General features: G+C 49.5%; 1 protein-coding gene across 2 annotated transcripts; it reads left to right on the top strand.

Annotated features, from left to right (window-relative positions):
- The first annotated feature begins 20,846 nt into the window (after window positions 1-20,846).
- On the top strand, window positions 20,847-103,248 carry DUSP8 (dual specificity phosphatase 8). Of its 2 annotated transcripts, XM_027828920.3 has the most exons (7): window positions 20,847-21,181; window positions 40,368-40,746; window positions 56,494-56,632; window positions 90,651-90,817; window positions 94,116-94,275; window positions 94,886-95,009; window positions 95,653-103,248. In XM_027828920.3, the coding sequence occupies exons 2-7, from the start codon at window positions 40,516-40,518 to the stop codon at window positions 96,788-96,790; spliced, it is 1,959 nt and encodes a 652-aa protein (XP_027684721.2). In that variant the 5' UTR covers window positions 20,847-21,181; window positions 40,368-40,515; the 3' UTR covers window positions 96,791-103,248. The 2 variants fall into 2 exon arrangements, with proteins under 2 accessions (XP_027684721.2, XP_027684722.2); XM_027828921.3 differs by lacking the exons at window positions 20,847-21,181; window positions 40,368-40,746; window positions 56,494-56,632 and adding an exon at window positions 79,573-79,983.
- The last annotated feature ends 1,321 nt before the right edge of the window (window positions 103,249-104,569 follow it).

Raw genomic sequence — 104,569 nt, 5'->3', positions numbered from 1 at the left:
GACTGGAACATGTCGTCATACCAGTGATGGTGATACGCTGCTGAGAGTTTAACAAAGGAGCTCCCTTAAGAACATTCCACCTTGCTCAGCTGGAAATGTTACATTCCCTGGGTCAAATGTGCTTTCCACTGAAAATCATCCACCTCGCCGAACCCATCAATCCTTCCACCGCCCACCCCTTTTGACCCGTGCCCTTCCAGCACGTCATAGAAACACGAGCACCACCAAGTGGCATCTCGGACTAGCAGCTGTTCCACACAGCAGCAGCCGAGGCAGGCAGGTGTCTTGCCACCTCTGCCTGGAGTGGAGATGGCGGGTGAATTATCCTGTGGGCATGCAATGATTGGCTGGAGGCACAGTGGGTTCCCTGGGTGGGAATGGATCCTCTTTGTTGAGAACTATTCGAGCCCTGAATTGAGACCTAAAGTTGCGGGAGGGGGAGGAGATTATCCCACATCTGCCTACTGCAGGGCTCTTACACCTTCCTCTGAAGTATCTGGTGCTGACCGCTGTCTGAGACAGGCTACTGGACTAGATGGACTTTGGGTCTGATCCAATATAGAAATTCCTGTGTTCCAATGTCTCCCCTGTTTGTTTCCAGTCTCCGCTAGCCAGTGTGGAATTGGAGGGAATTTCCCCATGATGCTTGTGGTGGGGCTCAGGATGGGGTTCCTAGCTCCAGGCTGCCCCCCGAGTACCAGCTCTTCAAACTTCAGACAGGGACATGTGCTGCTGGGGAGATGCAGCCTGCAAGGCTCCCACTCAATGCTGCCACTCCTCAGTCCTGTCTCCTCTGCCTCGTGCAGTGGCTGGTGGAGGGGACCCATGTGATAAACCCCCATGGACTGGTGGGAGGATGCAGGAGGGGTGTTCCTTTACCAGCAGCTGCCCCGGCAATCGTGGCTATGCCCATGGCACTGCCCCAGCCTTGGAGAGAGCTGATCATTTTAACAAGCAGAGCCAGTCTTAACATTCTAACTACTGTACATTCCAGCAGTGCAAAAATCCCTAATGGAGACAAGATGCTGATTCAAGCTGGGAACTAAAGGACCCATGGGCATCTGGGTCAGACTCATCATCGCCAGGAGCAGGAAATCAAGGTACAACACGAATTGACGCCTGCACGCTAGGTGCCCAAGCCACTAATGGGATGGGTCTTTCTTTTCTAATTGTTCAATCATATCAGCACAATGCCGCTGCTGTGCTATTAAGACTGAAATGGCCAAACCAATAGACCACGAAAGGGTACCTCGCTGAAAACTTAATTAGACCACCTTCATTAGCCTTCCTCAGCAAGAGTGCTCTGTTATGCTCGTAACAATGCCGTGTACAATTGCTATAAAATGCATTCTGGTAGAATCCAGTAAGATTACCCATAGCCTTTGCATGAACGATCACACCAGAGCCCCTTCCGTGCAGCTTCTTCTCAGACAAGTCCGGTTTCTGGTCTAAAGTGACTGTATCACTCTTTTAAAGGCACCAGATTGACCAAACTGGAGAATAAAGTCTAGTTACAGCTCAGCTCTTCCAGCTTCTCTCTAATGTCCTGCCAGTATGCCCCAGCTCTAGCCTGGGCAGCATTTGAATGGATAACTTAGAGATGGAAGTCCATTAGTAACCTGAGCCATCTACCTTCCTGCTTGACAAGAAGAAATTGGTGATACTGACTTAGCCCACAGGTCCATCAACACTGTTGTCCTGTCTCTGAGAGAACTTGGTGAACTTTTTCAACCCAAAACCCTTTTTCACCAAAAAAAATGCAGATTGAGGTGAACCGAAACATTTCACTGATTCCTGTCAAATCTGCCAAATTGTTTCGCGCGCACACACACACACACACACACACACGTGAAAACGACAGCGCATTTCATTTCAACATTTTCCAAACAAACCGTTTGATCTTTTTTCTATTTGAAATGGCTTTTTTATGGCTTTTTACTTCAGGTGTTTTTTTTAATTTATTTTAAACCCTTTAAAAAAAGCTCAAAAACAAAACAAGACATTTCACTTTGGGGTGAACAAAGTGTTGCCTTGGACCCAATATGATTCTTTTTTCCTTTTTTTTCCTTTTTGGCTTGCCAAAATATTGTCTTGTCTCCAGTCAACCCCAAATGCTTTTTAAAAACAATATTCAAAACAGCCAGAAAAACTGAAAAATGTGTTAGGCTTGGGTTACACTCAAACAGGGGTTCTCCAGCTTCATTGCACTGCCATCCCCTTCTGACAATAAAAATTACTACACGACCCCAGGAGGGGGGACCAAAGCCTGAGCTCAGCTGCCCCGGGTGGCAGGGCCATAGCCTGAGCCCCACCATCCCAGGCGGGGGGTGGGGGCAAAGCTTCAGCCCCAAGCTGGGGGCCTGTAACCTGAGCCCCTGAAGCCCTTGGGCTTTGGCTTCAGTCCCAGGCGGTGGGGCTCAGGCTTTGGCTTCGGCCCCATCCCCAACAAGTCTGAGCCAGCCCTGGCGACCCCAGGGATCCAACCCACAGTTTGAGAACCACTGCACTAGAAAATTAAGTCGGCTTAACTACATCTCTCAGGGGTGTGAAAAATTCATTCTCCTGAGTGGTGTAGTTAAGCCACCTAACCCTGGGTGTACACAGTGCTAGCTACCTCCTCTCAGGGAGTACTCCTCCCATCAGCACAGGTAGCATCTACACTGAAGTCGACACCAATACAGCTGTGCCACTGTTAACATTTCACGTGTAAAGTCCTTATTCACACAGCTCTGGTCTCTGACAGCCCAAAGCAGCACGAGATGCCTCAGAGGAAGGTGTAAGAATCCCTGTAGTGAACAGTTATGAAACAATCTGCCCAGAGCTGATGTTGCTTCCCTGACCTCTGTCATTTCCTAGTTGGCTCATTCCCTGAAGCAAAGCCTGGGGGTTTATAGCCTTCATCCTTTTTATCCTGTCTAATGTAGTCACGTGTTTCTGGTGTCCTCGGAGTAGGGAGCATTCTGAGGGCATGACAAGGATCAGCTGGGAGTGTGGTGAGAGTGACTTGCACTCTAACTATCCTAGGCTGCAATCGAGTGGGCTGTTACCAGCCAGTGTAAATTAAAGCAGCCCTGAAGCTGTTCCAGCTTAAGCCAGGGTATGAACTAGCTCCCCCTCATCTTTGCCTAGGATCAGGGGAGCAGAGAGGTGGAGGAACATCACCTTTACTCTCCTCTTGGAGCCCTGCACCAAGCTCAGCTCAGCTGGACTCAAGGTTCTAACCCAATATTCTTTATCCAGCCAGGGCAGAACTATACCCCCCCAAGTCATACCCCTCTGCCTGCCAAGGCCCAAACATAGAACGCAGTGTGTGACAAAGATCCAAAATGAGGCGCATAAATAAATCATTCATGCAGGACACTGACGGCTGTGTCCTGCATGAATCCCTTCCTTTAACATGAATGACTATAACCTCGGAGTTCTGCATTTCTGATGTAATCCATTTACCACAACAAAAGTGAGGAGACACCAAGTTGGTCTGGAATGTAGGTAACTGTGGGATTGACTGGAAGGAGGGACAGTTGAGAGGAACACTACTAGCAGATATGTGCTGTTATGCTTTGGGACTTGTCGTGCCACAGATTGTACTGCAGGATGCTTTCCATTCAGAAATCATATTGCATTACAGTCTATGAACTCTTGCAGGAATACCGCTACCTCCGCAGCTGTCTTCATCTTTAGGTTTGGGCTTTAAGCACCCGGTGGCAGTGCTTAAGTACCGGGTGACAGGCAAACTTTGTATAGGGAATGAATGAAACAGTTCAGATAAAATAAAAGCTGATACAACATTGGAACTAACCCAAACCAAGCTTTTCCTTCCATTTAACAAGTGCACCAAATGAGTTATGATCGTCTCTTTCTGCGACGGATCGTCTTGTCTGAAAGACAAAGGATGGTGTTTTAATGAACTACAGGGAATAGTGAACTGGCTTCTCATCTTTTCTCTATGCATAAACTGTTGGGGCCTGAGAGGGTGGATTAGTAGTAGTGGTAATAATAGTAATCAGATTTGTTATTTGTTTGCAGTAACATCTACACTGCGTTTGGTGTTGTCCATACGGAGGATTTGCCAGCCTGGATCAGACCTGAGGTCCAGGCTCCAGCCATGCCAGTATCCTTTCTCAGACAGATGCTTCAGAGGAAGGTGTAAGAATCACAAAGGAGGCAGAGTTAGAATAACCTTCCCCACAGTTTAGGTCTTACCCTAGAGATCAGGTGAGCTAATCACAATGGTCCCTTCTGGCCTTGAAATCTGTGGCTCCTGAGCTCTACTAGTTCTGGATTAACTTTAGCCTGGAAAAATTAGGTTTAATTAATATCCCTTCTAACATTTTTGTTAGCATTAATTACAACTCTGGTGTAACAGGGTGGTCAGCCCTTTAACAGCCAGGCAAAGGGGGTAAGGGGCCTGGGGCCAGCCAACCCTGGTCAATTATCAGACCCAGCTGGGCAGGGATGGAATGATTACAAAAGCCAGCACACCTTAGCAAGTGGCTCTGTTGGAGAGGAGCTACAGAAAACAGGTGGGTTGTGCTGAAGTTGGTGCCTTCCCTGTAGCACTGAGAGACGTCAGGGGGAAAATCATCTGGGATCTATAGCACACGGTGAGCAGAGGGACTGGTCTGTGTTTGAGTTAGTGACCTGTGCCCAGAGGGAAGTGCCTGAGAAGTGAGCACCTCTCCCAGACCTGAGGAAGAGCTCTGTGTGGCTTGAAAGCTTGTCTCTCTTGCCCACAGAAACTGGTCTAATCAAATCTGTTACCTCACCTGCCTGGCCTATCTCATATACAGGCTTGCCAGTGGCAGGCAAGGCCCTGTTACTTCAGTCACAATGTGCCTTTGCCACACTGATTGCCCAAAGCGGTGTTCTAATGTCCCAGTTGAACCTTTTGTGATGTTCCAGCCCTGCACCAAACTCCTAAGAATACGCAGTTGAGACCTCACCACTAATAGGATGCGTCAGTGAATTCTGCCCCAGTCTAACAGCCAGCAGGACAGCTGCCTCTTCCTGCAGCCACCTTCTGTAGGGTGGCTTGACTCACTTTACACGACAAAGAAGAGCTCAGGGACTACCTGCTATCCACCAAGTTACTCCGTGTCTTCTTTCACAGTTTCATAGAATATCAGGGTTGGAAGGGAACTCAGGAGATCATCTAGTCCAACCCCCTGCTCAAAGCAGGACCGATCCCCAATTAAATCATCCCAGCCAGGGCTTTGTCAAGCCTGACCTTAAAAACTTCTAAGGAAGGAGATTCCACCACCTCCCTAGGTAACGCATTCCAGTGTTTCACCACCCTCCTAGTGAAAAAGTTTTTCCTAATATCCAACCTAAATCTCCCCCACTGCAATTTGAGACCATTACTCCTTGTTCTGTCATCTGCTACCACTGAGAACAGTCTAGAGCCATCCTCTTTGGAACCCTCTTTCAGGTAGTTGAAAGCAGCTATCAAATCCTCCCCCCATTCTTCTCTTCCGTAGACTAAACATCCCCAGTTCCCTCAGCCTCTCCTCATAACTCATGTGTTCCAGTCCCCTAATCATTTTTGTTGCCCTCTGCTGGACTCTCTCCAATTTTTCCACATCCTTCTTGTAGTGTGGGGCCCAAAACTGGACACAGTACTCCAGATGAGGCCTCACCAGTGTCGAATAGAGGGGAATGATCATGTCCCTCGATCTGCTGGCAATGCCCCTACTTATACATCCCAAAATGCCATTGGCCTTCTTGGCAACAAGGGCACACTGTTGACTCATATCTAGTTTCTCGTCCACTGTAACCCCTAGGTCCTTTTCTGCAGAACTGCTGCCGAGTCATTCGGTCCCTAGTCTGTAGCGGTGCATTGGATTCTTCCGTCCTAAGTGCAGGACTCTGCACTCGTCCTTGTTGAACCTCATCAGATTTCTTTTGGCCCAATCCTCCAATTTGTCTAGGTCCCTCTGTATCCTATCCCTACCCTCCAGCGTATCTACCTCTCCTCCCAGTTTAGTGTCATCTGCAAACTTGCTGAGGGTGCAATCCACACCATCCTCCAGATCATTTATGAAGATATTGAACAAAACCGGCCTCAGGACTGACCCTTGGGACACTCCACTTGATACCGGCTGCCAACTAGACATGGAGCCATTGATCACTACCTGTTGATCCTGACAATCTAGCCAGCTTTCTATCCACCTTATAGTCCATTCATCCAGCCCATACTTCTTTAACTTGCTGGCAAGAATACTGTGGAAGACAGTGTCAAAAGCTTTGCTAAAGTCAAGGAACAACACGTCCACTGCTTTCCCTTCATCCACAGAATCAGTTATCTCGTCACAGAAGGCAATTAGATTAGTCAGGCATGACTTGCCTTTGGTGAATCCATGCTGACTATTCCTGATCACTTTCCTCTCCTCTAAGTGCTTCAGAATTGATTCCTTGAGGACCTGCTCCATGATTTTTCCAGGGACTGAGGTGAGGCTGACTGGCCTGTAGTTCCCAGGATCCTCCTCCTTCCCTTTTTTAAAGATGGGCACTACATTAGCCTTTTTCCAGTCGTCCGGGACTTCCCCCGATCGCCATGAGTTTTCAAAGATAATGGCCAATGGCTCTGCAATCACATCCGCCAACTCCTTTAGCACTCTTGGATGCAACGTATCTGGCCCCATGGACTTATGCACATGACTTCTTCCCTCAGATTCTAGTTTGTTTGGTTGCTTCAGGAACAATCCCCTTGTCTGGTGTAATTGCTCATGGGAGTGCTAGTTGGGGGAAGAGGTTTACGGGGGTGGAGGGGTGGGAACTACCAAATATATCAATGCTGCAAACCTTTTTTTTTTCTTTTTTTCATTTTATTCCGTTCTAACCGCACAATAAGCTGCACTAAGGTGTGTGTTGCTAGGCCTAATATAGACTGTGAGTAAGATCCACCAGTGGAAATCACAGCTTTCCTTGTCTACTCCATGTATCTGCACGGGTGTGATGTTGTCCACCAGTTGCTGGAATCTGGACAAATCCCCAGTATAGACATAGTCCTAGGGCCACTTCCTGATGGGCTGAAAGGCCTCAGACTTTGCCCTTGTGCCTCCTGTGGCACCCGAGCCTAGTTATGCTCCCCTCCAACAGTGCCTCAAATGTCTATGTTTAAAAAAACCAAACAAACCTAAAATGAATGAGAAACCGACCCCCATAGTGCCCAGGTAGCCAGGAGCTGCTTCTCCCAATGCTTTTATTACTGATCGCGGCAGCAATTGCCAGGCTTTGCAATTGTTGAGCACAGTGAGGGCAAAAGGACCATTTTGAATTGTTTCGTACTCTTTGGGCTTCTGCAGAAGGAGGGAAGTTTTGCTTTATCCAGAGAGCCAAAGTCTAAAAGACCCAAATTGCCCCTGCCCCGAGAGGAAGAATGCGGATCAGAGGGGAAAGTGAGGCCAAGACACGCCTGATGACAGAAAAGTAGAACCCATTATAACTCTGTAGGTGATCTGTGGCTGATGGAACAGACTGTGGCTCTTAAAGCCAGAGCCACGCAGGGGTGCGGAGTGGTTTGAGGACATCTCATTCGTAATAGTAACTTGAGTCATTCTATCCAGGGTATTTATGTGCTCCTCATTAGCATAGTATCTGAGCACTTCATAATTCTTACTGTATTTATCCTCCCAACATGCCTGTGCGGTAGGCAAGTGCTTTTTATCCCCATTTTACAGATGGGAAACTGAGGCACAGGGAGCGTACGCCCAAATCCTCAAAAATATTTAGGTACCTAAATGCCATTGAAGATCTGGGCCTAAATGACTTGCCCAAGAGCACAGAACTCAACCCGGGTTTCTCAGGCCAGGCCAGTAACAGCCGGACCATTCCTTCTTCTGGTTGTAGAGTACTGGGTCAGGCAAAATGCGTCTGTAGGAGCAATTCCATCACTTTCATTTTGAATGTTCAGCATGCCCCGCTCCATCCTCACCTTTGGATCTCCAGCTGGTGTGTTGAGACGCATGAGGCTCTGGCCATACCACGGCCTAGCCGGGTACCTTTGCTGTGTGACCAACTCATATTCAAGGGGTGACATTGGCACAGAGGGTCAAAACAAGACCTATGTATCCCTTCAGCCTTCACAATGGGGTTTAAGTGAGAGGGAAGTAGCGCATAGGCCTCTAGGGTCCTGGCTGCCCTATACACAGACGTGTGAGGGTTGGAAAGGACTTGCTACACACAGATCTCTGGTGGAAAGTGTGCCACTAGGGAGATCTGGAGCACAGATTATCTGCCCTGGAACAGCTACATGACATATACATACATGTGTCCGTTGTGGATTCCAGTATCTCTGCTCGCAGGTCCATATCTTTAGTGAGAAAAGTGATGTGGTGTTAATGCAAAGGATCCCTCAGTATAGAATTCATGTGTTTTGCATTAACCGCAGGTCCCTGTCTGGGGGGACCCTAAATTAACGTCATGCCCCTTAAACTGGCAGCACTACACTGCCTGAGTGTGCTGTTAAGAGAAGTACAGAAGAGAGGTTGCTCTCCAGAACTGTTTACAGGGCTTCATCAGTGGTCTAAGTGTGAGGTAGGGGTGGTTAGGCCCCCACCTCTCAGTGGAGGTGCTCAAGGTGGTTCCCTTCAATTTAAATGAGAGGCCTGCTAACAGGGCATTCCCAATAAAGCCATCTTGCCTTTGGAACTTGCTTCTGACCCTTCGTCTGCCAGGCCCTAGATTTGCTAACCTTCCCAGATTTGCTCTATCTCTTAGCAGGCCTGCTGCAGGAGATGCCCGTTATGTCTGGAGTGGAACTGTGTGGCTATTGTATCTTAAACTGTATCAAAGTGCCCAGAACTAAGGCAGAGGGGGAGGGAAAATCTATGCATTGAAAGAAATAATAATTTAAGCCCTTGTGCTTAAAAGGCAGTGTGGTCTAGTAAACAGGGCCTTAGACCAAGGGTCCTGGGTTTTATTCCAGGTTCTGTCATTAACCTGCTATGTGAAAGGGCAAGTCACTTAACCACTCTGTGCTTCTTTCCCCCTTTGTCAGCTTAGATAGTAACTTCTTTGGGGCAGGGACTGTCTCTTACAACGTGTTTACACAATGCCTAGCATAGTGGGGTCTGATGTCTGCTGAGGCCTCTAGGTGCTACCCTTATAAATAATATGAACTGGCCTTATCGTTTGTTTAGTACAGATGAAAATTGCTACCGGTTATTAGAGCTGGTTGCAAATTCCTTTTTTCGCCACAAAAAAAGTCAACCAAACATCTTTTTTCAACTTCTGTTTGTTTGCTGGGTCTCTGGGGTTTTTATCTTTATCTTTCGCTAACTGGAGTTAAACACCTAGCAAAAACAAAATGGGTGAGGAAATATCTTTTATTGCACCAGCTTCTGTTGGTGAAAGAGACAAGCTTTTGAGCTACATAGACCACAGACCTGAAGAAGAGCACTGTGTGGCTTGAAAGCTTGTCTCTCTCACGGACAGAAGTTGGTCCAATGAAAGATATTACCTCACCCACTTTGTCCGTAATATCCTAGGACCGACATGGCTACGACACTTCTAGCAAAAACAAGACGTTTTTAATTTATCTTAACCTGCTAACTCTTGTGAATTGTGAATACAAAATGCCTTGTCCTTGCTAGGATTTTAACTTGAACATTGATTTTAACTAAACATACTTTTTTTCCTAGTGAAGACAAGCCCACTCTGGCTATGTCTTCACTGCCAAAAAAGGTGTGTTTTACAGCAAGATAGATAATGCAAGTTAACTATCCTGCTGTAAAATCCTAGAGGAAGCAAGACACAGGTAGTTCTTACCTTGATGTAGCTAGTCAAGGTCAACAGTATGCTCCCTCCACCTGGGGTTTATCTCAACTACCAGCATCAAGATAAGAGCTGACTCAAGTTAGTGATCTCTTTGTAAAAACCTGCCTTATTTGGCAGTGAAGACATGGCCTCTATTGCACTCAGTGGCACAGATAATAGGGAGAGACACAGAATTTCAAACCTTTGAAAGGCTTTTGGTTTTTTATGTACATTGTTTTGAAATTACCTGGAGGGGGGTGGAGCCACCTCAGAAGCACTTTGGCTGAGAAACTTTGGCCAGTTCCACCAGTTAAAAATGATGTTCCGTTCCTGTTTTCAGTGGAGTGTTTTCTACTGTCAGCTGATTTCCACTGAGTTCCTGTGTGGACCTACTCCACTCTCACTGGCTGTACGGTGCCATAGAATGACCTGCATGTTTCTCTGCAGAGACTCTGTCCTGGCGGGAGGATGAGGTTAAAACTCCAGTGTGGGCTTGTCACCGGTGGAGAAGCACCAACCAGACAGCTGTTCTCTGTTGAACAGACAGAGGGCCCCCTCAGCCTGCTCAATGTGCACACGAGGAACAGAATCTGCTCTGGGTTTCTGTGCACACCTTGAAAGGCCGCCAGCCTTGAAGAGCTCAGGGAAGAACGTGACATTGATTTTTGCTCACCTGGCACAGACTCAGAGTATAGCCCCAGCCTCCAGCATTTAACATCCTTCCCATCATTGTTTACTTTATGCTGAGGAGCCCACACCCCCTTGTGCTGTTCACATGTGATTCCTCCTCTTGTTCTGGCACCTGTGTGTGCAGGGAAAGCACATACCCTGGGCCAGAGAACAGGGAAAGCTTGTTGGCTGAGCGAAAGGCTTGTGCAACTGGCAGCTATTGGAATGGGGCGGTTCTCATGTTGTGCAAACATCCAGGAGTTGGCTAATATGTGACAACTGCAGCCCCCTCCAACGACACTGACTTCACATGTTTGTACTGAACACATACATGTATGTATTGATGTCGTCATGCACCCGCTAGGACAGTGTGTGGAGTTACATATTAACCCCTTCGGGGTGGGGACCGCAGTCTCCAAGGCCAACTAGAGCAGAGGGTATGTCAGGCATGTGCACAAAAACACATACCACTGTTATGCAATGCTTGGCTTGGCCACTTCCCTGCTGGCTCTCTGCCTTCCTCCTCCCTCAAATGCTCAGTTCTTGATGATGCCATGGTTGCTGCAAATGCTGTCAAGCCAGCTTCAGACCCTGGGCCAAATTCTCTCAGCTAATGCAAACTGGTTGAGCATGGTTGGAGTCAATTACAGTCTGTGAATCTGGCCCATCGAGTCTAGGCCCCATAGTGGGAGGGCAGTGCCTACCCTGGAGCTGGTCAGAGGCCGCAGGTGTGCTGTAGTGCCAGGGAAAAGCTTGGTGAGTCAAGGGACGGGAAGCAGCAGACTTAACCCTCAACGGCCTGAACTCTGCACTAGTTGAGGCTGGCCTGTCACGGTAATATAACGTGTGCATCTAATTCCTGTTTTCTGGGTAGTCAATAAACAACACAACCATCCCCCGGCATCGTAACTGTACGGCCTCTCACTAAAAACATTCCCCACCGTGCCATCAGCTCCACCATTGCTCGGTGAAGGATGTTCTGAGAGACCCTTAGGCAGCAGCACTTAGAGGCCGTGTGGTTGGATAGGCAGGGCTGGGGCCTGGGATACAGGAGCCCTAGATGCTATTCCTGACTCTGCTACTGCCCTGCTGTGTGACCTTGGGTAAGTCACTTCACCTCAGTTTCTCCTCCCCCACTTTGTCTTGTCAGATGACACCGTAGGTTTCCTGGGGCAGGGGCTCTTTCTTCAGAGGTCTGTACAACTCCTACCACTGGGCCCTTATCTTAGTTGGGGCCTCTCAGTGCGACTGCAAAACGAATAATTGGAAATCAGTGCAAGCGTTGCAGCCAGCAACAATACAAGTATTGGCGGAAGCTGCTTCTGGCTATGCCTGAGCAATGCGGGGTGAGATTTTGTATCTATTTTAGTGGCGTTTTGCAAATCCATCAGTATGGGCTGAGGACCAGGGCACCGTGCTGCATTTCCGTGGCTATCTTGGAGAACGCAGAGCAGAGACGGGACAGGCTGGAGGGTGGCAGACACTTTCAGCATTGAAAATGACAAATCTGAGATTTGAAGGGGGGAAAGGCCAATAACTTGGCTATTGAGGTTCACCCAGGGGTACAAATGGGCGAGGAGATTTAAAGCCATTCTCAGACATGCACATGGTTAAACTGATTGCTCTTTTGTGGGGGTGAGAGAGAAGCTTCCCCACCCCCAACCTGTATGTGGGCAGAGACCCTGGTGAGTGGAGGGAGGAAGGATTTGCTTTGCTCTGCAACAGTGAGCAGGGGTAATCCTATATTATGATTTGGGCATAGGGATCCCAAGGTTTTAGGGTCTCTTCCCCTTCCCCAACTTAATTAACAGGTAAAAATGTTCTCAGGTGGCCTTTATTTACAGGGGAAATAAATCGCTCCTCTGATCCCTAACTTTCTCAGGCAAAGCTACCAAACTGACAACTGGCCCCTAAGCTAGGGCTAGGTACCCTTGAAGGATGAGGCTAGCATGGGCACTCTAGCAAGCGAATTACTGCCATTGGATTAGAGTGGTGCCTCTGAGTTGCACACAAAGGGTTTGGACTGGCATTCTGCAGATCAGCTGTGTGGCACATTCTCTTTCAGCCTGAAAATTGCCTTGCAATGGTACGGGTGGCTTGTCACTTGCCTCCAGCATGGTGAAGCTCTTATATAGCCTTGTGATTCCATTCCAAGGCCTGCTGCTAGGCTGGAAAAGTGAGCCCCCCGCCTGTATCTGTAGACTGAAGTACATTGAAAACCTCCAGGTAAACAGGGAGTCAGTTAACTGGGAGAGTTGGCTCTTCTAGGGCCTGATTCAAAGTCCATTGTAGTCAAGGAAGGTCTTTTCCTCTGACTTCAATGAGCTTTGTTGTGGGCCCTTAAAGGTTGCCAGCCAGCCAGCCCTAAAGAGAACTGCACTCCAGTGGGGCCATTCCTGGCTGATCTGCCATGTGAGCTACAGGAAGAGGAAACCCAGAGCACTGCTTACGCTGACACCTCCCCATGCTGGGCTGGCCTGCTCTTCTAGGACTCTACATTACATCTATTCAAGTCAATGGCAACACTTCCTATTGACTGAAACGGTGCAAGACCAGGGCCTTATTTTGGAGACTTCAGAGCACAGTGAAGACTAGAGAACAACTTCAGGGGAACTGATGGAACTTTCTTTAACTTTGTTTGCCCTGATTTCAGCCCTAGTATAGCTGCAGTGGCACAAACTAGTGTAGCTAAAGTACGGTGCTATAAGCCCCAAATAGTGCTGTTTGCCAGCTGATGTAGGCAACAGCTCTGCCTGACAATTCCAAGTCCTTGCTCTGCTGGCTGCAACTGGGCCACTCCCCCGTAGTTCAGGGTAACCACAGTTCAGGTTGAGAAGTAATTTCTTTAAATCAGGGGTCTCAAACATGCAGGCCGCATGTGGTCCGCGGAGTTATTTCTTGAGGTCCACCATAGCTCCCCTCACCCGCACCCCTACCCCCTCCAGCGTACTGCATCCCCGGTCCTCTGCCTACATCCCAGCGCTTCCTGCCGCCAAACAACTGTTTGGCAGCGCTTAGGACTTTCCAGGGAGGGGGGAGGAGCGGGGATGTGGCGCACTCAGGGGAGGAGGCAGAGAAGAGGCGGGGCTGGGGCGGGGATTTGGGGAGGGGGCGGAGTTGGGGCGGGGACTTTGGGGAAGGGGTTGGAATGGGGGTGGCGCCGGGGGCAGAGGTGGGGGCTTTTATCTCTTTGTATGAAAAGGTGTCAGTGATGCGGCCATCGGGCCAATGTACTAGTCCTCATGTGGCCCTTGTGGTGATTTGAGTTTGAGATCCCTACTTTAAATGGATGAGGAATTCCTGGCAAACCAGCTTTCTTTACCTAGCTTTCCAAATGATCAGGTTGAGGTTTTTATTAAATGTAAAAATAATAGGTGACCCAGATTTCAAGTTGTACATTTGAATTGAGATTAAATTGATAAAATGTATGGAATCATTGGAAGAAAAGGATCACACACATATAAGTGCATAACCTGTATTCCAGACATACAGTTCACATGTAGTCAATATTCAGACATGCCTGAAATTCGAGCAAGAGGAAAAATGGGGGGGGGGGGGGCGGAGACGGAAAAGTAAGGTGGGGTGCTGTTTGCTTTGGGGGGGGGGGAGTTGTGTGTTTGTGTCTGTCTGAAACAAAACCCTGCCCCTGCTCTCAAGTAACAAATAATCCACCTCGTAAACAGTTTTTAATAATCTCCATATGAGTATGCTGGGGGAAATGGAGTGAGACTGGCATTGTGATTAAGATAATAGATAAGGATTTGAGAGTTCTGGGATCACCTTATGACACTGCTCCCTCATTCTTGTGGGACGTTGGCAATGTCACTTATTCTCTCTCTGCTTCCGTTCCCCATACTTGTCTATTTAGATAGCAAGAGACAAAAGGGGCCTACGTGTGTATGCACAGTGCCGAGTGCAACAGGGCCCTGCTGTAGTTAGGACCTTAGCTACTAATGTAATACAAATAGTAACTATTACAGTCACTGTCCTGTAACATGCCCGAGTCAGAGCCATGGGTCCAGGGCCAGCCTTAGGGGTGGGCCACCTGGGTGACTGCCCGGGGCATCATGGTCAAGGGGGCGCCGTGCAACAGTGCAGAGGTGCACGCTGCTGGTGTAGAGGTAGAAACTGCTCCCAGGTGGCAGGACAGGGCCACAGGGAGGGGCACCCAGATTTCTCTCTGCTTCCTCCCGGAGGAGGAACATGTGGGGGGAGGGGGGAGCAGTGATGCACAGATACTGCTCACCCTCCCAACATTCCTCTGTGCTCCCTTAGGAGCTGTAAGGGGGGGAGCAAGGAGCAACACCAAGTGCTCCGAGCATCCAAGTCATTTCCCCCACCTGGGCTGCTGCTCTCCTGTCCTCCCCTTACACAGCCCAGGTAGGGTTGCCAACTGTCTAATCACACAAACCCAAACACCCTTGCCCTGCCCCCCTCCCTCCATCGCTCACTCTCCCCCACCCTCAGTCACTTTTACCAGGCTGGGGCAGGGGGTTGAGGTGCAGGACGGGGTGTGGGCTCTGGGCTGAGCCTGGGGCGGGGGTTGGGGTGCAGGAGTAGCTGCGGGGTGCAAGCTCTGGGAGGGAGTTTGGGTGCAGGAGGGGGCTCAGGGCTGGGGCAGGGGGTTGGGGGGAGGGCTCTAGCTGGGAGGCACTTACCTCAGGCGGCTCCCGGTCAGCGGTGCAGCAGGGCTAAGACAGGCTCCCTGTCTGCCCTGGCCCTGTGCTGCTCCCGGAAGTGGCCAACATGTCCCTGCAGCCCTGGGGTGGGGGGGACTACACGCGCTGCCCCTGCCTGCAGGCGCTGCCCCCACAGCTCCCCTTGGCTGCAGTTCCTGGACAATGGGAGCTGTGGAGTTGGCTCTGGGGGCAGGGGCAGTGCACGGAGTCCCCAGGCTCCCCCTCAGGGACCGCAGGAATGTGCTGGCGGCTTCTGGGAGCGGTGCAGGGCCATGGCAGGCAGGGAGCCTGCCTTAGCCCTGCTGTGCCACTGGCCTGTTAGTGCCTAAAATCTCCCAGCTTGGCTTCAGTAGCCTCTGGGAGATAGAGCCCGATTCTGGGAGACTCCCAGAGAAACTGGGAGGGTTGGCAACCCTAATCCCAGGTAGGGAAAGTCATCTGGATGCAGGGAGCCCTGACACTGCTCCTCGTTCCCCTCCCTCACAACCCCCTAGTGGGATGCGGAGGAGCAGTGTTGGGGGGTGGGGCGGGGGGAGCGAGCAGCAATGCCAGCTGCTCCATGCATCCAGATCAGTTTCCCCACGTGGGTGCAGGAGGGGGGGCAGGGGTTAGGAGTGAAGGAGGGTGCAGGGGTTAGGAGTGAAGGAGGGTGCAGGGATTAGGGGCACAGGAGGGGAGTGTAGGGATTGGGGCAAAGGGAGCACAGTGCAGGGGTTAGGAGTGAAGGGGGTGGGGAACCTGAGGAGCCCATGGAGGCCAGGGAAAAACGGGGGGTGCCACACCCACAGGGGCCAGGAGCACCAAAATACAAATTCGCTCAGGATGCCATTTTCCCTAAGGCTGACCCTGCATAGGTCCAAATCTCCTGAACACGGAAGGTTCCGCTCTAGGGTGTCAAACCCTCAACTCGATTGACCAGGTTTTACAAGCCCATGTCACCATCTGGCTGTTACCTCAGATATCCTGAGAACAGGTTAATGTCTGTGAATCATTTGTTTTGGACTCTCCCAAGGGTGTTTTTTGCTGCGGTGAAGTGGGTGGGGTCATGGACCCCATTCTCCAATGCCTTGTGTGACAGCCCTATTGCCACTAAGGAGCTTCCCCGCCATTGCTCTGGCACTGGCCAGGCATGCTAGTGCAGAGCATTGGCATGAAGCTTTGGGAAAAGTATCTGTGATTGGTCTCTTCTGCTCCACCCCCTGCTAGCACCAACTGAGCCCCAGAGCTAGGCGAATCTCGTCTCCCAAGCGTTTGTCCGCTCTAGTGATTTAGCATGAGCTGAAGCATGAGTGTCCCTGTTACTCTGACCCCCCTCCAGACGTGCCCACCAGTCATTTATGTGCAGGGGTGGCATCACCTGAGAGAGCTAACACATCTGGAGGCAGAGGGAAGACAGAGTTACTCCCTCTCACGACGTCCAGTGCAGATGCAGCAAGCCAGTACCACAACAGAGGGCCACTAGCCCTGCAATACCTTCCCACAATCCCCTAGGATCCTTGCCCCATTGGACTTTTCTTACCATCTCCCTATTCCTTGTTTTCTGAGCCAAAGCCACCTACCACTGCAAATAGGATGCCCAGCGTCCTCATCCCCAGCTCATGCAACTCTGGTTCAGATCAGAGTGCCTGCCATGATGTCCTCATCTCAGCCAGCTGTATGGAGAATTCTGATCTGGATAGCGTCGTGCTAGAACTGATTGGAAATCATGGTTAATTTTTTTCTATAACATTTTTGAAATCATCTTCCTCAGATTTCAGAAGTCAATGACTTTTCATCTAGTTGAATTTTTCACACTTTTTAAATCCAAACTCCTTGATTTCAAACATTTTCAGATTGTTCTTCCTTCCCCTGCCCCCCTGCTGCCTTTTTTTGTTTTTGTTTTTTTTTAAATTTACCGCTGGAAAAAGGTGTGGAAGAAGGAAAAAAGGTGGGGGGGGAGGGGGAGGAAACCCAACCCATTTTATGACAAACTCATTTGGTTTAAATTTTCTGAGAACAACCTAAAAAACCTTCATGAATTTTCATTGACGAGAGAAGGCCATTGTTGGTTTGAAACGTTCGACTCGCAGTGTGCTGCGTGGACTTTAACCAGGTATAAAGGGCTGCCTTCACAATTGCAAGGCAGTACAGAATTAAACCCCATCACTTTGCTGCTGGAACGTGCTACGAGGCTGAAACTAGGCGGACGGGGAGAGAGAATATATATAAATTCAGCTTGAAATGAGGGCGTTGGCTATACTGGGGATTTTAGCTACCAGTATAACTACACCAGGGCAAACCCCTAGTGCAGACAGTCAGGAGTGTTGTCAGCCATGATTTGCACCTTAATAGCAGCTCTGCCTATTGGTGCTAGGGGTTCATACCAGAAGTGTGACTACAATGGTCTGGCCTGCAATGATTGTGATGCCTGGTGTAATCAAAGCTGTAACTAACACAGTTATGCATCTTCGATTCATATAAAATGAACTTTCCTCCATAACTTTGCCCCTGCTACTCCCAGTGATGGTTTCTCTCTCCAAGTGCCCTGGACGTATCTCCCATGATCAACTTCTTGTGGCTGTAAAGGGGGACCTCAGTCCTTCCCAGCTGGTGGTGGTGGTGGTTTGCAGCATGGAAGCACCTAAAGGCCAGGACTGCACAAATGTGTAAACAAAATACAATCCCCTGCAATCTAAATAACTGTAATAGTCTGAAATCCTGATTTGGCCAGCTGATCAGTACATGTTTGGAGAGGAAAAAGTTAAAAAAAAAAAAAAAATCCTTCCCTGTCCTTGTAAGGAGGCAGGAAAGGGGAGGGAGTCTTTCCTTGATTTCATAAGTATTAGCAAAACCTCAGCTTTTAAAATGTAATCCCTCTTTAAGCTGGAGGCTGTCAGGCCACATCCAACGGCACAAAGGAAATGACTGCTATTTTTGCAGATCTCTTAGCTGGCTGGTGGTTCTGTGCCCACTACGGTGGCATGGGGGTGGGGCCTTCCATCACAGCATGACACTCCCTCTGCAACATCACATGATGATGTTAGCTCTCCACGGGGCCCAAATGTATGCTGACTCTGAGGGCTGGCTTTTGGGTTTGGTGGGCCCTCACAGAGGGCCTTGAGAACGGATATCTTGACTCTCATCTCTCTCCCAGCCTTGCCTTCATTTTCTCTTTCCCTGTCCCTTCTAAATCGATGCAGTCAAATGATAACAGGCCCCAGAGTCTGTTCCCCTCACATGCTGGTTTCATGGCTCCTGTGTGGTGCGTTCACTATTTACATAAAGAAAGTAATTCATGGCATAAAAATAGTAATTTGCCCCTGAATCACACAGGGCCCGATCCTGCCCTCGCTTGAATAGGGTTGGCTCTGATGGACTTCCATGGAAGTTGCACCAGTGTAACTGAAGGCAGAATTTGGGCCCACAGGGCCAGATCCTGTCCTGAGCTCCCTCCCATTCACACAAACAAGGCAGCTAGGGATTGCATTTCTGCCTCTGCACCCCTCCTACCCAGGAGTAGGAAGCATTCCTGAATTGGTCAGAAGCATGGCTGATGGTGGCAGGCGTCATGGCCAGAGCATGCTGCACTTTAGTAATTCATATGGAACTTTTCTTAGAGATGTAATTTAGAGCAGCCAGGGGGCTGCTCTAAATTAATCTAAGTGGTGGTTCAGATTCAAGATCAGCAAAGCAGGAAGGTAACGAGTAGAATTGATCAAAAAATGGAAATTCTGTCTTGTGGGAAAATTTGAGATTTTGAATTTTGGTTTTGTCCCAGATTTGTCAATCTCAGAAATATGTACAAAACACCCCAAAACATGTCAACCTTATCAAAACATTTCTTTCAACTTTATTTAACTCTTATGTTATAAATTATAAAATGGAAAAGTCAAAGCAATCAAGCTGAAACAAAACGTTTCAATTTTATCAAATTTTATGGAGAGACTGTTCTGTTGGAAAATTCTCAAATAGCTGTAATTGACAGCCGCCTTCCTCTCTCAACCCTAATTCCTACAACAAACACATCTTGGCCAGGCCTGGGAAGTTGGTCTAGAGTCTTCAGTGCTTGTAATTAGAGGTTTGTATGGGCATATCTCCAGATTTCAGGGGAGTTCAGATCCAAACCTGAACGTTGCAGCTTGGACCAATCTCTTTGATGAATGTTCATTCTATATGGTAGTACCTAAAAGTCCCAATTAGGGAACAAAGCCTCATTGTCTAGGCACTATTGCACGCATATGAGGAAAAAAACAGTCCCTGCCCCCAAATAACTTTAAATCAAAGTATATGATGAGAGAAAGCAAGTGAATCAAATAAATAGGGGGAGTAGAAGGTAGATGAGACAATTTGTTCACTACACCAATCGTAATGTGGTCACAGCACCCCAGCTGCCCAGGCACTGTACTGTGTGTTTTAGGCATGCAGTACAGGAGAGATTTAAAGGAGACAACCTAGTGGCTTTGTGGAGAGTCTCTCCGGTGCATTTGGAACAGCATAGGAGGAAGGTGAAGGTGCTTACTGGAAATTTCCCACAGCTGCAGATGGGGGAGCGATCGGTGCTATCCTGTGCTTAGGGTGAGATGGAAATACCACACTCTGCTCGGCCAGCATGTTGCTTGATGTGGGGGAAAGCCTCTGAGGCGTGGGGGGACAGAAGTGCTGTAAAGAAGGGGAGTTGGGGAAGCAAACACCAAATTGTCCTCTTGTCTTTTTAACACTGCCCAGTGTTCCCAAGGCTGAACCATGGTGGGTCGGAGAGCAGGGTACCTAAGCTGAGGGGAGTCCCCATCCCACAGCGAGCGCTTCAACAGGCACACTAGTGTTATAGCTGCACCACCGAAAGAATGAAACCTTCTAGCTCCCTGCTGCGTGTGGCTGAGCCGTTTAGTGGGCAATAAAAATAAATGCCCAGGAGAAAAACACCCCTGCCCTACGGGAAATAAATTAGATTGTAAGGGAAACTTTAAAAAAAAATAAAAATCAGGCCTTTGTTTCAGAGGAACTCCAGGAGGCAGAAGTCTGGAATTCCTGTACAGAAAGGGATGGATAATCTCAGCTTCTGAATTACATTCCACCCACAAAGCAGGGTCTCCTTGCTCCCCTTTCCTTTGCTATTTTAAGGGCTTATCATTTAACTGTACTTTTTCTTTCCTCCCAGAGCACCATAAACTGAGCAGGCAGCTTTGGGTCACTCCCTGCATGCAAAAAGGAAGGCTCTGGGGGTGGTGGGATTTTTTTTTAGGGTAAAATCCCCTAGGAGGACACTAGGTGCATCGTTCCAAAATGAAATCTGATTTGAAAACGTAAGGCTGCTGCATGGAAGGTCTAGTCAATAATATTCTCCCCTCCCTTTGGCATTGGAAAATGTTTCCCAGTTCCTCTTGTGAGCAGCAGGGCATATCTGTGTGCTGATGAAACACGCTTCCCTTCTAACAATAAATGCCAACCTGATTTAGCATGAGTGGCTTGCGCTACACCGCTGCCTCGAACTCCCTGCACCGCTCTCCCATCTCCTTCAGTGGATGGTAAGACAGTGCATTCCCCTTTTAAGAGCTTACAGCCTCGGAAGGAATAAATAAAAGGAAAAGAAAAAAAAACTAGGCCATTACCCCTTTTAAACTGCAGCTCTGCCTGCCTGTCTCCCTTTAATCTGCACCCAAAGCTCCAGGATCAGAGGCTGACGTCACCCTGCCCCTGAGCCTCCCTCTCTGATTGGCTGGGGGTGACGTCAGGTGCTTTTTTTTCAAGGCATGACCTCATCCTCAGTTCATTTTTAGTTCTAAAGTGCAACCTTCTGTCTTCCTGGATCCCTTCAGCCCTGTTAATGCTTATCTGTGCCATCCACCCCCACCGTACAGGGACATGCCTGCCCCTCACTTACTGGACTAGTATTATGTCTACATTTCAGTGTGGGTGCCTGCATGTGTTTGCAAGAGACTAGAACTTGCATCATCAGCACTGGCACCAGCCTTGCAGGGCTTCTCATTTGATCATCCTGTAATTGCGTTTAATTATCCTGACGAATGTGCAGAAATTTGCAATCAGCTGGAGAACCTCAGGAGCTCTGATTCCCCCGGCTGCAGAGGAAGTACGGGAGGGTAAGTGTTTATAATGTAAGGGAAGAAGAAAGGGGTGGCCTAGGGCTTTTAATCATGCTTTGTATTTGAGTGACCTGCAGATTTCTGCAATAGATCCTAGGGGCTGGAGCTGGGGAGAAGAGTCTGTTGCAGAGGTGTATTTTCATATAGCTGCGTACTGCATCTTCCTGAGCCTGACACCAATTATCTATAATGCAACACAGAGATACGCTGTGCGTTTGTATTTACATGCGGGGTAGGATCCCGAAGATGCAGTAAGGGGTGCATGAATTGGTGATTACAAGGCATGCGTTGGAGGGAATGGTTGGAGATGTAACTGAGTGTGTGGTGTTATTACCCAGAGCTGATAGACGTTTTAAAACCATTGTTATTTTGCAAAACGGGCTGGAAACTCACCTTGCGCACGTACACACACACACATAAAAACCAAATCCCGTGCTGGGTGATATAATGCATGCAGCTGCTGACAGGGAACTGCATGCTTCTTACAGCGTGCTTATTTAGATAGGAGTTTAAACGAAATCCTGCTCATGCTGGGTGCAAAGAAAATGACATGATCCTCCCGCGTGAACGAAAGGCATGTGTGTGTCGGGGGCGGCTGCAGAGTGGGGGGGAACCATATGTTTGCGGTTTGCTATTCTAACGCCGTGGGGTGTGAGGGAAGATCTGGGAAATAGCCGGGCTCCAATTTGGCTGGGCTTTGCAGGCAGTGTCTTACCAGCGTTCTCCGTCCTGGGCTCAGGCTCAACGTTTGGGAGGCTGCTGGTGTTAACAGCCCTGCGGTTTCCCAACGGTGCAAGAGTTTGGTGTGTCGCCTTACGCTCTTGGCGTTTCAAGGAACCCAAGACCAGGGGCGTGTGGTCAGCAGGAGGGGGGGGTTTGCAGTGCTTCCCTGCCATTGCTCGAAGGCAGCTGCTTGTGATCAAGGAGTTAAGCTTGCCACTTGAAATGATTCCCCCGCATTAGCACGGATGGAGCATAAGCTTGCAAGCATGGGGGTGTTTGTGCAGTGATTCAGCACTGCAATGTCCCGAAGAGTTTAGATGAAAGATTCTTGGGTTTTTTGCTTATTGGTTAATAAAACCCCTTTAATGCTTGGTCAATGCTTAAAAGCTGACGTCAGGGCTTCAGCCTACATGAGGGGAGATGCAGGGCTGTAATTTGTGGTTTTTGTTGTAAGGAAGGAGGTGCTGCAGCACTGTTTTCTGTTAAGGACGTTTGGATTTGCTGGGTGCGGATGATGATGCATGTTTATTATTTGTATTGCGGTAGGGCCTAAGTGGGATCCGGGCCCCATTGTCCTAGGCGGTGTGAACATACAGGACAAAAATAAGATGTTCCCCGTCCCAAAGAGCTTACAATCAGAAATACACTGCAGGCTTGTAGCCGGCGAAGAGGTTTCGGGCAGGTAGACAGAGTGATAAATGAATGAGGCTTTGTTAGGCACATAAAACCAGTGAGGTCTTAAGTTCAGAATGCTAAAGATTTTGATTGGCCTTCTGATGCACTTTTGCCCCTGAATAACAGGTGAGGTCACTCCTGCAATGAGTTTCAGTATCAGTTGACTTACTTTGGCTTTAGTTACTTTCATATAAGGCAAAAGCCTTGGGAACATGGCTGTCTACAAATTAAAACAAGTCCTGCCCGTAAACGCAGTAGCTCCCACTTAAAAGCTTGGCCTTGTCAACACCAGAAAGGGTTTCTTGTTGCAGCTGTAGTCCTCCTAGTGCAGATGCAGCTTATACCAGCAAAGGAGTTTTTGCTGGTATGGGTTATGCAGGGTACGGTATAAAATAAGCTGTACTGGCAAACTTAGACTGGAAGCCCTTTGGAGTAGAGACTGCCTTTTTTTGTGCTGTGTTAGTACAGGTACTATGTTAATACAAGTAATTAATAGGACTTTTTTTGCCAGTGTAACTGCATCTAGGGCTTTTGCTGGTATGGTTATGTTGGCTGGGGGTGTGATTATTTTTTCACACCCCTACAGACGCAACCTATGTTGGTAAAACTTTCTAGCGTACACCTGGCTTCAGTCTACACTTGAATTTTGACCTAAAGTTAACTCAGGGTGGCTAATGTTTGTAAAGTGTAGTCTGGACACTCCACCGGATGTTTGTTCTAAGACACCAACACTGAACACTGGTAGACTTTAACCCCCTGCATTTATCACATCTGACGGGCTTGTCTACACTGGCACTTTACAGCGCTGCAACTTTCTGGCTCAGCGGTGTGAAAAAACACCCCCCTCCCCCGAGCGCGGCAAGTTTCAGCAATGTAAAGTGCCAGTGTAGACAGTGCACCCGCCCTGGGAGCCGTGCTCCCAGCGCTGGGAGCTATTCCCCTCATGGAGGTGGGGTTTTTTGTGCTATGCCACGACTACACAAGCCGTGGCAGTGCTTTAACGTTGCTAGTGAAGACGTGCCCTTAGATTGCTTTGTCTTTGCTAGCCTGCTAACTAACTATAGTCAACACTAACATCATGCCTTTAAATCCTAGCCTACACAAGGCCTTAGGTGTGTACATAAGTAGCCAGATTTTTCAAAAGCACTCAGCAAAGGGAGCCGCCAGGTGCTGAGCACACCTGAAAATATGGCCCTTAATACTTACTTACACAGCACCCAAGAAAGGGTGCTAGGTACCCTGCAGACAAATAGAGCTTGGTGCTTGCCTTGAGAGAGTTTATAATCTACCTTTAGACACCCCACACAGCTACTGATAATAAAATGCAATCAGCGTTAGGGTGAGACTTCTTAGTCATCCATCTCCCTTATTCCCAAACGACCTCTCAATAAATTTGAGAGTCCTAGATCTAAAAACCAAACAAACCCCTGGGAGACTGAACGTATTCCTCCCCGCAAACTGAAGAAGCTTGTCTTGGTATGAGAGGGAAGGAGCAATGTTCCACCTCATTTCCACCCCATCAACAGACTGTACACATATGGCTTGGTTATAGGTGGCACCCTCTGGGTTTTTTAGAAGGCTGTTTGAGCCAGATCCTCAGCTGCTGTAAAGCTGGGTAGCACCATTGAAGTCTGGTTTCAAAAGTGGGGAGAGGGCTGTGTTAAGGTGCATGTGATAAAGGAGCAGATCTGTAAGGAACTAAAGATCCTGAATGAAACTTGGAAAAAGGCAGTGGTATTCTGGCTCTCGGTGCCTTTGATTTATGACATCCAATCCTAGGGCACCTGTCACTATTGTATTTGAACAGCTATTGGAAACTGAAACCTATTGAGAAGGAGGAGGTGACTGAGTAAGGGAGCTAGTAAATAATAGCTTATGCTGATGAGGGGTGTGGCGGTGGTGGATGAAAATAGTCTAAAGCCTTTGTAGATCTTTTATCCTTGGCTGTGAGTTTAATGGCAACAGTAAAAGGTGATAGCAAGAATCAACAGCAATGAGAGGTTTTCTCGCTTCCTTTCTGTTTAGCAAAATGCTGCACACGAAATGCCCAGGTGTATGAATGGCTTTGAAACTGCTGAGTGCAAAACCTTTGTGGTGATTGCCTTTAATATTGGGAAGAAGTATGCATTGATTGAAAATGCTTTTTGCATCCTAATGGCTGCTGGGTTTTAAAACCTGTTTTTCAAGCTCTGAATTTCTTCTAAGATGCACCTGTCACGCCTGATGCAAAGTGGGAAGAGATGCCTGACCTAATCAAGCAGCGTGGGGAAGGGAGGTGAACAGGCCAAGATAATTCATCTGTTAAGAAACTAAATTAGCTCTTCCTTAGAGATTTTCTCAGGCAGGCCTGGGAAGTGCCATGTATTTAGGAATGTGGTAGTAATTTATTTTATAACAGTGGTTTTCAACCTGTAGATCACAGACCCCTCAGGGTCCACAGACTATGCCTAAGATTTCCAAAAGGGGTCCCTCCATTTGAAATTGTTTAGGGGCCCACAAATGAAAAAAGGTTGAAAACCACAGGCTTACAGAGCATCTACATTGCAAAAGACAGAGTACCCAGGCACTGTGTGATGATACGGTAACGTCACGTCTCTGTCCTAACACAGCTTGTTCCTCCATGGGTGGACAGAGCTAGAGTTGGGGTTGGGTTGCGTAACATAGTTATAACCTAGTGCAGCAGTCCCACGCATGCAGGCGAGACCAGATGCTCAGGCCCAATTGTACTGTAATAACATAGCACACCGGCATAGTAAACATTATGGTACTAATGGTCACGGAAGGTAGAATGCTTTTCTGAGTGCGCTTCTAACATGGCTTTGTCCTGTTCACATGCTCGAACCACATTAGACGCTAGTTTGGCTGCAGTGCAATGTAACCTTGGCTTTTTTGTTTAAACCTGGCTGGCAAAGCCATTATAGAGCATGGGGGGGCATTATTGAGCCATGGCTGAAGTGTTTTGTCACCAATTCTTTTATTTAACGTACAGTTTTGTAAGGGCCAACAGCTTATCCCGTTCTGCTCCAGGAGCTGTGTATAGGAGTTCACCTCCTGTGGAAAGTGCTGCCAGTGAGGGTTCTCAGGCTTTCAAACCTCCAAGCCCCATGTGGATGAGAGGGACCTAAACCAAACATAAGGACTTGTCTACTTGGAAAAATTGATCAGCATGGCTATAGCAGAATAAGTGATTCTGGTATAGCTATGCCACAACGTCCCTGCCTAGACAATCCCTAAGAGAAGAAGTAGTCTGAACTAATGTGAGGTTCCCTTCTTTATCGCATATGAAGTTTTCTACAATCTTACTTGCAAGACTTTGCATTTGTGAGTCACAGTTGTCAAAAGTGACCAGAGGCTTTGGGTGCCCAACTTGAGATGTCTTGAAGGGGCCTGATATTTCAGAAAGTGTGAGTACCTGTTCTTTCAAACTCTGGTCCTATGAAGGTTCCCCAAATTGGGTTAGGGGGTCCAGAACCACTAGTCAGTTCTGAAAATCTTGCCGCATTATGTCAACAGTCTTACAAAAATAAACAGCAAGAGATGAAGTTAGGGTTATACTAGGGTTGTGTGGCATGGAAGTGAAATTGGGTCTGAAACAAGTAACAGAGGCTTTATCGACCCTAGCACTTTTGTCGGTCGGGGGTGTTTGCAAAAAACACACCCCCGACCGATATAAGTTACACCAACAAAAGCGCCGGTGTGGACAGTGCTATGTCAGCAGGAGAGCGTCTCCCGCTGGCACAGACCGGCTACACAGGAGACCTTACAATGACTCAGCAGCACCGGTACAGCTGTGCCACTGTAAGGTCCATAGCGTAGACGTAGCCATAGTGTATTAGTTACCGGGCTGATGCTGGAAGCATTTCCTTGACACCCTCTTTGTTTCCTGTTCCCACTCCCATTGCATGTCTTCTTTCAAGTGCTCCCTAGGCACAAAATGCCCAGATGGTTCCTGTTTGCCAAGCCACTACCCTCTCCACACTCACATCCTTGCTATGCATTCGCTTCCTCCAGGTTACCTACCAGGAGAAGTTTGGGTCATACACAGCCCATACTTACGTGGCCATCAAAATGTGCACATGCCTAACCTAGGGATGCTGGGCTCTGATTGTAACTCATCTTTCCTCACCTTTGTGTGTTCACTCGTCTCATCTAAAATAAACCTATCCATTCCTTGGGGCTGGGACCTTTTGTTCTTTTGGAACGCCTGTAGAGCACTTTGGGGTCCTGTAACAGTAATTGGCAGGAGGAATTCTCTCCATTTCCAAGTGATGAGCTCAAGGGGTTTACATCCTGAGTTCTAAAAGTAAAAAGGAAGTTGCTGAAGTTGTGGAAAGACTATAAACTCTCATGTTAGGGCATAAGCAATCTCCAGCTGGAGGTTAGAAGGCAACTTTAGTGTAGGAACAGATTATTCCACAATTGCCTACTGCAGCGTTTCTTCTACCCTCCCCCAAAGCACCTGGTCTTGGCCAGTGTCAGTGATAGGGTACTGGATTAGATAAACCACTGATCTGATCCTATAAGAGCGCCCTACTGGAACTCTTGACATCCACCCTCCTTCCCAGCACTTGCCCCTGAGCCTTGCTGGTGACCTTACCAAATCTTTCCTTTTAACCTCTAGCTAGCAGTGAGAGTCATCTGGCTAGTAGGGTTGTGGCATGCCTACATCCACTGTTTATAATAAATCTTTTAAAAAACGAATTCTTTGAGGAATATTGCTGCTGCAAAAAGTTAGCAAATTATATGTTAACTGCGGTTACAGAGGCTCTGGCAGAAATTGTGGTGAAACTTATACCAAGCTTTCAATCTGTTTATCCAAGGGCTTGTGGTCCCTGTGTCAAGGCGAGTGAAACAAGAATGCATGTAAGTCTGGGATTTCATAAGCTGCTCAACTCCCATTGACTTCCAAACCCTCTTAGATAGCTCTTATGCTTTACAGCTGAAGTGAAGAGGGTCTACTGGTCTCCAGAGCAGTCAAATAAATAAATAAACAAAGGAGGGAAAATCAGTGGATGGGCTGGATTTGAGTAGTCCTTGTTTCTGAACTTCTTATTAATATGACTTGTTTTCTTTGAGTTGTAGCTGGAGTGTGTATTTAGTCCAACTTCATTTGTCTTGGCCAGCAGCCCTCCTTGGAATACAGTTGTCCGCATGCTGAACCCCCAAGCTGTTGGGTCAGGAGATGATTCAGAGATGGTGCCAGCACTGCTGACTTCAGGCCACTAAACTAATGCGTGAAAATTATACGTACGTGGAAACCCAGAACGCTTTGCTTGTTTTTCTTTGTTCAACTTTCCCCACCGCGATTGTGAGGACGGGGTTGCACTCACCTGGCTAAGGCCTAGCAAAGTTCAGGCACATGCTGTGGACCTGGTCTTGTTTCCATTGGCTTCAGCGGGGCCACGACTGAGTCCTATACAGTAGCCTCCCACAGCTCTGCCAGTCCACCCTGGCTGAGACCCAGACCTTGAGCACAATCTCTGTTATGCCAAAATGGACCGAGTTCTCCTTTACTTGTTGCCTGCACACGGATGCTGTGCTGATCCTGGTGGAATGCAGCTGCACAGCCAAATGGTCAAAAGGAGCTTGGGACCCTGGTGTCAACCTGTTTAGGCCCAAAAATTGTTATACGTTGTTGAGTGGAAGGCAGGAAAAGGGCAGAATAACTGCCGAATCCTAAGTTACGCTGAATATCCCACAAAACTGATACATCCCATTAGATGGCTGTGTCTGATTGCAGATTGTGCAGAACCTCACTGAATGTACGTTCTCACAAAGCAGTTGTGCTGTACCATTAAATGCAGGTGGAGGTGGGTTTTCTGTTCGCTCACTAAACAGTGACACATGTAATTTCATGTCTCTTTGTATTTTGGCTGCCTTTGTTTTCTTTCTCAATTTCTATGTGTCTGGTGCCAGCGCAATCCTTCCCCAGTCAGTAACTGACACAAAGGTGGGCTTGAGCTATGGCTAAATTCGGAAGGACTCTGGTAGAGCGGTGGGGAAGAGAGAGAACTGAGCTTACTGGGGCGGCAACAACGGGTCTGAAAGGACAAAACTTCGTAAATGCTTTTCATTACGCTGAAGCACTGATGTTGGAACTGGCCAGATCATGATGTAGAATCAGGTCACTCTTCTATTGCTCACCTTGTTATCTGAAACAATATGGCAAAATCATGTGTGCCTTGAAAAGTAAACACCCCCTGGAATTGGGAGGGGAGAATAGAGGTGTGTAGCCCCCTCCTTTTTTTTCCAGGTGAACTGGTTAATGAATGAAACATATTTTGCCAGTTATTACACTAATGGCTCCTCAGGAGATGGTCTGTCCTGGAAAATGTGCAATATCCAGCCCTCCTTTCAATGGGGCAAACAATGAGATTTCTTATTCAGGAAAGAGAGCCTGCATGACAACAGCAAGTCCTGACTGTGTGTGGCCACTGCCCATAAATTGGTCTGGGTTGGATAGGAGAGATGGAAGAGATGAGAAGTCACTTGGTTTGATCTCATGACTTGAGTCACCAAACAAAACCACCCTATAATAAATTACAAGCCCTAAGCAAAAAGGTGAGAGCAGGATATCGTTGCATACCAGATGTTCCTCGTCCTACCTGGTGTATTCTTCTAGATAAAGACGAGCCACTCAAAATCTAGGAGTGCTGGCTTCCTTTTGTGGCTCTGATAGGAGGGTAGAGCCTGAAATGACAAGTACTAGATTGTTCCCCTGCATTTGGGTAAACTTCTTTTGGTCTACAAGGAGTTGGGCAGGATGTAAACAGAGCCAAACTTCTTACATGTGACTAGGTTTGTGGATCTGCAATCCCTTGGAAGGTTAGTGTAGCATCTTTATTGGAGTTGAGTTTAACTTCTGGATTTTATGATGCCTAGAAATGGAGGGCCAGATCCTCAGATGACATAAAATGGTGAAACTCCCTTGACTTCTGTGCTGACTTACACTAGCAGAGAACCCAAGCTGAAGTCCATTCATATGCCAGAGTTTGCAATGGGTGTCATTAGAAACTGTGTAAGACCTTTCAGGGAGCAAGGCTGTTAAACTGTTGTTTCTGCTAAACCGTGGATTCAATTTTTATCTTTTTCCTCATAAACTTGAGGAGCTAATGACGCTGTACAGTGCAAATGGGCTACATGTATCACTGCACCTCGGTCTTAACCTGCTGCACTCCCCTCTCTTTTTTCCAGTCCCCAGGTTCGCCAGTGACTGTCACTCATTCTGAATAGCTCTGATTTAGACAACGTACATTTGGGACTTGGTGGAGACCCCCAAACTCATCTCACGTGTTCTTCTGTGGTGAAATGCTGAGGCTTTTACTCACCTACATCACCCAACCCTGAAGAGCTTCCATCTTCGACTCCTGCAGCTCAATCTTGTGCATCACTACCTCTCGTACAATAACATTGTGGGGAATATTCTTAGGAACAGCTATGAACAGAACTTTGTGCTTTTTTTCCCCAGGAGGCAGAAAATTTATCCAGTGTATGTTTAGGGTGTCCAGGACCCCTGAACAAAGAGAAGTAGGCCAGTCCCATCACAATACATCAAACCATTCCCATTGTGACATGGTGATCAAGCTACTGAAACCCTCCAAGATGAACCCTGTGGTAACATGTGGGTACCCAAAGAAGATGCAGGGAGCTTGTTAAATATCAAGCAACGGGAGCCAGTACAGTAGAAGTGACGAAGTATGAGTCTGAATGACTTTTGTCCCTCACAGTGCTATGTACAGGCACAGAACAAATACTGCAGCGTGGCCCATTCCCTCACCGCAGCTAAGATGTGTGACTAGTGGGTTGGAGTAGGAAGTGCTTGCAGCTCTGAGACATGGGAGCTCACTGTTCTGAGTGTGGGGAGAGCCTTGTGTTAGAAAACATGGAAACTAGCACAATGTTCTAGGAAGCTTTGCCCTGAGCCTGGGCAAGGACAATTGTGGTTAAAACATGGCGGCTGGTCATGGTAAACCCTAGGGTCTCTGCTGTCACATGTTTTAAACATGAGTGTCCTGTTCACACGAAGGACTTTTCCCATTCTACACAGTGCAAGATCATGACTTCTTTTATGGCCACACGTGGGAAGGGGTATGTTATCTAGGCCCCCACTAAATACCGTGTTCTCCCTGCAGCAGCTGATTCCGCACCCTTCTGATTTCAGTGTGAACTGCACATTGGCCACTAAGGGGCACACATGGAAGATGTTCTTATAGCCTGTCTAGAGAGGGTTCATCCTCCTCCTCCTGTTGCTCCCCTTGTCTGCTCAGTGGTATCTGACAATTATGACTGTCTGCAGTTGAGCTGATCTTGAGGTGCTTGAGGCAAGCCTGCGATAGTCCATAAAAACCCCAGTCTCAGACCAAAAGCCTGCACCTATGTAAGTATGTGCCAGAGTTTTTGGCAGGCCTCTGTGCCACTTCTTTATGGTACTTGATGCACCATTCATCCCATTGAGCAGATTAGGACTCCTTAGTGCACGTAACATCCTATGACGAGAAATACCTTTGTGCCTTTGGACTTAGGGGCTCAGTTAGACTCTTACAGAAAACCCAATGTCCAAGAATGCAAATGTGTGTTGACCATTTGGTGGTTCTTGGTGCACAATTCAAACCTTAGAAGTACACATGTAGGTGGACCATGATCCATTTGCAGCATAGAGTGGCATACGTAAAGCCTAGGAGGTTTCTGTTTCCCACCATGAGTTCCTGCCAGCATTAAAACACCAGAAAGAAATCATTATAAGACTTGGGGGTGGGAATTAAACTATAAAGCAAGAAGAAATGTAGCAGCATAGAGGGGAGGTGGGGGGAGGGGAGGGAAGAGATCCAGCCAGCAGCTGGGCCTGTGTACGTTCAAGAGATGCGCCAACTGCCACTGAGCTGCCGTGCTGGGCCAAAAATGGGAGCTCCCCTTCCAGACTTCTTAAGGTGTTCTGAGATTTGTTTGCACAGATGGTGTGCTGCAGTGAGAGCACTGCAACTTGTGCTTGGCCTTGGTCTTAAGGTGGGGGAGGTCAGGCAGTACAAAAGACCAAGTGAGAGAGAGTCTCAAGTGAGAGATAGTGTGGTGGTTTCTCCTTTCTTTATTGGTTCCTCTGCCCCTCTGTGTATCTGTCTATCTCCTGGGAGAATCCTCTCCAAGGTTAGGTAGGGCATTGGACTGTGAGACAGATCTCTCTCTTCTTTCCCCAGATCTCTCTCTGATCTGCAGTGTGACCTTGGGCAGGTTGCCTTACCCCCACCCTTTGTCTGATCTGATCTATTTTGATTGTAAGCTCTTGTGTTATATATATATATATATATTGTACAGTGCTTAGCACTATGAGGCCCTGAGCTGGGCTGGGGTCTCTAGGTCCCACTGTAGTACCTACATATTCCTGTATGGGGATTTGCTCTCTGGTAGATATCCTAATTTTTGAGGTGGAAAGGCAATTCCCGGCCGTCAGGCTTCTTTTTGGTTTTGTTTTTTTGAGGGATCTGTCCCTTATGCAACCTTGAGGCAAGTCATTTTATCTTGTTGGGAAAATTAGAAACCCACAGATGATATTTTATGGCCATTTGTTTTCATTACCCACCTTTCCCTTGAAGAGGCTAAGAGGATTTTTGTGCCTGAGCTGACAGATCTTGGTGAGAGTGTTTCAAGGTTCCGCTAACGAGGATCCTCGCCAGGGACATGTTAACTAAAGTGCCTCTCCCCTTCTGAGGGGAGATTCCCTGAAGTGATGCTGAATCCCTTTTTAAAGGGCATCGCAAGTTGGCTGCTGACAAATCTCCAAGGGCCATCCTAGCAGTGGCACTTGATGCTGCCTCCTCCGATCACCACCCCATAGTCCTAACATGCCCCATCCTAGCTGCGCGTTTGGGTGTCTTTCTCGGAAGCCGCAGCTGCCATTTAACCTAGGTTGTACGTGTTTAGCCTCGGTAGCAAAAAGGGAAACTGCAGATAGGCAAAGGCTGTAGGCTGGTGTGTGACAAAGAGGGTGGAAGCAGCCTGTAGTCCTCTCTGTGAGTTCAAGTCTGAGTCATGGCATTCCTTTCTCTTTCGCTCCCCCCTGACCCAAGCAGATTGTTAGGCTGGTTGGAGTCGCCCAGGCAGTGCCAGTGCAGTTAAGACAGGGCCAAGGCTCCTGCTGCTTGCTGGGTGCCTTCACTGCAGAGAAACCCAGTTAATGTCTCCGTGGGGCTTGAGATGCAGCTGTTGCCTGGCAGCTACATGGTTGCTGTGGAAACCAGAGGTGCTAACTTGTTAATGAGCCCCATATCTCTGATTGCTGCTGCAAAATACTAATAATTAGTAATAGTCCCATGATTTAGGGATCCCTCATGTAGTGTGAGCTGGCAGAGGGGGTTTTCTAAGTGCCTAAGTACTAGGAGGGATGGGGGTGGGGGTGGGGAGGTGATTCTTGGCAACCGTGCCAGAATTTACATCTTAATAAGCACCTGGAGAGCTCTGAAGCTTAAATGCTCCTGCCAGTGTTTCAGGCCATAAGCTGACAGTTACTTTCTCAGCAATCCTTCCGGCAGATAATCTCCTGCCTTCCCCAATGGCTGAGCCAAGAATTACTGACAAGTTCTGTCAACACCTGCCCTGTGTGCACCTTGAGAGGCTGCGTAGCCCAGTGGGTGGGCGCGGCGCTGGCCAGAGGGTGAAAAGACCTGAGTTCTGCCACTGTGTGATAGGCAAATTGCTTGAGCTCTTGGTGCTTCAGCTTTCCCAACAGGATAATGATGCTTTCCTCTCATTTTAAAGCACTTTGAGGTCATGGATGGAAAGAACTAGGTGGTATTCTCCTTGCCCCTTTGCTTCTTTGTGTCAGGATGTGCACTGACCGTGTTTGATGGGGAAAACTATTCGCTCCATCACTTGTTTTCTGTCTAGTCCACCCAGTGCAGGGCTGTCCCCTATAGTATATTCTCCAGTATTCACTCAGCACTATATCCAGGCTGGAGTTATCTGCTTTTGCTGCTTATGCCCAAGCTAACCACTTTAAAGTCATGTCCAATGTTTAGGCTTGATCCTGCCCCTTTCAAAGTCAATGTGAGTTTTGCTTTTGATGGGAGTACAGTCGGACCCTGGGTTGTCAACAGCCTCTGGCATTTCAGTATGGTTCTCTAGCAAGGGAGATCTCTGGTAGAAGGTAGAAAGCAGCGTGTGGATGAGCCCTTTCCATTGATGGCCCTTGTGCTTGCTACTGGCTGGGAAGGGGGAAGAGAAAATAGAGGGAGAAACACGAGCTAGTCGTTGGCCTTGCGAGGGAAAAGTTAACCTTCTATCAGATTGTTTCCGTTTCTCTGAGCCTTGGCTGCTTCCATCTATATTTAGGATTTACGGGAAAAACAAAGGGGAGCAGAAAACACCAGGGGAGGGAGCAGGAGTAGATGGGGAGAGCAGGAACAAAAGGGCCAGAAACAGGCTGAGGCATGAACAGTGTTGAACCCACTACTTCTTGCAGTGCAGTGGACTTGCCAAAGGTAGCAAGAGGGGCGGTTCCTGAGTTAGACCAGTGTACTGAAGGGAAGAGCCATCACGGAGGCACAAGTGCTAGCGCAAAGCAATGTGGTGACCTGAAACTGGCTACCTGGGGCCTGGTTAATGGTTGCTACACCAGCACATCTGCAGAGGTCCCTTCATTAACACCCCCCAGCGTGAGATCCTCTGCAGTAGCCAGCTCAGCACCCTTCCTAGGCACACATCCCCAGTAGGAGACCTAGTGCAGGGAGCATTCTGAGGCAGCCAAGGGGGGGTGAAGTATTGAGGGCAGGAGCGGGGGTGGCCAGGACATTGCTATACCGAGTAGGTTCTTTTTTGTGCTGCTGCAATTGCCCATTGGTGCCTAATTGCAGCCAGGGTGCAAGATAGGGCGGACCTGAGAGGCTGAGCTCTGTCTCTGCAATGGCACAGGGATGAATTCAGGCTCTGTTCTTCTCCAGAACTTCCTATGTGCTTTCCTAGCCTGCCAAAACAGGTGCACATCTGGGGCGCATGAACCTTTGCCTGGCTTCTCTAAGTGTGTAGAACTATGTGTATGGAACAGGTGCTGTGCTATATTATACGCAGGGGGGCATGAGATGTTGATTACTCCCATTGTGGGGAAATAATCTGATTTGGATGTTGGGGCGGGGGCCAATACTGTCTGAATGGAGCTGGGTGTTGCTAATATTAAATACCTGCCCATGCATTCCCCCTCCTTGAAGAAATGCCTGTGGGCCCTTTATGGGGGGAGAAGGATTAGGACAGATGGCTGCCTGTTGGCTGTTGATCCTCACCCAACTCCACGTTCGGAAGGCCAGGTACCGCCACCTCTGGCATTCTTCAGGATTTCCCACAGCTCTCATCTTGAAGCTTCCTGGCTGGCTGCCTCCCCCAAGAAACCACCTGTAATCTGTGAAAGGTGTTCTCGGGAGGGTCCTGCACCAGCAGCAGGAAAAAGAAGCATTCTGAGCCCTAAGGTAATAGAGGGGATATGAGGGCTGATGGGGGAGTTGGAGACCTGAATGGGCAGTGAAAAACCCTGGGCCTGATTCTCCATCCCTCCATCCCCCCCGCCCCACCGGATGTGGCCATTTGTGCACCTGAGCAAATGAGCACCCAAGGTTCAGGGCAGCACAGTTCAGGCCCAGGGAGCTGAGTGTTTCCAAGTTATTGCATAGAAATGTTTGGCCCCCACTTTGGGCTTACATCGAAGGACACGCCCTACTGCGTGTGGTTTAACTCCTGGTGCTGACCCCTGTGCAATTCTGCTGATGTGTATTTCAATGGAGTTGCATGCCAGGGACGAATCTGCCTCACTGTCTTGAGATAGGGGTGTGTGGGGAGCGTAATGCACACACCAAGCTGTCATTTTGTCCCTGAGTGGCAGCATGGTGCCTCCTGCTTTGCTGTCCCCATTCAGCTAAACTTGTGGCCCATCTCCTCATTACAGGCACTCCAGGGAGAGGTGGGATTAAAGGATTATGGTAATGTTCTTCAGGAATGCTCAAGAAGATTAAGGCAGCTTTAATAAACTGATAAGAGAGGGACACAGCTTTGTTTCTGAAACCCAAATTTAGGTTTCAGGTTAACCTTTTCCCCTCCTTTTGGAGCTTGTGGTCTCCTATCATGGTGGTGAGGTAATGGAAGACCTCTCTGGATCTTGCTCAGCAGCATCCGCCATCCGTTCCTGCTTCTTCACTTTGACTCAGTTGGCAAGAAGGAAGAAGACACTTCCCTTATTTCTCCTCTCTGGGTATCTCCCCAGTTAACTTCATGTTAAAGTTGGTTTGTGCTCTTAAGATTATCTCTAAAACACAGCACTGCAGGGTGTCAGGTTCAGTGTCTTTCAGTGACTGTAGACCAAATAGCCTTCATTTACAAATAAAAATGTTCCTCTTCTAGCTGCCAGCCCTGCAAGCCAAGCCCAGCCTGTGATGTGAGAGTCAAGCTGGGCTCTGTTGACCTTACCTCCACTAGCTTTCCCTGCATCTCTCCCTCACAATTTCCTCCAATTGCTGTCCCCAGTGGTTTTGGCAAGGTTGGGAGCAATAGCGTGGAGCAGATAGCAGCAGCCATTGGTGTTTTTACCACCATGTCACCGGGACACGCTCTCACTGTGGCTGCATAGTGTAGTGATAAAAGCACTGACCGCCCTTTCTGCTGCTTCCTGGTTGACTCCTGGAGCAGGAACTCTGTTCTTTGTGTGTACAGTTCCTAGTACAACGGGGCCTTGCTTGCTGATCAGGGTTCCTGGGTGTTTCTGTAAGGTGAATAACTAGTGCCAGCAGCTTATGTCTGTGCGAGCGCTACTTCTGCTGTTACCATCCGTACAGCTGAACCAGGTGGTAGCAATGGTGGGAAGCTTGGGGATGGGGGAGACTAGTGAAGCGATGCAGCATTTTCTGGTTCCTGCATCCCCAGCAATAAAGATTCTGCAAGTGGAACTTAGTCTGATGTTCCAGCAGGACCAGACTTTAGCTCGCTCTCCCTTAGCAGACCGCTGCCTCGTATGATGCTGGCTGGGGTGGGAGTGCACTAGAATAAACAACTCTCTTGGTGTCAAGGGATCGTGGATTGTCTGGACTGAGCTGCTGGGCTATCCTTGCAGCCTTCATTTTGGAAGAACTAGTGTGTGGGGAGAGCACACCACCTGTGTACACCAAAGTCCTCTCTGGGGCAGTGGGGGTTATAGGTTGGGCCTGGCTGCCTTTCTCTGCGTCACCTTCCCCACCATCTCTGGCTTTGTCCATCTAAATGCTTGCTTGCCTGTCAGAATTGAACACTGCACAACCTCTTCCAGACAGGCATTTCTTTGAGCAATTAGGAGATAAAGGGGCTGTTATCTTCCCCAGGCCCCTCTGATTGTGTTTGAAAACCCCAAAGCCACCCCTTGTGCACAGTCTGGAGAGTGAGGGGAATGGATCCTATTATCTCCCTGGATAACAAGCTATCTTTCTCCCCCTTTCCCGTCTCTGTTGTATCACCCTTCCATCCCACTCCAGCATTTCATACTTATCCCTCAGTCTGAACCTTCTCTCCACCTCTTTGTCTGTCTCTCTCTTCCAATTCCTATTTTTCCTGGCTGGAGTTTGGGGAATCAGGAGGGGAATTGGCAGCTTGTATTCCCTGATGGAGAGGGGACAGGAGCAGAGAGAGAGAGAGAGAGAGAAACATAGCAAAAGCCAGCTAATTTGCATCCTTTCTGATTGCCCATGCTCTATAGCCCAAGTGCAGTGGGGGGTCTCAGGCGAGGCTGTTACTGCATAATGAGGTGTGTCATATCACAGCAGGAGCCAGCCTTCCCTCCTCCTCCCCGCTCCCTCCAGGCCTCTTAATTAGAACTGTTTCAATTTTTGAAACCCTCCCTAGAAGAAAAAAATATCAGGAGGGAGGAGAGTGCGAATAGCAGTGGTGGGGAGGGACTGGGAGCTGACCACAGGAAGGGGTAGCTGAGCTCCGATTGGAATCCTTGTGCTGAGATATAAAGCGATACCAGCACACAATGGGGCGGGGAATGTACAGGGGACGATTGCCCAAAGCTGTGAGAAGCTTTCTGTGCTGTAAGGGGGCCACAATCAGTTCCTGGTGGGTTTTAAGCTAAATTTAATATGGTGATGGGTGGTAGGGGTGGCTGTGGGTATGTGGCTTTTTGGTGTATCGTTTCTATTATGTCCCGAGGCTGGGAGCATGAATCTTGGCACTGGAGGTTTGGGGGTATAGATTCTAGTGCTTTGAGGTGTGGATCTTTCTGTGCCCAGAAGAGGGGATTTATTATTGTAGGGTTGCTCATCAGCAGGGCTAACAGAAGCCTTCCGATGCTGAATAAAGCCCCATGTTCTGAGGATTTGTGTCCTCCTGAATGTTCGCTGTGTTCTCTAGAATCACTTACCTTTCAAAGAGCAGGATTTCTGGCTCCCCCTGACTGAGGAAGGGCCTTCACCATATAAATGGATGTGATATTGAGCTTGCACCCTTTGTCCTATCTACTGAGATGGAAAGCTCCTTGGGGCAGAGATGCTCTCTCACCATATGTTTTTAGGACAGTGCCTCGCACGATGGGGCCCTGTTCTCGCTTGGGACAGCTGGAAGTTGCAGCTAACATGATACAAATAAACAGTAAAGACTGAAATAGCAGCAGAAGAATGATTTTTTTCCCCCTCCTTTTGGCTTTAAGTGGGAGTTGACATCAAAGCTGGTTATTACTATTAAAATGATGGCAGAGTTAATGATTTGGCTGCCGGGACTTAGATTGGAAATCTACATGCTTCTCTTTGTGTGTCTGGACTCACGTACCAGTTGTCATTTGAAAGGCTCCTCTCTTGGAGTAATGCTATGCGTGGGAAAATGTGAATAGTCTGATGCTTTATGGATTTCCAGCTTGGGGCGTGCGGGAGAACATAACAACCCTTGATCTGCCCTTTCTGAATTGCTACATGAGTGTATGTGTGTGTGTGTGGGATCAGAATATGGAAATGGCTGAGAATGACCGGCATCCTTTGAGTGATTGAGATGCCTGCTACTGTCTCTGCAACAAATCCTGGCTCCAAGGAAGTCAGTAGGTATATTTTTTCAGAGTAGCAGCCATGTTAGTTTGTATTCACAAAAAGAAAAGGAGGACTTGTGGTACCTTAGAGACTAACCAATTTATTTGAGCATATGCTTTCGTAAGCTACAGCTCACTTCATCGGATGCATGTATCTTGACATTGCCTGAACTGGCCCCTCTAGAAGTGGTGTTCAATTTTCCCAGCTCAGACACATTGGGCTGCCCTGGTACGGCCAGTGGGTTTTCTATACAGTGTGGTCGGCACTGTAATAACCTGGTTACTATTTCTAAATGGCTCTCCTTGTGTCCTACAGTGATGCCTGGCATTAAAACTGAAGAGGCCTGACCCTCTCCCCTGTGCCTACCAGGCAGACATCCTGCAGATGTGAGCAGAATGCTCCCAGATGCTGAGTTCTGGGGCTTTGTATAGCGCTTAGCAGTTCTACGGACGCATCCATGGAGGATCTCTGGGCACGTCACTAACACAAATGAGCCCTTTTCCAAGACAGCCCTCGGGGAGAGTGAAGTATTATTCCCATTTTGCAAATGGGGAAACTGAAACACAGAGCAGCTAAGTGACCTGCCCAAGGTTACACAGCACATCAGAGCCAGGAATAATGTTCAGAGTCCAATATTTTTGGAAGCTTCTAGTTATTTGTGGGTGCACAGAGTTTAGACACCTGAAAGGGCCCCATTTTTCAGCAGGTGTTGAGCGCCTACCTTCTAAAAAGGAGGCCCCTTTTAAGGCATCCAGAATAGCTAATCACTCTGGCGCAAGTGCTGGGTTCAAACCCCCTTGATCTCCCCAGTTAACTTCGTGTTAAAGTTTTCTGGACTGCTGCTTCTTCCAACCCAAGGGCCCCAGGGCTTAGGTAATGCAGAAGCTGCTCCTGCTGTGTGCTGGCCTTCGGCTTATGCTGGCTGGTCACTGCAGGGGTGCTCCTGATGAGAGCTGGGCTGAATAACTTCATTTCCTTGGAGGAAGAGAGAGCACTTGCTGAGAACCCAGCACGCCCTGGCAGCCAGCTACAGGGTGGGGACGAGGGGGTCATGAGCTAGGCTTTACCAGTCCACGTCCCTCTAACTTCTTTGTTACTCTCACGGTGGTGGGGGCCCCGCGGCTGCTGCCCTTCACGTGGCACGGGCCCTGCCTCTGACAGTGTGCTTCAGTGAGCTGGCCTGGGGGGGGACCACCGCCAGACTATCAGTGATCGGGAGAGCAGAAAGATTCTGGTTACGGCGCTTAACGAGACTGCCCCCCAATATGCTGAACCCTGCTCCTTTGAGCCACCTCCTTCCATACCCTCGACTGGGGTGGGGGTGTGAGAGAGGGATTGAGGAGGAAGTTGTGTGTGTTTGTGAGGGGAGAAGCTGTTGTGTGGTGGTAAGGCGGGCTGTGAGAGGGAACGGGCCCTGAGGAGGGATATAGTCAGGTAGGGAGGGGATGCAGCAGGTATTGCAGAGACCTAGAAGACCAGCACTCTTGGCTCCATTCTGCAGTCTCCATTTTCACCTTTGTGCCCAGCTGGCCGATCTGACAGGTAAATGTACCTTGACATTCCATGTAGAAAGTGCCACCATCCACGCCAGGTTCTGTCCTTGGCTACCCTGGTGTAAATCAAGAGTAACCCCATTGGACTCAGCTTTTGGCCCATGTGGCTGAGATAGGACTTGGCTCTTGGAAACTTGTTTCCAGGTGAATTCCCAGGGCTGCCTGTGCTGTCATAACACCTGACTCTGGGTTTCCCCTCTCCTCATTTCTCAACAGGTTCGGCACGATGACTTGGCATCCTGGGCTTTAGCGGCGTGGCAAGATCAGGACAGGTACTGCCCTGCTCGTGCTGTATCCTGCTCCCTCTTTCCTCTGGGAGATTGGTGCTGGCTTCCCTGCCCCTGGCCTTCCCTCCGGGCCTGTTATGGCCGGGGATAGACTCCCACGCAAAGTGATGGATGCGAAGAAGCTGGCCAGTCTCCTGAGGAACGGGGCCAAGGGCACCTTGGTCATTGACAGCCGCTCCTTTGTGGAGTATAACTCCTGGCACATCCTCAGCTCTGTCAACATCTGCTGCTCCAAGCTGGTCAAGAGGCGGCTTCAGCAGGACAAAGTCTGCATCACGGAGCTCATCCAGCCAGCCTCCAAGATGAAGGTACTTAATCCGGCCCTTGCCTGCCTTTCCACTAGGGCTCCTCACCTACCAGATAGGGGCCTGGCCTGAGAGGGCACATGACCGTCATATGGAGCAACAGGATGGAAGTGCCTGCTGCTGGCTCGCTCTTCTGCTGCTCATTCCGGTCCCTTTGAGTGGAACCCAGCCACTGCCCTCCGGCCCTGCCATCTCACGGAGGCAGAGCAGTTATGTTCCCGCCCCGCTCGCAGTGTCCACAGCCCACAGATGTGTTGCCAAATAATGTGGCAAGGAGGGGGGTTGAGCCATTAAGGGAGGCTGCCCTTTCGTGTTGCTCTACTGTCCCCTCACCTGAGGTTGCCACAGTGTGTCAGCCTTGGGCAAGGGGCATTGCATTAGAAAACCAGCCCCCAGAGCCCTCTCATAGCTAGTACCACTAAAAACTCCTCCCTCCCCTCTTCCATCGCTAGCCCTCTTCGGGGACCAGTAATCCTCCCACCTTGGGACGCCGGTGCTCCTATCCAGTGGCATTGCTTTTTCTTCACTTATCCCCCTTGTTGGGCTGAGCCCCGGAGTTTGGATCAGGCTCTGTTGCCCCCAGCTGTGTGGGTGCAGGCCAGCCTCAATTTCAAATGGCACTGGTGCCCTGATGGTTGCTTCAGTGCTGGCAGGAGCAAGTCCTGCCCCCACCTGGGTGGACTTTGCCAATAGGCTCAGAAGCACTGCTGCACGCAATCTCTGTTCATCTCCTCGCTCCCCTGCAGCCGGTCAGTTGGCTGCTGCACTTACCCTTCTGTTTGTTGTTCTCTTTGTTACATGGCTCTAGTTTCTCGTGCACTGAATGGTGCAAACCTCATTTGTTTCTCTTAGCTCCTTGCCTGATGGAACCGCCCCTGCAAAAGCAGCTGTGCAAAACCCACCTGCTAGCAGCTGTCCCTCTGGGAGTCCAGGGGCTAAGCGGGGGATAATCCTTTCAAGTGGGATTCGTGTCAATGAGAGCTAATTGCCTGCAGGGTAAACGGCAGGGCTGGGCTGCTGATGGGGCGCCATGCCAGTCTTCCGCTCCTTTTGTGTGCCCTGACATCGGGCTAAGGGGCAGGAGCGAGCCTCACCTCTGCCCACAGGGAGGTGGTCCCTCCCACACTGGCTCTGTTGGTGGGGTTTAGTGCTGATCTTCCCCCTTCCACCCACAGAGGCATTCTGGGGCTTGGGGAAAATCCAAACCGATTGGGCCCCATTTGTTGCCTATTTACCCCTGGTGCTAATATGCCCATTTCTAAAGGGGGTGCCCTGGCCCCTTCCACCAGGGCCTGTTCCTGAGATCCGTAGTCTCTCCCAGCTGCTGCTTGCCGTGTCTGTGCTTCATGGGATCGGCTCCTTGCTCTGCCAGGCATGGGGCTTATTGGACTGGGACCTCCAAGGCAGAGTTCACGCTGATGCAGCTCCTCAGGAGTAACGTGCCAGAGGCCCCCCTTAGGGGTACATCCTCCTGCAGGGTGGCCCTGGCATTGGCTTAAACCAACATGCAGCTGGAAACCTGCCCGCACTGGGGGCACGTGATACCCTAGCAGCAGCAACTGCTCAGCCACCCGGTGCATCCCCCGTTCTCTCGCCCTCTGTCTGCGGGCCTGCTCCCTCCCCATGCTTTGCATTAACCCAGGTGTATGCTGGGGCGTTTAACAATAAGCTCTCTCCTGAGGCCTCTCCGTTTGTGGCTTGCTCCCTGCAGTTGCTCCTGCTTTTACTGTTCATTCTTCTCCTTTCTCCCCCCCCCCCGCCCTTTTTATGGCAAAGTGAGGGTAATTCAGGCGATTAATCAAATGCTAGACCCAGCTGGAGCCATCTGTGGCGTCCTCACACCCCCTCCCCATGCACGCGCGCACACGGGCTTCCTGATTGGCTGCCGGTGACATCACCCTGCCTGGATCAAGGAGGTTTGCACTGCGGGGTGGGGTGGGGGAGCCTTGCCTCCAATCTGCTTTACTGATGCTTCAGGCCAGAGGATTGGAGGGGATTGCCGAGCATTCCTCCTGCACGGATTTAGCTGTTCTTAAATCCGCTGGTGAATAAGGCAGAATAAGCAGGTTTTACAAACTGGGAAAGAGAGAGAGGCGTATCCACCCTCCCCTGGGCTGGGGTTACCTCTGCAGTGGGCGTGGTCACGTGCAGCAGCAGCAAGGCAGGACGGATGCTCTGCATGTGTGCATGGGGGCGGTGACCAGTGCTAGGCTGGGAAGAGCCTAACCTGGTGATTATCCGGTGCCTTCTGCTGGCAAACCTGCAGGGCTTCAGGAGCACAGCATCCCTGCAGCCGGGCCGAGGAAATCCCCACAGCAGCAGCCAAAGGGAGCTGGGCCAGCACTCCCCATTGCTCCTCTCTTCCCATCCTCACCCCCCGCATGGACACTTTTAAAGTCACCGATGGCACCCAAACTTCAGACTGGTGCAGGGCATGCATGGCCCTTTATTGCTGGCCAGCTCGCACCAATAATCCACCTAGCCCAGTATCCCAACTCTAACAGGGGCTGCTTCAAAGGAGGGTGCAGAAGACCCCCCCCGTAGTGGGTAATTACATAGCGATGCGGGCATTGACCAGAGACAGAATTATAATCCCCTGGGAATGACACTGCGGTGCTGGGAGAGGAGACACTCATTGGTTTAGCTTCTCTTCTTACCTTCTTTAAGGCTGAAATTTTTCATGGTGCTTCCCAAGCCAGACACGAACATTCTTCCGCTGTACTTCCGAGCGAGCCATTCATTAATATCCTCTGGCATGCTGTACCTCCATAGCACTGGAGATAATCCTCAAGGCACCCTCGGGGAGTTAAGCAACTTGTCCCAGGAAGCCAAGGGTACCTGTCAGAACTAGGACGAGAGATCCAGGGGCCAGATCCTCCACTGGTATAAATCCAGTGTAAAGCTCTGTTGGCTCTGTTTGTGCACCAGCAGCAGATGTGGCCATGGTTTTCCTGATTCCAAGTCCTGTGATCAGGCCTCTGAACCGCACCTCTCCTAAGGAAGTGCACTTTGGGCTGATGAAAACAGCCCGACTGCAGTAACTGATGAGTCAAGAATGCACTTTGCTCCCAGTAGTTTCAGTCAAAGTGATGTTTGCCATTGATTTCAGTCGGAGTAGGACTAGGCCTTGTAGCCTGCTGATGTCCCTTTAAAAGCATATTTTAGACCCCAAATCTAAAATTCTTCTCCTCCCCGCCCCCACCAAAAAAAACCCACCAACCCTTAAATTTTTATTGGGCGTCTCAGTTTTGTTGCTTGGTTTGGGAGCTGGGGAGTGCTGAATATTCCACCTAGTGGTTTATTGCACCACAAGAGGAGTGGGGCCTTATGGGATTTGTGGTTCTTAATAACTGGCCTCTTGGGGAAAGGAGGAATTTCTGTGTCTGCTTCCAGTGGGGCAGAAGAGGAGGTGATGATGACTGCTCCTTCGGGGCGAAGGATGACGATTCCGGAGTCCCCCAGAGCAGGGCTGAGGGGAGGAGCTGCCAGTGTCCCTCTTTGTTCCTCCCCATCAAAGCTGTTGGGATGATGAGAGGAGCTGGGGATAGAGCACTTGTCAGGTGGATGGGATGGGATAGCAGGGGACCTTTAAGAGGAGGTTTTTGAGGCAGGGAATGGGACTTGGATCAGGATCTTGGGGTTGCAAGGAAGGTGTAGGGACTGGCTGCTGGCACGGATGGGCAGAATGGGCAGCAGAAATTGAACGTGGCTGCAAATTTAGAAGCGTAAAGCTAGAACAGGAAACATACATACTCTTAAAAAAATAAATAAATAAACCAATGCTCTTGCCAGCTCTAATTCCCTACAAAAGAGCATTATGCATTTAAGGTCAGTTCTCCTAAGGCCTCTGCACCCGGCAGCTCTCATTGAGAACAATAGGAGCTGCTGAGCACTTGTGAAAATCGAGCCATTACTCCCTTCCCCATCTCACTCCACAGGAGCACGAACAGAGCAAACGCCAAGGAGGACAAACAACCCACCTTCACTTCCAGACGAGAAACTGTTGCCCGTCTGCGTATGCAGTACTCGGGCTCGCTGTTCCTATAGTGGTTTGACAGCCTAGCTAGTGTTAAGACTGAGCTTGATACATTTATGATCAGGAGTATAAGACAGAGTTGCCTATGATAGCCGGGGATTAGACTCCATGACTCAGGAGGTCCCTTCCCGTTCTATGTCCTATGTACGAGCCAGTGGTCCAGCCTGCTGGGTTAATGGTCCATGGGGGGGAGGGATAGCTCAGTGGTTTGAGCATTGGCCTGCTAAACCCAGGGTTGTGAGTTCAATCCTTGAGGGGGCCGTTTAGGGATCTGGGGCAAAAACTGGGGATTGGTCCTGAGCAGAGGGTTGGACTAGATGACCTCCTGAGGTCCCTTCCAACCCTCATATTCTATGAAAGCTGACTGCACGGTGGAGCAGCCGGGAATCTGTCCGAGGAAGCTGGCATTGGAACGTAACGCCAGAACGAAGTGGCTGGTTTGGGCCGAGGAGTGGGAAGGGGTTGTTGCCTGACTAGGTTCAGAGATATCACCGGTAAGTTCAGCTCTGAATTCCGGATCTTCTCTAGGGTGACCAGATGTCCTGATTTTATAGGGACTGTCCCAACTTTTTCTTATATAGGCTCCTATTACACCCTCCCATCCCGATTTTTCACACTTGGTGTCTGGTCACCCCAGTCTTTTCTCATGGGTCAAACTCCGCTCCTAGAGCTGAACCTCCTGTGCTGAGCGAGGTTTGGAAATCCCAGTTTGAATTCCCAGCTGGTAGGTTGTCCGTTACAGAGAGGCTTGAGCTATGACCAGGGCCAGCTCTACCATCTTTGCCACCCCAAGCAGGACGTCTGAAGACTAGCTGCTGCCAAACTGCTGCCGTGGCGCAGCCTGCAGAGTAAAGCTGCCGCCGAATTGCCACGGCCGCGGAAAGACAAGACGCTGCCCTGACGGCACATGGACTGCCGCCCCTTTCACAGTGCCGCCCCAAGCACCGGCTTGGAAGGCTGGTGCCTGGAGCCGGCCCTGGCTATGACCTCTGACCCGAAGCTGGGTTTACCGCCAAGGATTTAGATAGGGTCGGGTTGGCTTGTCCTCCCCTGTTGTCTGCAGCCACAAAATTACACCAGCTGCTGGGCCTTGGTGGAACAGCAGCTCCCTCTGGTGGCTAGTTCAGGTAATGCACAGTGTGTGCTCCCTCTGGATCTCCGTTCAACCCAGGTCCCCCTCTTTGTCTATTTCAAGGTATGGGCTGCTGGTGGGTCTCCCCCCCCCACTGATGCAGCACCATCCCTGGCACTTTGAACAATATCAGCCCAGAGTGTTTAATACATGCTCCCTCCCCCATCACCACTATTTCTTGGTTCCTGGAGTGGGAGCGCCAGCTGAGTGGCTCACCCTCACGTGATCCTGTGGGGGTGTGTTTGGTGGGGGAGGGGGCTGGGGCCAGGGAAGCTGCTGCTGAGTAGCAGATGGCAGGAAGGGTGACATCATAGGCTTGATTGTCCTACCCCATTATTTTTCCTGACAAGCCTCCCGCCTTCCTCGTTGGTTTCCTGCTGACAGAGTTGGGGCTGGAGAGACAAAGGCAGCCAGGGATCCACACCAATTCTCCCCTGTACTTTTCTGGGTTTGGGGGTGGGGGTGTCCCTGACACCTTCCCCCACCATCCTGCCTTGTTCTCTCTTGCTGTCCGGCTCATTGAGGGAGGAGGGGGGTTGCTGTGCTACCTGTGTGGTTCCCTGATTGGTGTGGCCTTTGCCCTGCCTCATTGGGCGGTAGGGGGAGGCACGGACTCCAAGAACAGCAGCCCCTGCCATGCCATGCTCTCCCATCTACTGCAGAACCCAGGGGGTAGGGCAAGTTCACTGTGGAAGCCACCTGCCACTCCTCTTTTAGGTAGGCATGGCTGCTGGTGAGAGAGGGGAGCTGGTGGAGAGGGGTATGTATCCCCTTCCGGCTCTGTGCCGGCCGTTCTCCTGCATTCAAACACCAGGTCCCCTCTTCAGTGTTTAGTGTGGCTGCCCTGATGTTCCCACTCTGCTCTTGCCACACCCTCTTTCCGTCCCTCCCTCGCTGCAGCCAGAGGGGTAATAATCTCTGCCATGTTATCTTGGCATCAGGAACATTTCCTCCTCCTCCCCCTTCCCCCCCTGTACAAACCCTTTCAGATGCCCTGCTTTGGATCGTTGCCAGGGATGAGTAATACTGACACCTGGCTTCCCTTGTTAAAATGTCAGACAAAGGGGCATGTTGGCTGGACAGCAGGTACTTGAAAATTAAAATAGTTTTTTCTGGGGCTTGTATTGAAATGTGCATATGCTTCTCCTGACCTGCCTGAGTGAGTGCAAGAAGAAAGACCATATCTAAGCCATAGGTTCCTAACCCCATGTGCTCAGCGGACCCACCAACAAGGCAGGATCCTCTTGCCCAGGAAATAGGAGAAATATCAAAGATCTGCAACCCCTGTGGCCTCTTAGCCAACATCAAGCTCTGCTACTAGAGCTGTTTGCAAAATTGGGGCTGGAACCCTTTTTTCCAGTTAACAAATGGCCTCTACACTAAATTAAAAGGTTACCAAAATTTTGAACTTTTACAGCTTTTTCAACAACAAACAGCATTTTATGGTTGTATTTTTTTTTTTTAAAGGAAAATTTCTGCTAATTATTTTTCTTGGGCGGGGGGGAGGAGGAATAAGAATTTAATTGCTTTTGGAGCATTTCACAGGAAATGCTTAGTATTTTGCAGCCAGCTCCACCTGCTACCCAGTTCGGAAACACGGCTGCCTCTGGGGTGGAACTGCATTAGTGGTTAAACAATGGCCACTCTTGTGTAATGTTGCCGTCATCTTTTTTGAAGGGCTGCTGAGGAAGTAACTATTGTGTTAGGGGTGATGTGTATAGGGAAAGCGGGGGATCGTTTTATTTGCGCTGCCTGCACGTCATGAAGTGATACGGAGCTGCTGTTTACTTTGGTACAATGAGTCACTGTGTTTTGAAATATTATGAGGTCTCTAACGTGTTTGGGTGATACCTAGCTTTCATGTAGCCCTTTTCATTTGTAGATCTCAGAGCACTTCACGAGAGGGATAAGTATAATTATCCCCTTTTACAGATGGAAAAATCAAAGCAGAGAGAAATGAAGTGGCTTGTCCAAGGTCCCCCGTCAGGCCGGTGGCTGAGTTGGGAACAGCGCCCAGGTCTGAAGCCCCAGTCCAGTGTCATTCTGTAATCTAAACCAATGAATATGTAAAATTACTCAACTGCTTGGGCTAGGAGCTGTACCCAACTGAAACTTCGGGGGGGGTTAGATTAGCAAGAATTTGGCTAAAGCTCTTGGACTCGCATCCTGACTCCTACGATTCTTTACATACTCCATCTTATCTGAAATCCCCATTGCCTCCTGCCATGATACTGTGGCACTGGCTCAGTACTGACTTGTAGGGAAGTCCCAGTAGCACCTGGGTGTTGTGTGGAAGTCTACTATCTAAGCAAGTGGTCTGACCGCCCTCCGGGCAGCATGTGAGAGCTGGCAGGATCATGCCAAAAGTGGCTGCAAGAATCTACGCACCTTGGCAGCATTTGAAAAAGCTTCAGCCTCCTGCTCGGGTGTGGAGTGCTATGAAAATCAAAAACACTTCTGAGAGAATGGTGTTTAGACTTTAACGGGGATAAACAGGCTATTGCCTAGCTAAGGTACTTATATGGCCCCCATCTGCATAGGATCTGCGTTCTATACAGTCTTTTAACTTTAATGGATTTATGCTCACAACACCCCAGAGAGAGAGGCCGATGCTGTTATCCTACCTCTCTGGGGTGTTGGGAGCATAAATCCATTAGAGGTCACACAGGGAGTCTGTGGCAGAGCAGAAAATGGAACCCCAGGTCTCCCAAGTCTTAAGCTGGTGCCCCAACTTCTGGACAATTCTTTCTCTTACCTGAGTACTGACTCTATAAGAGCTGGGTGAGGAGGGAAGTGAGGATTTCTGATGGGGCACTTCTGCACCGTTCTGTACTCCCTCCCTCTCCCCTTTCCAAAGGTCCAGATTATTATATTGCGGGTTTAAATAATAATAATCTCTAGAGAAGGATGTCCCCAGGTGCCCTCCAAAGGCTTTATTCTCCCTCCTGCAAAGCACTGATCAGCATCCTGTCAGCTGGTTGAGGGAACTCTCTGAAGCCAGGTTGCAGCAGGCAGAATAGCCTGTAGGGAAAAGCCCTGCAAGAGTCCCCATCCTCAGCACCAGCAAGTGGGAAGGAGGTGGGGGAGTCAGTTTTATTGCAGTGAACTGTTTGACGCAGGGCAGTGTCTGAGGCTTCATGCTGAGGAAAGGGGGCTTGAGCACAAGAAGTTTGAAAAGCGTTGTCCTCACCGCTGTGGCTTTATCCTCTGCTGATCTGCACCTGGACTCTGAACGGATGGGTTCGTTTAAAGCTGGAACGAAAAGGGATGTGAACTTTTCTTTGAACCAAAGCTACCGAGCTGGAGACCTTTTGAGTCACGCTCAGAAATGCAGCTGGTTGAGGGGGCGTTGGCTTTGTTTTGTTTTTGTTTTCCCCCTCCTCAAAGGCTTCAGTACAGGAACCTGAATGAGATTATGGGACTGTGGGTGGAAGGTGTCTGGCTGCAAACGTCCATCAGTCCTGGTTCACTGAGAAGGTTCCAGCCTGGATCGTTTAAAAGTCCTTCCCTGCCCCGTTGCAGGGCACCCTGTAGATACAGTAGAGCAGTCATGTGATCCTGAATGCCCACAACATCCTTCTCATGAGGACGTGGGTTGCTGAGGCAATCATGACATAAATAAGCGTAGCTCGTATCAATTGTGTAGCAAGAGGAAACTCCCTGTCTCCATGTCCCATCTGACTGGTTGGCCGATGACTATCCTTTTGTGTCTGGAAATGTCAGCATGGCTGCCTGTGATGTGTGGAACTGCGTTAAATGGCTGGCTGTGCCAAATGTCTCCCAAACTCTGGGAAGTCTCCATTACCTGGGATTCCTCAGGCAGTTAAGACATGGTCTTGGGAGAGAGAAATAGATTCCTCCTCCAGTTGAAAGGGGGCTTCCCTTTGTCTTGAGCCAAGGCATGTTGGGGAAGACTGTAGACTACTGTCTGAGCTACTGAGGAAGCTCAGTTAGTAGAGGACAGGTGTCCAGTGGTGATCACCTGTTCGCTGCCACAACGGGTACCTTGGACAGGATGTCTTGTCTGGTATCCGGCAATGACCCCTAAACAAAAAGAAGCACCTATTGGAATCAGCAGTTGGAGTGGGGTGGGAAGGTTTGAAATACCAGCTCTTGTTTGCAAGCTGGCTCTAGTCCTGGTCTTCCCACGGTAATTCAGGATGCACTTGGGGTGTGATCTCTTAACCCCTCTGACAGTGTCAAACGGGGTACTTTCTGGCAGTGGATTACCATGGTGATGGGCATTTCAGAATCCTAGGGGTAGAGCGTCCTTCCATTTGGATGATAGCTTCAGGCAGTCCGGACCCAGCTAGATGAAGATTGGCCCTTGGGAGAGTAAGGTGTGTCACTTGGTGTGAAATGGTTAATTAGCCCCAGTGCTTCCTGATCCCTCCGCAGCACTGGGTCACCTCCCAGGCAGCTGCAGCTTTCCCTGGAGAATGTGCGAAGAGGAGTCACCTCCTCTTTCACTCTCTTGTAGAGTTTCCTCCAGGCTTATGCTTGCTCGAATAGTATCCATATAGACACAGATCCTGGCTTCAATACCTGGCTCCCCTGTCAACTTTCCCCTCTGTATGGTTAGGCCCAAAGATGGCCTAGCCTGCCACAGTGTCAGAAGCGTGTTTTGCTGTAGACAGCACTCATGCCCTGGCATGGCTAGGGTTGGCCAAGACAATCTACTAGGACTCATCTGTCTCACCTCTCCCAGACTCTTCAGACAGGAGTCCAGTGCTTCTCCGCTGAACGCTTGCACAATGCCAGCTAAGGCTCCGGCCTTGTGTTCTTCCTTATAGCTGTGCTAGGAGAGGTTCTGCCAGCATTGTGAGCTTCCCCACAGCACTGCCGTGAGAGGCTTTAAAATTCCAGCGGCATGACCCAGCTTGGTATATCAATCCAGCCCTGTCCCCTGTCCCATTGCAGCAGGGGACAGAACAAAGATGGAGGTGGACCTGTCCCCCAGCAGTTCTGTAACCCTGCAAAGCCCTTTTGGGTCAGGCAGTTAAGGCAGCAGTGAGGCTTGCTTGAGGGAGTACTAGAGCCTGCAGCTGCTGGTCAGGGCAGGCCCAAACTGTCTGTCCTCTGTTCCTTCAAAGCACCAGCTCAGGGTTGAATTTGTCCCTTGTTGTTTGCCACAAAGGAAAATGCGGGGGGGATTTTTAATACATTTAAGAAAGCCGGCCCTCCTGTCAACCTGTTTCCGAGCTCTCACCAGCAAACGCAGTGTTTGTTTATTGCAGCTAGGCCATGCGAGGCCAGGGCTTGTTTGGCATTTATATTGCCTGAAAGCTTATAACTTTAATAAGATGTAAACCGTGTCACATCTATCTGCCGTTGCCCAGCAACCCTTCAGTAATGGGCAAAACAAAGCCTCCCGGTGTGGAGGAACACTAAATCCTATTGTGGGATAATTTGGCCGGCAAGCGGTTCTCTCCCCTGGGGGCCCCCTGCACTTGAGTGGACACCCTGGTGTGCGAGGCTAAGGTATATGTTCTATGGCAGGGTTTGTCCCCACCCTATTGGGAAAGGATCATTTGGAACATTTCGATGCCGTGGTGTGTAGGGTTGATGGGCTCCTGACAAGATCAGGGTTATTGACTTCTTTGGGAGTAGAGGACACTTAGTGTCTATCCAGGATGCGACGGGGAGGCTTTAGGAAATGTGTACAAAGCCAAGCAGCTGCGTTGTCCCATGCTGTGCTTTTGTTTGCCCCTTCCCCCCTCCAAATGTTTTGGTCCACATTTATTCCTCCTCCCTATGTCATGGAGCACTGGGAGTTGACCAGGCTCTGAACAGGAGGTTCCACCCGCATGGGTTGTAATGTTGTTGTTAGTGTTACAGTAGCGGCATGAGACCCTCAGCTGAAGTTGGGGCCCTGTTGTGCTAGGTGCTGTACAGATATTGAGCAAGAAACAGTCCCTGCCCCTACTTACCATCTAAATAGACAAGACAGACAAAGGAACTAAGGCACAGAGGCACTAAGAAGTTTGCCCAGGGTCACACTCTGACTGAGCTAGGGATTAACTGAACCCACAGCTCTTGAGTCCCAGTCCAGTGTGACTACGAGACCATTCCTTTCTTTCACTGCTGGCTATGCCAGACTGTTGATTGTCCAACAGCCAGGGAAAGTGGGCAGCCTACGAGTCTGAGGTGGGACCTGAGAGTTGGGTGCCTGAGGTTCTAATCCCTGGCTCTGCCCCATACTTACTGTGTGACCCTTAGAAAGTCACATATCCTCTCTTTGCCTCTGTTTTCCCATCTGTGAAATGGGACAGTACTTCCCTACCTGAGCTGGATGTTATGAGGCTTAATTAGCCTCTCTCCAATGCTTTGAGCTCCACAGATGAGACACACTATAGGGAGCGCTGAGTATTACTGAGGCTGGAAGTTCTCCCTTTAAACCATTCCTGAAGGAGCTTGGAGGGTACTATTGTCTCAGCCCCGTGAGAGGCTGAGCTGCGGATATTGCAGATGGCTCAGCAACACTTGGGCTCTGTTTGGATTTGGGTTATTAAACAGTGCCATAAAGGGATGTAGTTAATGGTTAAAAAAAAATCAAATAAAATCCTGGGCCAGATCCTTTGCTGGTGTAAATCATTGTAGCTCCCTGGAAATCACTGGAGCTATTCCAAACTATGTCAGCTGAGGATCTGACCCTGTCGTATGAAACTCTGAACCTATATTAACAATAGCTCCTTAGATTATTAAAAGTGCAAGGGACATCTGCCCTGAGGTTGGCAGACACCCTAAACTGGTGATAAATTCTATAATTAGATTTCACCAATCCACTAACAAATGTGAACTCGTGGATCACTGCAACAGTCTTACCACAGAATCACAGATAGACTGGAGAGCCCAAAGGGACTAGCCTGCCACCCAGGCAAGCTGAACTTAGTGATAAATAGTCACACCAAAAATCACAAAATATTCAGGTTGCTCCCCGTTCTAAGAGACCAGTCACTTACCCTAGATCCATTTGTGCCTTAGATCTCATACCAAAAACAATCCTATAGTAAACTAACTAAGGCTTTATTAATTAGGAAAAGGAAATGAGAGAGTTATTTACAGGTTAAAGCAGGCAACATATTTACACAAATGAGTTCAGTCCGTGGTTCCAAAAGGTGACAGAGATGTAGTAATCTGTTCGCACTGAATGTCTTTTTAGGGCTGACCCTGGGGAATCTCTGCTTTTTGTTTCTTAGCTCCAGCCCTCGGAAATCCAAACTGAACAGGAAAGTGATGAATAATTTTCATGCCCACTATCTTTATTTCTCTCTCCTAGAATTCAAACTGATGGGATGTGCTTTCTCACACTAGCTCCTTCCTGTGTGTGAGGGGACCATTAAACCAGATTTTGTGCTGTGATGTTCCCGGGTGGCCCATTCAGTCTTGATAGCCCTTCTGTGTGAGCGGGGGAACCACTCGTCCTCAGTTCAGAAGTTCACAAGCTGGCCTCCAGAGACCTCCCGCCTCTCCTGTTCTTGCAGGCCTGGAGCCTGGCAATGTAGGCAGCTGTGGATCTCTTTGCTGTTCAGGACACTGGAGAGCAACAGTGCTCACCTCCCTGTGCTGCAGAGCAGAGCTGAAGAAGCTGGGAGTGGGGTGGAGGCTGAGTGCTGTGCTGTGCCCTGGGGGAGTTGGCGTCACTCAGCAGCTCAGGGTGAGATGGGTTGGAGGGCACCAGACAGGGTGGCAGGGGAGGTGCTGAGGTGGAGTATGCCTGGCGACACTGAAGGCAGTGGTCATTTGGCACCAAGCCCCGCGTGTGGCACCAAAGACCCCTGGAGTGGGGGCAGGAGTACAGAAGTCACTGTGAGCACAGTGGCAAGAGCTACCACCCATCAGGCTCTGCTCTCAGCCCCGGTGGCCATTGGGGGTGGTGGGCAGGGCCGGGGCAAGGTCATGGACGTCTCCGATGGCTGAGGATAGGATGGGGCAGGAAGTGCTTGGCGGGCCAGGGAAAGGCAGCTCGGATGTTTGTCTGCAGGGCAGTCAGTAGGTTGTCAGGCGATGCTGCTGGCCAGGGACTTCGGGTAAACGTGTCGTTCTGTGGCGGTTGCTGCCGAATCAAAGCTCTGAAGGGTTCGTGAGTATGGCACAATGGCAGGCACCTCCCCACGCTTGCCCCGAAACCGGATTGGAGCAGGTGAGAGACAGCCCCAGCTCTCGATACCTGGGGAACTGAGATCGCCAACGCAAATACAAGCCTGCATTGCAAAGCACAGCAAACTCGCTACACAGATAGCCCTAGACTGTAAACTCCTTGCCCAGCTGCACAGTATCTGTGCTAAACTGCTCTTTGGGATATAATGGAAAGGGCTGTTCATTCCCTGCCTCTCTCCCTCCGTCCCCCAAGTCCTGCTGGCAGTTTCATGCTGGCTCTGCTTCACAGCTGCTGCCTCCCACCTACCGCAGAATGATAAATGTGCCTCGCCCCAAAGAGCGGGAGGCTGCTAGCTCACAAGGCGGGCGTATGCCACCCATCAGCCTATTCAGCAGGTGCACTGGGCCGTGGCATCGCAAGGATTTGATCAGCCTTTAAGGCGTTAACTTTTCATTAGACACAGCAGCCCCTGGCCGTGCCTCCCGCTCTCTCTGTAATCTTGCCGTGGACTGGGCACCATGGAACCTCTCATCAGAGAGCGACCTCTTCCTCTCTCAGCCCTCCCTCCTGAGAATGGCTGAAACCCCAGGCGCAAGCCCTGAAAGCTGGCACGTCTCACTGGTGCGCCTGAAGTCACCAAGTCTTGGGGTGGGTTCCTGAGGATCTGGGAACAGCAGCTGGGTCTGTACACTGCTCACTGCACAGAAAGCTGCATGGGAGGGTCAGGCTGATGATCTCCTACCCCCTCCACCCCCCACAGTGCTCTCTGTGTGCCGTCCCTGTTAGGAATGCCTAGGGAAAGGGGGAAATGAGAGGCCACATGGCGAACAGCTGATGTGGGGATGTTCCCACAACTTCTAGTACTAGGGCTAAGCTTCGTCTGCAGGAGACTTTGACTTGGTTTAAGCTCTCCTAACAGAGGAGACTCAGAGAGCTGGTGAGAGCAGATGGCAAATTGTAATTGATTTGCGTTGTGGTAACACCTGGGCGGGAGTCCTATTGTGCTAGGTGCTGTACATGCACAAAGTGAGAGAGACCCTGCCCCAATGAGCTTAATGTCGACATGGGCAAGACAGACAGAGGATGAGAGGGGGGGAAATAACTTGCCCAAGGTGGCAGAGATGAAGTGACTTACCTCTGGTCACACAGTTGGTCAGTAGCAGAGCCAGGAATAAAACCCAGGGCTCCTGAGTCCCAATCCAGTGCCCAATCCACGGGACCACACTGTTTCGCATATGAGCTGATGTGCTATCAAAACAAACAGATGTGATTCTTGAGTTGGCCGTGCAGAGAGATTATAAGGTGGCAATTACAACCCATGCCTCCCTCTCTCTGGCTGTCCCTGAGAGCATCCCTGCTGTGCAGGGTTCAGTCACAGCTACCTTGGCACCAGAAAGAGACCAGCAGATTGGAGCAGACCAGGACAAGGGAAATGGGGTACTGGAGGGTTTGCTTGTGAGGAATTACCGAAAGAGCTGGACAGTTGAAAGCTGGCTAAACGGGGAAGTGAGTGTTTGTCCTGTGGAGCTGCAGGGGAGGAATGGTTTGTGTGTGGGTGTAACTGAAGGATGGGGATGAAGTGAAGGAATGGAAAATTTAGGCAGGGTATTGGGGTGGGAGGGGGGGCTTGAGAGTGGGGTTCTCAGAAGTGCTCACAATTGGCCTGATTGCTCCCACTGGAATCCATGGCAAAACACTCAGTGACCGAGCTGGGAGCGAAGTGAGGCCAATGCTGAGCATGTCAGAACACCTCACCCTTCCTGTCTGTAAGAGCTGCTAGCCTGGGGAGTGGTGAGCGAAGCCTCCTCACTTGGGTTAGGACAGAGTTCTGCACGGGCTGAGGTGGCAGGGGCAGGGCTGAAGTAAATGTCATTGTCGTCTGATTCCTCTGCTTCATGTAGACAGTGGTTCCCATCTCTCATCTGAATTATAATGGAGGCCAGGGGGCTTCCCTCTCCATGTCCATTCAGGACAGGCCTTCTCCATCCAACTGCCTCAGTAGATCCTGAGACCTGACCTACAGGAACCATCTTCTCCTGGGGAGTTCAGTTTCCATGTCCATTCAGCTCTTACTTTCTGCCAGTAGACCCCAGACCTGTTCTGGCAGAGCCGCCATCCTCAGGCGTGAGTGGGGGAGCCAAGTCTTCATGCTCCTTCAGTTTGGAGGAGCAGAGTTAATCAGCTCCATAACCTTACTGTGGCCACCAGCTCCTCTTCTCCCTCCCTTTCTAGCTCCCCTGCTTGTTTCTTGCTCCATCCCTGATCTGGAGGGTCTGTTGTCTCCTTGGGTGTGGGCAGCAGGAGGATTCACTCCATCCTACCTCCGTCTGGGGACTCTTCTCCAGCACTGAAGTAGGAAAGCCTTGGCAACACAGAGCCTAAGTGGAGAGCAACAGAACTACCCATATCCAATCCCTGGCCCGTCTGCTATCTGACCCCTACATGCTGTAATGCTCTGTTGTGGTGGTTCCCCCCCCCCAGGTGGAGGCGGAAGAACACCAGGACGTGGTGGTCTATGACCAGAGCACACGGGACGTGAGTGGCTTGGCTGCCGACAGTTTCCTCTCCATCCTCCTGGGCAAGCTGGACAGCTGCTTCCACAGCGTCTCCATCCTCACAGGTAGGATCTGGCTGGGATGCCATGGAGAAGTGGGAGCTCTGCCCCTGAACGGGGACAGGGAGGATGTCTCCCTTGAGTATGAGTGGTTGTGACTAGTGTTTCTATCTCCGGGCCAGGCAGTGGGTCACCAGCACCTTAGGGTGCCCATGGGAGTGCCTCCATGCCTTTAGGTGACACTCCTGGATGAACTGTGCCATCTCCCAGAGATGGGACATCCTTAGAGGGTGTCGTGGCACCAAGAAGGCAGACTGGCTGCAGCATCTATCTGGTTCATCACCAGTCCTGCTCATCCGTACCCCTGTCTAAGCCGGCCTTGGGTTCCGCAACCTGTAGGCAGGTGCTATAATGGGGGGCTGAGACATCTGTAGAGTCTCTCATCCCAACGCACTTCTCAGTCTACCTATGAGAGTCCGTCTTTTCACCTGCCACTGGAAGGCAACGACTTCTGGGGTGGAACCCAGCAGCTGTTTAATAACACACTGAAAAATACCACAGTGCTTCTAAGACAGGAAGTGAGGAATTCTAGGGTAGGGAATGAAGACTAACATCACCACAGCTGAAAATGTAGAGGAAGTTTGCGTTAGGCAGGATGTAATTACTTGAGCTGGAATGTGGCCTGGGCACCAGGATTAACACCCTTTCTCTTGCCCATGGGATCTGCAACAAGTGCTCAGCATGCCCGCTTTAGATCCGCTCTTAAAGAGAGCGCCTGGGTTCAGTGCTGGGAGCTCAGCAGCCTGAGAGAGGGAAGAAATGTGGTGTGTTCCCCATGGAACCCAGCCACACCCAGTGCTGCGCATATCTGAAAGAGGGACCCTTGTGCCCTGGTGCGGATCTGCTGCCCGGGGTCTCACTAACACACCCCACAATTAGCAACGCAGGGCTGTCAGATGTTCAAGGGGGCTGTCTCCACTCTTGGCTCAGGAACGGAGGGTGAATAAGGACAGTCTTCCGTGTCTTGAGGTGCTGAGTGTTAATGGTGTGTATGTTCCTTGATACCTTACAGTGCTGGCCCATGTCAAACCTACTACGGGGATCATGGCCTCTGCATAGTGCCCAGACATTGGTAATGTGGCCCTAAAGAGGGGACTGTCTAAAGGTCTTATTGAGATACAGTTGGCAAGGGAAGGTGGGTGTGAGTGAGAGGAGGGAGCTGGGGGTGGCTCCAAAGGACCAAATTTACTTGGAACAAAACTCCTTGGGTATGTTTAGTGCCTGCATTTTGCTCCACACAGACAGAGGCCCCATCCAGAGTGGGATCTGAACAATGCTAGGCCCAGCATTGTTCATCCATGGCTGTTTCTGCTATGGTTTTAGCATGATTTCTCCAGAGAGACCTTGGTACTCAAAATAGAATACATCATAATGGTAGATATTGGGGGAGTGGGAGAGTTCTTTTTCTTTTCTTTTCTTCCCAAACTTTGTCCTAGGTAAACCATGTTGCGCACTTTCCTGGTAAGCATTCTGTCCAGGCCATGGCTATATGTCCTGGTTCCAGCACAGCACAGCCCTTGCCCACATTGCTCTGGGGAAAAAACACTAGCACCCTGCTGGGAGTGAGCGTGTCGGGGCATGGGCGTAGCCAGCACGGTTCTGCTCCCACAGAGAACCTTGCAGTCTTTGCAGATGTGTTTCCTGGGCCATTTGTGAGCTTGCCAGATGTCTTCAGTCTCTCTTGTAAATGGGCTTCAGGGCCGTGCACCCTCTTGAGGTATTTGCCAGCCCCGCTCAGTTGTGCCCTTCTTCACTTGTTCCCTCTGCGTTAAGCTGGGCTGCCACCCGAGCTTGCTTTTCCCCAGGGACCTGTCACTTGGGAACAGGTATGGGCCAAAGGCTGTGCTAGCTTGGCTTGGCTGGTGGCACGGTGTGCGACCGCAGGGGAGATTCGGGTTTAAGGCTGACTTTGGCGGGGGGGGTGCACGGCACATCCAGCCCGTAGGCTGGTGATATTGTTCCCTGTGGAAGGGCAGCATGGCAGCTTGTAACGTTTCCTGGGCACACACAGACATGGATGATGCAGTCTTTCTCTAGACTACGTGGGGATTAGTCTGCATGGCTGTTGTCTATTGAGCTCAAGGAACAGCTCCCCGAGCTCAGTCAGTAAAGGAAACTCATTGATTAAACATTGGTGTCTGTTCTATGTGTTCCCCCCAGTAGAGGGCGGTGTTGTCCATCAACACCAAACAGCTCCATCCAAGCTCCCACAAGAAGAAGCGCAAGGCTTCTGGACATCAGGGTGGCTGTAGGGATAGGGGTTTGTTTGCTCTTCTGGCTCTTTTTCCTCTTGTACCTTCTAGCTCCCGGTGTTTTTAGGGGACGTTCTCCACCTGTCTCCTGCTTGGAGCCAGTCCCACAGTCGGAGCAGCCAGCAGGGCTGTTGTGTAACAGAATAGCTTTGCTGAGGAGAGAGCATGGATGGGAGGATGTGGGTGGAGAGGGCAGGGAGGTTGTTGAAAGTATCCAGTTACTCTCTCCCAGATGAAATCATCCACCCCATGCTGCTTAATATTTAAAAAGTGAATGAAATTACCAGGACCCCTTCCAGAGCACCGCTCATTCTCGCGCCTATTAAAAAAAAAAACACAAAGGGGGGGGGATTCTTCATTCAGAAAAGGAGGAGTGGAGGTGGAGGAGTTATCGCTGGAATGAATCGGGGTCCCCTGGGTGTTATCCAAGAAGACAGAGCACATGAGAGCAAGTGAGCATGATGTTCTAATTATAGCCTTGCTGCAGAGCAAGTGTGGTTCTCCCGGTGCCGGGACAAAGCTCACGAAAAGCAGCAATGGGAACGAATGAATGAAACGCGCTCTCTCTGGCAGGACAAAGAAGGGGATAAAGAGATGGTGAGCGGGTGTTGAGAGGGTGAAAGCTCCTGTTCGTTCTGGCAGCTAGGAAGGCAGGGCCGCCTGGCTTCTTTCCCATCCTGTAGCCATCCGGTGCATTCTTTGCTGCATTGGACTCCGGCAGCCTGCTCTGGCCCTTGGACGCAAGGCACATGTAGGCACGTGCAGCGACTCAAGCTGTGTTAGCGCTGGTAGGCGCCACCATAGCACTGGCTCCTTCAAGGTCACACTCTGGAGGTTAAAGCAGGGGACCCCTGGCTTCTGTTCCTTACTCTGCCGGTGGTGAGCTTGGGTTTTTGTTTGTTTGTTTTGGGGGGGTTTTTTTGGGCAACAGCTGTTTTTTTTGCCCTCTGTGCAATGTGGATGAAATTTGTTAGCGCCTATGGAAGAGTCTGGCTCAGTTCCGTGCTGGCCAGGTACAAAGGCTGCATCTAGTTGTGGAAACAACATAGCAAGCATAGGCTTTTGTCACAAAGGACAAGTCTGTGATGAATGTATGACCTTAGTAATCTGAACTGCTCTGAGATTCATGGGGCTGTGTTTGTACAGTGCCTAGCACAAGGGGGGCCTTGATTTTAGTTGGGCCCTCAAGATGCTACTGTCGTATGCAGAAGAAATGCTCAAGGAGAAGGCTTTGACTGTACCCAGGGCTTTAAAAACCAGCAAAGCCAACTTTAAAATCCCCCTCATCACTTCAGAGGCAGCCAGCGAAGTAGGGCACAGGGTGGGAGTGATGTGAAAGAGGACCTCAGGCCAACGAGCAAGCATACTGCTGCGTCTTGAACAATCCACCAGTGCAGTGAAGCCTGGTTGAGAGGAGATAGCAGTAATCCAAGCTTGTGGTCGGCAGGGCCTGTTCTGCAGCTCCAAGGTCACTGTGGCATCAATCAGTGCAGAGCCCTGCATAAATTGCACAGCGAGGTGAAAAGAAACCTCTTTACCAACCTCTGCAGGAGCCAGCTCAGTCAATGGGGATGTGTCAGGAGCATCCTCCTTGCCATGACCCCTAATGCACCAGCAACACTTCTGCTTTCCCAGGGTCGAAGAAGAGGAAGTTCCAGTGCATTTAGCTGGCAAACTCGCCCAAGCCCTCCCTCCAGAGCAGAGACCCAGCTCCAGGCGTGGAGCAGTAATTATTGCTAATGCTGCCCCATTCCCAGATGTGTAGCGATTTGCATGCCACTGGCTAGGCAATGAGAAACCCACGGGAGAGCAGAAAGGTGTGAGTCACCCTCCTCGCACTGGATTGCATGACTAGGTAGTACAGTGGCACAGAGCCTCAAAGGTGTCTAGGAACCTAACTCCCATTGCAAATAATAGGAGATGGGTGTCTCAGCCCCTCTGAGGATCTGTGCTAATGTGCGCGTCTCCTCTCTTTAGCTCACACATTCCATAAGGTGAAGTACCAAATGCAAACTCTCCTGTGCTGTATGGGTGCCTAGGGAATGGCTAACTGGGGGCAGAGTACTTCTCACCGTACTCTTTGCTGTCTGGCTGGCAGAGCTCATGTCATGTCTTCTCAGCTACGGGACAGAATTTAGAACTTTTATGGGTCTCCCCTTTTTACCTCTACACAGAACTACCTATTACCTCCCCCCCACCCCCCGGTGCCACACGCTAGGGGTACATCAGCACTGGCGCTGGCAGGTATCCTTTCCAGCTTGAGGAGATATGCCAGCACTGGCTCTGATCCAGCTACCGCACTAAAAAAAGAGCAGTGTAGCTGGGGCTGCAGGAGTGGCGGGAAGGGGTAGCTGCCCTGCGTACGCCTCTAGGGTGTCAGGCAGGATTAGCAGCAGGGCCATTAGCCAGTGCAGCCATGGCTGCGCTGTTATTTTTAGCACAGTAGTTCCATCTAGCACGAGCGCGGGTATCTCTGCCCAAGCTGGAAATTTACATCTTTAGCTCCAGCGCAGACCTAACCTCTGTGAGTGACAGCTTGGTTGGCTGGGAGGAGGATGGAGCAAAGAAATAATGGAAATAAAATTAAGCTTTGTGCTGATGGGCCTCTTCCGTTATCCTGGGTCTTGTTTGCGAATCGTAAAGCTGGCCTGTTCCCTCACCCTCCGTCCAGTGCCTGTTACTTGTGCGTGTCTCACTCTTTTTTCCCCCCCTCACTACAGCTGCTCCTTTTGCCCACTCTGTCTGTAAATTAAAACTTGCCCTACTCGTTGACAGCAAGCATTAGGTTCTGTGCCGCGATCGGTCTGTTCGGTAGCATGGGCCAAGTCTAGCCCTCTGCATTTCCAGCTCCAAAACAATAGTTGTGTACAAGAAACCCTGGAAGAGAAGTTCCAGCCAGCCGGCGGGGGGGTAGGAGGGAACGTGTTCCCAGAAGTAGCTGGTAATTGCCTTGCTGAGGTTTTGGCAAAGCCTCTCGCGTTCCTTTTGCTGTGGCATCACGAGCTGCACACCCTGGAGCCTGCCAGTTCGCTAATGGGAAGCACAGACCACTAATGTGTGGAAAAAAGGAACCAAAATGTAGAACACTGGGTCATTGCTGCTGAGTTTTATATGGAAATCGTGACTCAGAAATACTGCCGAAAACATTCGGGAGGTGGGGGGGGCTAAGCGCGCGCACACATGCAGTTTTCTCCTTCCTGTAATGTGGGCAGCAGCCAGTTATTTTAGATGCCCGTTAGCAGTGCTTGGGAGGTCTGAGGGGGATGTGCGTGCTGGGACTGATGCTGATCTCATGCCAATGGCAAGGTACTTCACCAAAAGCAGTGGCATCACCCACCTGCAAATCTAGCGTAAAGGGGACCAGAATGAAGCCCCATCTCCTGCTTGTATATAAGGTTTCGGGGGTTGCTCAGAAATGTAGCCTCCAGTGGAGATTTGGAGCCAGATTCTCATCTTGTTTATGCCAGTGTCAATCCAAAATAACCCCGCTGACTTCAGTGGTTGGACTCTGGATTTACACCCGAATGAGTGAAATTGGAGACAAGCCCTTAGTCTCTCCAGTGGAAGTGTCTTAGGGGCATGCTTTGCTGCCCATGACTAACCCTTTGCCCACATCCTATTGCTCGTTCTCAGTGAAGGTTTTGGGGTGTCTGCTCCTAGAGGTTTTAGACTGAACCTCTTCCTGCAAAGGCTGGCCTCATTGCTAAGGTACTGGACTTGGGCTCAGGAAATCTGTGTTTCAGTTCTGCCACACACGTCCTGTGTTTGACCATGGACAAGTCACTTCATCCTCTGCCTCCGTTCTCCATCTGTAAAATGGGGATAGTCGTCCTGTTTTGTCTGTTTGGATTGAAAGCTTGTTAGCACAGGGATAGTGTCTGACTGTGTCTCTATACAGTGCTTAGCACAGTGGGATCCTAGTTGAGGCCACTTGGCAGTGCTGTAATATTAATAATAATAATGACCCATCTCTGGCCAGCCAATCTCACTTGCCAAAACACCCGCCTTCAAGAAACTGCAAAAGAAGAACGCCAGAGAGGCTGAAGAGAGAGGGGGAGAGAGAATAACGAAAGCATCCTCTGATCCCTTCTCGCAACAGGTGTTCTTGGTCCTGGCTTCTTGTTGTCTAGTGCCATAGCGGGCCTGGGTCTTCCCAGAAAGGTAAAGACATGGGCCAAGATTTTCCAAAGTGACTCGTGATTCTGGATGCCTCCATTTTGGGGTGGGCGAGACACCTTTTTAAAGGGGCCTGGTTTTCGGAGGGTGGACGCTCCGCACTTCCTGGAAATTGGACCCCTTTAAGGTGTCTCAACGAAGGGAGTCACCAAAATGACTAGTCACTCTTGAAAAATGGTGGCTCGGGGACCTGCTCAGCAGCACTCCCAGTCAAAGTCAAAACGGGCCCGGAGAATGCCAGTGCTGTGATTTTAGCTTAGGGGCTGCAGTATTTTTCCGCTGCTGGGGTGAAAGGAGGAACAGTCCCCCTTTCCCAGGGCCCCTCAATAGCACGTTGTGCTAGGGTGCAGAGGGGGTATCTGCTGTGTTTCAGAGTGCGGCTCTGAGCCGTTATATAATGATGGCTAAACTGAGCACGCGTTGACACTGACAGAAGCTCTGTGACCTGAGCCAGACCTTTCCATCTGTTTATCAAAGCCGCCGCTGCTGCTGCTCTTCCAAGGCAGGTGAAATCATTGTTTAAAATGGAGGAAAGAAAGCAAATCTCATCCCAGGCATTTGGTCAAATGCAGGGGAACCCAACCTTAGTCCCAGCTGCAGGACCCCAGTGGGGAAGACTCACCCAGATGGTCTGACTCGTGCTTTGCATTTAGATCAAAACTACAAATTCTGATATTAAAAACCAATTTCCCCCCCCTCCCCCCCCACACACACACTCCCAATCTCAGCTTCGGTCCCTTCCTGTATGTGGTGTATTAACGCCTGCATCATGCTGGGGTGTTCTCCTGCATCTCCTTGGCGCGTAAAGGTGCGTTTTCCCCCACTGCCTTTTGGAGATGATGGGAGCTTTGGCCTTCAGTTTCCAAAGAATGACACTTCAGTCTGTGCTGAGGCCTTATCTACACTGTGGATGCTGATTGGTGGCTGGACCCAGCATAGCTGCATGGGTATAAGCCCTGAGTGCAGCTTGCCCTGGTTTCAAGCAGGTTAGCTCCACCAGTACAAATGGCAGCTTTGCCCATCTGCTTTAGGAGTTTGTACCGGTGCAGCTACGCTGGAGACAGTAGGCAGGGTAAATTTCAGTGTAGACAAGGCCTCTAGCCCGTGCAATCTTACAGGCTCAGGACTGCTGAGGTGAAACAGAAAACCTAAGTCAAATTGCATCTGGTTTATTTTCTGGTTCAAGGGGCATGGATGAGACCTCTAAACTCATTGCACTTGTGACCTTCATGGCAAAGGTGTATTGAGAGCAATTCTTGATGAGGACTAAATCTGTGTGTCCTGTTCTCCCACCAATGATTTACTCCCACTGGCAGCAGTATCTGGCTGGAATTTCCCTGTGGCTGACACTAGTGAAACATGGTGGCTAATGAAACTTGCAGTAGTGTCCTGGACAGACAGGAATTCCCCTGTTATAGATAAAGGCCTTTTGCTTTCCCAGCACGGTCTAGTAGCTTGAGCAAGGTTGGAGATGCCTGGCTTCTGTTCCTCATTGTGATGTGTTGGGCAAGTCACTTCCCCTCTCTGTGCCTGGGAGTATGTCTACACTGCAATCAAAAACCTGCGGCACCAAGTCTCGGAACCCAGGTTAGGTAACTCAGGCTTGCCATGGCTTGGGGACGGGTTAAAAATTGCAGTGTAGATGTTTGGGATGGGATGAAGCCCGAGCTCTGAGAGCCTCTTCCCTGATGAGTCTTAGACCCGGGCTCCACCCCAACCCTGAACATTTTCCAATTCCTCCGCCGGAGCCCTGGGATTGCAAGTCAACTGACCTGGGTCAGGTGTGCCGCAGGTCTTTTATTGCGGTGTAGACATACAGTTTACCCGTGCTATGTAAATTCAGAGCCCTGCCCTCTTCTCGTTATCCCTGTAGCGAGGTGATGACTCACTGGTGTGGTGCCTCCTGCAGGTCATCTGGGAATTAGCTCTTTTCCAGCATACGGCGCACCCTCTGCAGGCCAGTGTCTCGCCTGCCGCTGGCCCCATGTCCCTCCCGGACCCCGGTGCCCCTTTACCTCAGGGTTCTGCCCCCAGCAGTATCCCCTTACTCTGGGTTTCCCCTTCCCAGGGAACCCCCTACCCTCTAAGCCCACCTTGCCTCAGTGGCTACCGCCAGCCATCATCCCTGGGGCAGACTGCAGTCTGTAATGGCCACGCATCATTGGCAAGGGGGTAGGATCTGCTGCCTTTGCCTCTTCCCAGGCTGTATCTCTGCAGCCCCAGTACCTTTTTTAGGCCTTAACAAGGCCTGCAGCCTGGGGTTTTACCAGGCTGGAGCTCCCCAGCTCCCCTTGCTTTTCCCCAGCACTGCTCTACTTCTTGTACCCTGCTCCCAGGCAGCTAGGTCCTTCTCTCTCCACTGCGAGAGAGAGAGAGAGAGAGAGAGAGAGAGAGAGAGACTCCTCCAGCTTCTGGCCCACAGCCCTCTTATCAGGGCCAGCTGGGCCCTAATTGAGCTGGCCACAGCTGTGGCTGCTTCCCCAATCAGCCTAGCTTGGTGGCTTTTAACCCCCTGCTTATTGGAGTGGGGCAGCAATCCCACATGACTCCTCAGCACCAATCTTCTGCATTGAAGTGCCATGCTGTGCATGAAAGCAGCAGCAGCCGCAGATGGGCCTGAAAGGAAGAGGAGGGGGGTAATGGGATAGAGGGCGGGAGCCCCTAAAGAGTTAACAAACCAGAAGGCATGATGATTCCAAAGAGGCTGGGGGGTGGAACCTTAGAGTCCATTATTCCCAGTCTTGGAAATCATCTCCTTGTTGCTTTCTTTTCCTTTTTTTAAACGTATAAATAGTGCTGCTTGCTGCCCTCCATCCGTGGGAGCAGAAAGCCTGTTGATTTATATGGTTTTCCTGACATCACATGAAGTGGTGGAAAACTGAATGGAGCCAACATTTTTCCTGCATTACGTAATGCCCCCTTTTCCTCCCCTCCGAACTGTGCTATTCCAGCAGGAGCCTGACTGTTCTTTAACCTCTGTTTAGTTCAGCACAAACTCTTGCTTTTTTGCAAACTCCGTCTTTGTTTTTTATTGACGGCTGTTTGTTTGTTCAGCAGCAGCTCTTGATGGCCTCTGACTGCAGGCTCTTGTATTGGAGGACTTGACACCAGCCAGGGTATTATTCGGAGCTGAGCCACCATTGCGTGTCACCTGCTCTTCTCCCCCCTTTGCGTTCGCCTGGGAAGGATGGGTGGGACTCAGGGGGTCCCTCGCAGGCTCCCATGTCAGTGTTCTCCCATTTTACAATTTCCATCTGTAGCCCAGTGCTTGGGAAGCTTCCCCAGCTGGTTGCATCTGCATGGCACTTTGCATGCCTGGGCCCACGCTGCCATACAGCCTATACCGGATTGTTATAGCCCCTCCCCTTCCCCAAAGCCCAGAGCTAAGAGCTTTGTTCCTAGCTGGCCTCGGACATCCCTCTGAAAATCAAATCTGAAGCCACTCTGCTGACTGATAAGGCAGGTGCACAGCCAGTTGGGCAACACGGTGACCCCTTCCCAATTACCACTTAAAGGGGACCTTATTGATTTACTCCGAGGCTGCTGCACCAGCGTAAAACCCCTAGCATGGACGTGCTGCTTACAAAGCGAGCTGTATCTCCATGGTTTACACTAGGTGCAAAAGAGAGAACAGCCCCCCCAGCTTAACAGATCATGGAGTCAGGGAAGTTACTCCAGATGTACGTGGGATGACTGAGAGCCTTGCCCCTGTAGGGTAGAAGAGGGAAAGAGCTGGGGCAGAGGCGTGATTTTTAATTTTGGGGAGGTGTTTGGATCCTATGAAGATGTATCTAGGCCTTGTCTATGCTGAGGGGTTGCCCTACTTCAAGCTGCTGGTGTATGTGCTGGTACAAACCCTTATAACCACCATAAGCTATAACTGGTGCCAGCATTAAGCAAAGGGCACTCTGTGCCCATTCAAATAGTGTCTTTGCTTGCCTGCACTAGGGGTATGGAGTGATGGCTGTCCCTGGGGCCCTCTGCCACGGTAGACCGGGTAGAACTGGGACCCACTAGGATTATAGGCATTAGATTTTTAAGAGGGGGGAGCTGTTCTTTCCCATCTTGTGCACTAACCTGAAACAGGCCCCTCACTTGCTTTCTGAACTCCAGTCATGAGCTTTTCATCTGGCTCTGATGTATGTGTGAGATCATCCCCAGTCCCCAACTCCCTCAGTTTGTCCCAGGTCTGCAAGGAATGTTTTAAAATTTTCCAGTCCTGTTCTTTCTAAATTTGGAGCGTCTGTTTACTCCCAGGATTCGTAAAGAATGTAACAATATCAGCGGTGAGAAATCTCCCCTTCTCCTCCCCCTTTGGCAAGCAGATTGGCCCTGACAGAGCTGGCGAGGGGCCCAGATCATGTACAGCCTAATGGTACAGGAGCAAGCCTGCATCTTCCACAGGAGCAGCTTAAATGTCGACTCACCCTCTCATTTGCTTCCTGCAAGAAGATAAATACTAGGGGAAGGCTGCAGGCGTCCACGTGGTGTGTTAAGAGCCTTGGAGATGCCTCTCATGCTGGTTTGACGAGCTAGCTGCCAGTATTTGGGTTGGTCTATTTAATTGTTCCCTTTTTAGCCAGAGTGCTCAGCAGGAATCTGCCCTCCAGCTTGGTGTAAAAACAAGCTGTCTGGGCCCTATTTTTGTTGAGTAGGTGTCAGTGAAATAGTGGATGTGGGAGAAATAGTCAGTATGATTTATTGGGACTTTCCAAATGCCTTTTTGATGAAGCCCCTCCCAAGAGGCTATTAAGGAAGCTAAGTAGCCATGGGGTGAGAGCTGAAGTTCTGTACTGGACTCAGACGTGGCTCAGAGACAGGAAACAATATAGGAATGAAGGGCCAATCCTCATCATGGCAGCAGGTTAACACTGTGGAGTGGTCTCAAGGTTGTGATGGTGCTTAATATGCTTATCCGTGATCTGAAAAATGGGATGAACAGGGAAGATTTGGCCACATTTGCAGAAAGCACACAATTGTGTAGGATAGTCAAGACTAAAGAGGACTGAAGAACTCCAGAGGGACCAGGGTGGATTTTATTTAAATCATGATTTAAATCAGTAGTCAGGAAGACTTGATTTTAATCATGGATTTCTACGTAAAAGTGCATTCTTGTTGGTTGTTATAACCTTAATACATATTCTTCAGAACTCGGAGATAGATGCAGGTTTCATTTTCAGAAGGTACACAGTATACATTTTTAAATTTTTGAAAACTTTTCAGATTAGTTTTACAGCTATATCAGAAAACGAATGATTGTTTGGTTATTTCATTTACCAAAGGTAATTGAAGCAGATGGTTCACCTCCCAATAACTTCATAAATATCTTCAATTCAACAGGTTTATCATTAATATTTGGAGGATTTTCTTGCCATGCTGTATTAGGAGGAGAACATCACCAAACAGACATTAAAATTGTTTGTTTTAACTAAAACAACAACGTTATGTATTCTGGATTTTTTTCTTCAACAGCAAACTTACAATATTTTAACAAAACAAGCATGAATTTTTGAATTTAGTTAAAAGAAAAGGAGTACTTGTGGCACCTTAGAGACTAACGAATTTATTTGAGCATAAGCTTTCGTGAGCTACAGCTCACTTCAGTGGATTTTCCACTGAATGCATCTGATGAAGTGAGCTGTAGCTCACGAAAGCTTACGCTCAAATAAATTCGTTAGTCTCTAAGGTGCCTCAAGTCCTCCTTTTCTTTTTGCGAATACAGACTAACATGGCTGCTACTCTGAAGCCTGAATTTAATTAAACATTCACATTTTTTAAAATTTGTTTTTGTTAAAAAGGTTTCACTAAAATAGTTAAATGAAATATTTTAAAGAAAAACAAAAATTAAATGGGCTATGTCAGCCAAGTCAACATGAGAAACTTAAAATATTGGCTTCTGCAGCTAACTCAGTCATCTTCACCTTCATTTTCCTGTTTGTTCATAATCTGGAAAAGAAGAACAAGCTTTCCTGCTTTTTCAGGTCCCAAACTATTTCTTAATTTGGAATGAATTAGTCCAAAGGAAAAAAATATTCTTTCTACACCGGCAGAAGAAGCTACTACTGTTAAAAGTGAGATTATCACTTCCAACAGTATCTGAATCCAAGTGCTTAAGTGACTTCCACCAGTTCGCTGGTGTGACTTTCTTTAAAACATCATTAGCAAACATATTTCTTGAATGGTTCTTATTCCCAAACTGGGTCTCTCTTATGGCCTGCTGCCATTATAGGTTTTCCCTTCTAGTGAGAGAATGGTATGGTAGATCTCAAATCAATGAAGGCTACACTCAGAAAGACCTCAAGACTTCTGGAATATGCTGCTCAAGCAGTTTCACTTTTGTTTCTACTGCCTGTCCCTCCCTTCTCAAATTTATCTCCAGACTTCGTCTCCTTGTCCCGATCTATTCTGCCCCCAGCAATCTTCTCTTCATTGAACTTTTTGAAACTTTGCACTTTTAGAGAGAGGTAAGGGATTGACTCTGTACACAAATTTGCAGAGTGACAATAGGGTTGAGGTCTGTTATTTCTCACCTCTATTTATTTATTTATTTATTTATTTATTTATTTTATTTAAAAACATTTTTTGTTGTTAACAAGCATGTTATCTCTGGAGACACAAATCCACAGTTTGAGAACTGCAAAACTAAGCATCTCTGATGGTATCTTCTAGACTGAGCACCATTGGGTAGATAGAAAGATTAACCTAAAAATTCTAAACAGAAGCCCCTGGAACCCCATAAGATTGGGTCCCTAATCCATGAAATATTGGAACTCATTTACAAAAATTTTCTTAAACATTATATGAATATATTGTCTCACACTATGGAATTATAACTTATAATCCCTATTTCATGATGAGATACCTTTGAGCTATAATGTATCTTAATTAAAACTCTTTAGATAGGTTTTTTCCTCAAAAAGCATTTTATCAAAAAAATCCCATTTAAATAAAAAAATCCGATTTTTATTTTTATTTTTTTAATCATTGATTTTTATCCATCCTGAGAGGGACCCAACCAAGCTAGGTGTATGGGCAATGCGCTGGCAGATGAAATTCACCAGTGACGGATAAAAGGGAGTTTGAACTGCCCATACATTTGCTGGGTTCTAAGTTAACTGTGCACACTCAGGGGGAATGAGCTGTGTGTCACTGTGAACAGCTCCATGAAAACCTCCACTCAGTGAGTGTGGATGGGCAAAAAGGCAAACAAGCGTTTATGCTAACTGAAGACTTGCTTGTGACTAATACACTGAAAGTATTATCGTGCTGTTATATAAATCAATGGTATGCCCTCGGTTGGCATATAGTCTGTGCTGGTCACCACCCTGTTTCAAAAAAGATAGGGCCAGGGTAGGAGTCCAGAAACAGGCAACGGAGATGGGGAAAGGCTACCATGTGAGGAGAGGCTGGAACTGTGTAGTTCAGAGGGGAGATGGATAAGGGACATGCCCGGTGGGGTAGAGATGGGAAATCAGGTGCATCTATTTCTCTCAGAACAAGAAGAAGGGTGCAGCCACTGAATTTGAAAAGCAGCAAGTTTAAAACTGAAAAATACACTTTTTCACACACAACTTAGGCAAGCTGTGGAATGCACTGTGATAGGTATCATTGAAGCTAAGAGCCTAGCAGGATTGAAAACCAGGGTCAGGGCACTTCTGTGGATAATCAGAGCATCCACACTGACATTAGATAAGATGAAAAAATATAAACCCTCCTGCTTCAAGTCATAAATCAGAAAATAACTAATGGGGGGTGGGGGCACTGCGGAGGAAGCTGCCCTCTGGGCAGGTTGTTCCATCATTGTCCATTGTGGAGATTCTAGCACTTTCCTCTGAAGCGTTCGGTATTTGCCACCGAGAGAGCCAGGATTCCAGACTAGTTGGCGCCCTAGTGGTCGGATCTGGTATGGCAGTGTCTAGGCATAGCAGCCTGAGTTCTTTTTTTTCATTCTGTGAGCCCAAGCATGCACTAAGCAGGGTCTATCTAGTCTGTGCCAGGTTGTTGGTCAAAGAAAAGGGGCGGGGAGATTTCCCCCACAAACTCCTTCTTAAAATATCAGATTTTCATCACATTTTTAAACATGTTGCCCAGTTATATTTGCAGATTGTCTGTGAGGTGAGTGAAGGACTGCTCTGGAAGGCATGTCTGGTTCTTAGCTCTGTGCATAGGCGCCGACCCCACCCCGCCCCTCCTCCCCAGCTCACCTCCGCCGCCTCCTCCCCTGAGCGCACCACGTCCCTGCTTCTCCTCCCAGGCTTGCTGCCGCAAAACAGCTGTTTTGTGGCGAAACAAGCTGTGGGACGGAGGGGGGAGGACCGGGAACGCGGCACACTCAGGGGAGGAGGCGGGGGCGGGAATTTGGGGCAGGGGTTGGAATGGGGGTGGGGCAGGGGTGGAGTCAGGGCAGGGCCGGGGGCATGCGAGCAGCCACTGGTGCCAGGAGAAGTTGGCGCCTTTGGCTCTGTTGGTGCAGAGACTCATTGCCTGATATCTAGTGGCAGGGAGTTCCACAGCTGAGAGTCTACTGCAGGGAACACTTTCTGTCCTGGGCTCACAAGAGTTTTCTCTGAGCTCTTTTAGTTGTTTCCATCGATGGCTGTTGCAGGAGGTCATAGAGAGTGGTGGTGTCTGGGAGCAGCGGGATGTATCCTGTCCAAGGCTCTTTAGATGCAGCACTAGGGAGCTGCCAGAGAAAAGACAACATTAGGAGTTGTCAGGAGCCCACAGGGCTCTGCTGGTTTATTTAATGAAACGCTCTGGACACAGAATAACTTTGCCCAATATTTATTATTGTCTCATCCGCCTTGAAGGGGAAGTGTGAGCAGTTTGACTGAATGGAGACTGCCAGCACTGTGCTAAGCGGATTGAGAGGTCACCTAATTCCAGGGTAGCTTCTGTAAATATCTTTATATCCTCTGCTGAAATGTCCTTGTGTAACTAGCTACTGTTGTGCTACTGCAGGAATCACAGCAGCTATTCCTGCACCTCCTGCACAGGGACTGTATTTCCTTTCTCTAGCATTTATGATCCTTTCTACGATCATAAATGCTGTTAAATCAGGGCAGTGGCCCTCTTCTGATACAAATAGGGCCTGCACTTAATATATAAACCTGAAAATACATGGCCACATGCTAACATGTTAAGCCTAGTCCTGATGATTTAATACCCCACGGTGCAGTTACTGTAGGGTATGTTTGCTGTCCAAGTCATTTACAGTTACTGGGCCAAATTCTGCCCTCTGTTTCACCCATGCAGCCCTGTTTCAAGTCCAACTAGTGCCTCTGAACCTGTTCAGAAATGTGCCTCCCTCTCATTTCAGTACATCTGTGCAGCTCTTTTTATGGATAATTACTGGAGGACCCCTAGCCCAACTAATTTGCTTGCACCAGCCTTAGGACACTGCTCTTCAGCTGTGTGTAAAAAAGAGAGCAAGAATATACCACTCAATACAGCAAGAAGTTCAGCTTTCGATCAGAAACCTGAACAGAACATCTAGCTCCCACCTTAGGATGCCCACATGGGTGTTCGTCAATGCAGGAGCCAGTTTTAGACCCCCTTGTACCTACATAGGTGTCTAGATGTGGAGTGTTACTGGCCAGGGCAACTGCACCAGTATTTCCCCTGAGTGGTCCAGCAAAGGCACGCACGCTCACGCTTCGCCACCCACTGTTCTTGGGTGATGAAGACCCGCACCTCTCGCCCTTCTGACGGAGGTATTTCCAGGCTGCCAGTTCCCTCCCTTCAGTGTGTATTTCCCAGGACAAACAGGCTGCCCAGGACACTGGTTGCTGTCTGTTCAGAGTCAGGTAACAGCTGTAATTGCTGCACTCAAGGTTCCACACAGCATTTCCTATGCAAGCCTACTTCATTCTTAAGGTAAAAAACATTACAGATAAAACTCATTAAAAACAATAAAAGAAACTACATGCATGCTAATAAGCTCAGCAGAATTCACCCCCCCTTAACATGGATTCTGGCAGGAACAGTCCTTCAGATCCCCACCCAAGGGTGATTCCTTGTGGTGACAAATTCATCACAACTTCAAGCTCAGAGCAAGCACCCATTCTTATGTTGCCTCAGGAGGCCCAGTCCTTCCAATCCTACCCTAAAGCTGGGGTCCTCTCTGGCCCAGGGATCTTGTCCACTTGCTGAATCAGAAAGAAGGCCCTAAGCCTATTTAAAACCAGACTATTTCTCCAAAAAACCCTTTCTTTGTCTGCTGGTCCCTGGAGAGTCTAGTTTGAACCAGTATATGTGCACCTTTCCACCTCAGTAGTTTACCCTTCCTATGGAAATACATAGTACCCCAATAACAAATATGCAATTGTCTTTTTAATGCAGTAGACCCCGAAGGTATTAACCTAGTTCAATAAAGTTCATGCAGGAGATATTGTAGGAAATTGTCGTCTGTCACTTGGATGTCCTATGATGATGCCTATGGTTGGTGGAGTGGTAATTGTCTGCAGTGTGTTTTTCCTCTTGGTTCTCCCCAAGCCCCTGATTTTCAGAGGGAGCGGGCATCCAGAATAACAGTTGAACACAGTATGAGATGCTGGGAGCCTGGCACTTTTAAAAAAAAAAAAAAAAAAAAAAGAAAAGAAAAAAAATCAAATCACTAGTTTGTGTCTAAATATGGTCTTAGAATCCTAACTGTGGGCACTAGTGTTTTTTTATGTGTGTGTGTTTTTTTTTTTAACAATCATGGCCCTATTGACTGACTAACTCTATCACATGGCTGTTCTCAGTTTCAAAATAACAGAGGAGCTGCTTTCTTTACTGCAGCAAAGTCCCTGTAAAACTGCATAGGTTGAGCCAGGGCAGAGATGCTATGGCCCTGAATACTCTGCTTGCTTGGTGAGCTCAGGCTGTTTGGAAATGGAACCTTTCTAGGGTAGTGTTCATGGAGGTTTCTACCTTACGGTACCTCACAACCACTGCTCTGGTAGGGACCTAAATCCAGCTATGGTCACTTGTTATCAAAGTGAGTGGGGATTGGAGCGTAATATCCAAATCCCCTTTTGGGTGCTAGGAAAGAGTGGTTTCTCCAGGCTGAGGTGTAGCATCCTGGTAAGCTCTCACCCCTTCCCATCACATCCCACCCTTGCATTTGAACTCATGGATATCTTTGCCTGTTTTCTTCCCGGGGGAGCAGTGGCTGCATTGCTGGGATGGGTTAAGCTAGGTCACATATGTATGAGCTGATTGTATTCCTGGCCTATGTTCTAAACATCCCTGTTTAGTAACACTGTCGTCAGAGGACTTGTTTTCCTGATTCTATAATTACTCCTTGGAGCTACAACCTCCTTGCTCCCCCCCCCAACGGCTGCATGTTTAACAATTGGACGAAGAAGGGGAGACAAGGATGTGAGGGGAGGAAAAGGGGGGGGGGGCGGGACTGGGAGAACAAGTTGCCAAGAGTTACAAAACCATCATGTCATTTCATATCTCATTTCTGGAAAGCTACAAGGGGAGGAAGGAAACTTTTCCCAGTAAGGGATCCTGACAGACAGGAACCTGTGCCCAGTTATGATTTCCTTCCTTTTGAGCAACCTAGTGCCCCCTCCCTTCCCCCGCGCCCACCCACCTCCTCCCCCCCCCCAATCATCCCCTTTTCCTGAGGCCCATGTGAAAGGTTTGAAATTGTGATGATTATAAGCTCCCTGTGATGGAAGGGGGAGGGAAACGCTGGACACTAACCAGTTGGGTTATCGCCAGTCCTTGCATATGTGTGTAAGTGCTGAAGACCGACTCTTTGCTCCTTGGTGTTGCAGACGCTTCATGCCAGTTTCCTCCCAAGTATAATGCTGCCAACTTCAGTGGAGTTACACCAAGGATGACTCTGACCCTCATTAGCATTTATGATAATATATGCTGCAGGAGTACTAGGTGACCCAATTGGGGTAGGCAGTGGGCACACACCTAGGGAGAGACTGTTCCTGTCCCAAACAGTCTAAATAGACAAGAAGGAAGCATTGTCCCCATTTTACAGATGAGGGAACTGAGGCACAGAAAGACTTACCCAAGGTCACACACGAAGTTTGGAGCAGAGGTAGGACCTGAACCCGGATCTTCTGAGTCCCAGCGGCTTACCTACAAGACCATGCTTTCTCTCTGATCATCATTTTAGTGTGTGTTACCTCCTTTGTAAATGGTTCATTTGACCTTTCCCCCTTCTCTTCTTGAAGAGCCCCCTTATCCCAACGTTGCATTACTGCCCTTGCCATTATATATTTAACAAACAGGAGAGCCCTGTGTGTAAGAAGTCCTATTCCTGGAGCCACTAAAAACTAGATGGAACCACCTGCTGAGGCAGACATCAGAGGGGCCAGTCCTGCAGTGGCCACCTCGAGAGAGAGCCTCAGGCAGGCTGAGGGATTCTTTTCATCTCTCGTGTCTATGCAGAATGATCTAAAAGGAACGGTAAATATGAGAAAGGGTGTCTCTGGCACTGAGGAAATCTCTCTTCCTCCCCCATATTAGCCCCCAAACGAGGGTCACACCTGGTGAAGGAAAGGGGTGGAGATTCAGGAGCAGAGCAGGGGAGAAGCAACTCTAAAGGAATGTCGACACTGCAGCTGGAAGCATGCTTCCCGGCTGGGGTAGACAAATGCCTCAGCCACCACCCACCTTATCCCATTTACACTGCTATTTTTAGAACACTAGGTCTGCTGGGGGGTAGCACATATCTATCGACCCGCATCTCCCAGCTGCAGTGTAGATCCACTCTAAGGAGGGAGAGCTAGAGATGTTATTTCTAGGGAGGAATTTTCAGTTGGAATTGGATTCATTACTGCTCCCAGTGAAGATGGGTTCTGTTGCCTGTGGGCGCATTTGTCTTTTACAAGGGTGAGCGGGGATGCAGAGCATAGGCCAGCCTTTCTTATGAAGGTTTCAGAGTAACAGCCGTGTTAGTCTGTATTCGCAAAAAGAAAAGGAGTACTTGTGGCACCTTAGAGACTAACCAATTTATTTGAGCATGAGCTTTCGTGAGCTACAGCTCACTTCATCGGATGCATACTGTGGAAACTGCAGAAGACATTATATACACAGAGACCATGAAGGGCTCTGATAAAGCATCCTGCATTACAGATCTCAGCCAGAGATGCCCCAGCCATGCTGGGCAGAGCCAAAAAGCAGGTCCGAACTCTTCCTGAAGGAACCCGCAGCCCAAAAATAACAGCTTTAGCATCTCTCAGCCATGAGGGAGTTAGTCCCTCCTGTTACTAAAGGGTAGTAAATGAAGACAATATATTCATAGATTCAAGGCCCATAGGGACAATTATGATCATGTATCATAGGACAGGCCATAGGATTTCACGCAGTAATTCCTGCATGGAGTCCATAATTAGACCAGTATCAGAAGGGTAGCCACGTTAGTCTGGATCTGTAAAAGCGGCAAAGAGTCCTGTGGCACCTTGTAGACTAACAGACATATTGGAGCATAAGCTTTCATGGGTGAATACCCACTTCGTCAGATGCAGCCGACGAAGTAATTAGACCATTTCATGGGAAATGGGATTTATCCAGCCATTGCCCGTGCTGCCATCTGGGTGTAATTTCACTCCCATCCACACTGCAAATGCAAGTGTGTTGGAAGAACTGGTTGCAGCAGAGTTGTCCTCCAACATGGTTGCAGCATAGATGAGACCACGTAATGTAGACAGGACTATGAAATTTCCCCATGATTCAGCTGCCCGCCCGGGTAGACAATGAGAATCTGCACTACGTGACGGAAGCATGTTTTACACTTCCCCCATCACCGTTTCAAGTGTAGCATGGACAGGACCACTTCGAAGTGTAACAGCATCTGTTGTCCCCATCTTCTTTACTAGTCAATGTTGTGCTTGGTGGGAAGAGACCCCGTCTTGTGGGAACAACTTCCCAGCTTCCCAAGTGTTGCTTTTGGTTTAACACTGATCATTTTTTCCAACCTGGTTTGAATGTGCTTTGAGTGTTATCCAACCTGAGGCTCTGACCCACATCTGACAATAATAAAACTCACAATAACAAGCCTCATTAAAACACTGGCTCCACGAGCTGGGGGGTGGGGGAGGGATGGGGGGAAGGGGAGTTCATTTAGTGCTGGTGACCTCATCTCACGTGATGTCACTTAAAGGAAAAACATTGACGTCTCCCATGTATAACTCAGCCTTGTGTTTCTCCGCCTGTAAATCTTCAGAGTTCAAAGATACAATGTGTCCCATCTGCCTAGTCTAATCCTGAGCAATTTCCTGGAGGTTTGGGAAGAATTCAGAACAAGAAACCTTTAAAGAACCGTGATGAGATGTTTAAAGAGTTCCAAGAGTTTGTGGGAGCCAGGGAAGGGGAACGAATACTCCTCTCCCAAAAGAGGAAGAGGGTCTGCTCATGAGGTCACAGTTTATGAATCAAGCCGCATTATGAATGGGAACAGACCATTCATGTAAAATACAGTGAAAAGTTACATACACCTGAAAAGAAGCCTAGGCAATGCGTGCGTCTCCTCCAGTAGACTGTAGGGTGTACGTATGGAGGAGTGTCTCAAATAGAGAAGAGGCTGTGGCTTAGGAGAATGTAGATGGGATAGGGAGCCGTTTGCATCTAGCCTGCAGGTTTGACTCCACTGCAGGTTGGGAGTTATTGGAAGTTGTCTTCTCATGAGTGTTTGGCCCGTGTGAGTTCTGAGGTTTCAGTCCAGGTCTTAATGAACGCTTGACCGTGTCACAAAATCGACCACTGTAACTGGGCTGCATTGGTGCCTTTGTGTGGATGGCCTGCGTCACCACTCAGTATAGAGACCAAGAAGCAGAGGGGGAGAGAGTAAAGATGGCCGAATAGTTAGAGCACTAGCCTAGGGCTTGGGAGAGTGGGTTCAAGTCCTTGCCCCACCACAGACCTCCTGTGTGACCCTGGGCAAGTCATTCAGAGCAGGTCTACAAGTAAAACGCTGCGCCCGTGCAGCCGTGCCACTGAAGCACTTCAGTGAAGATGCTCTTACGCCACCCCACCGGGAGAGCTCCCATCGGTGTCCTTAATCCACCTGTGTGAGAGTCAGTAGCTATGTCAACAGGAGGGCTTCTCCTGTTAACATCACACCCCAGTCTGCACTGGGGATTAGGTTGGTATAATTGTGTCACGCAGGGGTGTGAAAAATCCACGCCCTGGAGCAATGGCGTTATACCAATGTAAGTTTATAGTGTAGATCTGGCTTTTGAGCTCCACAGAGCTCTTCTTCAGGTCTGGGAAACGTACGCAGCGTCCCAGCTAAATCCAAGCTGGAACAGATTGTTGAGCATAAGCAGTTAACACGCCTTTTAAGAGGCCATTCAAAGTGAAGTGGCTCATTAACACCAATAAAAGATATTCCCTCATCAGCGGTGTCTCTTATTTCCTGGGACCAGTACAGCTACAACAACGCTGCCCACAGAATCATTTCGAATTTGTTCCTGTTGATTTCTCTGAACCCCCCCAGGATTTTCTGACGGAGGAAGCAAGCAGAACTCTGTGTCTAGTGGTAAGCAGTTACACCAGGGGCTGAGGTTAGGGGTGTGGTAAGACTGAACAGGACTCAGATCCACCAGATCCTCAAACTCCAGCCCCACCTCCGCAAAATCAGTCAGGGTGTCCTGATTTGCCACTTAAATCCAGTGTAGCCACTAATCCCAGATCAACCCCTTCTTCTTGCTCTTTCTATGGTACTTATATGGCCCACCGCACTGCAGTATTTGAGCACCTCCCAGTCTTTCTTGGATTTATCCTCATAATGCCCCTGTGAAGTAGGGTTGTGTTGTTATCCCCATTTTACAGATGAGCAGCTGAGACACGGAGAGACTAAGTGACTCCTCCAAGGTCACACAGTCAATGGCAGAGCAGGGACTCAAACTCAGGTCTCCCAAATCCCAGGTGAGTGCCCTAACTGCTGGACCATTCTTCCCTTCTCATCACTGATGGTCCTACAAGCAACCCTCACCTGAAGCCTACATCTCTGCCAGATTATTCCTCCCATCCCCCCAGTTCCTTTTCTCAAGAAAAACCTTCTACTCTCAGGCTTCAGTGAAAAAGAACATCAAAGAGTTAAAAAGAAACAAGCCAGTCTCCTCATTGTATCTACCACTGAGAACATGGGGTGATGGGGAAAGGTTTGCTGCGCTCCATCCAGAACCATAAAAACACTGTGCTTAACATTTGTGTTGGTGCTTAGGTTCCATGGCGATGGACCCTGGATAATTGCATTAGATAGACAGTACAGAGCTTTCTACCTTCAACTCACTGTAGGACTATTAACTCATCAAAGTAAATCACACTCACTTCAAATGGAACAAAGGTCTGTTTGCTGCAGCTCCTCTTGCCTTCAGGGAGCTGGCCGTCCCCTGCAGGCATTCAGGGAGCAATTATTTCCGAGAGCAAGCAAGGTCAATGGGGAAAAAAGGGATGTTGCCCCTTTAAGCAGTTGAGTGAAGCATGTGTCAGTGGTGTAGCCTATGAGTTAAACTGCGTGTCTGTGTGCTGAGTAAGGAATGCGGTTGCATGCCTGACCCCTTAGCTGTGATCAGCAGGGTTGTTGCTCATGTGCTGAGCTCATTCGGGCTCGCTGGAGCTGGAGGTGCGCGCACACACGCAGGGAGAGAAGGGAGAGAAAAGAAGCTGTAGTGCTGGAAAAGGGTGTTAGGGTCTCTCTCTTCCCCATCTTCCCCCCCCCCCCTTTATTTTAATTCCTCCTGGACGCTGGATTTTGGGGGGAGTTCAGGCTTTTTTTTTTATTATTTTTGCCTGTCAGCTGTTGTTTTGCTAGGGCAAGCAGTGCCTCTGTGAGACGCAGCCCAGCTGCCTGGATGCCTCTGGATGTTATGATTGTGCCCTCTGAGGACCAGTTCTGGATGGACATGCATGAGGGGCAGATGAAGCTGAAAATCAGGGTGCGGAGGATGAAGGAGAGCAGGGACATGCGAGGTTTGTTGGCTAGCTCCTTTCCTTTGGGGGCTGGGAGGGGGCTGTTTGCTGAGCCTGACCCATGCTGTAAGAGGCTGTCTTTGCAGAGCAGCTTATGTGCAGGCAGTGTAAAGGTGTCAGGCAGCTGGCATCTTGCAGGCATGAGGATAGAGGGATCCAGGGAACATTTTTGGATGGGGGTGGAATACCAGGAATTTTCAACCTTTGCAATTTCAGGAAGCTTTTTGGAGGGCATCTGGCCTGTCCCTCCAGGGGATTCAGGGGGTGGCAAAAGAAGAAATGAGATCTTTTGCTGCAGAGTATGGCAGGTGAGGTTCTGCTGTTGACTGCAAGGGGAGAGGGAAGGATGCGACTGGCATTAGGAGGTGGTGTCAGCTGAGTTTCCCCGTGTGATTTGCTTGGGCTCCCATCTAGAAACCAGGAGTGCTGCTTGTTTGGTGGAACTAGCTAAGTTGGGACTAAATCCTGCAAATTTGGAGTGGCTAAGCAGGGGTGGAAGAGAACACTCCCAGGAGGAAGGTGGGGGGGGGGGCGCTCCGTCCTTATGTACCCCGACTTGCACTCCTCCAGGACGGGAGGACACAGAGGAGATGGTGCATTCCTGTAGGCAACTCCAAGCATTGAGCAGCATCGTGCACTAGTTGCTGGGCTGCAAGGGGCCAGTGAAGCAATCGTCATCTGTCCCCCGTGGGGCGGGGGCCAAAGGGAGCAATTCCCCCAGACGAAAGTGATGATTGCGGACAGGGTGTTCATAGAAACAATATTCAGAAAATGACACTGCTTCACCCTGCCTCCAACCAACCAACCAAATAGCCCCTGCTGCCCGTTTCACTTCTCCCCCACTGAGACAATCACTGAATTCCCCTCTCGCAAGTGCCTTTTCAAAAAAGGGATTTTACAGTGTCTTAGCTGCACAGCACTAGGGTGAGAGGAGGAAAGGGGGAAATGAAATAGAGCGGCTTAAAATATGCCTAGCCTCGAATGACCTAGTTTGCCAAATGGTTTAATCAAGCAACTCCCCGCCCCCCCAACCATCGTCATCCCTTAAAATGGGAATCTGCTAAATGAGCTTGGCATGTTTTTGTGGTGTGAGCCACATAACCCAGTGATGGTGTAATTAGTAATAGGTCAGTCGTGGAAATGACACATTCTTCTTTACTTAGAACAAGTAAAGCTGGTCCAGAGCAGGCACGGTCACCAGGGGAAAATCAGGAAGAGCAACTTTGGGGGCTGGAGCTTTCTTTTTTAAGGACGTACCAAAAACCCAGTTGGCAAGACGAGGGGAGGAGCAGGCAACAAGGCTTACCTGGTCTTTAGGCTCATAGGATGAATCTACGAGGTCAACAACTGCTGGCATAAAATCAAGAATAAGTATTGGCCAGGACAGCCAAAGCAGGCTCAAGGTTGGTGGGTGGCAGCAGTTTGGGAGGGAAGGAAGTGGACAAGTGGGGAACGTACGTGGATCAATAATGGGGCGCTCGTTCATCTGCTTCTCATACCAACCGGCTGGAAGAAAGATCCTGCAATGGGGTGTTGAAATCTGCTGATGGTGCCAAACTAAGGGAGCGGGAGGGTATAAAGAGAGAGGTCAGTCGATACAACACTGTGAGATTCATCGTGACTAGGAGCAGAGAGGATAGATGTATGTTTCCCTCCACTGTGATAAGGTTGGAGGGAGTGGAAGACGCTGAATAGAGAATATATGCTCGTAGGCCATAAAACACAGAGCAGAAGGAGGGTCTGGGGAGCCAGCAAACACAGCTGAGGGGGCCTTCTAGTCTAGCCCCTGTGTAAGGAATCAGTGAGGCCACATCTGGAATGCTCTAAGGAGTTCTGGCCATGTCTTCTACAAAAAGGAATATTGGAGACGTATGTAGGCATTGTCCAGCACAGGGCGAGTTGACCTGACTGAGCGGAGGGCAGGATCTTTAGTTAGTTGGGAAGAAGGGAAACCAGAACTCATTTCTTAATTATGGAGAAGACCACAGAAAGCCACACATTTCCCACGCAGGTGCCCATACCACTCAGGCCTGACCTGCAGCTACCCCTGCTCTTGCAGTGCAGGGTCCTGACCAGCCGTGATACTTGCTCCCCTAGCCCTTGAGACCCAGCCGTGGCTGTAACACTTATTTCAGCAGGAAGCTTGGTGGGGTGGGAGTCGTTCTTGTGCATTGAGACAGTCATTGTGCAAAAACAAAAGGGCCAAACATGGGACCTCGTCCAATGGAGAAATGATGAGAATGGTGGGGCGGAGGGGAAATCTAAAACTTCCCAGAGAGCAAAAAGCCCTGACCCACACCAAGAAACTTTCCAAAGGGTGATGAGTAAGGGTGTTAGTAAATGCCCTTTCATCATCTCACTCAGCAGCTGGCATGACTGGGCCGCCACCAAGCAAAAGAATGAGGTAGGAGCCAGGGGAGGTAATGCTTCAGTGAGGGATTTTCCCAGAGGCCGAGAAAATGATGCTACTTTGGTATCTGAAGGCAGCTGTCCTTGTCCAGCCCCTCTGCTCTGTGTGCTTTTCTCCCTTTCTCTGCCCTGCTTCGAAGGAATCTTGGCCAGCATGTTCAGTCATGTCACTGACTAGGAGAACAGGGTGGGTTTAACTGAGACTGAATAAAAGACAAAGGGCTGGTATTTTTTAGGGGCCAGATCCTGCCGTTCTCAGGTCTTTACTCAGACTGAACTCTCATTGACTTGCTGCCCAAGCAAGGACTATAGGGTCTGTGCCCCAATTCAGCAAGGTACTTAAGCACATGCCTAACTTTAAGCATCTCTCGTTGACTTAAGTGGGACTTGTCCTTTCACTTAGGCATGTGTTTAAATACCTTGCTGAATTGAGGCCTTGAGCCTTAAGGAGGAAAGTGACATCTCTGTTTCTCAAAGACGAGCGCTTAATGCGTCCGGCTGACTAAAAGCCTGTAATGACTATCCCCGGGCACATCGGAGGCTGTGGATTCACTGCTGGCACTGCCAAGCAGCTTGGGAAGCCCAGCCACAGTTATGAGCACTGAGGTTTTAAATGGCGGTATCACAGGGGGACCAGCATGAAGAGCTGTTTCCTGACGAGGGGCAGGAGATCTGGAAGCAGATGGCTTTATGTAATCCTGGAGTGAGAGCCAGCCCTGGCAGGGCTGTGCGGGAGCAACATGAGACTAATTGTTCATAAGGCTGTACCTGACTTGCGTGGGCAACTGCATGCACTGCTGCACCTTTTCCATGTGCTCATCAGGGAGCATCTCCGAATCATGAGCCCGCTGCCTGCATTGACCGACACCAGTGCCCAGTGAGGGAGGAGCCTACAGTGACTCTCCCACTCAAAGGCACAGAGCTGTTGGGGGGGCAGGGACTGTCTCTCCCTAGAGCGGATGCGCGTTAGCACCTCCAGGTGGAGGCAGCTTTTATCTCCCAGGAGTAGGTCCTGTGCCGCTCTGGGTCATACCAGAAGGCGGGGTTTCAGGCTGCAGTGCCAGCTCAGGTACCCGACATCACAGCCATACCAGAAAGCAGCCGCTGCGGTTAAACAGCAGTTATTGGAAAGGTGGGGACCAGCCATAACCTGTCCCTAGAACAAACCTCCAGTGTCTACTGGCTGCTCCCGGAGAGAGAGGAAGATGGGGCAGAATGGCCCGTGAGCCACCTAGCTCAAACAGAGGCTGCCGCTCTGGGGCTGTGCCCCCGTCCCCCTCCTCTTCTCTGCTAAGGACAGCTCTGCTCTTGCTGGTGTGAAAGTGCAGCCCTCCTTCCCTGCTGCATGCACAAAAGAAAGCGAGGGGTGAGGACATGGGACACTTTTCTGCTGTCCAGTATGGCTTACCACAGACAGCCCTTATGCCCTCAGGGGAGAGGGGTGTTTGTGGAAAGCACGTGCACCAGTGCGTCAGAGGCACCCATGGGAGCTGGAGAGTGCCAGAGAGCATCTCCAGGAGCAAAGCACTGTCTCTGTGTTAGAGCATCGCTTTGGCGCTTGTTACCGGGGGGGGGGGGGGGGCGTTGTTTATATAAAGCCTAATCCTTCCCAGTTGAAGTCAGTGGGAGTTTTCCCTTTTATTCCAATGGGAGCAGGACCGAGGCCCCAGTGGCACAGATAAGCATGGTGTTTCAGTGGAGACTTGGAGGGGTGAGCCCATGCGGCGGGAAATAAACGGGGAGCCTGAGGCCCTCAGAACAACAGGGGTAACAGGTTTTCAAGCCAAGATGACCCTGTTACACTCTCTGGGCCCTCCATGGCGTCAGGTGTTGTTTCCAGCCTGCAAGGAAACCTGTCTGGGAGCAGCAAAGCATCACGGCTAGCGAGGCCCAACACACTCCCATAAGCTCGAGTGGAATGTCCCCCTGGTTCTAACAGTGGGGAATGCGGATGGCCCTGTTTAATGTGCCACACGTCCCTTTTTATCTCACTTCAGCACTTCCCCGCATTTCTCTGCCTTGCCTTCATATCTCAAAGGGTTTTCCAAGCCCTTTAATCCCTAGAGGAGAATGAGGATCACATTTCCCTCTCTCCCCATCCTCCCTTGGGATGGCAAACACTGGTATCTTTTGATTCTGAGTGCATACCTTTTATCAAAGTCCCCTTCCCCTGCCCTTGCAGCTGCTTTCACAACTGCAGGCTTTTCCTGTGATCGTAGTGAGAGCGGCGATGGAGTGGGTCTGTGCTGCCTGGCTGAGTGTGAATAAGGACAGCAGGGGATGTCTCTTGTTCTGCTGCACCTGAGTCTATTACTGTTCTTAATACTCTACAATACTCCTCCCTTTATGGATGTATATATCCACAAAGCTGGGGTTTACCACCCAGGAGCCGAAACAATAGGACTCTGCTCCTACCTTCACCTAGAACTTGTTACAGTTTGCACAGGTTCATATGGAACACACCATCGGGAGCAGTCCTGCACTGGCAGAGAGATGGATTGGATGGCCCACTAGGTTTGTACTATCCCCAAATTCTTCGACATGGTCTAGAACACCGTGGGCGTTGTTGATGTGTGGGGGTGTCTAGAGAAAAGTCCTTCGACTGTTATTTCTATGACTGTCCAAATCATGGGCCAGATCTTCAGCTGGTGTAAATCAACTCCATTGACTTCAGTAGAGCAACACCAGTTTGTGCCAGCTGAGGACAGTGGCTAGGCCACATGTGAAGCTTGTCTCCTAGTGCAGGCAATGGAGGCAGCTTCTTTTAAACCCTGAGATCCCAGGTTTGATAATTATTCAGCAGTGATTATGGAGACCCTCATCTATATTTCTCTCTTTCCTAGGCTATGTCTGTGAATGTATTTTCTTCCCCTGTGTTGGTGGCACAAAGCAGCTAAGCACCATTACGAGTGTGCATCTATTTTTGTCTTGGTGTTTGCTGAGATGTGCTTTGTACATTGGCTCTTAATTATCCAGGCATGTAGTGAGATGATTGTACTGTTCTCCTTATTCTCTCTGTAACCCTCTGACTGTTGTATTTAACACCCGCCTGTCGTCCCAGGGGGGAAGCTCTCCTGATTCTCCGCGATCTATCAGCGGGCCAGGTGGTATATGAAGATGTTACAACTCAAAGAGAACGGCAGCTGCTTTCTCTGACAAATGTCTGGGCTTTTAAAGAACTCCAAGGCCCACTGCCCTCACCCTTGAACTGTCACAGTTTTCCCAGTGAAATTTGTTTTCAATGGGCAGTTGTCACTGATATCCTCTGTGAAAATCTGGGGCTGGAGGAAGTGGCAAGGGGAGGGGGATGAGAGTCTGGGATGTGGGGTAGGGGAAGAGGAGAAGGGCTGGAAGTAAGAAATAGCTTCTTTCCTTTCAGTGTACAGTAGGCAAGAACTCCATGCTCCACTCCTGGGCGAGCCCGACTCCTGCCACCAGCAGCAAACTGTTTAGAGCATTGAGAAAACCTCTTACAGGGACGCTTGGGTAGTTTTACAAAGGGAGGGAGGCAGCAGGGCCTAGTAGTGAAAGCACAGGACTGGGAGGCAGGAGACCACGGTTCTGTTCCCAGACTTGCTGTGTGACCTTGAGCAAGTCACTTAGGCACTCTGTGCCTCTGTTTCCCCATCTGCTAAATGGGAACAATAACAATTCCTTATGTCCCAGGGGTGCTAAGTTCCTTACTGTCTGTAAAGTTCTTTGAGAGCCTCGGCTAGAAGGATTTTTCTTTCTTCAGAGAGACTGACTGATCCATGAAGCTTGGGGATAAGTGGGGAGTCCCAACAGCGTCTTGATCCTGTGATGCGCTCACCTCCTATAATTTTCTCTCCTCCACTTCAGTGGGAGTAGCAGGTATCAGCACTTCTCCTAGCCTCAGGCCCAACATCCACACACATCCTTCTGTTCGCTTGGGCTCCACCCTCGCACGATGTAGGTAACTCTAGAAGCCAGGAAAACATTGGATTTAATAGGGAATGTTTTCTAAAGCCCTCAGGAATGCTGGAGTCCAGGCCAAGGATAAGGTTCTGTGCATTGCAAGGGACCAGCTCCTTATCCAAAAGCCTCAGCCAGTGCTCCTGCTTGAGGGAGCATCTATAGGAAACCTGAGATCTCTTTCCACCCACTCCACCCCAAATACAGATTCTCACCCCCACTCTGAGTTCCATGCGTGCCAGGAGAATCCCACTGCCAGCCCCAGGGAGGTGTTAGCATTACAAATAAAAGACTAGAACTGCCCCCTCTTGTTCTGAATTAATGCTAAAACATGGAGTATTGTGTAGGTAAGGGAAAGCCCAAGTATTGCTTGGAATGCTGCCAGGGACAGTTCCTGCCTTTGGGTGATTTTAAGAAGCTGCTTTGCTTTCCAAAAATTAAAGACTTGCTGTAGCTGCACGTTCTAGGGCTGGGTTTTGTATCCCTGAAAGTTTGGAGGCCTGGTGTCCTCAGCTCAAGGCTGTCTCCGCAGTTCCCTTTGAAACCCTGGGATTGGTCAATAGCTGTGAGCAGTGATGTTTGGGAAGGGAAATAAGGACAGCCCTGTAGCGCCACCAGAATGCTGTGGGACGAGGTTTATGAAGGGACAGAGCAGAAAATGGTAAACGCTTTGCTCAGATAGGTCCCTGTCAAGCAAAGCACAGAAGTGAAGCACGAGAGTAGTTTAATTGACTTCAACGGGACGACTCACGTTGCTTAAAGTTAAGCATGTGCTTAGGTGTTTTGTTGTGGGCCATATAGGGAGCATGTCTCCTCCCTAGGAGTGGTTGGGACGTACAAACTTGAGGCAAGGGTGACTCTGTCCCTTTCAGTGAATCTCTCCGTGCATACTTCCCAGCCCCCTGTGCCACTTGCCTGTGCTTTCCCCAGCAGAGCCAGCAAAGGATCTGCAGGCAGGCAAGTGCTGGCGGGGGCAAGAGGAGGGGGAGCATTGCTAGGAGAGTCACAGCAAGTGCCAGCCTGCTTTAGCTATGATGTCACCTCTAACACGCCTGGCTCCTAAAGAGAGTTTCGAGCTGTATGGGCCAATAATGAACACGAGCAAAGTAGAGGGGCGGGGAGGCAGGCATTCATTCCTAGCCTGTACTCCGGGGAAATGGCGCACACCTTGCTCCAGATAAAAAACACCCTTTTTTGTGCTACTAAGACTTCCTAAGCCTTTTGAGTGGACACAGGACTAGGGGCCCAAGCTTGGCTCTGGTACGGCCATGCATTCATTGCAAGACTATACCTCCCCACACATACACCCTCCAAATGAAAATACAGGAGGTTGGTTGTTTTCCTTCCCTTGGCTCCAATGCACTGATAGAAGGAAAGGTGTCTCTGGGAGGGAGCAACAGGTAGCCCTTCTGCCTGGCTGCCCAGAGGACTGCATGTGTCCACTGAACCTCTACTGCAGCCTCCAGTTGTGGGCTATTTGCACTCAAATCGTCATGTGCACACCCCACTCCGCCTCGTGATTTATGCTTCCTGGTGAGATTGATGTGGCTAGGGAGGGAGCAAGAGTAACCAGAGCTTGTGTTCACCTGTGCCAAGCGTCTTTCTTTCTGATTTAATATCCCAATTGAGGGGGGTGATGTCATGTTGGAGGGAACCAGGGATGAGGAAGTGGTGGAAGGTGCTTTAACTCTTCATATCCCACATCTCCAAAGTCTTGGGAGCTGTCCTTGTGATAACTGCCAGCAACACAGGGCAGCTTAAGTGGCCAGAGGAGACATATTGCAGGTTGGAGATCAATTTCTCTTCCAATATGGTGGCTTCTTTGGGCAAGTACAACTGGGCTGGCTGCTGTGTGGCCGTGTTGGGAAAAGGCATTGTTCTTCAAAGGACTCAAAGTGAGCACCAACGGCAAGGAGGTTGGTGTCCGTCCAAAGCAGCTTGCGGGTCCCATGGCATGGAAGATGAGGCATCTCCCTTGTTTGGAGGACTGAGGACCTCATCCCCATCTGAGCAGAGACAGGGCCCAGGACTTGGGCATTCAGTCTGTGAGGCCTGGCGGCTGCTGCTGCTATCAAACATTGTCTGCATGAGGGTTAAGCATTGCAGAGACCATTGTGTCAGCCCCTCCCCCACTTTACCCCAGAGCACTGGAGATTTGGTTTCAGCACTAGTCAGGGCTCATCAGAGCCCCACACTGGGATCCAGTAAGGTAAGAATGGGGACTCTTGGAGGGGTTTGCTGGGAAGTTGGCAGGACCCTGCTGAGTATGACCTAGGGGAGGGGTTGGTGGAAGATCGTTAAGTGAACTTCAGTAGAAGTTTTAGTACAGTTATGGAGATGGACTGGGTTCAAGGGCAGGGATTCTTATTTTAACTGAACCCATCTCTATAGAAACAGAACCAGTCCCTATCGAAACAATGGCTGGGAGTTTCAATGGGACCTAATGGATTTAGACATCCAGATCTCTGTGAAAATCAGTGGGAGTCAGGAACTTTGTTCAGCCTCTGTGAAACTCCCAGTCTGTATTTATCTGTAGTCCCAACTATCAAAATCACAGAGTGGGGACTTACACCACTGGGGACCCTTCGTATTGACACCAGCACTCGGCTTGGTAACCTAGACAGATGTAGTTCTCGCTAAGGGTTGCTAGGCCTAACTCTGTGTGTGGAGAAAGGAGTCGGTGGGTGTTAGGAAACTCCCTCAAGAATGCAGGTCTCTTGCATATATAACAAAGTTAAAGCAATGCAAGGAGGGACTGTGTTGTGTGCTCCTCTCGGTAAATCCTGCATTTGGCTATGCTACGGCCTAGCAGAGGTGTGGCAGCAGGAAACCTGAGTTCCCATTCCTGGCTCTGCCACTGGTCTTAGGCAAGTCGCTTCACCTCTCTGAGCCTCAGTGTTCCCATCTGCAAAATGAACTAATGCTGTTACCTAATCGCATGGGGAGGTGAGGATTTGTACAGGTTCATATGGCGCTTGGAGATCCCTGGCTGGAAAGTGCAACAAGATTCCCTGCCCTGTTTCACCCTTCCTGCCGTGTGAGCCTGGCGAGAATTTTCAGCCTCTGAAGAGCTGCTCTGTATTCGGACTAGAGTTCTCAGAATTCTAGCTTCACTTGTCATCCTCTACCTGCTTCTGCTGCCCCACAGCTGTTCCTCTGAATCTGGTGGTTGGGGCCATCTGAGCAAAACAGACACACGCAGGGCTGCAGCCGGGGCTGGCGCAGTGAATCGGACACTACTTGCTCTCACGTTTAGCAACATCTGACCGTGAAAAACTGCTCAGGAATCTGTTTTAAAAAAAGTCAGATTCCACCCTCTCGGTCCAAATACTTTCTGCATCCCAGCCGCCCACCTCCCGCCTCCTCCTCTGTGTGCGGACTCATTTTTCTAATTAGCACTGTACACAGGGCTGCATAATCAGGCAGCCATTCATTTAGGAAAGAGACAGGAGCTGTGTGTTTGGGGGAAGGGGGGTAAATGCCACTTAAAACACTGCGTGACTCGGACGCTGATCCTGTTCCAGTACAAAGGCCTGCAGCTATTTGTGCTATGATCCCGTCAAAACCCACAAGCCAAGCAGGGTCCGACTGATTAGATTGAAGACCTCCAAAGAACACATAAGTACCGCAGAGAGCAGTTGCCATGTTCCCTCGCTGACCCTCTTCCCTTGAGCCACTGCCCAGTACAGTGCTAGCAAACCACTGTGCTGCTGGGGTTGCTGTCATTTGGATCAGATCTAAAATCCTGGCGCTGACCACTTGTAGCCACTAAAAATCCCATGGAACTATTTATACGAGGAAGAGGGTTAGCCCTGGGGTCCTGACCAAATTCTAACATAGGTCATTTAGTTCTGCGTTCCCCCACAGCCCCCTGCAGTTTCAATATATTTTCTTTATCTGTAAGTTGACACTGATGCCCATCGCTAAGCTACTTTGTTGCCTACAATCAGTTAAATACCAGCAGACTATTACACACCCATCCAACTTGCTAACAACAGTGGGGGTGATCAATGTATTAGGTAAATATGTGAAGAACAGTTTACCCCGCTGTGACTACATGGGGAGATGGTACTAACTCAAGTTGGAAATAGTGGGGCAACACACATAATACATCAGGTCTCTTACAGGTCTCAATACAGGTCTCTTATGGGGCTGACTTGGTTATAATTGACTGTTGGTATTTTCTTCCAGTTTTATGCTAGCACCAAGAAGCAATAACCATGATCAGGACCCTGTTCTGCCAGGCGCTTTACAGACACACAATGAGAGACCTTCTCTGTCCTGGAGAGTTGTACATAGTCTAAATCTCCTCCTTCTGTCTGCAGGGGGCTTTGCCACCTTCTCATCTTGCTTCCCAGGACTCTGCGAAGGGAAACCAGCTGCCATCTTGCCAATGAGCATCTCCCAGCCATGCTTGCCAGTGGCCAATATTGGCCCCACCCGCATCCTGCCTCATCTCTACCTGGGCTCCCAGAAAGATGTCCTAAACAAGGTATGGCCTTCCTGGTGGGGTGCCCCATGCTTGCCCCATGCTGCCGTTGTCCCTAATCAATTAGAACAGGCCTATCCAGTCGGGGTGGCACGTGGGGGAAGCTAGCTGTATGTTTCCCATTTGAGGACAATGCTCGTGTAACTTTCAATGGCTTGTCCTGCCCAATTTGGCCAAATAAGGAGCTACGGACATGGCCCATACATACAAAGGCCTGGGGGGCTGTGGAGAGCATCCGCAGGAGGAGCCTGGCAGAGTTCTTGGCTGGAAGGGGTGTTGTCCTGCCGTGGTTTGATTCAGTCCTGAAGGGATGTGTGAGGAATGACTGTCCTTCCCTCCGCAACCTGAGGGGAGCTGCCTGATTCCCCTGACTGTCATGTTCGGCCGTGGCAAAGGGTGAGGAAGCAAGGCCAAGAAAATGCACATAGAAAAGTTTTAAGCTCTTTGGGCTTGGTGAGTGGCAATGGCATCCAAACCAGGAAGGGGCAGGGGAGCTGGAAGGGCAGAGAGGAGCAATGGGGAAAGAGACAGAAGGGGCACAATGGAGCTGGGAAGGGGGGAAGAAGAAGAGCTGCCAGGGTGCCTCGCCCCAAGGAGCCCCTGCGAGATTCACACAGAGGGAGCCAGGTTCTCCCCACTAATCCCCCCTGCCAGCTGGGCTCCCAACACTGACTTCAGCTGTTCCATGCCCAGCTTGGCAGCCAGAGGGAGAGGGGTTAGGCTGGGATGTTTAATCATGGCGGGGGGAGTGGGGAGGGGACCAGGAGCCACAGTCCAAGGCAAAGAGCTCTTTAAAGAGGCCTGGAAATAGACAAAGATCTGCTTCGGGAAGGGAAGGGCGGAGGGAAAAGAGGGGTACTGTCCTTTTAAAGGTGTCAGAGTGCTTGGGAAGTGATGTCACCTCAGGGAAGGAATTTTGTTTTAAGAGAAGAAAAAAATAAATGAGAGAAGAAAGAAACAGAAATTGTAGTTAAAATTCCGCTGAGCGCCTACCGTGGGCAGGAGAGAGCCAGTCAGACATTATCGCCTGGGGAGAGGGCCAGGGGAGAAGCATCTGAGAGGAGCAGGGGGTGGTCCAGAAAGAGGAGAGAGAAATTTTTAGATACAGGGAGTAGAAGGAAATAAAAGAGAAAAATGCCAAGAATGTGAGCTCAGGAGCTGGGCTGGCTCCTAGGAGCTGAGGTTAGGCTTCTAGGGAGCCTGCTGAGGAAGAGACTCTTATGTAAGCTTAGTTAGGACAGGAACCACAGGGTGAATTGAATGGAATTCAGGGAGGAAATCTCGGCCGTGTCCCCTGAGAGCCCTACATCAGGCGTCGGACTGACTGGGCTTCAACCCTGCCCCCCACCCCATCTCAGCACGACCTTTTGCTCACCCCTTCATTCTGAGAGGTGTTTGCTTCCCTCTCTGCGCCCTGGTGATCGTTATTGAGGACAAGAGACTCTCCCTCCTCGTATCCTAGGGCATTAGAGAGCAGGGCTGGCAGAGAACAACCCTCTGTGATGGGATAGCACGGTCCCTTGTGAGCACGCCGATCTAGGGTGACCATATTTCCCAAAGGGAAAACGGGACGCCCCCAGCTACTTGTCCAAGGCTGCCCCCACCCCCGCAATGCTGTTGCCGGTCGCTGGAACCCAGCGGGGGGCCCCACATGCTGGAATGCTGCTCCCCTCCTCCCCCCAGCGCTGCCTCCCCCCTCTCTGCTCGCCCCCTCTGCACCACACCCCAGACAAAAGTGGCCATTTGTCCTGTTTGTTCTTGCCAGCTGATCAAGTCAGCAAGAGCAGTCGTGACACATGCCTCCTTTTGGAAAAAAACCGTTGGGATGGCCGGGACAGGGCTTAAAAAGGGGACTGTCCCAGCCAAAATAGGACGTATGGTCACCCTACGCAGCTCTGCACCTCACTGCTGCCATGCTACAGGGCTCAGCCTGTGGCAGGGGAGGTTTCTTTTATCTCTCCATTTCCCTAATCGCTGTCTGTTTTATGGCACCTTTATTTCTTTCTCAACTCCTTCCTTCCATTCATTTCTGTGTTCCTCCGCCTCTCCCCGAAATAGCACAGAACAGGCGTTCATAGGACTAGAACTATCAGATCTTTGGTACGGATCGTCTCCCTGGTTTTGGACATAATCTGGCTTGGATTTCCGCTCTCGGGGGGAACAACGGGTCATATTCACCACTACACTCTGGCTGTTTTATGCTGCTCTGGCAATGCATACTGGTGAATCTAGCCTTGTCTCTGGGAAGGATGAGAGGTCACGTACGTGTGCCCAATGAGCAGAACATGGCAAGAAATGATCCATGAATACTCACTTGACATTTTGAACTAGCCCTCTGACTTTTTCATTCACTTTCCGTAAACATGCAGGCGAGTCAGGTTAGTGGCAGGAACGCTGGGAAGAAATGGTGACTAGTAATGAATATGGCAGAACACTCATGGAAAGCTACTTCTCAATTGGTTCGTCCAATGAGTTCACTCCAGAGCCATGATTACATTCATCCCAAAAGGAAATCACATGACCTAAATGTGTTCCAAACAAAACAGCTCACGTTGTGAATTGCCAGTCTCCGATGCTGGAAATGATACCAGCAGTAAACAGTTTACAAGTCTCTTATCGACTGAAACTGGTTCCGGTAAATCACGCAGTGGAGAGTTTCAAACAGTGAACAATCTGTGGGAAATTATGACTTGTTCCCAGGTGATTTGGGAACAGAAAAGAGGGCTACATTCAGTGAATACTAGCTCTGCTAGTAAGATGTTCTCTTCCCCTGAACCTGGCCCCTCTAAGCTTTCTTCTACAGTAGATGTAACCCTAAGACTATTCTGTTTTTCCTCCTTAAAATTTCCCACCATTGTTCTAGCTCTGGGGTTCTCAGTCTTTCCCCTACCAGGAACCCCCCCACCCCCCAAGCACACTGCCTGCCATCTAGCCAGGACCCACTTCTCTTTACCAGTATGGGAAGGGCAAGGTGGTCAGCACCCCCAGCACCTGATCAAGACCCCAAATGTGAGAACCTCATGCTCCAGCACGGTGCGGGAGCAATGGTGAAAGAACTAGTGCAGAGAGACTGCAGGCAGCTTAACCATGCTCAGAGCAGGTCCATATGACACTGGCTTATGCCTCATTGGCTCATCTGTGCTGGTGCTCCCCAGGTTGCTACTTCGAATCACAATAGAGCAACTGTAGGGGAACCGCAAGGCGACAACACTGGAGTGCATGAGGCCTATGAGAGTGTAGATGGGAAGGTCCCACTTTGTACTGACTGAGCCCACATCACTTGTGTCTTCTCTGTCACCAGGACCTGATGACTCAGAATGGAATAAGCTACGTCCTCAATGCCAGCAACTCCTGCCCCAAGCCAGACTTCATCTGTGACAGTCACTTCATGCGCATTCCTGTCAATGACAACTACTGTGAGAAGCTGCTTCCCTGGCTGGACAAGTCCATTGAGTTCATCGGTGAGGCATCTCCCTGGCTCTCTGGGCCTTTCTTTACTTCTTCCTGCCCCAGTCTTGATTTTTGTTGTGGTGGCCCCAGACATTGAGAGCTGGACTCCTCACTCCTTGCCTATCCCAGCCAACAAAACCCAGGCTTTTCTTCCCCCAGCTCCTCTCTTAGTCCAGAGAGACCTTGTCCCTTCACCCACAGTGAAACATGCACACTCAGCCACTAGGAGAAGCGTGTCCTCCCTGAGAAAACCTGGCACCTCGACCAGCACCAAAGTCATTTGAAAGTGTGACCCTCACTGTGCAAATGATCATACTTTCCACTCCTGTAAGACAGCCTTTTATCTGAGGGTCTCAGTGAGAAACAAGGGCTAGTGTCCTTATGTCCATGTTATGCATGGGGTAATGGGGACACAGAGGTGCAGAGACTAGCCCAGGGTCAAGTAACGAGTCACTGACAAAGACAGGGGGCGAACCCAGGAGCCCTGCCTCCCAATCCTCTGTGCTGGCCACTAGACATACGGCATCACAAAGACGTTCCACAGGGACAGAGGATGAAATGACTCTGTCCAAACTCTAGGGGCACCTCTCTGAAAGCTGTTCTTTCTGTACCATGCTGCAGACAAGGCCAAGGTATCCAGCTGCCAAGTGATAGTGCACTGCTTGGCAGGAATCTCCCGCTCAGCCACCATTGCCATCGCCTACATCATGAAGACCATGGGCATGTCTTCAGACGACGCCTACAGGTAGGTGCAACTGGCTGAGGGGAATGAGGAAGTACGTGAATGTACCCCTGCTCTAGTAAAGGGAAGCAGGCTGGCGCAGGCGGAGAGAAGCTGTCAGAAAGGGTTTCAAAGCATTGTTTTGAATGAATCTCCTGAGTTCTAGTGAGTTACACGTTGCTAGGCTGACACTGGGCCCTGGGTGGGGTATATGCTGTGTGCCCTACCACAGAGCAGTGCCCGTGCACACCCCTCATTGTTGCCCCAGTCAAAGGAAATGAAGGGCTCAGCTTCAAGAACCAAAACCCTTGACTAGGTTGAAATCTGGTGTAGGCTGGCCTAGTAGCTGGTTGGTGCTGCCCTACATTCACGGGAGGCAGAGGGCTGTCCTTCAGGAGCAGTTTTGAAATATCACAATGGACAGCATGCCATGGGGGGGAAGCCCATGGGAAAGTAGAATGAGGCGATAAATTTCTAGAGCCTAAGCAGTCCTGGCTTTCTCTGCAGATTGCCCTGAGGCACTGTGGATCGCCCGTCACCTGTTTCTTTCTGAGCTTTTGGTAGAATGCACTAGCTTCTCCTGCTGAGGAGGCCGGCAAAGCTAAGGTAGCCTAGGTGGTGGGCCAAAGACCAAGTGATGACCCCATCTGTTTGTCTACCCTTGCAGGTTTGTCAAAGACCGGCGCCCATCCATATCGCCCAACTTCAACTTCCTGGGCCAGCTCCTGGAGTATGAGAGGAGCCTGAAGCTCCTCAAGGCCTTGAAGGCCCAAGGTGATAGGAGTGAGGTGGATGCCCAGCCAGACCCAGCTGAAGTGCCTGAGAGCAACAGGCACCTGAAGCTTTCTACCTCAGAAAAGTCCGAGGACATATCGAAAAGCACAAGCTTGGCACCCTCCCGCAGTGAGCCCGAGAGGCCAGCAGGAGCTCCCAAAATTGTCTCACCCACAGCACTACAGCAAGGACTCAACGGCCTGCACTTGTCCTCGGAGCGCATCCAAGACACCAACCGGCTAAAGCGCTCCTTCTCCCTGGACATCAAATCAGCCTACTCCCCCAGCCTGAGGCAGGACACCCCAGGCCCCGCTGACACTGGGGAAGCCCCCAAGCTCTGCAAGCTGGACAGCCCTTCTGGACCTAACGGCTTGTGCCAGTTCTCGCCCGTGCCGGACAGTCCCGACTGGCCCAGCGGGCCGGACTTCCTACTGGAAGCCAAGGTGAGGCAGAGGCGGAAACACAGGCATCAGGCGGGCTCCCCTGCCCACGGGATGAGCCTCAATTTCAGCGGGGTGTGTGCCGTGCACAAAAGCACCAGCGTGGAGGACAATCTCAAGCAGACGCTGCGGCTGAGCCTCCCTGGCGTGGGACAGCAGCCCACACAGCCAGCTGCGACACCAAACTCTGCCGGCGGAGGGGGGGTCAGCGCCTGGGGCGTGCATTTGGAATCACCCAGCACCCCGTCGTCAGAGAATCCCTGGTACTTTGGCACAGACTCGGCGGTGGGCAGCGGCAGCGGCGGAGGGAGCGGGGCCTTGTTTGCCAGCGCTGCCTCGTACTCCTCGTTCAGCTGCAGCACCCTGCAGGGCAGCTGCGAGATCAGGTTGAGGGACAAGCAGAGGGCGGAGCAGAGGGACGGGCGGCACAGCTGGCACGAGGATGCCGCCACGGAGAAGCAGTTCAAGAGGAGGAGCTGCCAGATGGAGTTCGAGGAGACCATGTCAGAGGGCAGGTCCCGGGAAGACCTGGGCAAAATAGGCAAACAGTCTAGCTTTTCGGGCAGCATGGAGATCATTGAGGTGTCCTGACATTCGTCCTGGGGCACTGGAGAGTGAGGGGTGGATATTTAACTGGGAAGAGGCAAGGTGCGGGTGGGGTGGGGACAGTATTTATACCCGTGTGTGTATTCCCAGGTGCACACACGCCAAAACAAAACAAAGATGAATGAATCCAAAGTCAGGAAACATGACCATGCATGCTTAGTGCCCCTCCCCTTTGGTCTCTCTTTCCCCTCCTCACCCTCCACCCTGGCTGCATTCCCTTTTGGGAGGAAGGAGCCGATTAACCTTTTCACCCCTGGATTCTCTGCCCCTTGGGCAGAAAGCGACTCACTGGGGTGATGGAAGAGCTGATCTTTGACTGAAGTGGGGGAGACATCTGAGCACCCCAGCTGTGTCATTCTCAGCTTAAAATTCTGCGGGGGGGGGGGGTATATTTTCTCCGCAGATGTGCAATCAAAAAGTAGGGGTGCCTTCATTTAGAAGAGAGCATTATTCTGACCAATGGGAAATGGCAGAGGCTTTGCTCACCCCAGCTCTCTGTCCTTTGTATCGGGGTCGGGGACGGAAGGTAGGTGGCTCCCTCTCAAGGGTGGGGTGGGGACATTTGCATTAGCTCCTCCCCCTAAGCCTTTTTCTCATCCTGGTGCACTAAGCATGTTCTGCCTGTGTTTTTTCTGGCTAAGTATCTTAATAATGCTGCACTACCGCAGCCCTATACATATATAAATATATATTATATATAATATAAAAAAACCACACAAAGAAAAAGGTAAATGGTTTTACTGCAATTTTTATTGAGACGTAAATAATATTTCAATGGTTTTGTTTTAATTTATTGAAGCTGTTCATTCTGGCAATGATTTGCAGACATTGAGGGGCGGTACTTTCAGCTCTGTTTTTACTGTCTATGGTATTTAAATCTGAAACACGAGTTTCTAAGCAATATCCGCGGCCTGTGACTCCTTCTGTAGCGCACGTCGGCGACACAGACTCCCCATTCCCTGCGCACAAAGCAAAAACGGGGCAGGAAAAATCTTTCATGCACTTTTTAAAAATGAAAAAACAAAACAAAACAAACATCTTCTTTCAACACAAACTGAGCAGGAAATTCTCTCCTGAAAGCTGCTGCTTTACCTCTTGGTTCCTATTTGATTCTCTCTTGTCTCCATCAAAGCCATAGCATCTTTCCCTCTCCCAGTTGTGGGACAGAAGGGCTGGCATTGGTCTGTGGGAAAACCAGGTGGGGGGAAGGGTGAGACGATGAAAAAAACAGAGGATGGGTTCTGGGATGTGGGGAATGAGGGAGGAGAGGAGGCTTTTAATTAAAGGGTCAGCAACCCATATCGGGTTGTATTGGAGAATTTGGGGGTTACTGGGTCCTTTTGGAGAAAAAATTACTCCCTAAATAATGCTCGAAGGGTTCTGTGCGGGGTGAACTCCCATCAGCAACTGCCTTGCCCACTAGCTCAGGGTGCTTCTGGGGAGGAGGTGGGGTCCAGGAGAAATAGGGAACACTTCTCACCCTGGTGCATGGGTGAGATTGTGATGAAAAGCCCTCAAGGCCCTGCTTTCACTCTCCCAGTGTTACTCCACATGGCTGTCCAGAGGGGCTGCACCCTGGAGGAAAATACAGACCTCATCCTTAGGAACAAATAGAGTTATTTATTATAGTACCAGAGTGAACCCCAGGGGATCCTGAGGGCAGCGACAGGTTTCCCACTGCGAGACAGTTACCTCTGAGTGCTTAGCATACAATATTGCTCAGTACTCCAGCACCAGTTCTCTGTGTGGGTGTGTGTGTGTAAGAGAGCATGATAATGGGGCTCCTGTGGGTGTGCAAGTGACATGGGGCAGAGGGAAAACAGTCCAAAGACACAGGTGAAGCCAATCAGGAAGGAAAAGAATGAGAGGAAACACCAGGAAATGCATTGAAAGGCTAAGAACCAAACCCAAGATTTGGGATGTTAGTGTGAGGACATGCCCCTCCCTCCTTACCCCACCCCAGTCTCCTATCTCCAGTCCCCACTCCCTCCCTCCCTCTGCAGCAGCATCCTCCCACACTCAGGTGTGTTGCTAAGAAGATTGGTTTCACTGTTTTTCTTTTCCTGGGATTTTGCTTCGGAGAGTTTCTGTTAATTGACCTTTTCAGAGTGACTGAAGCGAATGATGGTTTGTTCTTACCCAGCAGAAGGTAGGATGCTAGCCTCCAAGGGAATCCCTGCCAAAAACCCGTCTCCCTCTGGGAGTTCGGGTGGGTAAAGGGTGAGGATTTCCTAGGGAAGGCCTCCTGCGTGGGATTCTTCCCTTGATGTATTTTTTTAGAGGTGGCGTAGGGCCCAGGTGGGACCTTTAAGCTAACACAGGTGTTGAGGAAGGGCCAGGTCCTGCTGTTACTGAAGCCAAGGGTGCTAGAGGGAGCCCTCAAGCAGGCCAATGAGCACACAGTGCAGAAAGCTTCCATCACTTAGCAAGCGCAGTCAAGAGAAAAACGACAAAGGGGCACGAGTGGCTTCTGTTCTGATTCTCAGACACATTTGGCTGCTTCTCCCCTTTATGAAAGTCCCTGTTTCAAAGGGGAGCAAAGCCCTCACCCCAAAAACGGTGTTTCTCCCACACATGCTTAGACCTTGCTGCTGAGCTGCTGCTTGGTGTTATGGGCACAGATCTATCTCTGCTGCAAAGCACATTTCGCTCTCTGTAGCTGACTTTGCTTTCCTCCTTTTAGTATCATGCTGGTTTCCAAGCCAATACCTCAGGGGTTTTTGTTCATGTCTGTGTTGTGTGCAATTTTAGATCCCCCCAACCAGCTCTTTGTTTTTTTTCACCTTCCCTTCTTTTTCTTTTGTGTTTGTTTGTGTTTATTTTCAAATCAAACTACACAAGACAAAAATAATGATCTCAGGTTTAAAACTTAACCACAGACCGAAGCCGTGAGGAGCTGCAATAATAATTCTAATGTTTTGGTGGCATCAGATTGTCACTTTCCTTCTGACCATTGTCTGTCTCTGCTGATGTGCGCGTGTCCTAGGCGGAAGGGGGAGGGGAATCTCCAAGGAGGCTTATAACTGGCATTAAGCCTCTTGATTTTTTTTTTAAAGGGGTTAAGTGAGAAGCATGGAAACCTCAAATAATCCCTTCTGGTACCCCAAAATGTTCTGGAGTTGGTAGTGGGGCAGGGGAAAGTTGGGTGATTAAATGCATTTGATTTTCCATGTTGAAGTACTAATAAAATACAAGTTTTGATGGTTGGATCCCTCTGCCTACCCCATTCCTCTTTTTCCTACAGCTGTTTTGAAAGGGGGGTAGATACTTATTTCAACTCTCTCTCCTAAAAAACACAGCATCCATATTTACAGTGAGCACCTCAAATCAGCATCAGTGTTGCCGACTACTATGTTTTAGGAGGTAGGAGGAACCCTTCCCCTTTCTTTCTTGCATCCCCATCCAGCGTAGAGATAAGGTGTGTGGAAACCATGGGGAGGTGGCAGTTCTAAGGGAACTGGTGTATTATGTAGCATCCCAGCTAGATCGGGGGGTTTACAACAAAGAAAAGCTTCCAAGGGGCTTCTTGAGCTTTTCCCACTCAGCTTTTAACCATTGGGACCCCCAGTAACCATTGGCTGCAATATGACCTGTCTCGTGTTTTAACCCTTTTTGGGCTGCCACTCTCTCTCTCTCTCTCTCTGTGCTGCATTTTTAGTGAAATTTGAAAAATTCCAACCAGCCCTAGAGCTGGTCACAAAAAAGAGAACAAATGTTTGTCTAAATTTTTTTCCCCCTTTTTAAATTTCAACAGATAAATTCAGAGATTCTCAGCCAAGCCAGGTCAGTTGGCTGATCAGTGGTTACACTGTGAAATATGCCAGCAGGACAGTGTTTCCATGTTCACATCTTACCTATGTTCCATGAACCTCGTACAGGATCATGCACCACAAATGGAGAATCCCCATGTGTATCCTTGTTGCCATCAACCTGACCTGAAAGCAGGGCTGTCATGTACCAAAGTGTCTCCATCGAGAAACACAGCTTCTTAGACGATTTCAACAGTATCGATCAGCATTCCTAAAGGATACTTGCCTTATGATGGGGGAAGAGCCATCCAGCTGCTTAGTGGCAGTAAATGACTCACACTTGTTCTGCAAGTCGCACAGGCATCTGTTTATGTAGGGTCTGCCCTTGATCTTCCCAAGGTTGCTGCACCAGAACTGGAGTTAGTACAGAGACCTCTTCAGCTGTGAAGTTCATGACAGTTTCCCCTCCATGACATGTGACCCAGCTGTACTGCAGTGCAGAGGGAGGAGCTAACGAGGGTGCCTCCAGGCAACCCCTCACTCCTATTCACACATTATTGGTTGAAGCTTGGGAGAAGTATGGACCGCAGCAGTTGCAACAGCACCCCAAAGACACAATACAGAGGCTAGCAGAGATCCAGGGAGGAGACCAAAAGGAGTATTTCCCTTCCACCATAACTGGCATTCCATAGCTGCCAGCACCAGCTCAGCCCAGAGTTGCTGTCTCCCGTCTTTTAACCCGACAGCATTAGAGAGAATTAAGAGTTCCCTTTGTCCGTTTCAGTGGGTCTTACCACCACTGCTAGCATTGGTCCAGCCCTACCCATGAATAGCTATAGTAGAGTTCCAGAGTAGACAAGGCACTGGCATTCTTCACACTATGACCTCAAGACTTGAGTGGGCTCGGATGACACAATGGTACACAGAATTATGAGCTCCACGTTATTACTCCCCAGCACTAATACCTCTGTTAGAGCTGCAATGGTGCGAAATTTGGGGGTTAAAAATCTAGTGTAGACACATCCTAATGACAGACATGACATGAGATATGATGGAGCTCAACCCCTTAGTCCTGCATGAAGTCACTGCAGAGTGTGCTCTAGGACACATCCAGGCCATCCTCCGCCTGACACTGCAATCTCAACCTTTATAACTACAAACAACAAGCAGACAGGGTCAGTGAAGAAGAAGGACATGAGCAGCTGCCTGCTCAGAAATAGCAGCAGGGCTCTGAACAGCTGCCATCTTGTGGCGTTTTAGAGACATGGCTATTGTGGTGCATGCAAAAATGGGGGTCTCTTGTTTTTTCATCTAGTCTCCCCCAAAGAACGCTAGACTGTCAGCAATGCCTTTCAGCAGCGCTGTGTCTGCACACACTGCGGTGACCACCTACTCCGCTGTCCATTCTGCACTTAAGCCAAAGGTTTTAAGAGCCATGGAACATTTATAACCCATCTTATCAGTGTTGTGAATATACAAGCATTTGGCCTGCCCTTTCTGATGGTCCTTGTGAGAGGGATTGGCAGCCCCCGCACTTGCATCATTTTAAAGCTAAAACACGAGAAAAATTTCCTCTAAGGGAAGATTCCTCCAATAGCCTCGAGCGGTAGGACTGATCCAAAGCCATTGGACTCAATAAGAGTCTTCCCATTGTCTTCATTGGGCTTTGGATGAAGCCCTACATGGCTTACTAGATCTTTTCTGTCTCTTGTATCAAGGAACAGGTTAGTTACCTTGGAGGATTCTATCTGTTGCCTAATTGGTCCCTGTTCCTTACCGCATTTGTTTAATGAACTCTGTCAGCCAGAACCTCTGGTCCACAGAGTCATTGGCCTGATTTTGATCTCACTTGGGCCTGATTCACAGTGATGTATCACCCTTGCCTTTAGTGGAGTTACTTCTGATTTACAGCAGTGTAAGTGAGATCAGACTCTGTCCCATTGATTTAAGTTGAAGTAGAATTGGCCCTAAGGAGAGTAAATGAGTCCCCTCATTGGACAATCGAATGAATTTATAAAGCATCTGATTTGTGCCCTGCTGCTTAGATCATCCAATCATTTTCTGCATTAGCTGCATTGCTTGGAGTGCAGGTGCGAATTGATAGATTTTCAGCCTTCTTAAGGGCAGACTGTAAAGCTACCCAGATGACCCTCCTCTAGAGTGCCTCTTATCTCCCAGCTTCTAAAGGAGTGCAAGGCTGAGCCACACTCAGTCAGGCATAACTGGCCAACTCCTTGACCCCCTGCAGCATCCACATGTCTTTTGTAGCTTCAGGGGACTGGCAAGGGAGGGAGCCTGGGAGGAAAGGAGTCGGCAACACTGAAGCCCAAAGGTATTTTCCTAGCTTGTGCTGTGTTCCCAACCTCTTGTCTCTCTGTGTTTGTTTCTTTTTCTGACAGGTTTCAGAGTAACAGCCGTGTTAGTCTGTATTCGCAAAAAGAAAAGGAGTACTTGTAGCACCTTAGAGACAGCTCACGAAAGCTCATGCTCAGATAAATTGGTTAGTCTCTAAGGTGCCACAAGTACTCCTTTTCTTTTTTCTTTTTCTGGCCATGCATCCCTTTCATGTCTCTGTTTTAGGAAGCCTACACCCAAAAGAAACCCCTTTTGCCTTCCCTCTTAAACTACCAATAATAAACTATCAGTGTTGTAATTGCAATCTATGAATTATAGATTTAAGTATTTATTAATTATTATTATTATTACTATTGTGTAATTTTTTCTTCTTAATCTTTGTGTGTTGCTCTTTGGTTCTCTGTTGTGAATAAGTGCAGACCCCACCCCCCAACCACCCCTCCATTCCCCACCTGCCTCAACCCGGTACCTGCCCCACCAGTCTGGGGCTGGCTGCGCTATACTGTGCCAGGCCTAGCTCGTTAGCTGCCCTGGAGAAGGCACACACACTGGTAGGCCCATGTGAGTGGATTTGTAAGGGTGAAAACTCCAAAGGTTCTGAAACCAACAAAGCCCAGGGCAATGCCTGTCTCTCCCCAACACCCACACACGCATGCCTTGGAGTCTACTCAAGTTTGTAGGGAGCAGGAATGGAGAATTCAAAGGCACAAGCTTAAAACTAAAGGAAAATTGACCAGGTTTCCAGGAAACAGTCAATGCACACATGCCCTTAGGATCCCCCAGTCTGGTGGCTGAATCCAGGAAGTTCATCTTTACCAGGAATGGTTTAATGGCCTGGCACCACCAGCTATTTTGGCAGCATTCTCCCCACTGCCCAAAGCCACCGCACCTTACTTTAGGGAGCACTCCTGGGCTTTCTTGGGTTCAGTTTCCCAGCCACCCGATGATCTTCCTTTGTCCAAGGAGCAACACCTTCTAGGGAATGAGGATGTTCAGTTTTAGGGCAGCAGAGCTCCAGACTGCCCAGAAGGGGCTTGGTGGAAGACCAGCCCATGGGCAAAGAGAGATCTGATCAGACTGGTCTCTAATAATGGTAGGGATGCAAGAAGAGAGGGGGAACAGGCCCATAAGTGCATGTATTGCTGGCAGAAATGACTATGGTTTTCCAGCATTAAGAATTCACAGGAAGCAGGGTTAAGATTTCTGAGTAACCTTGGTGGCCAGTACCTAGCACTTGCTTCCTGTACCCATAGTCTGGACTCGTCCTGAAGCCTACAAGTACCCAATCAACTGCGGGGGGAGGAGGGCTGGGAGAAAATATCAGTGCAATAGGAAGGGAATCCTCTCTGTACCACAGTATCAAATATTATCTCTTTAACTAGCCAGCCCAGTTAAAAGTCATTTTAAATCAAGGGGATTAATATTGCCCTTCCAAGAGCAGCCATGCAATGGCCTATCGTCTCAGACATGAGTGTGATTTATTCTAGATAGGAATCGTCTTTTCCTTGTGCTGTGTTGAATTTATTTTGTCACTCAAAATCCATTCTAGAGGAGCAGAGAAATCCAGTTCAGGCTTTATCCTCTTCTCAGGAGCCATATGTAGAATCCATTCCAGCTCTTCTAGAAATCCAGTTTGGGCTCCATTCTTCCTCTCTCAAGT

The sequence above is a fragment of the Chelonia mydas genome, chromosome 6 (assembly GCF_015237465.2).
Source record: "Chelonia mydas isolate rCheMyd1 chromosome 6, rCheMyd1.pri.v2, whole genome shotgun sequence".
Taxonomy (NCBI): Eukaryota; Metazoa; Chordata; order Testudines; family Cheloniidae; genus Chelonia; species Chelonia mydas.
Note: the sequence above shows the minus strand (reverse complement) of the source record. Positions and strands in the feature narration are given on the sequence as shown.

Bases quoted from the DNA above. Each gene is read 5' to 3' on its own strand.
- DUSP8 (XM_027828920.3), top strand. From the start codon at position 40,516: ATGGCCGGGGATAGACTCCCACGCAAAGTGATGGATGCGAAGAAGCTG. The intron at 40,747-56,493 runs GTACTTAATCCG...CCCCCCCCCCAG, and splicing joins AGCCAGCCTCCAAGATGAAG to GTGGAGGCGGAAGAACACCA. The intron at 95,010-95,652 runs GTAGGTGCAACT...CTACCCTTGCAG, and splicing joins TCTTCAGACGACGCCTACAG to GTTTGTCAAAGACCGGCGCC.